This window comes from Gobius niger (assembly GCF_951799975.1).
Source record: "Gobius niger genome assembly, chromosome: 4".
Classification (NCBI taxonomy): domain Eukaryota; kingdom Metazoa; phylum Chordata; class Actinopteri; order Gobiiformes; family Gobiidae; genus Gobius; species Gobius niger.
The window spans coordinates 23,295,739-23,401,243 of NC_136855.1; the positions used below are offsets into that span (position 1 = coordinate 23,295,739).

General features: G+C 40.5%; 15 protein-coding genes across 18 annotated transcripts; 4 read left to right on the top strand and 11 right to left on the bottom strand.

Moving 5' to 3' along the window:
• Window positions 1–1,142: 1,142 nt before the first annotated feature.
• Window positions 1,143–5,291, bottom strand: cmtr2 (cap methyltransferase 2). Of its 2 annotated transcripts, none has more exons than XM_079555779.1 (3): window positions 5,253–5,291; window positions 3,207–4,463; window positions 1,143–3,136 (listed from the first exon to the last, which is right to left on the bottom strand). In XM_079555779.1, exons 2-3 carry the CDS (start codon window positions 4,452–4,454, stop codon window positions 2,105–2,107), a joined length of 2,280 nt encoding a protein of 759 aa, XP_079411905.1. In that variant the 5' UTR covers window positions 4,455–4,463; window positions 5,253–5,291; the 3' UTR covers window positions 1,143–2,104. The 2 variants fall into 2 exon arrangements, with proteins under 2 accessions (XP_079411905.1, XP_079411906.1); XM_079555780.1 differs by having other exon boundaries at window positions 3,207–4,466.
• Window positions 5,292–8,311: 3,020 nt separating this feature from the next.
• slc38a8b (solute carrier family 38 member 8b) lies at window positions 8,312–15,391 on the bottom strand (the record flags this gene model as incomplete). Its single annotated transcript, XM_079555770.1, has 10 exons — window positions 8,312–8,648; window positions 8,725–8,776; window positions 8,869–9,071; window positions 9,424–9,571; window positions 9,638–9,752; window positions 11,156–11,213; window positions 11,297–11,401; window positions 11,483–11,639; window positions 13,352–13,550; window positions 15,203–15,391. 10 exons carry the CDS (start codon window positions 15,389–15,391, stop codon window positions 8,546–8,548), a joined length of 1,329 nt encoding a protein of 442 aa, XP_079411896.1. The 3' UTR covers window positions 8,312–8,545.
• A 4,883-nt stretch (window positions 15,392–20,274) lies between these two features.
• On the bottom strand, window positions 20,275–22,195 carry nrn1lb (neuritin 1-like b; the record flags this gene model as incomplete). Its single annotated transcript, XM_079554502.1, has 3 exons — window positions 22,111–22,195; window positions 21,226–21,373; window positions 20,275–20,578 (listed from the first exon to the last, which is right to left on the bottom strand). Exons 1-3 carry the CDS (start codon window positions 22,166–22,168, stop codon window positions 20,275–20,277), a joined length of 510 nt encoding a protein of 169 aa, XP_079410628.1. The 5' UTR covers window positions 22,169–22,195.
• Window positions 22,196–24,670: 2,475 nt separating this feature from the next.
• Window positions 24,671–26,249, bottom strand: thap11 (THAP domain containing 11). Its single transcript, XM_079555858.1, has 2 exons — window positions 26,126–26,249; window positions 24,671–25,903 (listed from the first exon to the last, which is right to left on the bottom strand). The coding sequence occupies exon 2, from the start codon at window positions 25,882–25,884 to the stop codon at window positions 25,021–25,023; it is 864 nt and encodes a 287-aa protein (XP_079411984.1). The 5' UTR covers window positions 25,885–25,903; window positions 26,126–26,249; the 3' UTR covers window positions 24,671–25,020.
• A 358-nt stretch (window positions 26,250–26,607) lies between these two features.
• Window positions 26,608–30,912, top strand: gfod2 (glucose-fructose oxidoreductase domain containing 2). Its single transcript, XM_079555205.1, has 3 exons — window positions 26,608–26,687; window positions 27,461–27,798; window positions 29,131–30,912. Exons 2-3 carry the CDS (start codon window positions 27,546–27,548, stop codon window positions 30,027–30,029), a joined length of 1,152 nt encoding a protein of 383 aa, XP_079411331.1. The 5' UTR covers window positions 26,608–26,687; window positions 27,461–27,545; the 3' UTR covers window positions 30,030–30,912.
• Window positions 30,913–31,343: 431 nt separating this feature from the next.
• On the top strand, window positions 31,344–36,473 carry cog4 (component of oligomeric golgi complex 4). Its single transcript, XM_079555171.1, has 19 exons — window positions 31,344–31,483; window positions 31,796–31,878; window positions 31,976–32,096; window positions 32,240–32,408; window positions 32,477–32,670; window positions 32,783–32,888; window positions 32,969–33,126; window positions 33,184–33,242; window positions 33,369–33,493; window positions 33,585–33,703; window positions 33,797–33,963; window positions 34,335–34,500; window positions 34,636–34,698; window positions 34,783–34,896; window positions 34,985–35,077; window positions 35,148–35,231; window positions 35,309–35,410; window positions 35,572–35,700; window positions 35,777–36,473. The coding sequence occupies exons 1-19, from the start codon at window positions 31,355–31,357 to the stop codon at window positions 35,909–35,911; spliced, it is 2,316 nt and encodes a 771-aa protein (XP_079411297.1). The 5' UTR covers window positions 31,344–31,354; the 3' UTR covers window positions 35,912–36,473.
• A 124-nt stretch (window positions 36,474–36,597) lies between these two features.
• gnao1b (guanine nucleotide binding protein (G protein), alpha activating activity polypeptide O, b) lies at window positions 36,598–41,918 on the bottom strand. Its single transcript, XM_079554870.1, has 8 exons — window positions 41,522–41,918; window positions 41,342–41,384; window positions 39,052–39,193; window positions 38,802–38,962; window positions 38,596–38,724; window positions 38,394–38,523; window positions 38,091–38,244; window positions 36,598–38,017 (listed from the first exon to the last, which is right to left on the bottom strand). The coding sequence occupies exons 1-8, from the start codon at window positions 41,637–41,639 to the stop codon at window positions 37,830–37,832; spliced, it is 1,065 nt and encodes a 354-aa protein (XP_079410996.1). The 5' UTR covers window positions 41,640–41,918; the 3' UTR covers window positions 36,598–37,829.
• A 1,006-nt stretch (window positions 41,919–42,924) lies between these two features.
• Window positions 42,925–50,187, bottom strand: tradd (tnfrsf1a-associated via death domain). 2 transcript variants are annotated; one of them, XM_079555412.1, is made up of 5 exons: window positions 50,052–50,187; window positions 46,616–46,767; window positions 46,265–46,545; window positions 44,103–44,247; window positions 42,925–43,867 (listed from the first exon to the last, which is right to left on the bottom strand). In XM_079555412.1, the coding sequence occupies exons 2-5, from the start codon at window positions 46,764–46,766 to the stop codon at window positions 43,575–43,577; spliced, it is 870 nt and encodes a 289-aa protein (XP_079411538.1). In that variant the 5' UTR covers window position 46,767; window positions 50,052–50,187; the 3' UTR covers window positions 42,925–43,574. The 2 variants fall into 2 exon arrangements, with proteins under 2 accessions (XP_079411538.1, XP_079411539.1); XM_079555413.1 differs by lacking the exon at window positions 50,052–50,187 and adding an exon at window positions 49,878–49,987.
• A 1,096-nt stretch (window positions 50,188–51,283) lies between these two features.
• Window positions 51,284–60,038, bottom strand: ogfod1 (2-oxoglutarate and iron-dependent oxygenase domain containing 1). The gene is made up of 13 exons (XM_079555212.1): window positions 59,828–60,038; window positions 56,653–56,798; window positions 56,531–56,577; window positions 56,214–56,314; window positions 56,007–56,123; window positions 55,842–55,933; window positions 55,576–55,704; window positions 55,386–55,499; window positions 53,630–53,709; window positions 53,296–53,558; window positions 53,096–53,224; window positions 51,501–51,559; window positions 51,284–51,435 (listed from the first exon to the last, which is right to left on the bottom strand). The coding sequence occupies exons 1-13, from the start codon at window positions 59,982–59,984 to the stop codon at window positions 51,289–51,291; spliced, it is 1,581 nt and encodes a 526-aa protein (XP_079411338.1). The 5' UTR covers window positions 59,985–60,038; the 3' UTR covers window positions 51,284–51,288.
• A 305-nt stretch (window positions 60,039–60,343) lies between these two features.
• nudt21 (nudix hydrolase 21) lies at window positions 60,344–63,800 on the bottom strand. Its single transcript, XM_079554630.1, has 7 exons — window positions 63,505–63,800; window positions 62,864–63,064; window positions 62,725–62,788; window positions 61,107–61,196; window positions 60,951–61,026; window positions 60,750–60,864; window positions 60,344–60,676 (listed from the first exon to the last, which is right to left on the bottom strand). Exons 1-7 carry the CDS (start codon window positions 63,645–63,647, stop codon window positions 60,655–60,657), a joined length of 711 nt encoding a protein of 236 aa, XP_079410756.1. The 5' UTR covers window positions 63,648–63,800; the 3' UTR covers window positions 60,344–60,654.
• A 437-nt stretch (window positions 63,801–64,237) lies between these two features.
• LOC306962542 (uncharacterized protein) lies at window positions 64,238–68,432 on the bottom strand. Of its 2 annotated transcripts, none has more exons than XM_079555719.1 (8): window positions 68,189–68,432; window positions 67,238–67,341; window positions 66,708–67,161; window positions 66,546–66,635; window positions 66,423–66,459; window positions 66,243–66,308; window positions 64,946–66,157; window positions 64,238–64,862 (listed from the first exon to the last, which is right to left on the bottom strand). In XM_079555719.1, exons 1-8 carry the CDS (start codon window positions 68,285–68,287, stop codon window positions 64,570–64,572), a joined length of 2,355 nt encoding a protein of 784 aa, XP_079411845.1. In that variant the 5' UTR covers window positions 68,288–68,432; the 3' UTR covers window positions 64,238–64,569. The 2 variants fall into 2 exon arrangements, with proteins under 2 accessions (XP_079411845.1, XP_079411844.1); XM_079555718.1 differs by having other exon boundaries at window positions 64,238–64,865; window positions 68,189–68,429.
• A 1,620-nt stretch (window positions 68,433–70,052) lies between these two features.
• LOC306962100 (transcriptional repressor CTCF-like) lies at window positions 70,053–75,656 on the top strand. Its single transcript, XM_079555159.1, has 13 exons — window positions 70,053–70,217; window positions 71,588–71,847; window positions 71,928–72,107; window positions 72,183–72,546; window positions 72,661–72,831; window positions 72,917–73,050; window positions 73,121–73,241; window positions 73,308–73,457; window positions 73,533–73,693; window positions 73,773–73,955; window positions 74,031–74,181; window positions 74,338–74,484; window positions 75,154–75,656. Exons 2-13 carry the CDS (start codon window positions 71,608–71,610, stop codon window positions 75,399–75,401), a joined length of 2,250 nt encoding a protein of 749 aa, XP_079411285.1. The 5' UTR covers window positions 70,053–70,217; window positions 71,588–71,607; the 3' UTR covers window positions 75,402–75,656.
• An 848-nt stretch (window positions 75,657–76,504) lies between these two features.
• Window positions 76,505–91,643, top strand: LOC306961659 (uncharacterized protein; the record flags this gene model as incomplete). Its single annotated transcript, XM_079554503.1, has 18 exons — window positions 76,505–76,519; window positions 77,679–77,816; window positions 79,704–79,708; window positions 81,310–81,402; window positions 81,520–81,598; window positions 81,687–81,710; window positions 82,127–82,180; window positions 82,257–82,406; window positions 82,702–82,765; window positions 82,848–82,891; window positions 82,957–83,082; window positions 83,449–83,597; window positions 88,084–88,192; window positions 88,894–89,484; window positions 89,563–89,822; window positions 90,043–90,133; window positions 90,203–90,299; window positions 90,376–91,643. 18 exons carry the CDS (start codon window positions 76,505–76,507, stop codon window positions 90,462–90,464), a joined length of 2,178 nt encoding a protein of 725 aa, XP_079410629.1. The 3' UTR covers window positions 90,465–91,643.
• A 176-nt stretch (window positions 91,644–91,819) lies between these two features.
• vrk3 (VRK serine/threonine kinase 3) lies at window positions 91,820–95,471 on the bottom strand (the record flags this gene model as incomplete). Its single annotated transcript, XM_079555181.1, has 15 exons — window positions 91,820–91,921; window positions 91,988–92,124; window positions 92,298–92,356; window positions 92,434–92,551; window positions 93,181–93,313; window positions 93,384–93,476; window positions 93,541–93,643; window positions 93,706–93,790; window positions 93,866–93,932; window positions 94,007–94,050; window positions 94,470–94,610; window positions 94,685–94,789; window positions 94,874–94,984; window positions 95,067–95,189; window positions 95,264–95,471. The coding sequence occupies 14 exons, from the start codon at window positions 95,469–95,471 to the stop codon at window positions 91,988–91,990; spliced, it is 1,527 nt and encodes a 508-aa protein (XP_079411307.1). The 3' UTR covers window positions 91,820–91,921.
• Window positions 95,472–97,009: 1,538 nt separating this feature from the next.
• Window positions 97,010–104,901, bottom strand: rab27a (RAB27A, member RAS oncogene family). Its single transcript, XM_079555173.1, has 6 exons — window positions 104,705–104,901; window positions 100,618–100,786; window positions 100,154–100,239; window positions 99,969–100,072; window positions 98,154–98,277; window positions 97,010–97,955 (listed from the first exon to the last, which is right to left on the bottom strand). Exons 2-6 carry the CDS (start codon window positions 100,768–100,770, stop codon window positions 97,760–97,762), a joined length of 663 nt encoding a protein of 220 aa, XP_079411299.1. The 5' UTR covers window positions 100,771–100,786; window positions 104,705–104,901; the 3' UTR covers window positions 97,010–97,759.
• Window positions 104,902–105,505: the final 604 nt, after the last annotated feature.

Here is a 105,505-nt window from a genome sequence, read left to right on the forward strand (position 1 = left end):
ACTGTCTTCACAATTAGGTGTTTACTTATAGGAGCAAATCAAAACTCTATAAATGAGAAATGGTAAATTCAAGGACCACTTTCTAGATATTGTAAAAGCAAGGTCGTACCTACAGACACCAAACTTTCTCGTCCTGTACAATATTTTGCAGGTTAGCTCAGATGGATTTTCCAATATCTAATTTCTACCCTGATTTATTGAGTTTTGAAACCCAAACAAACACATTTTTCACGAGTAATCAGTGTAATCAGGGCAAGTAACTTTAAAACTGTAATATATTATATATTAGTAGATTATATTATATCTATGATTAGTAGTTACAGCTCTGAAAATGTAATATCTTTGCATGACATACAACTGTTTCAAAAATGTAGCTGAGTTAAACTACTTTGAGTTACTTTTGGCAAATTATAAACTGAAAATAGAAATAATTCCACCGAGCAAAACTGCAAAGATTTCCTTTTCCTTCTCTTTCCCCCATTCTCTCTGTTTTGTTTTGACGCGGTTAACTACATGCAACTGCAGATCTTACACCAGTGTCCATTATTTAGGGGGAAGTTTGGCTTTTTTTGTTAATACTTTTAAATGCACTTGTAGCTCGAGTTACTTAAATTGCAATGATTAATATATGCCCGTATTTTGTGTAAGTAATACGCTATATTCCTTAGTTACTGAAAAAAATGTTTTTTTAACTTGCTACTTTTGTAAAACATTACCGCCAACACTGCTAATAATCACCTTATTCACAAAGTAAACAAGGATCTAAAGCAAATGTTTGTAACTAACATTTAAAAAAAAACAGAACCATAAATGTGGCTCAATCTGTCATTAAAATTTGGTCGTCAAAAATATAGGACATTTTTACACAAATGCCTTATTTTTGTATTAAAGGGACTATACGGAGTTTTAAAATATGCATTTCCCTGCCTCTGCATGTTCCACCCATGTCCTAATGTGTAGAATGAGCCCAGACCTGTTCACCACAACTGCCTCTAAAATCCTGCACTGTCACTCAAAAAAGTTTTACTTCGGTCCGAATTGCCGTCATGCACGAGCTTAATATAGAAGCTGCAGTTACACGTATGACCTGAGATGGCAGTAGTGAGCATAAAATGACCAACTTGCATCCAGCCCCTTTAAATAACAGAAAACCTGCAATACATTTGTTCTCATATTGATATCAGTAATCAACAACAACAGTTTAAATTTAAATCTTTAAGTTTTTTCGCTATTCACCCAATGTCTTGTCTTAAATTAGGTCTAAATGAGGGCTGTAGATTCTCTGAAACCAAAGAACCACAAGGTCTAAAGAGCCACATACGGCTCTAACCGATAGATTGCAGATGCCTGATCTTGGTCTTTATAACCTGGTTCTCAGGATAAACCAATATGCTCATTCCTTCAACTGAACCTGATTTTTCTTGGTCTTAAATCAGGATGACACGTTTGCTCTTTAAAAATTTCAACTGGTCTAATAAAATGTGCTATACAGTATTTATGGAGTAATTACTGTGTCTGTGATGTAGGTCAGAACCCATATAGAAACTGGCATCTTGTGGGAATACCCTGAGTTCAGCACACGTTCATATCTAATCAGATGATCTTTAAAGGTGGTGGATTAGAGCGCTCCGATACACACTAGGGGAGCACTTTAGTTATTGAACGCACCGTGGATTACCAACACTGTGTTTGTCATTCACACACAGCATCCTCCTGTTTTATGCAGCCAGTTTCCTCGCTAAATACAATGTCAGGAATAAACAAAACTAAAATATTACCTTTTATTAAAAATGTCAGTGTTTAAAAAAAACTCATCAAAAGTCAGTAAAGAAACAAAACAGTGAAAAGGGAAGACTTTAGATGAAAATATGGAGTCTCCATTGGATTTCAATACTAAACCATCTGTGACAGACAGACGGCAGGGATTATTGCAGACTCCACATAAATCCTCAATAAATTTAGTCAAAAAAGTTGTGCTCGTCATGCAGTAATTAACACAGCCTTTTGTTTGTGCAATATTCATGCAGGCTCACACGGATGACTCAGGAAATTCCTGAAAAGCATAAATCTATGTGTAACTAAAAAGCATTGTATTAAAAGCTCGCTACTCCGACTGCATAAGCAAATGTAGCTTGTGTTGAATGATTTCTGAATTGACATTCAACAAAAACTGCATCAGGCCTTGAGTGAGGAGCTCTTCTATGGGAACAAACTGCAACACCTGCCTCTTATCTGTGTCAACCTTTTCTTCCAGCAGTTGTGCTATATGAACTTGAACTTCTTTCAGAACTGGCAGTATTCCCACAGCAGCTTCGGGGCAGAAGTCTGTGCAGAGGAGCAAAGCACCCACAGGGGCTGAGGGACACGGACACCTGAACGTGACTGTTCGAAAGCACATATGAAGACACAACACAGCAGCTGCAGCCACACGAGAGAGCGCAGACAACAGAGGCAGCAGCAGGGCGTCCCCAGAGCGCAGGCGCTGTAGGGACACCACAACACAATTTAAGAGCTCCTGTTGATATAATGGCTCTCCATCATGCAGCAACATGCAGCCTGTCTGTGGGAACAAAGGCTCTGCCCAAAATGTTAAGTCAAAATCTCCAAGGTGGTTTTGAAAAGGCTCCCACACTGAGCGGCTGCCAAACACCAAACACTGTCTTTTATGTTCATCATTGTCGGCATTGAAGGCACAGAGACCGGCCACATCTGATAAGACTGTGCCGGGACAAACTGCGCGGCAAGAGGCGCATGGCACTCGCGTCCAGTCTAAACTCTGAGCCGAGCCCAAAGCTTCATTCAAGTAATTTAACAGCCCGGCTTCACAGAACGCCGAGTTCCTGATGGCAGGTAGAGCAGCACCAACAATAATGTACCATGAAGCCAAATGACAATTGGTCAGGGGCCCTTGCAGCAAACCACCTGTCCCAGCAGGCTCAGTACAGTGTCTCTGTACACACGGCGCGTGGCAACTCCTGTGGATACGCTCCCTCCAGCTCAGGGTCTGCAGCTCCCTGCGCTCATTGAAGGATCCTGTTTGCTTCTTCTGTCCCAGAGGACGCCCCGCAGAGACCGCGTAGCAGGCAGGAGTCACTGTGTTACGAGATATCCAGCGGCTTCGTGGCAGGAAAGTCACCTACACAAATATATGTTTGATTAAACATCTGAGGCATGAAATGGTGCAATTTGTCAAAATGACTCATTACCTCAAAGCGCTGCAGATATTCTTGAGCGACAGAATCTCTGATGTGGTCAAGTCTCTGCCTTTGCTCTGTGCTCATTCCTTTAAATAAGTCAAGGTTCTCTGTTATTGTTTCCACCTGCAGCGTGTGGAAGTACAAGCACAAGTCCTCATGTTGTTTCATGAAAGAGTCTGGTATCACAGTGTTTGGAAAAAGAGCTTCTTGGTTGGCCAAATTTGGGCCATAATTTCGAATAAGTTTTGAGAGCAAGGGTCGAACAGCTTCTTTAGCATCATAGCCTAAACAAACAACATATACCTCCGAGTTTCCAGCTTTGCTGGTGGCAGGTTTAAATACATGCACGGAGTGGAAGCAACAGTTAAGCAAATATAACAGACAGACAGAGGAGTGCTCGTAAAGTGTAAACATTTTGAGGACAAAAGAGCCACCTGGGCTGAGCAGCAGCAGGGCAGCTGTGACCTCACAGTAATGCAGAGACGCCACTAGTGCCTCCTGTTCATCCGGGTTCTCCTGGCAGTCAAAGCTCCCATCAGCAGTCACCAGCTCCACCCTGTGCATGTTTCCCACAAAGGTCTTGAGCTCCAACAAATGTTTCTGCATCATGATGTTCCCTGTGTTATCAGAGCCAAAAAACCACCAGGGCAAAGTGTTGGCTATCATTCTGTCATCTGCAATGGTTGTTCCCCCGCCATTCGCCTCGTGGTAAGGGTTGAGTGTGTTGGCAGCCCAGCTCCAGTCACAGTAGCGAGTTTTCTCACTTGTTTTTATATAGTGGTTCAAAGCGGAAATAAACGCCCCTGGTGCCTCACACAAATGTACAGTATTTAGTTCTCCATTCTGCAACGCTTGCTCTGGGATGAGGTTAAATGTTCCTAAAATCTCGTAAAACTTGCACCAGGCCTGAGTACAAATCTCTGCATTTGCCACAGAGCGAACTAAAGCTATGACCTTTCCAGCCCGGTTGGTGGAGTTGGTGTGTTGATGCCAAACATCAACGTTTTTGTCGCTGAGCTGATTCTTGACTGCGTTAAGTGAGCTCTTTAATGTCTGTAGATGACTGTGTTCAGACGCTGGGTATTTCAGAGACACGTTGGGCTCCGGTAAACACCAGCCCCCATTGCAGGGCTTGGTGTAAGTTTTAATCTTACTGAACAGACCTTGAATTTCGGCCAGTGTATCAGTGTCAGTATCTACTGCAATGAGTCTCCTTTGCCGTACAGCTTTCTTCTTGGTCCCAATTCCAGCGTTCATCCTGCAAAACTGCTGGGGAACAAACAAAACAAGTTAAATCTTGCACTGATTTCATCCTTGAGCAACAATTACTACATAAGTAACTATAAGCATTCTTGAAAGCATTATTAACAGACATCAAGGGCAGTTTTGGTCATCTCAATTACCTTGTGTGCGTGTGTGTGTGTTAAATAACACTGGTGTTTGTCTATGTTTATTAATCATAAAAGCAATATTTATGTGTACAATCTGAAAAAAATAAAAATAAAAAACCCTATATAGGCTTTATCGTCCAACCCACTGAAACCACTCTAAATACCCATATTTAATGCATTAGATAATTAGTGGTAGATTAGGTGTGTAATTTGTAAAGCAGACAAATTAAAAAAAAAAAGCTCAGGGCAAGAATGATGAGGCAAATTACAGCACATCCATTATTCTGCAATGTACTTGATTAATTACAGTATAATCTCTGACGCCTGATGACAAGCCTTCCCTTCTGGGCTAATACTATAGTGCTGCTTAGGCCATGACTCTTTACAAAGATATTACTGTATGTAGGACACCATCTAAAACTGACTGGGATTCATGAGAAATACAGGCGAGAACTTGTTCCCGACATTTATTGTTGTTTGATCCAATAGACGCGGTAAAGAGCAGCCGATGCACAATTTTATGTTTCCAAAGTTACGAGACTTTGTTCAAACCACATCACACAGGGGGAGAGACAAGCGCAGGGTTTTCAGCAAGACGAAGAAAATGTAATGAAAGCCGTCCTTATTATATAGTTATTAATATAGATCCATGGTAAACACTCACCAGAGCACGAGCAAAGAAACATTGGTCACGTGACTGGGGAGGGCATCGCGCATGCGTGGAAGGAAGAGGGCGTTTTCTCGTTTAAAGCGGCAGTACATAAATTAATGAATTAAATTAATTAGATGAAAGCAGACTGCGCTGATTAAGCACCATTTGGATGTGCTGAATCCGAAAATGACATCGTTGTTTTTTTTATTCCTCAGCCAAATGGTGCCTGTTTATCCCCAATTAGGGGGAGACGGGAGTGTTTTTTTTGTTGTTTTTTGTTTTTTTGTTTTTTGTAACATTGTAGCTGAATTGATTGCCCTGAATGAAGAAACATAGAAGAAAACCTAATGAAAACAGCAACAAAAAATATTTTCTTTTTTTTGTGTACAGACCAATGTAGTTTCATTAGATTACTGTGGTGTTTAGCCCAGATTATCCATGAACAAAATCTGTGTCACTGTGTTACGTCATCTGAGCGAGATATTGAGCTAAAGATGAGCTTTGCTGCCAAGCTGTAGTATACTGTGTTGCATGTGGTGTATTTGTCTTGCACATACAAGTAATACATATCATACAAACTATTACTGCTGTTATTATTGCCTTAAGGTTATTATTTTTATGTTGCAAATTATTTTTATTTTTTTCATTTACTATTACTCCATTTCAAAGCAAACAGTTGAACCCTTCAATTTTTGTGTGATTGCAGACGATGCTGTGGGATTCATCCAATCAATCCTTCATGACTGCGATGCAGCAGGATCAGGACTTAATACAGGGCACATGAGTGGCCTCTCACTGGTATCTAATTCAATGGACATGGCGTGCAAATGGATCCATAATCTTTTTGATGTTTGATTATACTGTGGCAATGGTTGTATTATACTGTATACAAAGTCTCTGGTATGTGGTATGTCCACACTGAGATCTGCTGCTACCACTTAATGCACCTGGACATCTGTAAATATACATTCACTCAGAATTTAGGTCAAATAAAAAAAATAAAAAACACAACACAAATGGTGTTGAAATGACAGTGTGTGATATTGTTTTCAAAAGGCCATTGGTGATTCCTTAAACAAATTGAGTCTGGATCTGCAATGTTTCCACACTATTCTTTTCTTTCCATCTACGGCTCTACCATTACTACTTCTACTCATGCAAATATTAACATTTCTTGAGAAATGGTGAATAACATCACATCCTTCAATAGGCGGTTTTGAGTATATTGTGTCATTAACAAACTCTTTGGACTGCATCAGTGTGGTACTAGTAACTATACAACATATACAAAGGTGCAGAGACTGGTGCTCCTCTAGAAACAATTAATATTCAATGTTCTACTAATCAGTTGTGTGCACACAAGGTGACAGAGGCCTCTCCTTCACCTGAGCTCATTGCCACAGGACCGATAATGCACTAAAGTTCAGGCCTGAGGTCAAAGATCTCCTGTCAGCATTTCAGTGAGAGCGGCCGTGTGCAGTGATGGACGCATGTTATCTCCATCCTGATGATCTCAGCTGCTGGCTTTATCCTTGGTGCAGAAACAAGGTCATTCACATTCAAAGCCCTGTTATACACTGTTCAGCCCAGTCTAAAACATGTGAGCACTGGAAGGGAAAGAGAGTTAAGTAGATATTTTTTCAGCAAGTTTAACAAGGGTGTTTTTCTCTGTGTAATTAGAGAGACTTGGAAGTGCCGAATGGAAAAGGAAAATCAGTGTTGCATGTAACACAATGCCATCCTGTTTTATTTAGACATTTCTTTGACACACTTGTCAGGACCATTTCAAGATTTAATAGCCCAAATGTCAACACAAATTGTCATTTCATTAATTATCTTGACTTGGAGCCTGTATTACAAGTAGTTTTTCAATAACAAAGCAGCTACAGGCGACAGCATAATAATGAGGCCTTAATATAATTTTTTCGGGCTCAGGGACTGAGATGATAATCTAATGTTGGGACTAATGGGTTTTTGTTTTTTTGTTTACAAGTGCACTGGGTTTATTTGCTGACATGAGGCCCCAAGGGCTTGGATATAATGGGCCCCACTTAACATATATGTCCTCATTAACATTTATTTTTGGGACTAATCTCTGTGAAGTTTTTTTTAGAATTTCTGAAAGGATTACAAAAGTCCAGGCATCTGTGGCAAAGTATATTTCCATTTTTTGTAGTGCTTTTAATGGATTTAGTGTTTTTGGTGAGCCATTTAAAACATAATCTCATACACTAAACTCAAGTAATCTGAACATCGCCTGAGTTTCAAAGTCTTTTACGTAACAAAAGTGATGATAAGCAGTGACTGTGTTTGTCGATGTTCTATTTTTGATCAAAGCAGAGTATATCTGTAGACCTATACTCTATAGGCTCATGCATGTCTGAAGTTCAAAGAGATGCCCTCTCCAGATACTGCCATCCTTTATAGTCTATTGTCAATCATTTGCCACTCATATTATACACATGAAGGCATCAAGCTTGTAGTAACAATTCTGTGATAAAGTCATTTCTTTTCTTAGGTTCAGCTGCTTTAAATCACTGCGATAATCCAGGCCATGCAGAGGTCTGTGGGGGAGAAATGCACAAACCTAATGGTAATCTTTGTTTGCACACTTTTATTCTCACTGAGGAAGTGGTATGCCACAGACTATATTGATTTCAATAGCACTCAATAGGTTGTACATGACATTCACTGATATAGCCACAGCTGCCCTTGGGCGAAATGACAGAAACATGACCTGCTACAAAGCCCTCTCCAATCACTCCCTCAGTCTCAAGCACTGGTACAACCGTGGCTGTAGTGACGCAATGCTGCCCCCTATTGCTGCAGCGACAAGAATACAGGAAAACGTGAGCAGGTGGACGACCTGTAAAAATAAACACACAGATCCCAAAAAGTTTTAATTTTTTTATTATTATTATTAATTAAAGCATAAATACATGATTAAATCAACACTAAACACAATTATTGATATAACTTTTTTTATATTCTATAATCCTGTATTTTACATATAGTGTATTTGAAAGCTTTCATTTGATTCACATTATCATTTAAAAGAAGACCCTTTTCTACCACTGTGTGTGCAAAGACAATAAATAGTTAAAACATGCCCAGAGTCAGAGGCATTGGGACCCATCATTATTGAACGTTAGACCCTTATACAGCGATTACCCTGGACTTCAGCTGACAGACTGTCAATCAGATTTGCTCACACTCCGCTCATAGTTTACCACTTCACATGCATGTCCTTTGAAACAGAGTTTGGAAAGTTGTAGAAACCTTGAGAGACCCACAGTAGAAAGGATTTAAAATTTGTTGATGAGCTCCATAATTGCAATGGTTGTGCTCTGTCCAAAAATGAATGCTCCGACTACGATGGTTATGATTCCCCAAACAGTCAAAACGCCGCTAAAAGGAGAACATGAAAACAGTGAAAACATGTTTTATTTGTTTGTGCATCTAGGACTTATATGTGAACACTGACCTGGCTCGGGACGACATTTGTTCATTCTGGATTATAAACACTAGACATAGCCCTGCAGGGAACAGGGCAGAAACATGTAAACACAAACTGAATGCAGTACAGTGGACACCAAATGATGCACAGCCTGTTGTGAGAGTAACTTACCAGGAAAGATGAAGATGAAAAAGGCGCTGATTCCCCCGATCACACTGATAACCTCGCCCATATCGGGGACAAACATGGCAATGAGAAGAGTCACAGTGATCCATATCACAGTCAGGACAATCCGGCAGCGACTCTCAAAGGAGCTCGTGATGACACCATGGCTGCGTCTTCTGAGCTTCAGAAACAGATTCAGGATGACTGATCTGTTTAACAACACAATTTTAACACCATGGACGTTTTTCTCTCTATTTATTTCTATGTTATTAAGTTGAAAACATATAACAAAATGTCATGGGTAATGAATGGAGTTTTACCACAGACAAAACTTGTTCAAAAACAGCATGACTATGATTGAGAACAATGGAATGGGTCTGCACTTGTTGTTAATAATTAATATATAACATGATTTCAAAACCTTTTCACTTTCTATTTTTAGGGCATTCAATGTGGAAATGAAATATGATTTAGTGTCAGACAAAATAACAGTACTTAAAAGAAGTATGAACATTTTCTGAACCCACTTTCACTTTATTAGATGTACTGATGGTTGCTTACCTGCCTAAAAGAAGAATAATTGGATATATGGTGACGATGGATATCCCAAAAAGAAGTCGTGCGATAATCATGACAACATCATGTCCAGGGTATGACATGAGGATATCTGAAGCAACATCTCGGCCAAAAGTCATGAAGCCATACACACCTGAGCAGCAACAACAAAGAGGTAAATGACCCTACTGCCACCAAAGCAAAGCATAAACTCACTCACCAGTCAAAGTGTACACGAGTAAACAGAAAAACATGGACACGACTGAGATGCCAACCCAGTGAGAGATCTTCTGATTCTCCATGCTGCTGTAGATGGTTATACAGGCCTCGTGACACTGCAATTTAATAAAGAGTATCAGAAACCTGCTAAAAGCAAAGCTACGATATTGTCTGCTCTCTAGGTACTCAGCCATATTTAATATTTTTTGCATGGTTATCAATTAATGAGACCTAATGTGGCTGAGGCTCACAGGCACTCATCATGGTTAAGACGGTTATTATCTCATATCAAAACATTTCATGTGCACTTCGACACAGCAAACTCATTCCTATCTTTCTTAAAATTCCAAAGGTGTTATTCAATAAGAACTTCTTGGGAGCAATACTGTCACGGTAATGTAAACGACAAGATAGGTGGCTGGAGTGGACCACAGTTTGTGAACACATGAAGAAGCAAAGGGAGACAAGGGAGAGAGTTCAGCTTCCTGGCATTCTGGTGTTTGAAGCTGTTCTTTAGTCTCCTTTGCGGATGAGACCCAGAACTATAATAACAGTAATGAGTTATTCTTATATTGAGCTTCACAAGCTCTCAAACTCTCAAAGTGTCGTAGTCATTATTCATACATTCCATACTCAAGGCCAGGGTACACTTCTATTGTAGCCGCAGCTGCCCTCAAGTAGACTGACAGAAGTGAGGCGGCTCATGTGCCCCGTTGGCCCCACCGATCACCAGAAATCATTCACTCACGCACTACTGAACTTGCCTGCCAGTTCATGATAAATAAAAATGCATTATAAATAGATGCACAGCGCCCAACAGTGTTGCTCAAGTTGCAAAGTTAGTACACAAAACTGTTCGCTATTGCTTTCGTCGGTACCTGAGGGCGTCACTAGAGAAACAGGGGTTCAGCTGAGCCTTGATGTGCTACAAACAATGGGAGTCTGTCCAGCCTCTGTTCAGCCAGCGAAACAAAATTCCTAGGCTAGTTGGCACATCAGCCAATCACAAGTAATGAGAATTAAATATATCAACCAATCAGCTTAACCCTGACCCTGCTCTAGGCAATAACCTTAAGGGTAGTGGGGCAGGAGCCTAATCTTATATACTGTATCTCTGATTGGATGAATGTACACTATGTACCAACTATCCTAGGGTAAAAAAATCACATGCATCCAATTTACTGTGGCAGGTTTGAAGCTCACGATTGCACAGAGCGCCCTCCATCTGCGCATAGGTCTAGTCTACAGTCTGCGTGTCGAAACACAAGATCGGGTCCAAGCTTTTTTCATTTACTTTATTACTACTTGACATCATGAATAGAGCCTCTAAATATGCTATATTGCTGCGTTAGTTGATCAAACTGAGATTAATGGATAGAAATGATACTCATACATTTACAAAGCAAATAACATGGGCCCAAGAGCATATGTCAAGCACATAAGTTTGATTTTTGAAAAGTGCTCTCCCTAAAGCCATCCTCCATATATCCTTATATCCTTATATGTGGCTCTTTCCTACCTGAAAACCAAAGCAAATGGTTGGCACAACACTGAACATCGACGCCCAGGAGCCGACTCTAAAAGCAATATAAAGAATTACTCCAACAGTTCTGTGAAATATGACGGTGACTTTAAGTGGACTCTTTTATTGGTTACTGACCCTTGGCTGTGCTCTGGAGTTATGATGACAGCGTGGCTCTCCATCAAGTAATATTTGACAATCACGGATACACAGAGATATGTTGCAGCCAGCGTCCCCAACACACTGACACAAGAAGAAAAGGAGTTTAATTACACTAGAGCTGGCCGAGGTTGGATATCACCTGCCCACAAATGAGTCTCGTACCTGGTGTATTTCTGGATACCAATTTCTTTTGGGATGGACAGTGGCAAAATAATGATGAGGCACATGAGGAAGAGGGCAAAGCGCTGGTCCGTGTACCAGTTGTAGGGCATCTCCGCCTCAGTTGAGCCAGTGGCAGTTTCATACAAAGAAATGCACACTGTGGAAAGAAGACATGGCACACAAAACATTATTCAAAATAGGAAATAAACCAGTAGATAGGAGGACTATCAAAGAGTGTTCCACATACAGTCGCGCCCACGAGATTTATGAATCCATTTACATTTTTCAGAAAGGCTCAACTGGCTCCATGTATATAATGAGAGCAAGATAAACACCTTTAAGTTATTGGGTGAAGCAACCAATAAAAAGAAATTGGTTTTATGAGTGCGTTCAGCAGTGCCTGGTTAGCAATACTGCAGATGCAGAGGGATGCAACAACATCTGCATCACAGCATTTTCACTGTGTTTGTAAATCCAATCAAGTACTTAAAACTGGAACATGGAGACAACAATAAAATTGATTAAAATGTGTCATCTGCTTTTTCTACTTGACTAAAAATGGAATTGAACAATGACTAACAAATCTACACTTTACACAAGCCTATATCACAAGACTGTTCTTTTCTTATGTTTATGAACAAGAGAGGGCTATAGTATTACAGGAGCTACAGGAAACAACAAAAGGGACCAACGAGGAGATGGTGATAGACTGCGGAGGGAGCTGTGCAGGAGGAAGAGGAAGGACGAGGTGGAGCTGACCAGTGCAGGACACCACGCTCTGAGACGGGGACAAGCCCAGGAGGCGGTGCACCGTTTCAGATGATCAGAGGAGACAGAGGGCAGATACAGTTTCTCCATCCTCCAAGGTCATGCGGGTGGAGTGGCTGAAGGACAACGAGATCATCGACCCGGCCGAGGACAGGAACTTCTACATCACCGTGGACACAACCTGATCATCAAGCAGGCGCGTCTGTCCGACACGGCCAACTACACCTGTGTGGCCAAGAACATCGTGGCCAAGCGCAAGAGCTCCACCGCCGTGGTCATCGTCTACGGATTTCCCATCAACCAGTGCTCCTCCTGTGACCAAAACAGTGAAGATGGCGGCCGCGACACAACCATCTTTCACCAAAGAAAAAAAAAAAGAGTGGTGCGCACTGAATGGGTGCTGCTGCCGGATGCTCTCTCATCGAATGCAATTTCTCCATCTGTGAGATCAATAAAGTACCATCTTATCTTATCTTATCTTACTTTTTTCATACTAGAAACAATTACATGTGGTCTCTTCAACTAGCTGAGACACTGTCCCTCTAATCCCTAAGCCTCCCCTCAGTTTGCTATTCTCAGCATTGAAAATGTCAAACTAATTTCCAAACCATCTATATAGGGCCTCCCTGACTTCACCTTAACCACTTAAGAAATTAGAAATCAAAGTATTTTAAGATTAGGGCCAAGGACAGGTTAAGGCTCACATAATCCATAACAGAAATTGGTGTAGTGACGTCACTTCACGACACGCCTCTGTCTTGCAGGCCGCAGACAGATACTACTCAATTCGGACCCAAAGTAACAACTTTTTGAGTGACAGTGCAGGATTTTAGAGGCAGTTGTGGTGAATAGGTCTGGGCTCATTCTACACCTTAGGACATTGCTGGAACATGTAGGGGCTCTGTATAGTCCCTTAAACGTATTGTTTCTCTCAAACCCTCACTCAAACACTATATAGAAGAAGGAGGGAAGGGGAGAGTTCAGCTTCCTAACAGATTGCCAGCATCAGTAATTCGTTCCAGGTCTTGGAAGTTGTGATGCATTTGTAATGTATCATTTTATTCTTTAGTTTGTTGTTTTTGTGGTTGAGTCAGCACTTACATTTCTCCAGTTGGTCCTGCACCACCACCAAGAAGGCGACGCAAATCATGAAAAGGTTGAAGCAGAAGCACACCTCACAGAGCTGCCCCACAGCTCGACCACACACCTCCCGCACCACGTCCTGATAGGTCTTCTGCCGACTAATGGATGATGCATATCCCAAAATCACCAAACCACTGATGAGGAACACCAGCGACACCTAACACAAGACATCATATTACACTTTGTGGTTTCCAAAGTGAGGGTCACGGGACACTGAGGTGGGGGTCGCAAGTGGATTTTGAGACAATATTTTTTACATTTCTGATAAATATCAAAATACGCTATACAAATTAACATTAAACCAGTTTTTCAATGTTTTGCACCTTAAATTATTATAAATGCTAACTGCATTTTACAGAAGGGGGTCCCCGAGTTGTTGTTTGAGTTTGATTTTTGGCCTGAAATGTTTGGGAACCCCTGTTTTAGAGAACGAAGATCCGTTTTCCCCCACGGGTGTTGGCATTACATTAACATGAGTGCTTCATTTGGTCCAAGTTACATAATGTGCCTTTAAGCCACTAGTCACACGTCAAATAAGCATTCAAAAGGACATATATTTTGAGTGCTCTTCATTAGAGATGTGTTAATGTCATGTGATCACCAGCAGTATTTGGTCCTGCAGAAATCTGGTTGAATAGTCCCTTAGCCACAACAAGTGCCTGTACATTGTCCAGGCTATAGTCAATAAGTGTAAAACAAGGGATTAATTGCTGTTTTCAAACATGGTGAATCTATATTTCAGCTTGATTTGCTGAACTCATTACATAAAAACCTCAATGAAATCATCTCATCTCATATAGGCCAACTGTAATCCTGCTGTGACTGGTGTGGACTTTACCTTTTGAACTCTGTGCCTCCTGGAATTGTGTCTCATTCATTGGCATTACCAAGTATTTGAGGTCTCACAAACTGGAAGCTTAATTAGAGGTACCTTGTGAAAAGTAAATGCCTTTTTTCACATTCATGAGAGATGTAGGCTCTGTATGAAGTGATCTTCAGTACAAGCGAAAATCAAATTAAGATGATGATCCGAGAGCAGCCCGGTAATGACTGGCACTAAATGAGTGTTTTAAGTCTTTTTCTGCACGGTTACTCTCTTCTTTACGCAGCAACGTAACCTACGTTACAGATATCTGCCAGCAGGGGGCGTGCAGAGATTTTAACATCGTCATATTATTGAAATTCCACAGTCACAAATCGCCAATGGGATTTATTTAAAGCTGTATAAGAAAAATAATTCTTATAATGTAGCCTACAAATAATAATTTAGGCTATTCTATATGCAGAGGCAGGTGGTTCTCATGTAGGCCTACATTTAGTAAATATACTTGAGTAACTTTTTAAGTAGCCTAATTGTACTTCTTAGAGTAGATTTATCATATGGTACTTTTTACTTCTACTTGAGTAATATTATAAGTAGCCTATATGTATAACGACTCGTTCCACAGAGTAGGCTACATCTTTAAGTATTTTGTATTTATGTGTCATTTTGACACATAAAATAGCTAGATGTGGATTGTATTTCACGTAGCTACTTCATTCAATTCAATTATCAGCCACTCACCAATATCCTCTGTATAGGCTACGATACACAACCTACTGCAGCTACACAACTCGCATGTAACAATAGCCTATTAACTGGCATAATCCTTGTGTGGTTTAGGCTGTAAGCAATTCATTTTTTCTTTCTCAACTATAATTCTGCAGCCGGCGGGCCATAGAGGCCCAGTGAAGCCTCCTGTATCTCAGACGCTCTATTTCGCACAGCCTATCAAAAAGGTTTTTGTGTTTTGCAACTAAATTACTCACCATTTCTACTGCAATAGCTGTAGTCACTCCTCCCGCTTTCTCAAAGGCCCAGGGAAAGTTGAGCAGGCCGGCTCCCAGAGCGGACTTCAGCATGATGAACACGGCGCCAAACGAGCCCAGCCTCGGCGGGTCTGTGTGCGATGCAGAACGGGAAAAGAGGCAGATGCTTTCCCGAGCCAGTTCCTCCATGTTCGTGGGTCTAGACTTGGATTTCCCCTCGGAGGAAATACAACTCAACTGGTTGGTTACCACACTGTGTCAGGGACACTCAGCAGGTGAGTGGCCGACACTCACGGGTTGACAGGGGCTTGCTCTTAATTATTGTAGCCCACCTCCCAGACCAAACTCACATGCTCTAACTGTACATCATTAAACATTTCCCACATGGGTGACACTTTTAACACCAATGTGAGCATGTTTGTTTTTCCTCTATTTTCGGTCTGACCCGTCCACCTCGTTCAACACAACCAGACTCTATTACTTTATATACTCCATTTTAACAGAAACAGCAGCCTAGAGGCTGAGCCTCCTTTGTGTTAGATAAGATAAGACAAGATCAGATAAGCCTTTATTGATCTCACAATGGAAACTTCACTTATTACAGATCTCAAGAACACTCCAGGGAGGGGGGTGCAAATAGACAGAAAAAATGTGCAATCAAAGACAGGATAGTGTGCAAATAATTAAATAGTAAATAAATTAGAGGTATCTTACAATGAATAAAAAGCTTTAAGGCAAAAATGATTGGAAAAAAATAAAAGCACAGAATATAAAAATGTAGAATGTCAAAATGTCTGCACTGGCAGTGTAAAGTTTAGTGCAGGAGGTTGATGAAGTGACTGATAGTGTCCTCTTCCTGAAGTCAATCACCATCTCCTTTGTCTTGCTGGTGGTCAAGCACAGTTGGTTGTGCTCACAGTCCACAAAGTCCATGATAATACACTGCGTTCCAAATTATTATGCAAATTGGATTTTTGTGTCAAAAAGGTAAAAAAACAAAACAATAATAATGAAACTCATGGATGGTATCGTGTCTTGGGGCTCTTTGAATCACTGACATTAATCTCAGAGACCTGGGATAATTAGTTTTCAGGTTAAGCCCAGTTAAGGGAAAAACTACTGAAAAAGGGTGTTCCACTTTATTAAGCAGCTCATCATTATCAAGAAATATGGGAAAGAAAAAGGATCTCTCTGCTGATGAAAAGCGTGAAATAGTTGAATGCCTTGGTCTAGGTATGAAAACCTTCGATATTTCATGAAAGATTAAGCATAATCATCATACAGATAAGAGATTTTTGGATGATTCAGAGCACACTCCGGTTTGTGCAGATAAAGGCACAATATGGACGGTTTCTGCCAGACAAACACATCAGATTAAGAGAACAGATGCTACAAAGCAGCAGACAGGTATTTGAAGCTGCTGGTGCCTCTGGAGTCTCCCGAACATCATGGTATAAGACCCTCCAGAGGCTGCAGTTGTGCATAAACCTTCTATCCAGGCCTCCCCTAAACTGTTAATTGAAGCTGATACGGCTGCAACGGGCTCAGAAATACATGAGGACACATTTTCAAACAGTCTTGTTCACTGATGAGGCCGTGTAACCCTGGATGGTCAAATCAATGGAGTAGTGGATAGTTGGTGAATGGCCACAATGTCCCAACAAGGCTGTGACGTCAGTTAGGAGGTGGCAGAGTCATGTTTTGGGCCAGAATCATGAGAGAGCTGGTCGGCCCCATTAGGCCCCTTTAGGCTCCCTGAAGGTGTGAAAATGACCTTCGAAAAATATGTGGAGTTTCTGACTGACCACTGTCTTCTATGCTACAAAAAGAAGAGCCGTGCTTTCCCGAACAAGATCCTCTTCATGCATGACAACGCACCATGTCCTGCTGTAAAGAAAACCTCTGCATCACTGGCTGCTATGGGCATAAAAGGAGAGAAACTCATGATGTGGACCCCCTCCTCCCCTGACCTCAACCCTGTTGAGAACCTTTGGAGCCTCAACAAAAAAAACTTCTATGAGGGTGGGAGGCAGTTTTCATCCAAACAGCAGCTCTGGGAGGCTATTCTGACATCCTGCAAAGAAATCCAAGCAGAAACTGTCCAAAAACTCACAAGTTTAATGGATTTAAGAGATTTTTTTTTATTGATTTTTTTTTTTTCAGTAAATATGACCTCCTAATGCTACAAATTCAACAAATGACCATTTTCAGTTAATTACAAGCTTTAAAATGTATTGAAACGATGAGTTGCATAATAATTTGGAACAGTAGATTTGAGGTTTTTACGATATTTATTTTTGAAAAAAATACTGTTATCACTGGGAGATTTTTTTAGAGAAAATTATGCTGACTCTCATTTGAGTTGACAATTTAGAAAATCTTAGAAAAGTGTAATTTGCATAATAATTTGGAACGCAGTGTAGAACGGTGATCCAGGTTGTTCCTCTCACACACAGCCCACGATGGCGGAGTCATCGGAGAACTTCTGCAGATGACAGCTGTCCGTGTTGTGTGTGAAGTCCGATGTGTAGATGGTGAAGAGAAATGGTGAGAGGACGGTGCCCTGAGGGGCCCCAGTGCTGCAGACAACGGACGATCGTCCATGCAGTGAGATGTCCATCCACTCCTGCGTCCTCCAGCTTCCCCCGCAGCAGCTCTCGCCAGATTGGTGTTGAAGGTGCTGGAGAAGTAAAAAAACATGACCCTCACAGCGATCCCGGCGGGTCCAGGGTGGAGCTCACCACAGAGCGGAGGTGGATGAGCCGCTCTATGGTCTTCATCAGGTGGGAGGTCAAGGCGACAGGTCAGTAGTGGAACGGTTCCTCAGTGTTGTTTTAGGAACTGGAATCACATAAGAGGTCTTCCACAGGACTGGGACCTCCTCCAGGCTGAGGCTCAGGTTGTAGATGTGGCTGAGGACTTTGTAGAGCGGGTCTGCACAGGTCCTCAGCAGCCTGGAACTGATGCCGTCTGGTCCTGCAGCTTTCCTCTGCTTCAGCCGCCTCAGCTCTACTTACCTGGTCCGATGTGATGGAGGGGGGGGGGGGACAAGGGGACTGGGGTGGACTGCCGGGTGTGGAGCAGGTGCTCTTCTGCTACCTTCAGGGTTTTGATGGCTGAATTTGGTTGTGGTTGACACATGTCATAAAAGCTCAATCAATTGATAGGCTGGTCTATTATTGTTATTCATTGAACAGCGCTTTGCCATATAGGCCTTTATTAACCACTTCTTTCTTAATTTAAAATAATCATACAAATGAATAAATAAATTATCAAACCTTAATGCTGGGTACTTTTTTTTCCTCTTAAATTTTTTCAAATTTTTTTTTTTGGGCCCAAACTCGCGTCTCGCAGTACTCTTTTTCACAATTCCTCCTGCACATCAGCATTGTTCAAACTAAGCAATTATGCATGTTTCACACCCGTGTACAGCTTTTGAGTGGTGGCAAAATGAAGCACGTGGGACCATCCCCAAAATAAATTGCACTGATAGATTTAGATTTCCATCCATTCATCTTCTTCCACTTGTCCGTTGCCGGGTCGTACAATGCACCAGCCCCTTATGGCTCCTCCTGCAGGTGGTGGGTCTACGGGCGGACGGCCTCACGATTAAACGGGCCTGTTGGTCTCTCATGAGGGGCGTCTGAACCGCTCTTTGTCTGACCCGTCACTCAGGACCTTTTTGCCATGGGAGACCCTACCTGGGACACGAAGCCCCCGACAACAGAGCTCCTAAGATCATTCGGGCGCTCAAACCCCTCCACCACGTTAAGGTGGCGGTTCCAGGAGGGGAGATTTAGATTTTACTTCTATAAATATTCATTCAACTCAGTAACTATTTAGGTGATTACGATGCAACAAGATCTGTTTTTTTGCCATGTTTACAACATACTCTGAGGTGGCAAAAATATATGTACTTTACAACAACAACATGTCCGGTATCCCAGCTTTAATCCACTGTGAATATACTATCAGAAAACTGCACAGGTGTCAAAATCAGCATTAGGTGTGTGGACTGCAGTTTTAAAAGTGGGACAAAGGGATTAGGGTGTGAGCGAGGTGTTGTGGGATAAGGTTTATTCCACCCAAACAGAACACAGCATTGTGCAGTCATCCCGATTGTAAAAATATTACAAATATTAAACACAGTCTTGCGGTGACCTATGCCACAAAAAAGTGAATCAACAATTTATACATTGTATACACCTTTATTTTGAACCACTGAAAAGTACATTTAAATAACCGCTGTGGTGTTTGCAGTATTTGTAGAAATAAAAATTAAACAATTACTAACAAACAATTAACAGGTGCTTTCAACTTTGAAGTTGAACAAGATGATGTTTTTAGAAGAAAAGAAAAAAACACAACAGTGTCATGCACATTGGCACATGTATGATTTCTGAAAATAAAGCAAGAGGAAAATGTAATTATTGCATTAAAATATTTTCATTTTGCATTACTGTAAAAGGTGTGAGTTTGAAGTCTCATAAATTATATCTTCTTGGTCCACATGTTGATAGGTCTCTCAGAAGACCTGCTGCACAGGCTGGATAATACAGTAGTTTGTGACTCTGTTTAGTAGAATACAGTGTCTCCACTTGCTGAGCTTGTCCCTGAAGTCGTCTTTTTCATTTATTTATTTATTTGTTTGGTTGGGACAGTGCATGTTGATGAACACACATGGGACTCAAGCATGTAAACATGCCATACAAGATTGTTGCCATGAACTAATTTGCATATGTCGTTCCAAACCCATACTTTCATTCATCCTGGACTATTGTACATGTTTTTAGTAGTAGGGGAACCTGGAGTACCCGTAGGTAGAACATGCACGGGAGGAACATGCAAACTCCACACAGAAAGGCCCGTCCAGCCCAGGGATCAAACCCGGCACCTTCTTTCGCTCAGACACGAGTGCAAAGCACTGCGTCTTTCTTCTGGCTCCAGATTCATTTTTGGATCTTTGATCGTATTCAGTCAAAGATGGACAGTTTTTAAAAAATGCTCTTGATCTTATGCTTGCTGATTGAAGCAAAAGTAGTAATGTCTTGGATGTAACGTTTGGACTATAGCTATACATTAAGAAGGGCTATCATTGTGCTGCAGACTGGGAGAAACAGTGTGCTAAAAGTGGGTTCATCTTTGTATGTCTTCCCTTTTAGTGTCTCTTGGTTGGTCTGGTCGGAGGTGGGAGGACTCTGGGCTGCAGGCACAGTTGTAGGGGCAAGCGTAGTGCGACTGGCACACATTTCATAGAGGTTTCCTGAAAACTCTGTCTTCCTCGACTCCTTTCTCAGAGACTCCCACACTGCTGCTGTCTCTCCTGGGCATCCAGCAAGGGCAGCATTGGCACAAACATGGAATTCATTCCAGGACCTTTGAAAGTAGTGCATGTTACCATGTATTATTATTGAAAAAAATATAGTTAAAAGTCACGTAATATTCAAAACTTAAAGTGGACATATCATGCTTATGGGGCTAAAGACAGACTTAAAAACATCTTTGATAATATACATGTTATCATTTGAAATTATGTCTGTCAGAATTAGATAGTGATAATAAAATACAGTAGCTAGAGTTTGAGAAGACCCTGACTAGGGCTCCCCCTGCTGGCAGTTGTAGGAATAATTGACTTAAAAATACCTTTCAGTTTCGATTAATGGCATGGTTTACAGCTTCAGTGCAAAACGGCTCAGAACCACCATAATGTTGGATTATGGGCTTTAAAAATGTTTTGAGTTTTAACAATGACGCAATTGTAGGCAAGGAAGTACTAAACAAAGTGTGGACAGTGTAGAAGAACAAACAGCTAAAGCGAATGTAGCGAAATCGAGTGAAATACTTCTCCAGGTATGTGTTTGTCGAGGGAACAATGCTATAACAACCCTTTTTTTTCTAATGCTATGACATGGTTTAAAGCTCAAAAAAGTCATGATATGTCCACTTAAATGGAGTTACACACTAGATGCTCTATCTTTATGCACATTATATACTATTTCCTACAGCTTAATGGTTTCACTAACCTGCAGATTGCATCAATGTCCTGTGTATTCTGGTCAGGCTGATTTTCCACCAAACTGTCTCCAAGCCTCAATAAACACTGAGCGAAACGTTTGTAAATAGAACCACAGGAAGGAGGAATCGCAGCTCCCAAACTCAAGGGGAGTGAAACTGTCAAGAACAGAAGAGGGGGGTTGGGGGAATGTTCCGATAGTACTCAATAAGTCTGCAGTCAAGTGTTTAGAATCAATATGAAGCATTTTCTTCACATTTGCTATTTTCACACCATTTCAAGCTTTGAGAATTATGCTGATCAGTGTTTCAGTAAAACTTTCAGCAATGTGGGTCAAAGCCTAACCAACAGACATCATTTTACTGTAATAACATGTGAGCGAAATAATGAGTTTATCTTTTTATTTGCATATTTTTTGTTTCTTTCTTGTTTCTTGAAGGAGATGCTGATGGGTATTTTAAGGGTGCAATTTGAAGAGTGTTTAGATCCCTCCATGACAGCTGTGGAGTTCACGTCGAAATAAAAGCATCCAACGAACTGCAATAAATCCCTAGTCCCTCTGGGAGAGCTTTACGCATGATTTCGGTGCTGGGATATAGAGATTTATGCCCATCCCGCCACAGGAGTATTAGTGAGGCCAGGTGCCGTTGGACCATATTGCTTGGCAGTGGTTGGCACTTTGTGTTAAAAACGGTGTTTTGCACGGTTTTGAACTTTATAATTGAAATGCAAAAACGGTGTGAAGTAATGTGCAGATTATGACATGTAATGCATTTACATGAGTGGAATTCATGTATTGTATAAATGCCTATATTTACTAAACCTAACATTAAACACTAACCCTCAAGTTAATCAACAGTCATATAGTAAAACTGTTATAGTGTAAAATTCTTACTGAGAAAAAGTGCAAGTGTTGGCAGCATCTTCCTCGAGGTGTTGCGATGGGACCTCATCTTGTGGCTCAGCAGTGTCCTCCAAGCTCCGTCCCACCTCTGAACCGGAGGCCTCTGAAAGTTCTGCAACAGTCTCAGAATTTACTCCTTAAAAATGGTCTTATTGCTCATTCATTCTGAAATATTCATAGGTGATAAAGTGCGCCATTGCCCAGGACAATCCAACTGGATTAACTGAGAAAAGGTTTGATGCTGCCCTGATGCTGCGTGCACGTGTGTGTAGTGTGTGTGTGTGTGTGTGTGTGTGTGTGTGTGTGTGTGTGTGTGTGTGTGTGTGTGTGTGTGTGTGTGTGTGTGTGTGTGTGTGTGTGTGTGTGTGTGTGGGGAGGAGCGTGACACAGGGCTGTGTGCAGCAGACTGATGACAACATCACAGCACACTGGATTAGTGTGTTCTCATTTCCGGTGTATTGTATTTGGAACATTTGAAAGACAAATCACTTATAGATAATGCTTATTGTCCATCCAACACTCTTTAGTGATAGACTGATAATGGTCACAACAAGAGCAGCAAAATGAAAAATGTTTCACTTCGTCATTATTTTATCATTTGTTTGTTGGCAGATGCTAATGTCCCGGTGGGAGCTCTTTTTGGGTGGCCCATGAGAATGAAAACTCTTGTGAGGCTGAAATAATGATGTGATTTTCATACCTCTGATTGCAGCATGTACAGATAGTTTAGATATCAGTATCTGCCTTACAATATTTCACTTGTGTTTTTCTGAGCCACAAAATCCCATGTCTTTCCCCAGATGGCTCACGCTGTGCATTAGTGTAAGACCCGCATCACATTTGTATACAGAGGAATTGTAGCCTATTGTTAATCTGCAGCTTAAAGCCACCATTAACTGGGTAAATATCAGTCTGTGAATCAATAACATAGAGGATGCAGCACAGTTTTATATATATATATTATATATATTATATAACGGCATATTTTACATATATACACACACACCCTCCAGGCTTTCTCCAGCTCTTCCCTGGTCTTTCTCTAGTTTCTCATGTTCCTTTTTCATGATGTTGCAATCACCGGACATTGTGGTGATGGACAAAGCAATAGGCGGTGGGTTCATCATCATCATTCTGTCCTTCTTTATCTGGAAGCCCCACAGGATCTTTACTCGGCCATCCTCTACTACCTTTGGAGGTAGCCCCAGATGTTCCTGTACACTATGCCAGCCACTTGGTTATGGTGGTCAATGTAAGCTTGAGCAGCATCGTACAAAGCAGAGGTGGTTGACATAGCAATACGAAGTGACTGCAACATCAGGAAAAAGGAACACGAAAACCTGGAGAAATACCAGGGGCTCAGAGAAGAAGAGCTGGAGAAGATCAGGAGGGTGAAGGCATTAGTGGTGCCTGTGGTCGTTGGAGCACTCGGGGCAGTCACCTCAAACTGGAGCAGTGGCTACAGCAGATCACAGGAAATACATTAAACCAGCCCCGGAGGAGGAAAAAGAGTTAGTTTTCTTCTTCGTTTTTTTTTTTTTAAATGATGGGACAAGCTGTTTTAATGCCCCAGAGAAAAGATGGTTGTAGCCACAGAAGGTCTGATTGACAGCCCTGGATTAAAGTATGATGTAACTCTGTTGGGATGAGATTAAATCTGCCAATAGTCTTTCTTTCATTCATTCATCTGTCTCACTTGGCCTGATGTCATCTCCTGTTAATATAAATGATACATTAAATGTGCACCAAAGGAGTTGTGACATTTTTTTCTTTAGGATTTAGAATCACTGCCTTGAGAGAGAATGGGATTTTTTGCAAATGTAATCAGTAATACGTTTTTTGTTTTTTTCTAATTATGACTGATGCTTGCAGCACTAATCATAGTTTTATACCAGTGAAGTAGTAATGTATGATGAAAAGTTTTGTTTTTTTGTTCACTATTTCAAAACATAAGTAACATAACATCGCTTCAATAATTGTGCACATTCAGGTGAAATAACCTGTTATCTGCATGTAAAGATAGAACATAAACATATCTAATATTCAGTTTCCTTTTGTGCAGATATACAATTGCTAATGTTGTAAATATGTCAATAGTGAGCAACAACAAAATATGACAGAGACCACATCAAAAATACTTAACTTTAAACCTTTTTACTTGGGAAAAGCTTATGATTCAAATTTTTCACATTCTGAGTATCCACACCGCAGAAAGCAGAGATGAAATCTTCTTTCTAAAAACACACCGGTAACTATAATATGCAACAATTATTTCATTAATGCATCTAAAAAGCAATTTACTTTATCTTTGAAACTCTTTCAGAGAATTCTATATGCACCATAAATACAATCTTTAATAAATAATCCAGACAAAGGTTTCAGTTAGTTCAGATTCCGATTTCCAGATTATTACTGTTCCTTTATTTTCTATAAAAAATGAAAAATCAGTCTATACCTTTTCAGAAAAACATCAAATGTTAAAAAAAAATTCAGAACTTCAGTGTATGGATCAGAATGTGTTTTGAGAGGAAAGTTATGCAGCACCGTTTCTGTTAAACTAGACTTGCTACCACTATTTTTTACAGCCAAACTTGAGAAATTCATACAAATTCTTCATAATGTTGTTATTTTTCTTCTGAGATGTTATGATTTAGCTCAAAAAGCCAGTGTCAAATGGTAGAAAAATGCAGTCTTTGAAACATTGGTATTGACTGAAAACAAACACAACATCTCTTTAATAATTATAATTAAGAAAAAGTCGCCGTTTGGATTTTGCTACAAAATACAATTGTTTATCACATCAAACTCACTGCCTTCAAACTCTCAGCTTAGTGACAGTCTTTAGTTTTGCTTCAGACATTACAACTCACATCTGGACGTACAATATACAGTCAGTTACTCTCAGACTTTCTTCCGTGAATTGGTGCTGTTTACAACCGTAGAGTTGGTGCCACCAAGGCCAATGAGGAGCCTGTCTCTCTCTCTGACCTCCTCCTGCAATTTTGCTTCTGTCACGCGCAGCTGCCGGATAGTTGCTTTCATCTCCTTCATCTTGACCTCCATCAGTGCAATGATGTCCCGTTGTTCATTCAGTTTGCGCAGCAGCTCCATGGATGTAGTCCCAGTGGTCAATGAATAGGAATGGTCCAGCGGGCTGCTGGTCACACTCACATACTGCACTGTGGGTTGGATAACTACTGCACTGGTTTCAGTCTTTGACTCGTCTATTGGTGCATCAACATCTATGGGTGCTGCTGTGTAACAAGTTCCTTCTGTTTGAACTGGAAGTCTCGCTGTGCCTAAATACTCTCCGTTTTGGCCGATCTGCACCACAGTGATATCATCGTTATTAGCCTCACCACCAGCAGTCCCCTCTGTTCCTTCTGGTACACTCAAATTGCTAATCACAATCCCTGAGGTGGCGGTAGTGGCTGACGCAGGAGTGGGCACAGGAGCAGGCGAAGGGGCAGACACTTTCTTCCCTCTTCCCCGCCTGTTCCTCCTCTCATTAACGCCTCTCAAAGGAAATAGTGATGGCACTCGTATCGTGTAGGTTTTTCTCCCGCCTGCAAAGTGTACACTGCACACCCGGTGTCCTGTGGTGGGCTGAAAGGTACTGAAACACCCGCTGACCCCGGCCCTGGAGATGTTCCTCAGCCACTGCTCCCTGAGCGCGGTGTCTTTCGGAAACGTGTAGAAGCGCAGCTCCCGGTCGCGATGTGAATTGTTATAGCAGCCAGGCACACAGCACGTGAACCCGGGCATATTTACTTGCACCCCAGGTCTGAAAATACAAGGCTTCTGTTAATAGCGAACAATTATTCATCAATGTTGCCACTGTTTTTGTTATTGCAACTATACAATATATCAATCTTAGCGGCCTACAGGCGAAACTGCACTTCCGACAAAACTAACGGCCTCCAGTTCATTTTCTATTTAACGTAGTGCAGATTTGCTTAATTTACAGCATTCATTACACAACGTAAATTTAATATGCGCTACATACGAGAGCGAATCTTTATTCTCGCTGGAAAATTCTGGTTTTGTTGTCGTCGCTGCACTGTCCTCCTCTTAGAAACTAAAACTCCCACAATCCTTTGCGAAGCCTTATCCCGGTCACTACAGCTGCGAGCGCCCCCTTCTGGTCAGACGGTCAAACATGAATCAAACCCCAAACAAATTACATCATACAAATTATTATTATTATTTTTACAGTCTATGAGTACAATACACAAAATGCACCAGGACTCGGAATAACAAAATAACAAAATAAATAAAAATGCTGAATGACCAAACTCGCTAAAGACCTAGCACTAAACTTTGACTTCACATTAAAATACGTGTGAAATATGAGCCTCACAGGTGTACTTTAATTTAAGTACAGAGACGGGGGGGGCATATATAAAATACACTTTAATTGTGTTGGCAGCTCCGAGCTCCCCCCTCTGGCTGAACCGGAGCCCCACACCCAGCTGTCCCAGTGCCGTTGAAGTTACCATTAGCAACAACACGGCAGCGCCTCAGTCAGACCGACCAACGCTGTGGTCTGTGGATGAAGAACACTGGAGGTACCAAACACAAAGCTTTTCCTTAAATATTATCGTGGTGGCTTTGTAATGGTTTACAGAAATATCTGGGAACTTTTATTTCAATTCCATGTAGTTTAGCGAGAATTATTATAATTTTTTGTCTCAGTTCCGGGGTGTTATCCTGCTAATGTTAGCTGATGGGCATGCTAGCTATGTGTATTTAGAAACTTCACTGAGAGCTGAAATCAATTGTTGTCGTAAACAACACGATGTCTTGACAAGTTTTAAAATAGACAGTATTATTTTATGTGCAATCTTTTCTCTTTATCTGGAGACTAGCACGCCCACATATAACAATGCTAGCTGTGTATAGAGTTAAAACCAAGATCCAACACAGCAATAATAACAATGTAGTTTGTCTGATCTGGCTACAAATGCCTTCTGTATGACTCAATAATTTATTTAAGAAAACACGAATGAGAAAAATCGGTACTATGAATAGTTCGAGATTCATTTGTTTCTTTGTCAAACTAGTTAGCCACCAAGTATTCAAAATGTTGTACTCGCTTGTGTTCAATCTATAACACTGTGGATCAATATAAATATTATAAAACATTGGGATCATTGGTACGCTACAGTATATTGCAATTGTTGTGTCGTATTAAATAAACAGTCTGGTTTTGACCTCGCCCTACCTGTTTCCTCAAATCACATTTGGTTGGAGTTGCAGCTGCTTACTAGATTGTTATGTTTGTTAGGTTTTGTCATGAAAGCTTTCTTTGACCAACTCTCTTTCTTGTTTTATTTTGCAGGTTTACACTGAAAAATATCCAGGGAAGTGCTTCTACTTGAAACAGGGCAATAATGTTTATAATTATACTCCCCTAAAGTGCCACTATGCTGCCCGGGGTTGGTGTTTTTGGGACTGGGACCACAGCCAGAGTGCTTGTCCCATTGTTGAAATCAGAGGGGTTTGAAGTCCATGCTCTGTGGGGACAAAGTGAAGAGGAAGCAAGCTGTTTAGCAGAAGAGCTTAATATTCCATTTCACACCAGTCGATCTGATGATGTCTTGTTGCATCAAGAGGTTGACCTTGTTTGTATCTATATTCCACCCTCGATGACAAGGCAGATTGCAGTAAAAGCACTAGGTAAGAGTTTATGTTGTCACTTTGGTTGTTGTCGTTTTTGATGCACACAAAACTTTAGCCTGCAAAAACCTGTACATCCAGTTTACTTTGTATACTTTGTAAATATAATCATAATAATCATAATAATCATAATAATGATGCATTAGTCTTATATAGCGCTTTTCCAGATGCTCAAAGTTGCTTTACAATTGCGTGCATTATTCATTCACACCATACTCTGTGGTGGTAAGCTACTATTGTAGCCACAGCTGCCCTTTGCGCCTTCGACCCCTCCGACCCCTCCGACCACCACCAACCACTCCTTCACTCACTACATTTACTCAGGCTTCCTGGAGTTCCCAAACGGTCTCTCATCCAAGTACTGACCAGGCCCTTCCCTGCTTAGCTTCCGAGGTCTGACGGAATCGGGTATAGCAAAGACGGTATGGCCCAGAGGATTCCTGCATGATGATGTAGGTTTCCTGTTTTAGTTTGCAACTTCCTGAGAGTTTCCCTGCTAAAAATGGATGCGTATCACACCCTTGAGAACTGCTAAACTATGTATTTACAACCAAGATTTTTGAGTTTGTGATTTTCCCTGTATTATGACTTGGACACATCAAGAATAAGTCCCTTGGCCAGGAATGTACACTGTGCAGGTGCACACTGTCGTTGTGTCCTTGGGCAAGACACTTCACCCACCTTGTGTCCAGTGTCTGGGTACATTGGTGTATGAATGTGAGAGACTGAGTGAATGGGTGAGTGGCTCCTTGATGTAAAGCGCTTTGAGTGTTTAAAGCAGGTAGAAAGGTGCTATATAGACCATTTACCATTTATTTTACCATTTGTGGCATTTTATCACATCAACCTGCAGTGTTTAAACAGTTATATCATTGATGCCAGTGGTTCTTAAACTGGTACATGCACCACTGGTTATACTTTGGATTCTTCAAGCGACACTTGGGGGTCATCTCATCTGCAGTTTTAGAGTTATTTCTATTATGCTTCTCTGGTGTATTTAAGTTGAATGTTTTTACAGGTTTTGACATGGCTTACACCCTTATTATACATAATTTATTCCAATTTAGGTCTTTTTTTAGACCCAGTTCAGCCCTGATTTGATCACGATCTAGGCCTGTTGGTACTTGGAAGGTCAATATTATGTGGTGGTGCTGTGGTGTGAAATGTTTGAGAACCACTGATCTATGGTAGTCTCTGTTTAACATACTGATAATAAAACACTTTGTGTGTTAATAATAACACTTAATCTAACCAAAGACAAAAAAAGAAAATATGATTATTAACATAACATTAACAGTTTTTTGTTTTAACTGTGTTTTTTTTTGTCCACAGGTATAGGAAAAAATGTGGTCTGTGAAAAAGCAGCGACTGCTGTTGATTCATTCAAGATGGTAACTGCTGCCCGGTATTACCCTCAGCTCCTCAGCACAATGGGGAATACACTACGTTTTCTTCCAGCATTTGTTGCGATGCACAAGCTGCTGCTTGAGGGATATGTTGGAGAGGTGCAGGTGTGTGATGTCAGGGTGTATGGACCCAGCCTTTTGGATGAGTCGTATGGCTGGACATGTGAAGAGCTAATGGGTGGAGGTGGTCTACACACTGTTGGCTCAGCCATTATTGACCTGTTAAGTTTTTTAACTGGAGCCAGAGCCCATCGTGTGCATGGTCTGCTGAGGACTTTTGTTCAACAGAACAATTCCATCAGAGGCATTCGTCGAGTCACAAGTGATGATTTTTGCTTTTTCCAAATGTTGATGAGTGGGAAAAGGTCCAGCTCTGGTGGTGTCTGTTGCACTGTAACGTTAAACTTTAACATGCCAGGGTCATTTGTGCATGAGGTCATGGTAGTTGGATCAGCCGGGAGGTTAATTGCAAAAGGAACAGAGCTTTACGGCCAGCAAAATGGAAAAAATGAGGAGCTTTTGCTTGGGGACAATGGATGGAGTGGACCAGAGGTGAAATCGATGCCTATGCCTCAGATGCAGGGGTTGAGCTCGATGGTGAAGGCCCTGAGACTGTCCTTTCAGGCACATGAGGAACGCAGGTCATGGGCCCATGAGCCAGTCGCCATGGCACCAACATTTGAGGATGGCCTTTATGTGCAGACAGTGGTGGAGGCAATTAAACGGTCAAGCACCAGCGGCGAATGGGCGAGTGTAGATATCATGAGGGAAGAGCCAGACCCCAACCACAATCTGTGTGAAGCTCTGCAGAGAAATAAGATTTAGATTACTTTAACAGCGTCTACTACACTGGCCATGGCCCTGAATGTATTTTTTATATAGTTTACACATCATACTTTCTACTCTATCATTTTTTATGATTATGGAGCGTGTTGGCGCTTGTAATGATAACTGTTAAGTAGATGTACACTACACATCACAGGCTCAATTTTACAATTGTGAGTTCAGTGATCGACAGTGATGGATCAGGGTTCACAGTGATTCTTAAAACTAGCACAAACTGTCCTCAAATCACACTGATTAATATTTTTGGTTGACAGCGGTCAATAAACATACCTGGTGCCTAATAAGTTGGTGATAACTGGTTCTACTTGAATTAGTATCAATGTGCCATGATAAATAATTTATCACAGAAAAACCCTGACGTTTTCAAATAAGCTATGTGGAGAAGAGTAAAAGAATATATATAAATGACTTCTTTACAAATGGGTTTTAAATGTTCATTTGCATATTAGATTAGTTGCTTCCTTTTGGTTTACCTGGGCTGGGATTTTTTTTAATTGCAGTTAGCAGATTAGTAAATGAATATGTTTCAGATTTTTAACTTGCTTTTTTGTCGTTTATAAATGTGTTTAATTTATATTTCATGTTATTTATGTCTTCAAAGCTATATTATTGAAGTGTGAGAAAAGTGTATCCACTGGATTGCATCTGTTAATTTAATTGCTAAGACACATAGTTGAGCACACTTACTGTAATTACTTAATGCCCCTAAATTGTATTCTGTTCAACATTTTTTACAGCAGATGGTTGCTGTTTGCATACTAACGTGCATAATAGCCTCACATTGACATGCTTGGCCAATTGTAGTTTGAATAACCTACATTGTGCCCCTAGACCTTTCATGAAAATAAAACTTACAACTATTGTGTACAGCACTTTTAATGGGTATCAGACATACCTATTATAAGTGCTGTGCTAAATGAATGTTCAGTGTCTTTTTGGCAAAGGTTTTTTAATTGTCAAGAGAATTTTTGATTTATATAGTGTCAGCAAGAAGCATTATTATTCTTGTCTATTATAATTTAAACTTTTGTTTTTTTTTGTTTTTTTTGCTTAAAATTTGTAACCTTTTAATAAATACAGTTTATGTCATGGTGTTGTTTTATTAATAATTTGATTATAGTGTAATTATCAATGCAGTGTCTACACCAACAGGCCAACATCTTAACACACTGACACTTTTTCATTTCTTTCATGGATGGATTACAATTTTATAAACGATTATATAAGGGGGGGGAAAGCCTAGAAGACAAATCCCGGGGAAAACGTGAAGCGTTTAGTGACGTGTCCGGTGTGTGGGATGAAAGATGGCGGAAAGCAGCTCGGCCGTAGCTGCGAAGAGATGCGACTCCGGCTCTGTCAGTATGGAGACAATATCAGCTCTTACAGAACTAGAGGATTTAGAAAACGTTTATCAACAGCTTTGTTCTGAAGAGGTAAGTGTATTAAAGGCCCTGTTTTTTCATTGTCAGTGTAGTTAGCGCTGCTGTGAACAACTTCCGGGAAATGCTGCTGCAAAACATAAAGGCGATTTGACAACGTACACATTTTTTATACAACAATACAGTTTTTGTGATATGTTTGCATATTGTAGGAATGTAGGATAATGTGCAGTACACTGTTCTACTCTATAGCTCTTGGCCACATCTAGTCATGTGTTGGTTTAGTATGTCACTCGCACAATAAATGTCCACTAATCAAACTATTTTATATTTATTGAACGGTATGTATGTTTTTTCCTCCTATAGAAAGAAGTGGAAGCTGAACTGCAAAGATTGGTGGCACAGGAGAGCACCATTCATACAAAGATGCTTGCTTTACAGAGGATGGGGTATGAATCATCAGTTTCACTCTTCGTGCTGCAAAAAAATACTTTTAGAATTACCTGCAAACTGTCACCTTCGTCTGTGTTATTGCTTTCTATTTAGGCCCAAGCTGCAGCTAATTGAGGGAGATGCCAGTCAACTGTCAGGCATGATCACTTTTACATGTAGCTTGGCCGAAAACGTCAGCCATAAAGTGAGACAGCTCGACTTGGCAAAGGCATGTGTATTGTTTTTATTATATGACCGGCATACATTTAAAAAGAGTAAAAATACACGTGTACCACATTTTATCAAATTAATTACAAACTGTGTCTCTTTAGTAGTTAACTTGTGTATCTGTTATGCTTATGCTCTTTTTAGACACAGTTGTATAATGTGATCCAGCGGGCCGATGACATCTTGGACCTAAAGTTTTGTACAGATGGTGTTCAGACAGCCCTTCGTAATGAAGATTATGAACAGGCTGCGGCGCACATTCACAGATACCTTTCTCTGGACCAATCTGTAATTGAACTGAGTCGGCAAGGGGAAGAAAGTATGAAACTGAGTGGATGCATACTGTAGTAATTTCTTTCTGCAATTTAATATATTGTTATTTATTAGGCAGTGCAGTGGATGCCAGTCTGGTTATGCTTCAAGACGCAGAGCAAAAGTTGAAGGTCATTGTTTCTGAGAAACTGGATGAAGCCGTTGCTGCTGTCGATCTAGCACAGGTCGAAAGATTTTTCAAAATCTTCCCCCTCTTAGGCCTCCATCAGCAGGGTCTTGCACGATTTGGACTGTATCTCTGCACGCAGGTTTGTAACAAACAATTTTAATGTAAATTATTTTGTCCTGAATATTGCGGTAATTATTGTTGTGACTATAGTTATTAAATTCAATTCAAGAGCAACTCTCCTTACACCACAGCTTGCTGCTAAAGCAGAAGAGAACCTGATTTTAGCCACAGGGGGAGATGTTGGTGATAAAAGAGCCCCACTAATATTTGCAGACACTCTGACACTTTTGCTAGAAGGTGAGAATATTTAATCTATATGTATTGTTTGGTTGTTTAGCCTCCGCAGACACTAATATAAAGATTGGTGTCTTTGACAGGAATTGCACGAGTTATTGAGACTCACCAACCAATAGTTGAAACCTACTATGGCCCTGGACATCTGTACACTTTAATAACTCACCTGCAGGTGGAGTGTGACAAACAAGCTCAGAAAATAGTTGACAAGTTTATTCAACAAAGAGGATATCACAATAAGGTAAGAATTTTATTGTTATATATTCCCTGCCGAGCATTAAATCTATTTACGTTCTAGTTTCAGATTGTCCAAAACAGCATGATGAAAACTGTCCCAGGTGAAAGAACTGAGCCCAGGTGTGTACACACTAATAATGTCCCTCTCTTAGGTGTTTTGTCAGTACTTTCGTATTTGCTGCTGTTCATTTTAAAATACATTGTTTGCTACTGTTGCATGACAGAAAATGACCCTTTTATCTTCAGGGAGCTGGATCCGGTCCTGACAGAAGTAACAGTGATGAACGCCAGGGCAGAACTTTATCTCAGGTTTTTACGGCGTCGTATTCTTGCAGATTTTGAAGTTGGAGACATCCAGAGCACCACAAAGGGTATTAGAATTACTTCATAAGTTTTATTTTATTTTATGCCACATGTTAGGAACACAAAGATTAAAACTTTGTATTTGCTTTGTTTTTGAAGAGCATCAGCAGAGTGTGGAGAAGCTCCTTAAACACTGTCAACTGAGCAGAACAATGCAAGAACTTATTGGCTACTACATACCAATGGAAGAATACTATATGAGGGAATCTGTGAACAAGGTATTTATACATTTTATTTCAAGTGGGGGCAAAAATACAGATGAAAGATTTGTTCATAAGTCATTTTGTTGATACAATTACCTTCATCTACAGGCTGTTACCATGGATACATATGAGAAAGGCCAGCTGACTTCCAGCATGGTGGATGACTGTTTTTACATTGTGAAGAAGTGTATTAGTAGAGCATTGTCCAGCTCAAGTATTGACTGTTTGTGCGCCATGATCAACCATGCTAACTCTGTGCTGGAGTCAGACTTCAGGTACAACATATATCCGGTACTGCAATAAATGTATTTCTGCTTGGTTGAAAAAAAAAAAAATCCCTACAATCTTAAAACAAAATGGAAATATATAAATGAAATGAAATGAATGAGAAAAAAGATCATTTCTGTTGGGCTGTGCTGTTTTTGTTTTAAGTTGTTGGTGAATTCCGTTTATTGCCCATGATATAAAAGGTACAGCCTCTACATAACCCTGAGGCGATACTTTTACAGAACTGAATAATACGTTGAGCTTTTATAATAATACGTTGAGGCTTCAACATAGAGGGGCATGAACTCCTTCTAAAACCACTGTATCTGTTTGTAAAATGAAATCTAATGGAATCTTCTAATTATGTTTTGTTCCGCAGGGAAGTATTGTACAATAAATTGCGACAAGGGTTTCCAGCGACTACACTTCAAGACATCCAACGTGGAGTCAGTAGCGCTGTCAGCCTGATGCAGAGCAGCTTGCAGCAGGGAAAGTTCAATACACTGGGTATTGAGAGCACTGAAAATGCCAAGGCTGCATTTTTGGTAAAGATGCTGCAATAACTTCCAGAACCTTCTATACCAGCAGCATTAACTTTATGAGCCAAAACCAATAGTGTACCTTTTTTGGCCCTCTAGCTGTAAATCCTTTAATTTATATATTTTTCTGTTTTGCCTCAGGTGACTTTGAATAATGTTGAAGTGTGTAGTGAGAATATCACTACTTTAAAAAGGAACCTCGAGGTACTTTTGATGTATTGGGGTTTATTATTCCTCTGCTTTTATTGTCTTTTTAATTGTACAACTAAGAGGGTTTATTTCTTGCAGAATGACTGTGCCAAGGTGTTCACCCAAAGCACCGGCTCTGTTGAACAAGCCAAGACTGAAAGTTGTTTGTCAGATCTTGTCAACACATCCACCAAGTTTAAAGATCTTTTACAGGTATTTATTTTTATTTTTTTCACTGAGCAGTCAATCATACATGTATGTTGACAGTAAAAAATGAAATTAACATTACTTTGTCTTTTAGGAAGGTCTGACTGAGCTGAACACAACTGCTATAAAACCTCAGGTCAAACCATGGATCAGCTGCTTTTTGTCCATTTCACACAATATTGAAGAGGTAACATTCACAGCAGTATATTTGTCTAGAAGATGTACACGAGAAGCTAAGACTGAACTTATTATAACAGGAGGAGTTTAATGATTATGAAGCCAATGATCCCTGGGTCCAGCAACTTATTGTTAACCTGGAACAGCTCATGTGTGAGTTTAAGGTACAAAGACTCTACATCTGTTTAAAGATTGATAACTGTACGTTTGGTATATATCCTTACTATACCTCTCCCACTAGGTGGCCCTCTCACCTATTATTTATGACACCCTGACAAGCCTTATGACAAGCCTGATATCTATTGAACTGGAGAAGACTGTCCTCAAGTGCTCATTTAGCCGGGTAAGCTTGTAAGGATGTTCACGCCACAAGGTGGCAGCATGAACCTTTTTCTTTGCTGCAGACCAAATACCATTTAGATAAAGCTCTTGGTAATGACATGGGGTTAAGCATGATGCGTGTTGATATATTTAAAAATAATTGTTTAATACATTACCTTGTAGCTTGGAGGTTTGCAGTTTGATAAAGAGCTCCGGTCTCTTGTGGCCTACCTCACGACGGTGACCACTTGGACCATCAGAGACAAGTTTGCTCGCCTCACTCAGATGGCCACCATTCTCAATTTGGAGCGGGTAAAGTTCATTATTGCACATACTCAAGCCTCAATAAAGCTATATGCTAAATGCTTGTTTGTTCATTCAAAACCAGGTAACGGAGATCTTAGACTACTGGGGTCCTAACTCTGGCCCTCTCACTTGGAGACTGACACCAGCTGAGGTTCGGCAGGTCCTTGCTCTGCGGATAGACTTTAGAAGTGAAGACATTAAGAGGCTGCGGCTGTAGCTGGTAAATTGAGCATTGTAGCCTCTGGTCACACAAGTATATGATATTTTCATTTTGAAATCTGCGCAAACACATGATAATACATTTGCTCTTTCAGATTGTGCATATTATGTTGTCACTTGGTTATATTTACTTTTGTATAATATAGGATTAATGTAAAAGTGTAATTAAACAAGATGGTTCTGTAATTTTGTCACTCTGAATAGCAGCCTTTTAACCTGTAACTCTGGTGAGAAATGAGGACACTTTGGAGTAGCTGTGACTGTCGGCGAAACAGTAATGAACTTCATTCCCATTAAACTGACAGAAACAGGTCAGACAGCTGATGTAGCAGAGTCATTCAATATACGAATAGCTCCTTGTCTACGATGATGGAACACTTTTAACCTAATAAATTGAGCTGCGCTGTGATGCTGCTGATCCCTGCCATCCACTGGATTTTATGGAGTGCAGTCTTTTTGCAGTAAACCTAGATCTCATTGTTCATGCCATTTTCCTGACTATGAAAACAAAGCTGTCGATGCACTGAAGCGTTAACAGTGGTTCACTCTCATAATTGTAGCCTAATTTCCTTATTTAACCCAACCTATTTTGTACACAAAGCATGTCATGCCTGAAGTTATATAAACAGGGCTGGACATGAATAGACATATCTAATATATAAAATGAAATGATAAACACCGGTGTAGTAAGGAAAAGTGTGGCTTTAATGTAAACACAACATTCGATTGGCTCAGCACAAACATTCCACATGAGAGCAACCAATAAACTACAGAATAGGATGGGATGCAGCACAAAAAACATTCACAGTAAAAAAAAAAATCTGGTATAATAATCATAATAGTAATATCATATATACAGTCTGGTGCTTTTAAGGTGGTAATGGAGAAAGAGTATAGACCAAGATGTGAAAGGGAAGAATATATGAAAAAGGACCGGAAGATGAACATCTGGGTGCACAGATGAAAATGGAGAGCCGTGCCCTTTCTCTGTGGCAAGAGAAGTGTTGCACATGGGGATGTTCGGTCCCTGTTTTCTCATGAGGGGAAAGTCCCCTGAGAGGCTGCTCAAATTATTTTGTTCTCCCGGTGCAGTCATCTAATTCTAAACAGATTCACATAGGGGTAAGTGTTAAGCACCACAGAGAACAAACTGCCATAGAGGTCGATGCTTTGAACCTTCTGACTTTATAGATGGGTACTGGTGTACACTAGATTTGTATGACCTGACATAAGTGGCACAGGACTTTTAGGAGGTAGGAGGAGGCATGTTGGGCATGAGGCTTAAATAAATTAACAATTTAATACATTTAAAAACATAATATGCATTTGAGTTGGTTTATGGTTAATGTTACCAATTCTGAATCAGTATTTCTCAGATGACTGGCACCCATATATGGCACCATTATGTTAAGAATTCTTTCTTCTTATGTCAGTTTTTGAAATATCAGAGAAAGCAAGAGGCCTGTAGGCTACATACTCGTGAGTCTGTAGAATAAGGAACTTTTGTGCCTTGTCAAATATAAAATAATGTTTTCCTTTCCAAACTGCGACCCTGAATGCGACTTAAACAATCTATGTTCATACACACAGCACCAGGATGTATATCCACAAATTATTACGATCTTGCTCATTCTCTAATCCCTCTATCCTTTGCTTCAAATAAGATGGATATAGCCCTGATGCTGAATTTTCTAACTTTATATGTTTACACAAACATCAGATTACAAAACCAATCGGCCGAAAACGTTTTGCAGTTGAGATGAAGAGATGATCAGAAAGGAGAACAAAATATAAAGAAATCCAGAGTGGCGTCTGATGGCAGCTCTTTGGGCCCATTTGGACGTGTAGACATATCTATTCATGTGTATCCTCAACTCCTCATACTCTCCATGACAACCTCTGTGCTTGGCCAGGCCTCAATACAAGCCACATCCTCTCAGGTTATTTGCAATAATGATGTCAGTGACGGCATCAAACACTACCTGGATGTTCCCCGTGTCTGTGGCACAGGTCAGGTGACAATAGATCTCCTTGTTGGGAGAGCGGTTTTTACTCTCAAACTGAACCTGTATATATGCTGTAGCATCATCATAAGTATTAGCACCTGTAAAAAGATCAACATAGAAATCAGGCTCCGTCTGTCAGTGCACCAGTTTACTCCAACAAACTGCACTCACCTGTGTATTCTGGAAAGCAAATTGTGAGCGGAGATTTTTTAATCTTCTCACCAAACAGATCTTTTTTGTTAAGGAAGAGGATGATGGACGTGTCAATGAAGAACTTGTTGTTGCAGATTGAGTCAAAAAGCATCAGCGATTCGTGCATGCGATTCTAGAAAGGCACAAATAGGTATAGTAGTCAAAGTTACACAAAGAACAAGTCAAGTATTTTAGGGTGTTTTAGGTGTGATGAAGATTAGCAATATTTGGCAATATGTATCTAAGTTATTCACAATCAAACATAAAAGTATTGAAACTTACTGTTGTCTCATCTTCATGAAGGACTTGGTCATAACCACTCAGAGCCACACAAAAGATAATCGCTGTCACATCTTCAAAGCAGTGGATCCACTTCTTTCTTTCTGACCTTTGGCCTCCCACATCAAACAGCCTTGAGCGTAAAAATTAAAGTTAGTAGGAGCAAATACATTTAAAAGGGTAAAGGCTTCTCTTTAAGATATACCTGAAATGTAAGTTTTTGAATGTGAAGTGGGTTTCCACAATTCCAGTGGTCTTCACTCTGGTTCTCAGGATGTCCTGCTCTGTGGGCTGATAATCTGCTGCACCAATTCTGTCTAAACTATCCAAATAGCTAAACAACAAATCAAGAGATGACAGATTGGAGACAGTGCAATAAAGTTATGAATCCTTTCCTTTAATTTAACTCACTATTGGGCTGAATCATTGAGCTGGTATTCCCGAGCACGGTTAAAGCACTCCTGTGTTCCAGCATCTGACCACACACGCTTCATGGCAGTCAGAAGCTCTGCAGAGTATGGCTCTGTGTCTTCCATCCGACTGACAACATCACACACTAACTTTGCATCAGCCTAAAGGTCCCACATTAGAAAAAAGTTACAATAATGCAATGATTAAGTGGTCAAAATAATTGACCTTGTTCAATAAGACCATGACTAACTTTTCTGTCTTTGTCACCAAACTCGATGCCCAAAGAGTCCATGGCTCGAAGGATAGCAGCCAAGCTCTGAATAGTGTTGCTGTAGACCACAGGCTTATACTGCTTCACATCATCCCCTGAAAAGCCATCTTCATGGATAATCCTGCAAACACACATTTAATGTATTAGCACAAAGAGAAGAGTGAGTTAAGAGAATAAAACGGCGCTTCTCCATATGTTTCTGACCAGTGTATTATCCTGGTCTTCATTAAACCAGTCAGACTGGGAGAAAATGTACATAAAGTGATCTCAATATCCGTAGCAGGACTGTAATGTGATATTTATAATGTTTTACACAAAGTACCAGTGAAAAAGTCATAGCAAATCTATTACACCATACTCCAATTACCGATAATACAGTGCCCTACAGCTTCACTCAGTGCAACAAATATATAGTCCAATGAATAGTGTCTTGGCTTGTGAGCAGTGATCTCACTGTAGCAAAAGGTTTTTTGTTTGCAATAACTATAGCTTTCACATTCATCACATTAGTCCTGACACAGAGGATTCACAATGTCATGCCAGATGTGAACCATACCTTAATCCAAACATCATATGAAATGAAATTATGAAATGAAGGATTAATATCTTTCAGGAATTACATCCTTTTACATAATATTTTTGCAAAGTTGGACTTTCTTTGTTGAGATCTGTATTTGTCGAGAATTTAATTGGAATGGTTTTATATTCACAGATATGCTCCCTATATTTACTAAAATATTTGTAGAATGCGACACACTTCAGAATAGTCTTTAATTTTAACAGCTGTAATTATTTGTAGTACACATTAAGTTTTTTATCGGCCTATCTATATCTATCTATCTATCTATCTATCTATCTATCTATCTATCTATCTATCTATCTATCTATCTATCTATCTATCTATATATATATATATATATATATATATATATATATATATATATATATATATATATATATATATATATATATATTAGATGGTTAAAACTTATTGGACCTGTTAAATTACAATTTATCTCAGCAAACCGGTCAATTAAGATGACAGCTTTCAAACAACTGTTTCTTCTACTAGGCCCAAAAAGCCCACGCAACCCACTGAAACTGGATAAATCACAGAGATCTGACTGGCAGTGTGATACAAAGGCTAAAGCTTGACTACACTGAGTGCATGGCCCTGTATCACTGGAAAGCAAAGAGGCTAAAGAGGTGAAAGCAAGAGGAGGAAGCAGATATGATGCTGGGAGGAACAGAGGACACTGCATTACCAGGAAGGTAAGGGTCAAATATAGTAAGCAGATAGCAGCGTTAGCAAACAGGACAAAGTATCAAAGTACAATGGTCAGGGCCTTTTCGGACTGGACCGCCAGGAAACTTTGCTAAGAGGGTTACAGGCAACTACTGTGCTTTAAAACCCTAAAGAGTGATTTAGCTTAGATAGACGGAAGGTTCAGATGCGGGTTTAGATGCCATATTTCTCCGTAAATCCGCTTTATCGGCAAAGTACTGTCGGCGATATCTGGCACTTAAAGCCATAAAGATTAAAAGGAGGTATTCACTAATGGAGCAGTAGTGACCTCTCTGTAATTCATGCACGAACAGAGGACAACACCAACGTAGTGCCAGTCAGTCACTACTACAAGCCAACACTGTAGTTAAGTGCAGCCCTCGTTAGCTACACTTCAGCACCGGCCAGTGAACAGCGCCCTGGGACGCACCGCTGAGGCCTATTATAGTTTCACGCTGTACATGAGCCGAACATAATTAAATTCACAGTAACTACAGCGCCGGTGCAGAACAACACTTGAACTCTACGTCTGGCCAGTGTTATTTCTGATCAACGTATTGCGACAGCGTGTGTGGAAAGTTTGGCTCACAAGACCATAGAAATATATACAAGACATTAACGCCACTTAAAAGCTGAGAGCTAGAACTGTTGCTATGGCAGCAGTCCATTAAAGTTAGCTGCCTAAAAACCTTTCATCTAAAATATGTTCCCATAGCAACGGGACGTCCTGATTGTCTGCGTCTGCGGTGCTGAGACTTTATGAAGGTTTGATTTTACAATAAATCAGACCTGGCAATAAGCCAAGGACATGGTAAAGGCGACTCCAGGAGGTGCTAGAGTCACCGGCGGCACTCCTCTGGGGCTACGGCCTCTGGAAACATGGCGGCTCAACCTGCCTTAGCTCAGATAACAAGGGGAGGGGATCGGGCCTTTTGCTCTTCACACGACCAATCGGTTTAAAAAGCAGAGGGAAAACACACTTACTTCATTTGTTTGACAATGGTACTTTTGCCGGACTCTCCACCGCCTGTAAAAAATGCAGATAGCCGGTGTTGAGATAAATCAGTACCATGGAGAGCACCTCCGCCCCATGCAGTCCCACTATCGGGCGCAGGGAGCCGCAGCAGCAGCAGCCCCATGTCCCAAAAACGCCCTGATTCTTACCGAGTAGAAGCAGTTTCACGTCCTTGGCCGCAACCATTCCGTCTTCTTTAAGGTTTTTTTCGATGGCTTTGCTCCTGTCCAGAGCAGCGCGCTCCTCGGCGCTCAGTGTACATCCCATGTTTCACGGCGAATGAGCAATATCCTCTTGGTCCGCCCTGTCCCTCGCCACTCTCAATCACTGCGTTGGCTCTCCTTCGCGCTCCCTCCGCCGCTGCTCGCTACAGCATTAGGCCCGGATTGAGGGCAAAAACAACGGCGTTTTTCTCCGTATGTCTCGGCGCTCCGTCCCCTCTCTCCGCTCCGAGGGGGTTGTTGGGGGGTGGGTTGTCCGCTGCTATCGCTTGATGGTCAGGGTTATTTGATGGGAGGGGGTGTCTTTTAGGGCGGAGCTGGCCGCTAGAGGAAGAGGAGGAGATAACGCAGACAATCTGGCTTACGTCAGAGCTGCCGGGTTTTAATCACGTCCTATGAAAGAGTATTCTAATAAAATAGACTAGCGGCTAACAGGGCAAATACTGCCCGTGTGTTATTGTTCTATTAGCGTGCTATTAAACATGACACTGATGTGATGTCCCCGACTCTGCCATTCATTGTACTAACCTACTGTACATGATCAGTGCAGCATTAGAGTAATAACAAGTGTACACAAACTCCAATGTTATTTAAGACAGTGTGAATTTAGCCAAGCCCAGTTCATCAGTTATAGAAATGTTATTATTTCCTGTATCACAATGTCTAATATATGTGTAATTTTTAATCAATCTACATACAATCAATACGGTATGTTTTTCAAACCTTGAATAAGTGATGCTAAATAGTCACTTTAAAGTGCACTCACTAGAATTATGACTTTGTAATGCATTGACAATTGATGCATAATGTACAGTGCTGCCCAATGCAAATAAACCCTTGCCAGTTTAACCTATAGGAGGGTGAACTCCACAGCTCTATTTAAAGTCACTAATGTAGGGGTTGCGACTGTAGTTGCATATGTGACAGCAATAAGTGTTTCTGTTCGATAAAAGCTTCTAATCCTGTACATCACATCTGGACGGATGGTCAAGTGGAGTAAAGGGGGTTGGGCTTTTGCAGAATGAATAAAGGAGAGATCAACCTGCAACTGGCTCAGTCCATTCAGTGAATGTCTTTTTGACACCAGCGGCGAATCTGACACAGACTCTGATCTTGTGCTTTTGGTTGGCCAGCTCAAAGTAACATCTCCATCAGCAGAGTGTATCACTAGGCCTGTGCACATGTGTGATTGACAGGCAGTGATGGGGGAGAAACAGGCCGGATTAACACTGAATGACACCTGAGGGAATTTAGACAAAATCATATTTTCAGTTTTAATTCCACTAATGGATCAAACACAAACATGGGGATTTTTTTTACAACCATTTAATTTCAATAGGTGGAGGAAAAATTCAGGGTTCAGATGTGCACTCATTACCCGACATGGATCATCAGGTTTGAACAATATATAACAGGGATCTCCAACCAGTACCTCAGGAGCTATTACAGTAGCTCTCCAGCCCTTTCATGGTAGTCGCCTAAGGCTTTCTACATTTCTACATGCGCTTCAGAAGTTTGTTTTCAACATGTTGAACAGAATCTGCAAACATTTGGGTACATAAAGTTCGTGGACAAAATTCAATTTGCTTAAAATACTATCTTGGCTACTACCTCTCCAGGGTGAACGCCTCCTATGTTGCAAACTTACACAGTATCTTCGAAACATAAGTAGCTCCATGACTATTTTGTAGCATAAAAGTAGCTCACCAGGTAAAACATGTTGGAGACCCCTGCTGTATAACATTAATCATAAAATGGAGAAAATAAAAAGTGAGAAGTAGAAAAAATCATTAAATATTTTAAAATTTTTGATCTAGATAATGATAAAACATATCTTCGGAATAACAACATAATTGTATTTATTTTTGTCATTTAATGCAACAAGCCTCATACTTTGGAATGACCCTATTATGACTCCTTAATAAACAAACTGCACAAAAAAGTACGAATATAAGAAACTCCTTGCAAGTACAGAAAGGTTTCACGGATGTATTTCAAGAATATTTTCAGCCAAACTCATCAGTTTACAGTCCTCCAGTGCTTTGACCAGTCGGCTCAGCTTGGCCTCTCTTCCCTCTGCTTGCATGAATCGGTTCAGAAGTTGATAGGCTTGCTCATACAGCCCTTCTCTCTCATATTCATATGCCAGATTGTCTATGGCAGGACCTTTTAGAGCTCTGCAATTTTTTCCCAGAGCTCTTCCGACAAATTTCCAGTATCGACCCACTCCGTTGGAAAAATTTTGAACATCGGCTTGTGTCAGCATTCGATCCTCTTAAGAACAGAAGGAAAAAGAGAAGAAGTTAAAAAGTACATTCTAATCTCAACATCCATAACAAGATATCAATATTATGTTTATAACGCATGAATATGAACTGGATCAGTTTTACCCATTAAAAATGTGCGTGCGTACGTGCGTGTGTGTGTGTGCGTGTGTGTGTGGGTGTGTGTGTGACGGTGACGGTGATGTTAAGAAAGCCACTTTATTAAAAGTAAAATGAAAACTTACTGAACACTCTATTCTGAAACTTGAAGGCATTGACGGGCACAGACTCCTCTTGTGTGTGGGGCAATGACTGCTGTGCGTGGTTGGCAGCCTGACGCTGTAGCTGCAGCTCCAAATGTTCAATTTCTTCATCACGCAGACGCTCAGGCTAAAAACACAAGTAACATTTTAGAACTCAAAACAAGGGGCAAAAAGACACAGTGGGAGGAAAAAAAGTATGTGAACCCTTTGGAATCTCTACTGTGAATGTTCACATGTTATGGTCAATAAAAATATGTCATTGTGTATTAGTTTGGGTGGTATTAGTTTAAGGTACACTGTTTACTCATTCATTCTTCTCTCCAAAGGGTGAATATACTTTTTCCTCCCACTGTAAATGGCTTTTACACTACCTGATCACAAAAAAGTCACCGCAAAATAAAGGTCACACACTCTAGCTTTGACTACAGCGCACATTCGCTGTAGCATTGTCTTAATAAGCTTCTGCAATGTCAAAAGATCCAGTGTGGCATTCACCAAGATCTTGTATTGATGATGGGAGAGTGTGACCACTGTGCAAGGCCTTCTCCAGCGCATCCCAAAGATTCTCAATGAGGTTAAGATCTGGACTCTTTGAGGCCAATCCATCTCATGCTCCGTGAACCACTCTCTCACAATGTGAGCTGATGAATCCTGGCACTGGAATTTGCCATCAGGGAAGAAGAATTCAATTGATGGAATAACCTGGTCATTCAGGATGTTTAGGTAGTCAGCTGATCTCATAGTCGGGGCACATAGTGTTGCTGAATCTGGACCTGACCAACTGCACAACCCCAGTTCATAACAGAGAGTTAAATCCAAGTGGCCTCTTTTTTAGGTCAGGCAGTATATTTGTACTGTGTACATAACATGCAGTAGGTATTACATAAAATTAAGCACGTAGACTAGAGATATGACTCAAATAATCTCATGCAACAAATTCTTAAAATATCAGATTGTGTTACTCTCTGGTAATGTCCATTTGTCCCCTGTTAAGATTGCGTTGGCTTTATTGGACATTTTGTTTCAAAGAGAAATTAGAGACAATCATCACATTGTAAGAGCTGGGAACAGATCCCATGATGCTGAGGCCAGAACAGTGTCCGGCATATGCACTATGGCACAAAGCTGTTTTTTTAATTTACATATGGCTCAAACTGTAACTGCATTAAACTAAATAATCAAATAGCTTTACAATTATGAAGAATTAGGCATGGAGCAAACTGACAGAGGCATGGCTGCCCATTTTCATTACAGTCCACTACCACATTCATACATGGGTAGGCTGGGTACTGTTACATTTTTTTAGATACCGGGACTTTAACTCTACTTGGTTTTTGATACAGATACCTGATGATACTTTTTCCGATACCAAATATTTGTCATCTAGAACCAGAAAACAGAACAATATGTTCCTTTATTTCATAACATTTCTTTATTTGTGTCATTTATCTGAGCTGAAACAACCAAGTAACTTAATTTAATGCTGCCACTGGCCCAAACAGGCATCAAAACTTGGTCTCAAAAAAATGTAATACTTTTACATCTTTAGAGATTGAAAATTAAAAAAAACAAAAACCCCGGTTTAACAGTACCCAGCACTATACATGGGCAATGTATAGTGCTGGGTACTGGTGAAGAGTCTTGTCCCAAGGACTGAACAATAGTAGGACTGGTCTGGAATTAAAGCCTTCGGGTTTATGTCTACCACTGAGCCGCAGCTACTGTATTTTACCATAGTATGAACCATTGAGAATTACAATAATTCATGACTAAACCATGTTACCAACTACCTCAAAAAGCAACAACTGTATTATTTTTACACAGTATATTACAACTGTATGTCTGAATATCCCCATGCGTCGGCTGGGGAATTTGAAAAAGTATAAAGGTCCGCACAGCTTACTTTGTCCCCAACTCACAAGCTGTGCGGACCTTCTTTATTGTTTTTGGTTCTCTCTCTTGGTCCGGCACGCTATTTAGGATTTTGGGATGTACGTGTCTTCCTTCCTCGAATTTGAAAAATGCACATTAACAAATAATACAAACATTGTTTTATCAATTTGGGTTAGACAAATGCCCTACAGAAAGAAGAACCGATTTTCTTTCATGAAATGAATTAAATGAAATGAAAAGCAAAATGTTACCTGTGAAAGGTGGATTTGTTGTAGGCAAATCTCCATCTGATCTAGATACAGATCCAGGGTATGTGTACCCGCCTTGAGCTGGGTTTGCACAGTGATTTCTTGAGGCAGAGCAAGCAGTCGACAACCGTGTTGGGAAAGGGATTGCCGCACAGTTCCTGAGCTGTAACTCTCTAAAAATTGTTGACAAGTGGACACATCCAAAAACTTAATCTCCACACCTAGAAAGGGGTCGGCATCATGAACCTTTAATATTTCATAGCCCGCCAGGCCACCTGCAGAATCTGAAAGTAAGAAAACAGGTCAATACAAAGTAGACACCATTTCTCAAAAGCCATACAAACAACCTTTTACCTGTAAGCGTTAGTTTGATGACTTTGAAAACAATAAACTTTCCTTTATTGTCTTTGTAGAGTGAGAGCAGGTTCACGCCAGGGCAAAGCGACTGCAAAAACAGTACTGCACTTCCAGTCCATGGCCTACAGCTCACAGCTTTGCCTGCCATTCTGTCAACAAGTCAAAAGTCAGATATAATCAGAATCTTGAGCTGCTTCTGAAGACAGAACCCTACTGCTTGTGGCAATTCTGCGACAGGTGCGATAAGATGTAGTATTTGCATCATTTACTGTTTAAAAACCTGAACACAAAGTCGGAATGGAAATTCTTTCTGTCAAACATGGAAGGTGAATTATAATTTTTGACACAGCCTTGCAAATCAATGTCATTGTGCTGTTAAGCCTATTGTCCTCACTAGTGTGGCCTCACTCTACCCCAACCTGCTTGTGAAATGTTCATTACATAAAAACATGTTTAATCTTCTCCCTTCCCCCATCTCGGTCACTTGCTCCTGTACTCTGGATGAACTACAGACCTATTGCCTTGCCTCTTGGTCTCCACAGGATGTGCATGGCTCTCCACTGAAAGAGCAACACTGAGCTGGATTATATGCATGTCCTCATATATACTATACTTACTGTATTTTAACACATCTGTATGCTTGGCTACAAGGTCTGCAGGAATCTCAAAAATCAGCCAGTATGTAATTATATGCGATCCTATCTTCTGGTCCTCTGAAAGTATACTGTGAGATTAGTTGACCGGCTGCAGGAGGATTAAATGATCATGAGAGGCTTAAAATATATCATTTTTGCTTTGGCTGGCAAAAGGCAACCTCTAGTATTCCCTTGACAAACTATCTCTGGAAATCCAAATGATGTAAGATAAAACAATACCAGCTAATTGAAAGCTTCTCTAAAAGCTCAGTGAAGCTTGTGCAGCCACAATAAAATAAATAAACAAACAAACACAGGAACAGTCTCAGTCTAGGAGCAAAAAATATACAAATAGGCATGATCTTTGCAGGCACTTGAGGCTGGACCAATTTAAGCACTTTTAATTCACTGTGCACAATGGCTTAATTGTTTGCTGCATCATCAAACATATTAAATGTATTTACAGTTGTGCTCAAAAGTTTACATATTTTTTGGGGGCCATATTTCAGAGAATATGAATGATTTTTTTATTTTTTTCACTCATATTTAGTGGTTGTGCGAAGCTATTTATGATCAAACAACTGAGTTTGCTCTTTTTAAATCATAATGACAAAAGAAACTACCAAAATGACCCTGATCAAAAGTTTAGATACCCCAGTACTTAATACTGTGTATCGCCCCTTTAACATCAATGGCAGCTTGGATTTCTTTCTGTGATAGTTGTCAGTGATGGGGAGAATACTTTGGAATTGTATTTAGTAACAGAATACTGAATACTTGCATTAAAATGTATTTAGTAACATATTCCGTTACTTTTTCCAGAGTGCTGTATTCTGAATACTTTAACGTCGATTTACATAAAAAAGCTGTGTTTGATTAAAAACATGCAGCTACACAGCGCCTGTTACAAACTTTGACACTAATTCAGAATAGATGAAAGCAATTTGCAAATGCCCACAGCCCCAAATAACATAGAGCTATGAATGCATGAATATGAACCTGAAATGTTATTGATTAAGTGCAATGTTTTCCTTTGATGCAAGGAAAATAACTCTATTCTAAATACCCTCAAATGAGAGAGTAACTTTACCAGAATACATGTGTTAAGCAACTCCCCAACACTGGTTGTTGTGGATGTGCCTCTTTATTTCCTGGGATGGTAAAACTGACCGTTCTTTTTGACAAAAAGCCTCCAGTTCCTGTAAATTCCTGGGCTGTCTTGGATGAATTGCACGTTTGAGATCTCTGCTCAGAGTGGCACAATGATATTGAGGTCAGGAGACTGTGATGGCCACTCCAGAACCTTCACATCATTCTGGAGGTCGAGAGAGGTCGACATGGCCTTGTTCTTTGGATTGTTGTCATGTTGGAACATCCAAGTGAGTCCCATGTGCAGCTTCCAGGCTGATGAGAGACACTTTTCCTCCAGTATTCTTTAATAACATGCTGCATTCATCCCCAAAACATCCGTGATCCACCTCTGTGTTTCACTGTAGGAATGGTGCACCGTTCATCATGGGCCTTGTTGAATCCTCCAAATGTAGCGTTTATGGTTATGGCCAAACAGTTCCATTTTGGTTTCCATGACTGGGCCATGCAGCCCATTTTTCATCAATTCTTTTGCATCTTGAAACAGCTTCACCACTTTTTTGTTTTTGAGCGTCCTGTATTTCAGCTGAAGTCTTGTTTTTTTTTTGCAATTTTCCTGCCAGTTGTTGCTGAAATGTTTGTTGGTCGACCTGACCGTGGTTTAGTTTCAACATACAGTTCAACTACTTTTCTTGCAGATCCTCTGACAATTCTGTTGCTTTCCTCATGACTCAGAAACCAGAAATGCCTGCAGCACTGGATGAAAGATGCAAGGGTCTGTCAGGAGCCCCTTTAATACACACACACTTACAAACACAGGTCACAGGCGAGGATGCTTAGCTTTAGTAGCCATTCAAACCTGTTTGTGTCGACTTGTGTGCATTTTCTCAGGCCAAGAGCACCAGAATTTGTAAACTTTTGATCAGGATCATTTTGATTTCTTTTTTTTTAATGTGATTTAAAAAAGAGCAAACTCAGTTGTTTGACCATAAATGGCTTTGCACAATCACTAACAGTGTGGAAAAAAATTATAATTGTGTTTTCATTCATATTGTTTGAGAAATGCCAGGGTATGTAAACTTTTTAGCACAACTGTATTTACAGGGTCCTGGGACATCAAAGTCCTCTCTGTTGCAATGTTCAAATCACGTGATATTGGTGAGTAAAAAGTAAGACAAGTCATAAATAAAGGGAAAGGTTATGAGCACAAATCATTACAATCAGGTTTAATGTGTGTGAGGGCGTCCTTTATGAGTCAAATAATATAGCTTAAGTGTATGTTTATAATAGTACAGTACAGAAAAGCTCCACTACCTGTATCGTTTGATATTTTAGAAAAAAGAAAACAATGTGTCGGCTACGTGTTGTTAAATGTTCGACGGGGATTTTTGCTCCGCACGTGAGGTCCTATAGCTGATCATCTATTACACAGTACTACATGGCCACGTGTGACGAAACCACCAGTTTAGATGCAATGTTAGATGTTATATTCCTCGGTGTGTGAAGCTCTCGGTGCATATGCTGTGTGCATTTACAGTGGACATGACACTGTTGTTAACTCTCAGCTGAAGCGTCCATGCACAGGCAGAAGTTGATAAAGGCGATAAACGACACAGAACCAAACGCGGCGCCTTGAACAAACGCGTGTATGTTGTTCTTGCTTAAGCTTTAAACGGTAAAACGCCCTTCGTTAAAGAAACCAAACTTACCCCACAACTTTGTTTTATCGCTCGACAGTCTTCCTCTTGGTGAATCACACCCACCATCGCGTCAGGGCGTCCTCCCGTGTGACTGGCTGCGCGCACCGAGAGGCCGCGCGGATTGGCTCGTGCAAACCGTCGGTGCAAACAAGGGATCTGAGCTGAGGAAACTCGCGACGGGAAGGAAGTCACTTTTTCTGCGGTGTGGTCAGAAGAAGTAGGGCAAACATCGCTGTTGTCAGATCTGTGATCTAGTCAGTCGTGCATCACTGATCAGGCACATGGCGAACAGCTCACCTTGAAGGAACAATTACAACACTTTTTTGACCCCCATCTGAACAGAGTGCATTTTCTCCAGTTTGGCTTTACCCAAATCTAAAAGCTTCTGGAAAAAAAAAACGGGTGACGAAATGAATGAAATAGTGACGAAAACGAGGATGAAAATGCAACAAGACAGTGACAAAAAAGCAACAAAAATAGACACAATAAACATGCGACAAGACAAGACTAAAAAGTGATGAAAAAGCAGGGGCGGATCTAGAAAAACATCATAGGGTGGCAAGCAGGGTCAGGGATCATTTCTGGGGTGGCAACACATTTCACAATGTTGAATATTTATAGCGGGGGTACGCAAGTTTTGCCTGATCGCAAATTTTCCGTTTAGATGCAGGCTGAACCTCCTAAAATGATATACAAACAGTAGCATTGTGCATACTATAAGTAGGGGGTTCTAACTCAGGTAAAGTTTAAACTTTTGTAAAAAAAAAAATATATATATATATATATATATATATTTATATATACTATAATAATAATTTTAAAAAAATCATCATCTTTGAAGCCACAAGAATTGGCACCTGGCTCCTCATTTAGCTTTAAGTTTATCTATGTAAGTATCATTCTTTCTGAGAGTGAGCCCCTGTAAGCACCCAAGTAGCTTCTAGAGCACCACATCTGGGGGCGGCAGCGGTGGTAGCTTAAAAAACTTGACATAAACGCGGTGACAAAGTTTTGTAGGTCTTAACTTTCAAATGAGGCGTTACTCTGGCCTATAAAGCTGCAAGCTCCATCGAGAAGCTTTTAGATTTGGGTTAAGCCGAACAGGAGAAAGTGCACTCGGTTAAGGCGGGAGGTAAAAACCACTCACCAGCTAATGGCCATTTGTGCGCATTTACTGGTGTGTTATTAAACAACCATATGACCAACAGTGACGAGATGGAACAATCACAAGGAGTCTTGAAGCTGTTTATTCATAATACACAAAAGAGAAATCATAAAATGCTCTGCCTGATGTTTGAGAGCTTTTGTCATTTATATGTTTGACAAATTTAAGAGTTTCTTTGTCTCTGTAGACCAGTGCAAGGGAATTCTCCTCTGGATACACAGTCAACAGCTGCAATAGAGGGGGTTAAAAGTGAATGCATTATTCAAGTTTGTGGATCAAATATTATTACTCACTTCTTCGTCTTCCTCATTAGCAACATAACTCGTGAAGCCGCCAAACTCTGTGTCCCAATCTGAGAACACAAATATAAAGAACCCTGATGTGCTTGTGTTGGAAGCAACTCTGTGTTAATTTGATAAGTTATGTTGACAGAAAATGTCCATTACTGGTTTAGTACATCATGTAATATGAAATGCAGGATTCCTGAATGTCCAGAATGTCACTATTTGTGCCTGAGCCTTCAATCCAGGGAATGGGATCATTACTTAAATTCTTAGTCATTATAGGAACAGGCCAGTGTTTTTACATACTGAGATACAATGGTATGCAAGACATTTTGCCAGACTATGGACCATAAACATACATATATTTAATTGAAATTTTATGTGAAAGACACACAGTAAGTGACACACAATCGTGAAGTGAAATGAAATTTATACAAGGTTTAGATTTTTTTTTTTATAAATAAAAAACTGAAAAGTGTGATGTGCAAAAGTATAGGCACCCTTTCCTTTTAGTGCAACCTGTTGCCTTCAGAAGCTGAAGCTGATTTCTGAATGATCACATGTTGCCCTAATGACCAAATCGAGTCTACATATGTGTAATCTAATGTCAGTTCAAACACAGCTGCTTTGTGATGGTCTCAGAGGTCTGTTAAGAGACTATTGGGGAGCAGACAGCATCATGAAGTCCAAAAACAAACCAGACAGGTCCTGGATAAACCTATTGAGAAGTATAAAACTGGGTTAGGTTATAAAAAGATTTCCAAAGCTTTGAACATCTCTCAAAGTACAGTTAAATAAACCATCCAGGAATGGAATGAGTATGATGGCATCACTGCAAACCTACCAAGACCCGGCCATCCTCCTCAACTTACTGACCGACAGCACTGACCAGAGCTGTTACCAAGAAGTCCATGATTACCTGAACAGCAGAGAGCTACAGCTCAGATGGGGGAAACTGTCCACAGAACAACTATTAGTCGCACACTGCACAAATCTGGCCTTTATGGCAGAGTGGCATTTTTAAAAGAAAACCATTATAAGTCCCATTTTCTGTTTGCCAGAAGCCGCCCTGCGGCCTCCATGTGTCTTCTGGCAAACAGCAAACAGGACTTCTTATGGTTTTCTTTCAAAAATGGCTTATTCTAGCCACTCTGCCATTGGGCCAGATTATTGCAGTGTACGACTAATAGTTGTTCTATGTATGCTCTTTGTGCGGCACGCACCAGACAGGTACGCATCAACTAGTCTAAGCTCAGGTAAGAACATATCACAGTATGGAAGAACTGTGTGGCCCCTCAGTCACGCAACCAAAGATGTTGTTAGCATTTGGCCTCTCCCAGTATATTCTTATAGCTCCAAACAAGGTGAAGCTAGAAACGACCAAGCTCTTCCACGGGCACAAAGACCAGACAGGTATGTATCAACTCATCTAAGCTCAGGTAAGAACATATCTCAGAATGGAAAAACGGTGGCCTGTTCCTATTATTATTTATATAATGTTAGAACTACCACATCAGCAGAACGGTGTCTTTGTGACCCAAATGTGTGAATGAAGGGAAACCAAAATTGATTACACAAGTTACTGAGGCTATGTTTGGACTCACCTGCACATTGGAAAGGCAAAATCAGATCCAGAGCGTATTCTGCTTGTGCAGCATCACCATCATGCAGCAATGTATAGCTGCCATGACTCCACCTGCGTAGCTCCCCACTACATTTTGGTGTGCTTGCCTCTACAAACACAGACCAGTCAAGGCCAACGTCAAAGAATGGCAAATGTGAATGTTGAATAAATAAACAATACCTGGTTTATTGTTATTACACGTCGAGTTCCCAGTAGAGGAGCCTGCTTCGTCTCCTTCCAAAATGTCTTTTTGCTTATGCTCATCATCATCGTCATCATCTTTATCTTCATCATTATCTTCATCTTCGTCAGAAGGGCAGAGATAGTGCAACCGAAGGCCAGTAAAGTTGGAGAGAAGCAGGAAAAATGCTTCTGAATGTAACAGCTCAAAACAACCATGAACACACTCAGGCAAATTTGCCACTGAAGCAATATCATAGCACCTAAAAGAATACACTGGATTTAACATTTTGAGAACAATTTTGATACGACATACAAGGATTATCAGTCCAACCTTTTATTGGCTGGACCCTTCTTTGTCCACTGAATGTGATTGAGTTTCAGTGCTTCATTTACTTCCTTAAATTTCTCCTCCTAAGAAAAGACACAGTGAACCATCAGCAGCTGAACAAAAAGGTAAATTCAAAATGGATGTAAAGGGCTTGACAAATGTGGGGTTTAGATCTTCTTTTAATAGATAAAACCTGGTATAACCATTTCAGTATTTAGTATTTATACCACATTGTGTTGGCCTTCATAGATGATTCAACAAATCATCATTTAAAGGCTTTTTGGGAAGCAGGGTGGCACAGAAGGTAGGCACTTATGCCTTACAGATGGAAGGTCTTAAGTAAGTAAGTGTTTTATTGTCAATGTACAAGCCTACAACGAAATAGTGTTCAGGTGTCAGTCCTGACCCGCATGACCTTGGAGGATGGAGTAACTGTAGCTGCCCTCTGTCTCCTCTGATCATCTGAAACGGTGCACCGCCTCCTGGGCTTGTCCCCGTCTCAGAGCGTGGTGTCCTGCACTGGTCAGCTCCACCTCCTCCTTCCACCTCCTCCTGCACAGCTCGATCCGCAGTCTTTCACCATCTCCTTGTTTATCCCTGTTTTTGTTTCCTGTAGCTCCTCTTGTGACGCCTCCTCGGTGCTACAAGTGTGGGGGCTCTAGGTGCCTCTTCAGTGTCTCAGAAGAAGATATTTGTAGATTTCAAATGGGTTTAGCTGATAAGCTAGCCGTTTGTTTACCTTCAAAAAGCTGCTTTCTTCAGGACCATTTTGGACTCTCAAAGTAAAAAAATCCTCCAAACCTCCAGAAAAACAAATGCAGCTCGCTGAAAAAGGCAAACCTTTTTGGGTTTGATCCATGGGCCTTTCTGTGCGGGGTTCATCTTTTGCTTCCCCTACTGCTAAACACATGCACAATAGGCCAGGATGGGTGAATGTTGTGAGTGAGTGATTGGTGGTTGTCCGGGGGGGACAGGGGTGGTCGATGGTGTAGATTGGCAGCCTCGCTTACGTTAGTCATTCTCAGGGCAGCTGTGGCTCCAGTAGTAGCTTACCACTGTTTGGAGGAGTGAATAATACACATACAGTGGTATGCATAAGTATGGGCCCCCCTTTAACTTTTCAACATTTGCCATACTATGGACCATAAACATAAGCATATTTAATTGAAATGTTATGTGAAAGACACACACTAAGTGACACACACACCTGTGTTCTTGGACTTCATGATGCTGTCTGCTCCCTAATAGTCTCTTAACAGACCTCTGAGACCATCACAGAGCAGCTGTATTTGAACTGACATTAGTTTACACACAGGTAGACTCTATTTAGTCATTGGGTCAAGATCATTCAAAAATCATCATTCAACTTCTGAAGGTAATTGTTTGCACTAAAAGGAAAGGGGGTCTATACTTTTGCACATCGCACTTTTCAGTTTTATATTTCTAAAAAAAATCTAAATCACGTATAAATTTCATTTAACTTCACGGTTGTGTGTCAATTAGTGTGTGTCTTTCACATTTTCACATTTCAATTAAATATATTTATGTTTATGGTCCATAGTCTGGCAAAATGTTGAAAAGTTAAAGGGGGCCATACTTATGCATAACACTGTACACTGTGCACCTTTGAGCATCTGGAAAAAGCGCTATAAAAGACTACTGCATTATTGAATTATTTTATATATATATTTTTAAGCCAAAACCTAAAAACTAATTTGGGGTTTGTACAAACCAAGTGATTGAGCCAGTGACGATTTACCTGTAAAAAGTCTTTGAGTTGAATCTCTGAGCTGTCCTCAAAATCTCCCTGAATCTTCTCCTGATAGGAAATATCCAGGTAGGCAGGATTGATCCATTCCATAAGCAGGGTCTCCTATTGATAACAATGTGTACATAAAATAGGTCAGAAAAATAAACAAATGTGCATACACTAAGACAAAATATTTTACATCTCTTGGAAAGTGGGGATTCCGTGGCAAAGAGGGCTCAATGTGACGAGGGGGCCGTTCTAAAGACAGTCCGTGGAACCAACCACCGAGTGAAAGGCGGCATTTATCTTTCGAAAAAACCTCAGAGACCTGAAACATACATAAAAATGGATATTTACAAATAAAGAATGACACTGAGTGAGTGATGTATGAAAATGTAAACAAACGAAAATTGTTATCCAAGACTATTACATTATTATTATTGAAGATTATGTGCAAAATCTTACTTGATGAAAAGAGACAGGGGAAACTTCAAAAAGGACAAGTGTATTTCGAGTAGGCACAATTGACTTAACTATATCCTTTGGTTGGAAATCACCTAAAAGATAGATAATTAAAAAATTGAGCATTTCATTAATGCATCGTTTGTAACAGATTTACAATAAACTTACTGTCTGTTTCGTAAAGATCAAGGGTCCCCCCGTCACTGCCCTCCCAATGAGGTACAAGATACAGTATAAAGGCAACTCGTCTCCCCTCCAGTTCGTCATCATGACACAGAAGAACATCTAAAACCATTTAAAGTTAAAACACAAACTGAAAAACAAAAACATGCCAGATTAAATGCATCAGTCACAATTCTGTGTTCCTCAAATTACCAGTGTATTCATATTTGGCACAAGAAATGTCCACTGTGCTCTCGAGTTCAACACCCAGCACGCCCTCCAGCCATGGTCGAAATTTCTGAAACAGCATGGATCTATAGATAGAGAGTTAAATGAAAATATCATGAGCAAAAATAATTGGTAGATTTACACGTATATGAACAATGAATTTTACATGATTACAAGAGGAAGTTGAGTAAACGGAAATCCTAAAAAGCTATATTTGGGCAGTACCAATTCAAAAGTAGCTAAGGCTCCACCTTGTGGTCAGAATTAATACTAACCACACGGTATGAAGAACATTTATTGACCTTATGCCTTGGATGTATGGCTCATCTCTCTTCTTTAGGTCATCAGACTGTAACAAATCATCAAAACAGTTTAGGAGGTATGACACTGCAGTTAAATGCGGTGAATAAAAGTTGTAAAATACCTGTTTGAATTTGTATAAGTCATTAGATTTCTCATTAAAGTTGAGTTCCAACAATTCTTTCTGTAAATTATCTACAAAGTCGTCTTCCTCAATAAAATTCCTGATGACACAGTGTGGGAAAGGATGGCAGTCTAACTCAAGATCTCCTGTAAAGGAAATCAAAAGCATTTCATTTTCAAATGTCACACACAATTTATACAGTATCATCCTCACAGTCGGACATCTGGGAATTTTGAACCCACCTCACCTGAGCTTCAGGCAGCAGCTCATGGGAAAGTGACACCATAATCCCAAATAAAACTAAATAAATAACTAAACAATAAAACTGTAAAACTACAGTGTGATGGAATGTAAAATGTTGGCTGCTTTTGAATCGAGAAAATTGGTAAGAGGTCTCAGGCTAAACCGGATGTTTGCCAAGAGAAGTGTCCAAATAGTGCTATCAGTTAAGAAGGAGGTAGGGAAAGGAGCCTCAATGCTTCCTATCACACCTCCTTTAGCATAGGGACCTCTGGTGGTTCCTCACCGGCGATTAGGAGCTATGTGCCATCCCATAAGACGCTACGTTTTTTGTAATCCAATACTGACTATAACATTTTGTGTTATAATCTGTTTACCTAATTATTTACTGTTTATACCTTTTGCCCCCACAAAGTCCTTGGTAGTCATATAGTCATAGTATATACGATTATTTGAGGAATTCAGAAGCAGATAAAGACACCACAAATTGTTAAACTGTTGACACAAAATGAAGATACATGCTCCAAATGTTGGACTAACCGAGATTAGCCCCTATATTCTTACAGAATTCTGTCTCTAATCTTAACAACATCCTGGGACACACCTAAATATTCCATGCACCTTAACCCCCACCTGAACAGAGCACAAATTCTCCAGTTTGGCTTTACCCAAATCTAAAAGCTTCTTGAAAAACTAGCGACAAAAATGAGACAAAAACAGGGATGAAAATGCAATAAAAAAGTGACAAAAAGGAAAAAGATCTGTTTAAATTAGTTTTGTAGGTCTTAACTTCGTTACACTGGCCTTATAGGCTGTAAGCTTTTAGATTTGGGTAAAGCTGAACTGGAGAAAATGCACTTGGTTAAGGGGTTAAGAGGTTTAAGTGATAGTCTGTAAATTTAAATTTAATAAATTGTGTATAATTGACCACCTGGGTCTGAAATTTGACCTAAATAAGTAATATTATGCACAGGTGTCCATCAGATCTTGTTCTGTGGTTGGTGGTCGCTGCCGCGAATCGCTCTGTATTTGAATAAAGTTGGATTGATTTCAATGAAGGCCGTCGCCTCCAGTCGTCCGCATGAATGAATGGAAGCTGGTCGCTCGTTTCTCTCCTGCCGCCTCTAGGTGTGAATGCGGCGTAACCCTTCCTGCGACACGCCCACCACTCTACCATCTGGTACAGATGGTCTATGAAAACTTTGACCTTGTTTAAACTGCTTAAAAGCCTGGCTCCAAAGAGTTTTTCTTTTTTCTAAAAGTTGCTAAGACCCATGTGACAACGCTCGTACAGACGTCGAAAATTTGCGGCAAACTTAAAAGTTCAGATCGTGACAAAACCTTTGCATCATGTAGTGTCCTCTGGGTCACGTCTGAGCTAAAGTGCGCTGCAGCTGCAGGGGCGGAGCAGAGAAACTCAGGTTCTAGGAGGAAGGGGCACCAACTTTTAAACTGCTACATCTAAATTCAATTATTTTAATTCTACAAAAAGTATTGTCCATTGTCCCCAATAGACCTCATGATTGATGCTTGTCAGAACAAGCTTTTTATATTATAGAAAATATTTTGTATTTCTATGTGGAGTTTACATGTTCTCCCTGTATCTGCGGAAGTTTCCACTGGGTACTCCAGTTTCTCCTACAACTGAAAACATGCATAATAGTTAAATCCTCCATCCAGGTGATTCTGACCATCAGCCTACATCTGGAGATGGGTCCCCGGGCCCCCTGCCGTCGCCCACTGCTCATTACGGGTTGCCACAGGGGCATTCCCTGGATATGTCTGTTTGTTTGTAAAAGTATACAAACAAACACAAATATCCAGCATTTCTCTAATTGGTTGATCGGGAAATCGCTGAGATCACGCTCGCTCCCAGGCTCCAGCTGTTTCCCAAAGCCAAGGCACCTTTGCTTGCCCTGATGTGGTCAGGCATCCACATCATCACTCGCCGCCCAAGTGCTGTTCCAATGTTCAAGTCGTTCAGAGGCACGTGTCCAATATACCAAGGATACACCCGCGTAGCCTTCACTACCTTGACCAGCCAAAGTCACCCATAATGCACCATAGCTCTTTGGGGAAAAAAGAAAAAAAGGTGGTGACTTGTTAAACTTAAATGACACACTGCTTCATGGAGCAGCAGCAGCAAAGGAATTGATTTGTTTCGTGGGCATTGAATTTAACTGATATAAGGTACTTTCAATTTTCAAAAGTCAAAAGTTTTATTTTGTACGTTCAGATAGGTTTCATCATCTGTGACTGGTTTTATTTATTTTTAGTTGGTAAAAGTATAATTACTTTCCTCCCCCAGTGTTTCAGAACCCCCCTCCTCAGCAGACCCTCCCCTCTCCCCTCCATGAAACATACCTTCCTTTTTTATTTTGTGATGTAATGTATCTTTCTGGACCATGGCAGGACACTTGTCTTGGACTGGAAGGAAGTGAGTCTGAAGGCACTGTCTTCAACATCAGGCAAGGCTTTGGGAAAACAGCCTACATGTCTTTGAAAAAGTAGTTTAGCAGTGAAGCAAAGGGAAAAGGTCTTGTGTTCATAAACTTGAAATTAACGCGATATCTCAACGAGACGCTGCGTGATCTGAGGCTGCCCTAGTTCTCTGCGGATGTTTTTTAATAATAGATCATGCGTGGAGGACTTTTTGTCTCCGCTATCGTTGCGTCCGTGAGCTTTCGCCGATCATCCAGGCGAAGCACAGCCGCATCTCCCACGAGCCTAATGGTACAAACATCACCCCATGCTCTTGTCATTCCGACTGTGAGGATTGATATTCACTTAATCGCTCTGTTAAGATCACCAAACTTTTGAAAGTACAACATTTGTGGAACTGGAGATGATGCCAACTTTTGACAAGCAGTAAAATCACAAAAAACAAGCGATCGGCCCTAGACTTAGGTTTTCAGCTCGGCTGCTGATGACCCACCGTGGCAATACGGCATGTTTTGGCTCCAAGCTCCATGAACCGCTGTCTTGATTTGTTCGTCTTCTAAAACCGCGCAAAGCCCAGCGGTCATTGCATTGCTCTTTCTCTTTTTCTTTTTTGTGATCCCACAGTCTCCTTGTGCTCGCTTGGAAGACATAGCTGATCGTAAAGAAATACAATCCGATACCCCAAGCGTGCAGTTGTTGGTCTAAAACAGTCGCAGCTCAATGACGTAAATTCTGTCATCTAATCCCTGGGCATGGACTGTTAGGCTAAAATGAAGAGACTTACTAAATAAATACAAACATCTAAGCTTACCAATCAACTAATTTTCCCATATTTAAAGTATTGTATTTGGCAAAATTGTGTATGGAAAATAAAACATTTTAATTGGCTCAACTAGGAAATAGTTTAACTACTAGCATTAGGTGATCAGAAACTGTGTATATACAATGGTGTTCAGGAGCATAAAAGTAGCTTTTTACAATAGTTTCACAAGGTACAGTTTATTTTTTATATAAAAACAGTGAAATAACTGATTTATTACAAGTGAGGCAAAAAGATGTTACAGGGTAAAATAACAAAAAGTAAATGTCGCAGGTTGTTCATTGATTATCCTCTTTTGGATAATACAACAATTTTCACACCTCATCTTTTACAAAAAAAAGTCAATAAAAAAGGAAGTGACGTCACATGTTAATTTTCTTCTAACAGTGTAAACACCCCAGTGGGCTGTCACTCTGTCACATTCGCCAACAGATCTGATCTTCAAGTCTCAGGACTGCACTCATAGAGACAGCCAGGCATACGTACATCACCAGCTTCACTTAGTTATAGATGAAGTTGAACCTACAAAATATACAATGACATTATTAGAATTGTTAAGAGTTTTATACTCTCTTTGGAAGTGTAAAAAAAATACCTGCTCAACAGCTGTGGTAAACTGGATATTATAGGCCCATATCCAGGCGCATTGTCATACAATTCAAACAATGGCGCTGCCACTAGTTTGTAGTTCTTAGGCACAGCAAACAAAGCTGCAAAAAACATTTAACAACATGAACATTTATGGTAATCCATTTGCTCTCTCATTTTAGTGTTTTGCAAATATATTTGTTCAAACCTTTTTCTTGTAGCTGAACCAAAAATAACTTCTTATGCTCCTTTGGCTTGGTAATGTGAGCAGGAATGTATGGGTACTAAAAATGCATTAAAATACATGTTTTTTTTTAGATATTTTTAATACCGCACCAATTTATCTTATTTACCAAGTACTGACCTGTGGTGGCTCGAAGTTGGGACGCCACCAATTACCAATACAATCGTCAATAACCCAGTCCTGCTTTACACCATCTTGCCTTCCTAGGATCTGACACACATGGGTAAAAACTTAATATCTGCATCTACAGTGCCAAGAAAAAGTAAGTACACCGTCTGGAATTTCTGCCTAAATTGGTCACTACATGTGGTCTGATCTTCATCAAAATCACAGGAATGATTAAACAGTGTCTGCCTGAACTAATACCACCCAAACATTTACATTTGATCATCTTTTTATTGGCCACAACATGTAAACATTCTCAAGAGAGCGTGGAATAAGTGAGTACACCGACTGAATCTCACTGAACTGCAGCAGTTTGGTAAAGAGGAATGGTCCAAGATTCATCCTGATTGTGAAAGTCTAATCTGCAGAAAACCAGTTATTGCTACTAAAGAAGGATCTATTTAATACAGGGGTTCACTTACTTATTCCATGCATGTTGTGAATGTCTCAGGTTTTCCTGCAAAATATCGTGATGAACTCGTAAAAAAAATTTTTTATTGATGATAGCACGTTGTCCAGGCCCTGAGGCAACAAAACAGCCCCACACCAGACTTCACAGTGAGGATAGGGTTTTGACGTTGTTGTGCTGTTCGATTTGTCCTTCCACACATGACGTTGTGTGTTCCTCCCAAACTATTCAACTTTGATTTGCAAAAGAGCACTTGGATCCTCCACAGCACAACTGGAAAAATATACTGTGGACTGTTGCACCCAAAGTTGAACAGTTTGGGAGGAAAACACAACGTCATGTGTGGAGGACAAATAGAACAGCACACAAACATCAAAACCCTATCCTCACTGTGAAGTCTGGAGCAGGAGCATCGTGGTTTGGGGCTGTTTTGTTGCCTCAGGGCCTGGACAACCTGCTATCATCAATAGAAAAATTTATTAACAAGTTTATCACGATATTTAGCAGAAAAACCGGAGTCATTCACAACATGCATGGACTAAGTAAGTGAACCCCTGTATTAAATATCTGGCTGACCCTTTAACTGGTTTTCTGTAGTTTCAGATTTGACGTTCACATAGATAAGGATGAATCTTGGACCATTCCTCTGCTGCAGTTCAAGAAGATTCAGGCGATGTACTTACTTATTTCACTCTCTTGTGAATGTTTACATGTTGTGGCCAATAAAAGCATGATGCAAATGTTTGGATGGTATTAGTTCAGGCAGGCACTGTTAATTGTACTTGGATGGGAGACCGTTTAGTAACACCAGGAAGCCTAGCGAATGTAGTGCGTGAGTGAGTGAGTGAGTGGTGGTGGTCGGAGGGGCCGATGGCGCAGACTGGTTGCCTCGCTTCCGTCAGTCTACCCCAGTGGCTACAATAGTAGCTTACCACCACCGAGTATGGAGTGAACGAATAGTGCAATGTAAAGCGTCTTTGAGTGTCCAGAAAAGCGCTATATAAAACCAATGCATTATTATTAATTCATTCCTGTGATTTTGATGAAGATCAGACCACATTTAGGCAGAAATGTGAGAAATTGCAGATGGTGTACTTATTTTTCCTCTGCACTGTATATGTGCAGACAATGCAGTACAAACATTGTCAGATATTACAAAGTTACCTCTGTCATTAAACGTTTCAGCCCCTCGACTTCATCCTCTCCTGGATTTAACTCTCCACCTGGCCTAAAGAGGATGCATATGTTATTAGTATTAAAACCAAAGCTACTAGTGTGACTTGAAAACATCTAGAAGACTTACAGTTTGAAAAAGGTGGTGCCCAGCTGCAATAGTAAAACATGAGGCAGTCTGTGTTCATGGACAATCAGCACCCCCTCCACTGTTCGCCTCATTCCCATCTTATCAAACTCTTCTCGCATCCGCTGAAACCTGGCTGCCACAGAGCCATCCTTTTCATACAGTGGCTCTTTGGTGCCAAATGTGTAGTTGGTAAGGGGGTAGCTAAAGGAAAAACAATAACACAATTCATTACATTTGTGCAAATGTCTAATGCCGCTCTGAATAATAATAGCCCTTCACACTGGATAGGACATTAAACTTACATGTTTAAAGTGCTGTAAGACAATCTCTGTACAACCTATAGGCCTACATGGTTTGTTAACACCATGACATTTGTTTACATTATAAAATATGATTTTGCCAGAGACATAAAGTTATAAATGTTACAAAATAATTTTCTTACTTAAATGTATGCATTAGGCAATGTCTTTGCCATATCATGTATTCACTGAACAATAGCATCACACTGGAGTGTATACATTTGCAAGGTTCAGTCTCCATTAATAGTCGTTCTTCGATCAATAAAAAGTCAATGCCTTTTTAAAAAAAAAATCTCCCACACTTAAGCTTGTTCAGCTCTGAAAATCATAGCTACTACTTACAGATTAATGGTCCTCTCCAGTGTGAGAGGCTTCGCGGGGCCGCTGGCGGCGGCGCCTCCTCCACTCATGTATTTGTTCCCGAACTGAGCGGCTCCTCCGCGGGGCCAGCCTGCAGACGAGCGACTCGGAGGGGCCACAGACATTACGACTGAGACACAAGATGGATCTTCGATAAGATACGCTCGATAAGCAAATGCACAAAATCAACAAATAGATATTTCACGCTCGTTTGTATGTAAGCAGACTCCGTCCGTGCTTCCTAGGCACAGCACTTCCGGCGAGGATTCCTCAGTGAAATATTCATCAGCGCCATCTGTCGGCTCGGTATGTGTACTCTTAAAGCCGAAGTACCTGAGTTTTCCTGATCAAACAGTTTTTTTTAGTTATGGCCCACACTCGCTTCTAGCTCTTACAATTCCTCCTGCACATCCGAATTGTTTAAGCAAATTAATTATATGCACATGTCATCCCTGCGTACAGCTTTGAGTGGTGGCAAAGTTAGGCAAGGGGACCACCCCCAAAACTAATTTAGATTCTAAATCTATCTTCCATCGCTCAATAAACATTGCAACAATGTTTTTTGGCTGTGTTTACGACACAGTCTGAGGTGTTAAAAATACATTTAGAGTCAGGTACCCCCGCTTTAAGTCATTGGTTAGCCCATGCAGTAGTAGAATTATTTCCATCTTCATAATTCTTTAAGTAAAAAAAAGGGACAAGGAATAAAAAATGTTAATATCCATTTAATATTCATAACTGTCTCTTTTATCCATCTATTGTAAACATTGTGTAGTTACCACAGTATTTATGATACATAATCATACGTGCAATGCAAAACGTCAAATAAAAGTTAAAAAAGGACTTAGACACGGCTGGATTGTTGACACACCATACCAAGGGGATCTTAGATCTTTGGTCCTATGGCCCACCAGCTGAGTTGTGCTGTGATGAGGTGGTCCCTGTGGGAAGTGTCATGGATCTTTTCCCCATCATCAGGTTACTGTAGACTCACTTGGGTAAAGTCACAGTTATTGGTCCCAAATTATGTAACTTTAACTATTTGATTTACATTTCATCACAAGACTTCATTTCATGTTGTTTTTGATCCCCATTCATTATCTTATCTCCACAGAGTTCATCTGATGTGCCTTTTGATGCCTCAATTTCAGCTTGGGCGATGTCATTTAACTTTACAGTTTCTTCTTTAGGCTTATCCTCATTGTCTTGTAGTATTTCTTCATTACTGACCACTGTTGGCTCCTCTGTTTTCTTTTCACTTTCTTTGCTGCTTTCACTTGGTTCATTGCTTTCAGTTGTTTTGGTCTCCTCAATCTCTTTAACAACCTCTCCTACAATTTCTGCTGTGAAAAGAGCAAAAAGAGATACACAATCTGTTATCTGTACACAAGCATTTCTACGACCTCCTAATACTAAAATATACCTGTGACAGTTACGGCACACACAGATGCTTCAGGAGATGTAGGAGATGTCTGCAGCTCATGTTCTTGGCCTGAGTGCTTTTCAGTAAGGTCATGTGTGGTCAAATGATCAGAGGGGACATTTTGAAACTCAGTGGTAGAAACGTCTGCAGTAACTGAATGGATGGCAGTGCTTACAGGAAGCTCTGAGTTAGCCATGAGTGTAAAACTAGCAGTAGACACTGTTGTGGTTTGGGAGATTTCAGTCATTTGAGTTGCACTGGTGCAGATGGAGGTGACAGGAGTGGGAGACGGGCTAATAGTAGATGTAGGACTAACGACTGAGGTGGAGGTTGTGCATGTTGTGAATGCTGGAGTTTCAGATTTGGCAGAGGTGGTTTCTGGCAGGGCATAGGGAGGTGCTGTCGTAACAACACAAGTTTCAGCAGCAATTGTAGAAGTGAAATTAATCAGGCTATCGCTTAGGCTAGGGGCCTCAGATGCTGTTTTATCTTCTTGTGACATGGTGCCACTCTCGGCCTGAGTGGTGAGAAGAGTACAGGGTGTGGATTTGTCATCAGCAGTCACAACGACTTCAACTGATGGGCTTGCTGGTATATTTGATATGCTGGTGGAAGTTGTAGCAGCACTGATTACAGTAGCACCTGGCTCTGGTGAACATGTGGATGTGTCTGTCGCTGTAGTGGTGGTATTGTCATTTGGTGCACCGCTTTCCATAGTGGTAGTGAGAAGTGTAGTTACTGTTGAGGTGGGTCTCTCATTCAAATCTAAAGCATTAGACTCAGGGGACGGTGTTGCAGGTTTAGCTGTGCTTGTAAGTGCTGTGTCTGTTGTAGGGAAAGGTGGTTCAGTGGTGGTGGTGGAGCTAGCTTCTGTTGTGTCCTTTTCTAAAATATCTGGAGGTGCTACTGCCTCTGCTGTGATGTCTCTGCTTACATGAGTGTCAGTATGAATTACAGTACTTGAAGGTAAAACTGTGTCTGAGTCAAGGGCAGTGTCTGAGTTTGTCGCTACAGTAGGGGTGGAGCTTGTACTGACAACCAGAGCAGCCTCTGCACTTGGCTGCCCATCTATTTGGCCTAGTTCATTCTCAGGAGTGTTGCGTCCAGATATTGTGGCAGGTGGTGCAGGCTTGATAACAGGTTTTGGAAGAAGAGGAGGTTTTCCAGCTGACTCGTGCGCTGATACACTGGATCGAAGTTGATGCCTCGTATCTAAGCAAAAACATGAACATTTTTATAAACCAATTATTGCGCAAAAATGGACAGTACACCACTTTTTGTGCTGAGTTTGTGTTACCTGATGATGCTGACATTGTTCGAGGCTTCGTGGAAGGTGGGTCTTGCTTGTTGTCAATGATTGTGCCTGAAGCATAAACATGTATTACTTGTTTATAAGAAACAATAGGCATCAATCAGTGTACATATACTAAATGCTAAAGATACTTTAGCTTAGATCTTTCAATACAGGAGGATATACCTTCAGATTCTGCCTTTTTCATCTCTCCCTCTTGATTCTGCAAAACAGAAAAAGACATCATCGTCATTTGACAAATAAAATACATTTTAGGTATCATGAAGTTAGTGTAAAAGATTAATTCACCGGTGTCTCTCCAGTTTGGGGTTTAGAAACTCCAATTCGCTGAAGCATGAGATGAAGTTTCTGCTCAAAGCTATTTTGACCATCAAGTTTCTGAAATAAGAGTAAATGTTTTAGTCAATGTGCTTTAAAAAATATATACTTGCAGGAATTTTTAACACTAACCTTATTTCTACTTGCCCCAGAAGCCGATCCAGACAGCAATATTAGAGACTGGGACTTCCCTTCTCGTAGAGCCCTACGGGGAGGCACTGCTTCACCCCTCATTGGTGGAGCATCAGAAATGGATATCCCCTGAACAGCATCCCCCGTGTCAGCGCCCTCTTTGCCTTTCTCCGTTTCATTCTCCTTGTCATGTTCTTTCACTTTGTCTTTATCCTTTTCACCTCTAGCCACTTCTCTCAAAGGCCGGATGAAATCAGCAATAGATGTCTTTTTTGGGCGACCTTCTTGACTCGGCTCTGATTTTAGACCACGTCTCTTTTTAAGAGTAAAAAAATCACCAAGTTTCCTCCTGAGGGTTTTAGGTGGTGGACAAGGAACAGTGCTCACAGGAGCCACTTCATGGACTGTGATGGTTTCCTCTTCTTCTTCTTTGTCATCATTATCTTCCCTTTTTCTATCCGAAAATCCCAAATTAATGCAAAGCACCAAGACAAAAAAAAAAGACCCAATTGGCTGCTAGAGATACTCACAATGTTTCAGCAGGAAGTACTTTCTTTGTAAAGAACTCTTCCACTCCTTCATCGACTCGTCCCATGAGCTCAAAGTCTTCATTTTCACACTCAATTATAGTCTCCTAATTAGCACAGTCATACACAGAAAGCAAACAATGTGAGCGTTGTGAAATGCAACCTGATTTATCTAACTTTGCATTACATAATCCTGGTCTTCTTCAAACCCACACACACTGCCAGTATAGGTATATCTTTTAGTTGAATCTTACCCACTTCCATATTACAAACAGCCTCTCGGGAGTCAGTTGCTCAGTAACGTACAATAAGGGGGCGTTGCTTGGTTTTACATGAGGAATAAGAGCAGAGAGACAACTCATTTTGCCAATGTGGGAAATTTAATATCACAGAGTTGGAGTTATGCAATATTGTATCATGCTGGTCATGTTAATTTTATGCCTACAAGATGCAAGAAAATCCATAAGGTTGACTGGAAAACACAATTAAGCAGAAGTCACCGTTATACGATACCCTATCTGGGGAATTGCTTGAATCTGGTCTCACTGGGCACTGCCTCCCAGGGATTGATAATGATGTATGTATGTCTACAGGTTAATAGCTTTGTAACAACGAGAATTAGAGCAACAAAAGGTATGTCAAATGTTCTTCTCAGACATCAAGGATCATTTGAAAGTCAGAGATTTAAAAAGCACCACTCTCATCATGCACACTGAAAATCCTAGTGAGAGCGGCTTCAAACAGCTGGTCACCGGTACAATGGGGCTGCCTCATTCAAGCAGGGACCAGGCATCTTCTCCAGCGCTCCCCCTCCATCCTTCCCTTCCCCCTGCCTCTCCCCTCTGTACCCTAGTACACTTCTCCTCTCACTCCCAGCCGCTTCCTTTGCACACACAGCGCCTATCTCCATTTTTCAAACAGCACCCCTCTCCCTGGTCCTCTGTCACACTGTACCTGTATTCTGGTGGGACGATAATTCAGTTTTTGTCGATGAGGTCTTGGTCTGCTCTGGGTGTAGTGCCTGAGCGCTGGTCCGCCCAATGGCAGCTCCATTGGGGAGACACGGCACGCTGTTGCCTTGGCTCTGTTGCCGAGGCACGGTTGCTAAGAGCTGAAGCAGTATGTAATGCCTTCAGTGAAATGGGCGGGACCAGGCTGGCCAGACTGACACATCTGACAACAGAGCCTCGCCTTTTCGAGCCCCCTCCCTAGAAGAGACAGACATGGGAAAGGAGAGACTGATCAAATGAAGAGGGGCAGGCTTAGATTACAGCAGACTTGAGATTTTTTTTTACTTAAAGGTTGTTCCAAATCTCGATTTCTGGTTAATAATTCACAGCTTCTACTCAAAAAGAGGAGGCATCTGTGTTGAATTAAATGGTGCTTATGTAATAAATGCATGAATAATGGAACATGCATAAAATATGCAGTTAAGATGAAGACAGTGCCACAACAGAAGGAGCTTATGGACAATGGTAATTAATTAATTAAATAAATACATGATTAAAATAAATAATACAATGGATGGGTAAAATATTGTTAAAACTTTATGTAAAACTTGAAAGTATTCATGTTTGTGATCTATATTTATTTCAGCTGCATATAATTTACAAAATGTCCTTGGACATCTATGCCACTAATACCAACATCGGGGTCAGGAGGACCCTAAGTTGGACCTTCAATGAAAAACGGGGGACTTGTAGGATCGTAATAAATAATAGGGCTGGGACAATTTTGCTGCCATACAATAAGTATCCCGACACAGAGGGCCGATACGATACATGTCATTATAACGAACTGCAATACTTTACCCTGGATTCAATCAGAAAGCACAAGTTGAGCTTTCAAAGTTATAATAAATGTAAAGTAGATGCATTTAAAAGTATCCTCTTTTGTTCAAACCAATCAGCACCAAAACAGGTATTAACCCTATCAACTAGGCTATCAAAGACAATCAAATATAATTTTATTCCTCAAACTGAGTGGAGTATCAAAAAGGAAGTAGTTGATATTTGATTAACCATTGACATTTAAAAAAAAAAAAATCTTCTTCTTCAGGTTGGAGGTTGGTGTCAGTAACAGAAAAAGACAAACTTAAACATACTAAATAAGAAATTGATTACATCATATATAAATAAAAAACTATTTTAATTTTGATGGTCCCTTGATCATGGCCACTACTTCACTACCTCTGCTAATTATCACATCTGTAATATAAACTAACAGTGATACATCATGGCGGATTTGCGATGTAATGCATAACTAAATATCTACATGCAGCGATATCTGTTGCTTTCTCAACTTTCAAAATGCATTTTAATTGCTCTCTCTGTTTGTTTGTTTTATCAAGTAACAACAACAACTAAGAAATAGGCTTTAGTTGCACTAAAGCCCATTTCTTTTAGCTTTTTATTCATATACCTCTAGTTACTACTTGATGGCACATGTTCCTGTCTATTTTGCACCCCCCAAGTGTTATTGAGAGCTGATCCATGAAGTTAATTTCTCCATTGTGAGATTAAAGTCCTATCTCTTATGTGTGGTAGCTGTGCCCTCTTGTGGTTGATTTTAAAATTACAATTTACAAGTCACGGTTGGTAAAATTGGGCCTGCCAAGATGTTTACATATTTATATAACTACAGTTAGACGACCTTCTTCTACACCGTTTGTGGATCGTTCAAAGCTAAATTACAGTCACATGTCACACAAAAACCTTGCGAAACGTACACCCGCCGCTGAATTCAAATGTGGCGCCATTTATCTGCAGCGCACAGGCCACGCCTCTAAATCCGCTGCTACCGTGACTGCGCATGCGGAGAAGCTCATATGGGCCGCCATTTTGTGCTGGGCCCACACTTCCAAAGCGGGAGAAAATTATAAGGCTGGCGCTTAGCTCATTCGCACATCGGCAGCGGAATAGAAGGGACCAGTGTACTCTCTCGTCTTTCAACCGAAAATAACCAGGAACAAAAGCCGCGAACAGTAAGTAAAGCGCTTACTTTCCTACCAAACAAGAAAAGGTTTTTGTAGGATCTGTCGTCGGCCTCTAGGTGTCACGGTAGTGCTTGTAGGCGCTGGCGGGGGGTGTTTGTCTCCCTCTATCGTTGTCCAAAATTCACTAAATCACTCCATAAACCGAAGCTCGATGTCCCTGGCGTGTGTTTCTTCGCTTTTGGGCCATATTGTTTTATGCACGCGCAGGGATGGCTTTGATTAGCTCTCTTAAGGTTTAAAGTTAGTTTAGGCCTGTCGTCCATCTTATCGTGCCCTTTGTTTCCTGTTTCAGACATATCGCGCCACTCGAGTTAACCAAACTACAAACGGTGGATGTGCAAGTGTCATTGAATAATGGATTTGTTGTCTTACCAATGCATTTTAACCTACGCCCAGTTTACAATGAACAGGCGATTTTCAACGACCTTTTAAAATCAATATATCATGTATGCACAACATGGTGACGCGATAAAACTTGTGCTCATATATACCTGCGAACATACAATGTTTTTTGTTAACTGCGCAGCAAGTTTGCATGAGCTTTTAAGGGGAATCCATGGTGCCCAAATATTTGCTGTCCGACACGGTCGACGTATGCAACACAGGTTAATGTTTGATGCATTGATTAGTCATTCTGTGTTACACCATCCTGTCTTTAAAGGAAAGGTTTATCAACTCTACAATATGCAAGTCTGATAAAGTATTTAGTTTAAAACGTTTTTAAATTGTAGCGCCTTCCACACTGACCTGTTTTCCAAAACTTATTTACTAACTAACAACAGTGCAATGTGACCACTAGGGGTTGCGACTGCGTTTACCTGTAGCAGAGGTGGAGGGTTGTGGGGGAAGTGACCTAGGGCTGAAACAACTGGATTATTGTTCACATTAATTTTGCTAATCGATTTTTCCTTTTCTGATACACACTGACTCAGATGGCGCAAACATGACACGGAAAGTTAGTATTTTGAAAACTACTTTGTTTTTAAAGTTTGGGTTTGCGGGGTTTTGTACATAGTTAATTTATGTTTGTGTTTCATCCAGTCAAATAGCAGGATTGGCACTGAAGGCCTTCAGTCCTACAACCGTTAAATGTAGGTTAAGATAAGCCTTTATTGATCTCACTATGATAATAATGCATTAGCTCGCAAGAACACTCCAACATGTCCTCACTTTTAGCTCTATCCGGTAAAAGTAGAGAAAATTGTCTTTTTTCTTAATAATCTGTAGAGTGGCTCCAATGACTCGACTTGGGCTCGGACAGGACCTGTCTCGAGGGCACATGGTCGAAATGTTGTTTTTTTCTTAGAAACTGATGTCATACTTTAGTTTTTTTTCTAATATAATTATTATTTGTGAAGGTGTTCCCTGGCCCATTACCATGGAGGGCGAGGTAGTTTCCATGGAGGCAGCTGTTGATGGCAAGGTCCTGGAAGAGGGAAGTGAAGCTATGATCCAAGGCACAGCTGTGGCTGAGCAGGGAGAGGTGGCTACTAACATGGAGATGATGGTCATGGATGCTCTCGACCCAACCCTCTTGCAGATGAAGACTGAAGTGTTGGAAGGAGGTGGCACTGTAACTGTTACTGGTGGAGATGATGGTCAAATTATTACCCTGCAGGTTGGTGGTGCTAGTTTGGGTGAAAAAATATATAAAATATAATTATCTGATTGAAATATTTAAATACATTTGATGCTCAGGTTGTTAACATGGAGGAGCAGGCTGGTGCTTTGGGTCTTGGGCAGCTTCAGCTGGTGCAGGTGCCAGTCTCCACTACAACAGTGGAGGGTCTTCAAGCCACATATGTTCAGGCAACTGCAGGACACAAGGATGCTGAACCAGTTATCTGTCACACTCTGCCTCTGCCAGAAGGCTTCCAGGTATGAATGCGTCAAAAGGATAGCTCATGTTTAAAGTAAATGGTTTGTTCCACTTAACATGAAATGCTATTTCAGGTGGTAAAAGTAGGTGCCAATGGTGAAGTGGAGACTGTTGAGCAAGAGGAGCTCCAGGCGACTGCTGAGGACCTTCAAGGAGCTGTGGAGGAGGAGGAGGAGGAAGAAGAGAATATTGGCGAAGAGATGCCCCCACAGGACCAGGAAGATCCAGATTATCAACCTGTCTCAATGGTCCCTTCTTTCCGCAAGGGAAAAAAGGGAAAGAAGAGCCGATTGCGTTATTCCGAGGGTGACAGAGACATGGATGTGTCAGTATATGATTTTGAAGAAGAGCAGCAGGAAGGACTGCTGTCTGAAGTGAATGCTGAGAAAGTTGTGGGAAACATGAAACCACCAAAGCCCACAAAGATCAAAAAGAAAGGTTGGTTATTTTGCATTTTCCAAACAGTTCTTTGCTGCCCTGTGGAAGAACTTCTGTTGTGATATTGGGCTATTCAAAAACAATTAGGTTTGATATATTATTTTGTATGTCTAGGTGTTAAGAAGACCTTTCAATGCGAGTTGTGTAGCTACACATGTCCACGCCGCTCCAACCTGGACCGTCACATGAAAAGCCACACAGATGAAAGACCCCACAAATGTCACTTGTGTGGAAGGGCCTTTCGTACGGTCACCCTTCTCAGAAATCACCTTAACACACACACGGGTGATTATCTTTGTTTTAAGGCATTGACTAGTTTAAAAGATAATTTTGTTGTTGTTGTGGTGTGGTAAAACTTTTTATCTTTTAGGTACACGTCCCCATAAATGCACTGACTGTGACATGGCTTTTGTGACCAGTGGAGAGCTGGTTCGTCACCGCCGCTACAAACATACGCATGAGAAGCCATTCAAGTGCTCTATGTGTGATTATTGTAGTGTGGAGGTATGTATTTGGCAATATTCCCTAAAATAGCTGCTTTATTTTTAAACCACTTCACATTTCATCTCTTCAGGTCAGTAAGCTGAAAAGGCACATCCGCTCCCATACAGGAGAAAGGCCTTTCCAATGCAGTTTGTGCAGTTATGCCAGCAGAGACACATACAAGCTTAAGAGACACATGCGGACACATTCTGGTATGAGGCGAGGAAGCTAATATAAAGCAAATGATGATCTGGATAATTTAAATTGACTGTTTGCAGGTGAGAAGCCTTATGAGTGCTACATTTGTCATGCCCGCTTCACACAGAGTGGTACCATGAAGATGCATATTCTCCAGAAACACACAGAGAATGTGGCAAAGTTCCATTGCCCACACTGTGATACTGTTATTGCTCGAAAGAGTGATCTTGGTATGTTGTTTTGTACTGGATACATGGTCTCTAATTAGTGGCAGTTAAGACTAATATCAGTCTCTTTTCTTCTAGGTGTACATCTGAGGAAGCAGCACTCATTTATTGAGACTGGGAAAAAGTGCCGTTACTGCGACGCTGTGTTCCATGAGAGATATGCTCTTATTCAGCATCAGAAGACTCACAAGAATGAGAAACGCTTCAAGTGTGAGATGTGTGACTACTGCTGTAGACAGGTGTTTTGTCTTTTTCCTTAAAAATGATAAGCCTTGTACCTCAAACTAAGAATAATCTAGACTGTTGCTATGCTTGTAGGAGCGCCACATGGTGATGCACAAGCGAACACACACAGGGGAGAAGCCGTTTGCCTGCAGCCAGTGTGAGAAGACATTCCGGCAGAAACAGCTTCTGGACATGCACTTTAAGCGCTACCATGATCCAAACTTTGTCCCAACAGCATTTGTGTGCAGCAAATGCAACAAAACGTTCACTCGCAGAGTAAGATTTTATTCAAATACTTACGCCATAATTGCAAAGTACTTGTATGAACTCCATTGCAATCTGTGATTACAGAACACCATGCTCCGCCATGCTGAGAACTGTACAGGGGAAACTACTGGTGATGAAAATGAAAATGAAAGTTCACCCAAAAAGGGACGCCGGGGGCGAAAAAGGAAGATGCAGTCCAGGAGGGATGATGATGACGACGACGACGATGACACGGGTATATAAACATGGTTCACTTGGCGTTGTACATTTTATTTGATCATTTTAACGTCTTAAAGTCTTTAATTTGCTGAAAATGTGTGTTTAGGTCTTAATAGAAAATTTTAATATTGTTGAAACATTGTATTTCATGTATAATAATGTGCTGTTCCAGAGGCTGAATTGGAAGAGGCAGAAGACGACGAGGACGACGATCTCGGTGATATCGAGTTGGAACAGGCTTCACCAGTTGCTCCTATACCAGCCCCAGAGCCCCCAGTGAAAAGGAAACGAGGAAGACCTCCAAAGAACAAGCCAGAAGGTAAACTTTGAATGTCAAATTTAGAAATTGGTATCTTTTCAATAAGTTTTCGTACCTTGACCGTATTTGAGGTACAAAAAAATATTTTAATATATGCCGCATTGAATTTCAATTCAAAATATAGCCGCAAAGTGGCTCGCAGACTGCGCCTCTCCCTCAATCATATATCACGGAATCATTGCTACTGCTTTTGAGTTGATTTTTTCCCCCCACAGGGGTCTTAGTTTTTGAATTTTGAAATGCAATGTTGCAATGGCAATTGCAGTTATTATTTTAGTAGGGGGCGCCAGTCTGCCCTCTCGATACAAAGCGCAAAGGTGTTGGAGATGCACCAATCCAGCTTTTTTGATACCGATACAAGGGGTTTGAGAATCTGCCAATATTCGATTGTGCCACTCTGGGCTTTTTTAGGTTTGAAAAAATTATGGGAATTTTCAAAATTGGACATTTGAATACTTTCCGGATGCACTGTATGTATGAAAGAATGCAATCTCTTATCCTGTGCAACCAAATACATTTTGAAACTCACAAATATGAAATTCTGTGCTGTGTAAAGATGATCACAATGTGCCACTACCCCTGCAGCTAAAAAAAATTAGTCGCGCATCTATGAAAGTTGACAATGGTTAACTAAGAAATAAACCTGAGTTTTCCATTCATGCATTACAGCTGCTGCCATCATTCGTGTAGAGGATGAGATGACAGGAGAGGTGAATGATATCATTGTAAAGAAGGAGGTTGGAGCTGAACAGGAGGATGACATCGCAGAGGAAGTGATTGTTGGTGAAGGCACAGCCACTATTCAGCTGGAAGAGCTGTCCCAAGTGGAAGAAGCGGTGCAGGAGCCACAGTTGTCAGAAGCCCCACCAAATGGAGATCTGACTCCTGAGATGATCCTTAGCATGATGGACCGGTGATGGCCTTTATCCCAGCCGTTTAGACCCTTCGCATTCTCATGTAGTTTTTGCATTTAGACTTGAGAACCCGCAACCTGTACACAAATCACTGTAATTTAAAATTTGCTTTTTATCATGTATGTATACGGACATGGGGGACTGAGGTACAGATTTTACTACAAATTTGCATAACAAAAGCATTTTATGCTGTTAAACTTGACCATTAAATGATTAGTCGAGGGCTGGCATGTTTGCATTAAAGACGCAAATATTTTATGAACTTTGTCGGTCACTATGTACCAGCTAGTCATTGCTGCAGCATGCCATTTTTATGCTTTGTAAACCATACTGGTTTATTAAAGTATTTTTTAAAAAGGAGATGTTAACTGTAACCAGTCTCATCGAGTATATCTGTGGGTAGTCTCCTTTTGTCCTTGTTTTTAAAATAGATGATGCAGATGTACAAGATGGACATGGATTAGAGTAAAAAAAAAAAATGCTTTGTTTCGCTTTTTAGCCATTCCTCTTTTGTTTGACCCGTCCTTTTGGACAATTGGTAGTGTCACAGAAGCCTGAGTATTTTTTAAAAGTAAAGCAAAACAAAATGTATATCTGTACGATCATTCAGAGAACTTTTCAGCAGTATGCAGCACCGTTATACCAATGTTTCAAATTAATGTGTGATTTGGCAGACAATGGTTACATGTTAGAACTGAATGATGGCATTGTTTCAGAATTCTGGTTGATGTGCTAAAACACAAACCCTCTGTATTTTGCTTGCATATATTTTATTAAATGGAGGAACTGTTATTAAGATCTTTATCTTTTTTGTCACTTGAGTTGTGCACATGATTCACTAGACATTATTTATCTGGGGTCATGGTGTGTTGTCAAAGTAGCGACTTGCCTTTCCCCACGAACCAAAAGCTCTGAGGCAACGCAGGTCAATCGAGACGCCCCTTGTGGATGTTGTCGGTCTTCCTCAGGGTCTCCTCTCTCCAGAGCGCCCAACAGGAGGACGGGATCTGGAGACGCCAGAGAGATGCAAACACGAATTTATAATAAAATTAAGATATCAGATCCACCTCAGCTATTCGGACTTGTGTTTGAGCAGCAGTTCCACTATGAGGTCGTCTAAGGTGACTAAATTCCTCACCCCATTTCTGTGTTCAGCCACTCTGAACGAAGCCATTTTTCAACAGCTGCGATGCGCTCCTGTGGACAACGAGGCCGTCTGAAGTTGGGCAGTGTCCGACGGCTAGACTTTAATTTGTGTCATGATGACGCGTAAAAAGACTCCAGGGATCACGCCACAACTTTTGTCTTGAACAGCTCAATATGTTTTTTATCATGTTATGCACTTAGAGTTGGTTTGAGAGATAAAATGACTAGTTATTAGACAAACCGATTCAAAACTGTCACGTCATTGTATATTGCTAAATAAACCCTTTCCTGACCTAATCCCAAAAAATGTCCTGAACTTGACCTTAATTGTTTTCCAGTTTCTAAACCTAAGCGTTTTCCAACTCCTGGCTTAACCTTAACATATTGGATATTGTCCATATCAAACATGTGACGGCAAAATAGCCGAGAACCGTCCGGTGGCATCGTGTACACTTCGTTAAATTAACCTGTTGCTCTGTGACTCCTCTGTCTTTGCGTGTGCCAGTTTGGTCAAACTGATAAGACACTAAAAACAAAAGTCTAAAGTATTAATCTGGTAACTTTTAGAGTCACTGTTAATAAACCTGTGGGTTTATTTCTTTTACCTCGCCTCGGAAAGACGGACATCGTTTTTTCCGCTGGACTCACGGGCAGAAACGGTGACAAGACTCAACGTTTAGGGACATCCTTGTTGCCACAGCAACTAGCCCAGCACGATTTCCGGTGAGTTGGGCAACCCTTTCACAATAAACCGCGGTTTACTGCTCTTAAAATCACGTGAAACTCGCTCGCGATCGATGGGTGACATCGGTCCTGCATCCCATGACTTTTTGATATATTCAAACTGCATTAGACTAACATAGCCCAATGGCTGGTCACATTATTGAATAGGTTATATAAAAGTTGCGTATGTAGAAATCAATAGAAAGCCTGGGGTGCAGCTATCGGTCAAGAAAGAAAACACGTCGCCATTGCGGAGAGCCTGTCTGTCAACGCACACAATTGACACAAACTCGTGTGTGTTGTTTGCGTGTTTTCTTTTATGACCGAGGGGTGAACATTTCCTAAGTTTTAACGTTTAATATGAAATACATCAACCGGAAATCCTCTCAATGACTGTCGGTCGCTTCACAGACAGACTCAGAAGAAGAACTGCGAAATCTGGAGAAGGAGGAGGACAGCGCCCAAATAACTGTAAACCTGTGCAAAACCTTGTGCAGCCAAAATGGGACGCGACCCACTATTTCTGTGTGGTCGGACCGCAAAACAAAGGTAGGAAACATTCCTTTTTCGCCACAGGTCTCCCGTACATTTTCCTCTACATGGGCACGAGTCCGTCCGACCTGAAGTTGCTTTTTTTTCTAGTAGCGTTATTAGCGACCAGCTGGCTGTGATTCACTTTTTTCCCCTGGTGCTGTGTGGATTAGGTATGTTAAACTCCGTTCATGAATATGATTAGATAGGCTGGACACTGGGGGGTCCGGCTGGGGGTGAATGTTGAGTTTTTCGTGGCCTGCCTGCGGTGGGCTCTGGGGTGGGATCTGAATACTAAATGCAGCACGACTGCTTCCCAAGTTTGTTGTGTGGGCTCCATCCTTCTCCTTTCACAGTTGGGCCCAGCGCAGAGCAGGGGCGTGATATGTGCGTGTCCGTCTCACTGGCCTGCAGATGCCGCTTGGTATTTTAGCGTGATATTAATCTTGAGGCGATGGCATTTTACTGTAATACTGACTTTTGATCCTCCTCTAGAAGCGGCACTCGGAGAATAGATGGCCGCTGTGTGATCCATTCTGTGTCACATTAACCCTCACATGACACATAGAAAAGACAATGATCATTTGAAAGTGTCTACATATGTATCATAATCATTGTTTATTTAATAATCTCATGCAATAATGTTTATGATTCATCATTATTTCACATTAGATATTGGTGTTTTGATAGTGTTTCTTATTGGTACACGTGCTACATTGTGGATCCTAATCCTGTGTTACTCAAGCGCAAAATGCATACAGCATATGAAGACGTCTTTGGTGATCAGCTGTATGATGGTTGGCACTGCTGTCTTATTCCATGCACTGATCATATAGAATACCATAGGTTAAAGAAGACACTGTTGCTGCCATGAGTGCATTATGGTGCCTGGTTGTTTTTACTGCAGTCTTGTGAGGTGATTGCAAACAGTGTCCTCTTTGTTCGCTCTGCTGGAGGAGAGGATTTATCCAGCTAATTATTTGTAATGTAGGGTTCACAGCACATTGGATAGAGAGCAAAATTGACAATTGTTGCATGTCTGTCAGTCAAACGGCATAAACAGGACAGGAAGGCTGTATGAACTTTTCTAAAGTTGTATCAGAGTGGAGTGTTGTTTTAACCCAACTCTGCATTTATTCAATACCCCCAAAACATCCAGTGTTTTCTATTGTGTTTAGCCATACAATGAATTATCACTTTTTCTTAGCCACATTATAACCCCCCCCAGACCAACCACAGTTAATCCTGAGATTTATATTACAGGATTATTGACAAGGATTAGTCTTTAACTGTGTTCTAAAGTCCTAAAACGTTACATACCAAGTATCGTCTCAGAAATTTCCAGTCCGAATATAACAAGTTCAAAACATAGTCTACCTAAACTAGGTCTAAACTCTGAGTGAAGTAGTTCTACATTTAGCACTAAACTAAAAGAGGATTAAACATTTACGAAATTGTCTGTAAATTAAAAACTAGAGCTGCAGAGGAGCACGAGTAACACCTGAAGTTGTCTGCGATCCATAGTTTCAGTACGACTGGTCTAACCCTAACCCTAATATGAAGATGGAGGTGTAGTTCTTTCCCAGAAGTGGCATCTTCTACTCGATTCATGGATTACATTAGGGCTGCACAATAATATTAGGAAAAAAATGTACATTCAAGCTGTTTTGAATATTGCAATAACAATAGTATTACAATATTTTCCCAAACCATTTCAGCACAGTATGCGCCACGAAATCCAAACAAAAGGTGTAAGCAACTTGCTTCTCATCAAATAATGTAAAACAAAACAAAAAAAAGACTGAAAAACAAAACGGGATCAAAATAAGGCTAAAATGGAAATGAAAATCCTGACCTAGACTGAAACTTTTCACATGTTTAAGTTAACATGTGTTTTTGTTTTAGGCCATGTGAATCTTCAGCAGATCAAGGACTTTACTGATTTTGTGATATATTGTGGCTGCTTTGTTGTATTGTGTCACTTAATATTCCAATAACTATGGTTTGTTGATATATTGGTGCCCTACATTACATTATTGCTTTAGATCTTTACAACACGGTGCCTGATTTTGAAGGCACTGTGGGGCTTTTGCCCTGATGCCACATGCTATATGGGTTTGCCTCTTGCTTGACAGATTTAGTTGGGTTTAAGTCTGTAATCTCTTTTGTGACTAGATTAGCTTAAGCACGACCCCCTCCCCTTTCTCTTTCTGTCTTTTTCTCTTTATTTTGTGAACTCTTCATGTTAAACCTTCGTTAATGTGTAAATGAGTCAGTTGCTTTTGCACACCACATTGTTGGGATGTTTTTTATATATATATTCTTAGCCAAAAGTCTGTGTAGAATTTCCTGTTGGAGTCAGCCGTCAGACTTCCTGTTGGATGTGGAGTGGGTGGAGAAATCGGAAAGGAAGGGGAAGACTAGCACAAGCGGTTCAAACTCCCTACTGTTGTCTCTGGTGGCTCCTGGTCACTGTCTGGTCATTCACCATCACTCATTCATTTCAAAACAAAGCCGTAAAGAAGTCAAAAGCGCCATGTATCCATTTTCTCTGTAATCATTATAAGCATGCTTGATAATGACAGGCTAAAAGGGGGTAAGGCTGTGCAAAAAAGCACTGAAATGACTAATTACAGGATATGTCCCACAGTTTGTTCAAGTGCTACTTCCAACTCTTTGTGCAGGTGAGAAGCATAACAGCCATTTTTTGATAATAGTGGGAGAGTAGTGTGGTAGGTGTTGATATATAAATCACAAAGATAATTTGATTTATAGTATTTTTTGCATGTGTTATAGCAGTATCAGAAGAACGTTGCGTTGCAGTAATAGCAGTGTACTAAGTCCGTCTCTATCGCTCTTTGTTAGGGGGCTCTTGTACAGTTATTTGCAATTGAATCTTCTTCTTACAGTATCTTTTGCAAACAACAAGATATTCTGTCTCCACTTTACAAATGGTCTTATTATGTTTTTCAATGGCAAGGGCAGTTTTTAGCCACACCTCAGTGATTGAACTTAAGGTTGTCTCACAACTGACTCTAAATGTCTGCATTAACTTGTCTGATTAGCTCTTGGGTGTACTCACTTATTCCTCCCTGTCCTGTGAATGTTTACATGTTATGGCCATTAAAAAACATGATAAAATGTAAATGTTTTTGTGGTAAAAGTTTAAGCGGACACTGTTTACTCATTCTTGTGAATTTAATAAAGATCAGACCTCTTTGAAATGCATTATGTATGTTAATGCCCCGAGATGTGTTTGAAATATTCAATGTGCGCTGAATTTTGTTTTGAAAGCATGAACCATAGGCCTAATTGAAAAACTAAAATCGTAATTTGGTATTTTACCCACAATGCGTAACTTCATTGTTTGCTCTAGACTAATATCTGCAATTCATAGTAGATATGTAGTAGTTTAGAGCAGTAGTCGTATTAACACAAATCACCCAACGCCTGCCATCTTTGTCTTCCAGCACTGTTTAATCTTAAAGAAGCGTAAGCCATAAGGAAGCAGGATGTTCACCGGCTCCACCAAACTGCCCCCTGCTAAAAGCCCACAGCCCGAGAGGTTGGATGAAGTATACGCCGCTCTGCGCAGAGGGCTACAGTGAGTAAACATATTGGACTTTGTTAACACTGACGACCGTAAACGAAAGCCAGATAGAATAAGCAGGAAATAGCATTGACTTTGAATCCTTAAAATTATTGTTTTGTTTTCTGTCAGGTCGTACCTACAAGTCCATCAGCTGGAGTTGGACAGTCTGGGGCAGCAGAGTAAAGAAAACAAAAGGAATGGGCGCTTGGTGAGAGTCTTTTTACCAGTCTTTCTAGTATCATTGCGTTGAGTTTTGTGGCTGTTTTGAAATGCTAATTATTTGTATTCATTCACAGGGGTCTTTGTATGAGTTGGATAAGGTAAGTTTCGTCCCTCTCACTTGTGGCTTTACATTTTGAGACACTGAAACTGTTGGAAGAAAAGGATGTTGCCATTTGCTACTAGAGAAGCTCTTCACTCACCTTTTACATATTGTCCCTGAATAGGCCTGAATCCCATATGTATAAGACAGAATTTAAAGGGAGTTGGTCATTTTATGCACCTCGGACCAGAATTAACACCTTTTTGAGTGACAGTGCAGGCATTACAGGCAGTTGTGGTGAATAGGTCTGAGCTCATTCTACACATTAGGACATTGCTCGAACATGTAGAGGGAGGAAAATGCATATTTATAACATTTTTACACTCCTTATAGTCCCTTTAACTAAATCAAAGCTGAGCAACCGTAAACATTGATTAAAAACATTAAATCAATAATGATATTTTTTCTTTTTAGCAAGTTAAGGCCATAGAGAGGTTTATGCGTCGTCTTGAATTCCACCTCAGCAAGGTTAGTATGAAATCGAATGACAATATACAGTCATTCTATTTTATACTAACCTTGTTTTTATTGTCACTGTTTTCAGGTTGAGGAGTTGTATGATGCCTATTGTATTCAACGGCGACTGCGTGATGGGGCGAGTAAAATGGTGGCTGCCTTTAACTTGGCCAGTGGCAGTAAAGAGGCAAGAGAGAGTCTGTGTGAGGCCAACAAGGGCTACAGGGAGTGCACAGAGGTATGTTCATCTCACACATTTATGTAACTTATGGCAAAAAGGCTATTAAAGCGGCAATAGTGCCACAGATATTTAGTGTTTATTTTCCATTGGTTTTCATCTCTTCAACCTTATGACATTCCAGAATTTGTAAACCTTGACTTCATTAGGAGATTTATGTGAATTTACAAATTAAGCTTGTTATTTTTTCGATTGTGATAAGTGGTGATAAGTAGAACCTTTTTTATCAAGTCCAAGCACGTACTGTCTGAGTGTGAGAAACAGATCTGTGAAAATAATCTCTCTCTGTCCACAGCATATGTGCACACTTGAAAGTGAACTAGAGAGCCACATGGGAGAGTTTCATGTCAAGATGAAGGGTGAGTCTATTTAAGCCCGTGATACTTCCTTTTCTCCTTCCAGCCAACTTCTCATTTTTCTTGTTCATTTCTGGTGATTCAGGACTTGCTGGCTTTGCACGGTTATGTGCTGGTGACCAATATGAGGTAAGAATAAAGAAAAAAGAAACTGTGTATATGGATTTTTTTCAGCTTGTTGCTTCCCCTTTTAGGTTCTTATGCGTTACGGGCGTCAACGCTGGAGGCTTCGAGGCCGTGTGGAAGTCAGCAGTAAACAGATATGGGACAGTGAGGAGTATATATTCATGCCCCTCGTCACTGAACTCTTGTCCATAAAGGTGAATCAGGAAACTCAAGACTGACATAATTTTTCTTTAATAAGTATTTTACATAACACATGTACATCATTGTAGTGACGGCTATATTAACATTGCCTATGATTCTAATATGTTATAATATCAAATATATTCTAAAGGCCATTTGTTGGGAGTATTTGATGTGTTCTCGTTCGTGGTGGGGGATGTTATGAAGAAAACGCTGCACTTTCTATCAGAACAGAATGTTAAAAAGATGATTTAAGAGTATGCAGTGCGTCTTCTTTAGCTGATGGGTTGGAAGGTTCACACATGCTGTAAATGTACTGTACTTTAGATAGCTTCACCCGCGATGATAACATGAAGTTGATCCTCTCTCTGGTTGTCAAGGTGACGGAGCTGAAGAGCCTGGCGAATCACGTGGTGGTGGGCACCGTGTCGTGTGAAATGCTGGATCTGTTCTGCCCACTTCCCCAGACGCTGGCAGTGGACATTAACGATCTGGGAACAGTGAAGCTCAATTTGGAGGTCACATGGAGGTAATCTGCGCGCTAGTCATTTTAGCTAGAGCAGGGGATGTCCAATGGCCTGGGGATTAATCCTCCTTTTGAACTGACAGAAGTTGACATAGGTAGAACTTGAAAAAAAATATAGAAAAAAATTGCCTCTGACTAAATAAAGAGAGCTTACAAATTTGACTTACAGTCGTGCTCAAAAATTTACATACACAGGCAGATTTTTTAATTTTTTTGGGGGCCATTTTTCAGAGAATATGAATGATAACATATAACTCATAGTTCGTGGTTGTGTGAAGCCATTTATGGTCAAACAACTGAGTTTGCTCTTTTTAAATCATAATGACAAAAGAAAGTACCAAAATGATCCTGATCAAAAGTGACATACAACATACCCCAGTTCTTAATACTGTCTTTTGCCCCCTTAAACATCAATGACAGCTTGGATTCTTTTGTGGTAGTTGTATATGGGCCATTTCCTCGGATGGTAAAACTGGCCATTATTTTTGGCCTCCAGTTCCTGGTGCATGTTTGAGATCTTTCCTGACTCAATGATTTTTGAGGTCAGGAGACTGAAATGGCCACTCCAGAACCTTTACTTTATTCTGCTGGAACCAATGAGAGGTCGACATGGCCTTGTGCTTTGGATCTTTGTCATGTTGGAACGTCCAAGTGTGTCCCATGCGCAGCTTCCAGGCTGATTAGTGACACTTTTCCTCCAGTATTCTTTAGTAACCTGTAGTATTCATCCTGGAATGAGTTTTCACCAAGTTCCCTGTACCTCACACATCCCCAAAACATCCGTGATCCACCTCCGTGTTTCACTGTAGGACTGGTGCACCGTTCATCATGGGCCTTGTTGACTCCTCCAAATGTAACATTTATAGTTATGGCCAAAAAGTTCCATTTTGGTTTCATCATTCCAAATGACATTGTTTTAGAAATTTTGAGGCTTGTCTCTGCGCTGTTTGGCATATTGTGAGCAGATACTTTGGCATTTGCAAAGTAGCGAGTTTCTTTTGGTGACTTGGCCATGCAGCCCATTTTCCATCAAGTGCCTCCTTATTGTGCATCTTGAAACTTTTTAAGAGTCCTGTATTTCAGCTGAAATCATCTCTTGGTTTTTCTTTGCACCCGCAATTTTCCTGCCATTTGTTACTGAAATTTTTGTTGGTCGACCTGACCATGGTTTGGTTTCAACAACTGCTGATTGATTCTCTCAGTACCTTGGATATCTTTTTTATAACTCTGTCCTCATGATTCAGAAATCAGAAACACCTGTGCAGCACTGGATGAAAGATGCAGGGTCTGTCAGGAGCCCAACAACTCACTGACCTTTTATACACACACAATAATTACAAACACAGGTCGCAGTTGACCTACCTTTAGTAGCCATTCAAACCCAACTTGTGTGCATATTATCAGGCATTTTGGTACTTTCTTTTGTTATTATGATTTAAAAAGAGCAAACTCAGTTGTTTGACCACAAATGGCTTCACACAACCACTAACCATGAATGAAAACAACCCTTTTGTGTTGTCATTCATATTCTCTGAAAAATTGTCATAGGGTATGTCAACTTTTGAGCACAACTGTACGTTAACCCAGCGTGATGATGATGTGTGCAATTTTATTTTCAACCTTTTTAAGTTAATCACATTTTGAGTATCTAGTCTAGTGGTGGGAACCTTTGGTACTTCATGATTCAATACAATTCATGATACATGAATGTCGATAACCTCATGATATGCCGATACTATTTTTTTGTGCAGGCTCAAAATATTGCTATTTTCATTTTCATTTTGTGTTAGCTGTTAGCTTCAAGACAAAAACACTTAGCGTGATGTGCATGGATGTTTCATATAACTCATAGTTCGTGGTTGTGTGAAGCCATTTATGGTCAAACAACTGAGTTTGCTCTTTTTAAATCATAATGACAAAAGAAAGTACCAAAATGATCCTGATCAAAAGTGACATACAACATACCCCAGTTCTTAATACTGTCTTTTGCCCCCTTAAACATCAATGACAGCTTGGATTCTTTTGTGGTAGTTGTATATGGGCCATTTCCTCGGATGGTAAAACTGGCCATTATTTTTGGCCTCCAGTTCCTGGTGCATGTTTGAGATCTTTCCTGACTCAATGATTTTTGAGGTCAGGAGACTGAAATGGCCACTCCAGAACCTTTACTTTATTCTGCTGGAACCAATGAGAGGTCGACATGGCCTTGTGCTTTGGATCTTTGTCATGTTGGAACGTCCAAGTGTGTCCCATGCGCAGCTTCCAGGCTGATTAGTGACACTTTTCCTCCAGTATTCTTTAGTAACCTGTAGTATTCATCCTGGAATGAGTTTTCACCAAGTTCCCTGTACCTCACACATCCCCAAAACATCCGTGATCCACCTCCGTGTTTCACTGTAGGACTGGTGCACCGTTCATCATGGGCCTTGTTGACTCCTCCAAATGTAACATTTATAGTTATGGCCAAAAAGTTCCATTTTGGTTTCATCATTCCAAATGACATTGTTTTAGAAATTTTGAGGCTTGTCTCTGCGCTGTTTGGCATATTGTGAGCAGATACTTTGGCATTTGCAAAGTAGCGAGTTTCTTTTGGTGACTTGGCCATGCAGCCCATTTTCCATCAAGTGCCTCCTTATTGTGCATCTTGAAACTTTTTAAGAGTCCTGTATTTCAGCTGAAATCATCTCTTGGTTTTTCTTTGCACCCGCAATTTTCCTGCCATTTGTTACTGAAATTTTTGTTGGTCGACCTGACCATGGTTTGGTTTCAACAACTGCTGATTGATTCTCTCAGTACCTTGGATATCTTTTTTATAACTCTGTCCTCATGATTCAGAAATCAGAAACACCTGTGCAGCACTGGATGAAAGATGCAGGGTCTGTCAGGAGCCCAACAACTCACTGACCTTTTATACACACACAATAATTACAAACACAGGTCGCAGTTGACCTACCTTTAGTAGCCATTCAAACCCAACTTGTGTGCATATTATCAGGCATTTTGGTACTTTCTTTTGTTATTATGATTTAAAAAGAGCAAACTCAGTTGTTTGACCACAAATGGCTTCACACAACCACTAACCATGAATGAAAACAACCCTTTTGTGTTGTCATTCATATTCTCTGAAAAATTGTCATAGGGTATGTCAACTTTTGAGCACAACTGTACGTTAACCCAGCGTGATGATGATGTGTGCAATTTTATTTTCAACCTTTTTAAGTTAATCACATTTTGAGTATCTAGTCTAGTGGTGGGAACCTTTGGTACTTCATGATTCAATACAATTCATGATACATGAATGTCGATAACCTCATGATATGCTGATACTATTTTTTTGTGCAGGCTCAAAATATTGCTATTTTCATTTTCATTTTGTGTTAGCTGTTAGCTTCAAGACAAAAACACTTAGCGTGATGTGCATGGATGTTTCTTCCGGTGAATTTAACATGATGCTAGTGACTGTCCACCATAGTAACTCACTGCCTGCCATGTAATCTTGAGCTATTTTTTTTTTTTAGACAAGACCTCATAGAGAAATAACGGAGACAGAATGAGTGGCTACTGAGGATCCACTTGGAAGTCACGTGTTGCTCGCGAGCAGAGTAGCCTATTGACCCTCTGGTGCCAATGGCTTCACTTCATTTACATTAAAATACTCAAGAAACAAGTCCTGTTTCCAAAATTTATACTTTACAAGTTAATAAATACAAACTACTATTAAAAGTCATATATTTGTCTGACAGTGTTTGGTCAAAATTAGAGGTCAACCGTTATATCAGATATGGATATTTTACCATATAGGCTATCAGTCAATAAAATGCTGATTAAACCGAAATAAACCCTTATAAAGCGCCCCCTGCTGTCACAGTTCAACACTGAAACATTTTACAGTTTAGGCAAGGCAAGGTAGCTTTTATACTGCACATTTCATACACAAGGCAACTCAATGCGCCTTTTAGATGCATCATACACAGGATTATAGACGAGACATTTTTAAAAATCGGCCAAAAAATTGGCCTAAAATTTCGGGCGGTGCACATTGGTCTTAGAAACCTCTGGTCCAAATGCTTAACATTGTAGTGTTTCTCTCTACTGCTCTGACCTCTTGACCTGTATTGGCTCTAAACTGCACCCTCATTAACAGAGGGGGACGACGATGGAAATTAGCCTATGATCCAGGGTGGCGTATTTACGTGCATGAGTTCCATGTGTTTTCATTAGCATGCACTGTCCCGACCAAATAAACAAATAATATGCATGATGTCATCAAAACTGTTGGAATAAAAGGTAGCGGTATTGTTTCGTGCCGCAAAATATCGAGGTATCGATATATTGTCATGGCCCTAATCTAGTCCCTAATTTAAAAAAATATGCTAAGATTAAAAATTGTGGATTTCACTTTTTTAAATTAATAAATATTGGTTCCGGCATTGCGCCTGAATGAGAATACAAACAATTGACAGAAAGTGTGTGTTCTGTGTGTTTTCAGTCCATTTGATAAAGATGATCAGACAACGTCCACCAGTACAATGTCCAAGCGTCTGCTGTCCAACCAGAGCCCGCCCGACACGCCCTCGATGAGAGAGCAGGTGTTCTATGTGAGTCATGTGGCCAGTGATGTTCAGCATTGTTTATTTACAGCTGCTCAGTCAGAACCATTTAGCGTGCAGAGGGTATATTATCATCTTTATTGAAATATCTTAACCAGTGCTTATACTGTGTGACATTTGTCTTACTGATGGCTGTTATTACTCTTGTTTCACTGGCTCTATTTCAGCGGCTTCCCAACTGCCTTGTGTGTAGTGGTAGTACAGACGTGCGCGAGAGCTTTCACAGAGCACAGTGTGATGGGACTCGTGGCGTGTCTGATGGGAGCAGAGCGAGTCTTTCAGTGAATGGTAGCAGTAGGAGAATGAATGACAGCACCAGCACGTATGGACGCAGTTGTGGTCCCTGTAGTTGTTTGATAGTGGTCGAGTAGTCCTCCTCTTCCTCACCGTACCGAAGAGCCGACACAGCTGGCAAATGATGGTGTGGTGGACCGGACGGTCTTCTGTCGTTGCGAATTGAACTGTACAACAGCCAAGTCACCTCTGTGCTGCAGACGGTGTGTTTTGGATGTAGTTCTAGGAGTAGTGTAGAATATAGAGGGCATCAGCCCTGCATCAAAACTTAAACACTGTGTTGTGAGCACAAAGTCATTGCTTAGAAATGTACTATCTTTTTAAATTAAATAGCATATTTGTGTTGAAATATATTGTAGCATATTTCTCATTTATGCCTTTGCTTTTGTTTTAAGTCTTTGCTGAAGCGACAGGGTGAAGTGGAGAATGGAACAGTGTGGTCAAACTCATCTGAATCCTCTGATGATTCGTCAAGTCCGGCCCTGGCTCACCCCGCACAGCGCCTCACTGCCTCAAACCTGCTGCAGACCACTCTCACCAATCAGCTCTCACTCAGTCCACACAAATCCAGCGCTTCCACTCCGTCTCTCTCGTCCAACCAGGAGGAGGAGGAGTCGGAGGCGCCTGAGGTTTTCTGTATGAACGATTCAGTGCCTAATGGTCACCTGCAGACGACACCCTCTGACTGTAAAGGGTCTGACAGAGCTTCCCTCCAGTCCGCTGATCTGTCAGAGACATCTCTGGACCTGTGCAGCTCTTGTCCCGATGTGTCTGAGTCCCACGTCCCATTGATGGACAGTTCATCAGAGGTCCATTGTGATCAGCAAAAAGACTGTAGAGTTGTAGAGACAACAGAGACAGAGGTGGGGACAGGGGACATGACTGAAGAACCACTTGAAAAGCATCAAGAGGAGACAGAGAAGAGCCTGCTGCCACCATGTGATGAGGATGTGCAACAGGCTGAGAAGGAAGACGACGCTCCACAGGTGAGTTATTACAAGCTTTTTGTCTCACTGGAGTGAATGATCCAGATGACCTATGTACATTTACTGTTTTATCCTAAGGCTCCTTTTCCAACATCTGCAAGTTTCAACCAAGAGGTGGAAACTGCTTTGGAAAGTTTTGACTTCCTCAACTGCTCAGACCTGGAGGAGGACGAAGAGGATGCTGATAAGGATGACATTCACGAGGAAGAGGAAGAGGAAGAGAAAAAAGAGCCAGATGCTGTTCTAGAAGTGGACCAAAATCAATCAGAGGGGGACCATAACGAATTCATGACCGAGGAAGAGGATAAAGAGAAGGAAGACAACTTCTCAGAGGGAAGGTAAGTTCTGCTGCGTCGGTTGGGAAGTCGGGCGTGTTTAGTTTATAAATATATTTGTATTGCTCAAGGAACATATAGTTCTGCTTTGTCTTCAATCTGTAATTATACCCACACTAAAATACATCAGCAGCTTATGTTTGGCAATTCTTCTTTCCATTGTTTGATAATTAACACAAATTAACAAAGCCATTTAAAAACATGACACCGTGTCCCTCTGCAGTGACGAGGAGGTCGATGAAGATCTAAACATAATTATGGAAGCTCCAGAAGGATTTAGGAACTCTGACGAAGACCGCTACTCTGAATCACAGGTGAGTTTTAATTGTTTTCATGATTAAAAGATGCCTGCATGTGAGAGTAAAAAGAAGTGTTCTTTTAAGGAGTCAAGTGTAGCTGACCTGCAGGATCTGGGTCAGATCGAAATGCCAGAGGAACCACAGAAATTAGACCAAGAAAAGGGAGATCATCAACAACATGGTAGGACAAGTTATCAGTAAACGCTCCTGGTCTTCATGTGACAACACAGTCACATCATAGTTTTGTATATTTTTAGAAGAGACGTCTCATGATAAGGAGGATCCCTCAACTCCCAGCCCTCTGGCCACAACCGTTGCCGGAAGATTGGAAGTGGACCATAGCTAAAGCATTTGTTCCTCTGATCGACTCATGCCACTTGTGCAGTGGGACAGGCGGCCCTGGGAGGTCCCTGTCACTGCTCAGACAAACAGGCTCCCACTTTATGATGGAGTTTGTGCACATAACAGAGTTTGCCTTGTTACGACCAACAAAAGTCTGGGCTATACCGTGTTCTACCACCACAAATCGTCCTCACATGTCCTCATCTTTCATCGCTCCCATCGTGATGCCTGCTTCATGTATCATTGGTTAGTCCGCTGATATGAAGCATTTCAGGAACTGCCTCAATCAGCCTTACATTTTGTCTTTATTTCTATTTTTAAAAGGTCATTTTAGTTGTGATTAAGGCAACAGCCGTGAACAGCTGAAAGTTTATCAGTATTCCTGGTTACATAATGTTACTGATTACAGTGTTATGTTGGCATATAACTCAGATCTGGTCATATAGAGATTTCACGCATTTGCCTCAAGATTTTAATGAAGTTACACTTCATTTAAATTCATCCTCTAAAGAACCACTTTTGTATTGAAAATTTGTCATTATTTCTCTTTATAGATTTAATTTTATGTTTACGGGCACATCATGGACACGAATGAATATAAAACACTCCAGTGTGGTGCTGTGTTAAAGATCATTCAACCATTTTGCAGTGAAATATATATCTGCATGTGTAGTGGCCTCACACTGCCAGTTTGTGCATAATCAGAAGCTCAAATCAGCTGTTCGTTTGTGTAAGCTAAGGCTCCTGTCAGGAAGCCATCAGGTGTGTGGCTATGTACTGTGTACCAGCCTCTAGGGGGCGCAATATTATGTTTGAGCTTCTTCATGCTTAACGTGCCCTAAAGCCTCTTCTCTCAGAAAGTGCCTCAAGTGATAAAGATGGTTTAAATGAGTGAATGCCATGACAGAAGAGATCAAGACAGTGTTTATTTTGACTATGAGTGTGCACAAGAAATATTTACTGTTTCATATAAAAGAAATGTATATGTCTTGAATTATTGACTTCAAATGTTTATGTTCTGAAATGTCCAAACTTTATAAAGGTTTCTTTAAAACACAGCTCTTACTTGTCATTGCATTTGACTCCAAAAGCGTACACTGTAATTATGACTCATAGTGGTTTGGTGCAATATACCAAGAAGCTGCTGCTCACAATTTCTATAAATGTAAATGTATTAAAACACAATGTCCCAGAAGCATTGAGACAAAAAAAACAAGGTAAAAAGGCACTAGTAAAAGTATTCACATTCAAGTAAAAGCTGAACAATTACATTTACTCAGTAGTCCATCAGGAAGAATTATGTTGGATTAAAAATTATGAAATGACTTTTTCAAAAAACAAACTGAACATTTTAAACGAGTGCTTTCAGTGCATTGAGCTAGACATCCCTCTGAGATCAGTGCAACAAAACTTCCAAAAAAGATAAAAGCATTACAAATATCGCACACATTAGTCCAAAGTCTCTGGATGGAAAACACGAAAAAACTATGAAATGATCTTGCGTCAAAACTGTGGGCAAACCTTTACCTAAATGCTGAGCGGCTGCTCCACAGACCCACCCAGCTGCGTTAAAGCTGCAGTGAGGCCAGACTTCAGTGCTGTGTAGTCCGGCTGCTCATTGTACTCGAGGCCCATTACCGCAGACAGGAAGGATTCAAACGCTCCTAAATCATCAACAACAACAAACAGCTTGACATTTACAGAGGGTTCAGAAAGTTTTATATCGCAGTCTAACATAAAGAGAATAAAACCTGATTTACCCACATTAATACATCACAAAACTGAGAAAATAGAAACACAGTATATACGATAAACAATAAAATAGTATTTGACTTACGTGAAACATTGTTCTTTCTGTAGCAGTGGGTCAAAAGGCCAGGCACATCTTTTACATATCTATATAGACACATAAGGCATTCAATTTGACAAAAGTAGACACTTAACGCAATCTTTGATCTAAGTCGTTTTCTTACTTTCGTTTCTCTTCTGCTATCTGTTGGGGCTGGCTCAGTGTAGTCCATGGCAGGGTTCCCGTGTGCCAGTACAACATACAGTATCCCAAAGACTGTAAGTCACTGCGCCGGGACGGAGCTGAAACAAGGATATAGCAATGTATCAAGAGGCTTGGTTTAATAGTTAATAGCAAGGTATCCCAAATTATCCCTTCTGGTTTTAGAAGAAAGTATTTTTAAAATGTTGAATTGAATATCATGGAAGATCAGGTCGCAGTTTGGCTTTACCCAAATCAAAAAGCTTCTTGGAGAGAGCATTAAAACAGCGACAAAAAAGAAAACGAGCATGACAACGTAACAAAAACATATCAAAAAGTGATCCAATAAAGCTACAAAAGAGCAACAAAGTGACAAATACAAAAAAAAAAAAACATAAAAAAGCAACAAGAATGTGACAAAAGAGCAACAAAAAAGTGACCAAGAAAGGAGGAAAAATTTAATGAAAAAGAAAGTGAAAAAAAGTGACGACAACACAAGGAAAAAGATCAGTTTTGCAGGTCTTAGCTTTCATATGAGGCTGCGAGCTCCAGTCAAAAATCTTTTAGATTTGGGTTAAGCCAAACTGGAGAAAATGCTCTCCATCAAGGCGGGGGTTAAGAGGCTAAAGCAAAGCATGGTAAGCACGTGTTTTCTGTTTTTCGGGTTACGTGCCATGCTCTTACTGTGCTGTAAAGATATTAATCTGCACTGAATCAATCTGGAACTGACCTGCACCGTCATGAGAGTCCAAACTGATGGACTGCACAGCGCCCTCATGTGGTGTTCTGCTGCCTTCTCTGTGCTCCACGTGATGACCCCCGGGACAATATCTGAATGCGTGGTTATATCCTACAAGATACACCTGAACAAGAACAGAACAGTTAAGTGTATTAAAAAAAAACGCCTCTCTGAATAGATAAATTAATATTTACCTGAGACCTGTGTCCTTCATTGATGTAGACATTTTCTGCATTAATATCAGCATGAACATACTCATTCAAATGGATATATTGCAAGACGTCAAGCTGTAATAAAACGCAAACAATTATTTATTTTAAACATTTGCGACAATTTGCAGAATGTACCTACCAAACGAGATGCTAGTTGAAGAATGGTAACCTCAGACAGAAGCCGGTTTTGTTTGTCCATTAATGACTGGAGGGATTGGCCCATGTTTGAGAAAATCAAAAACCTACAAAGAAAAAGGATTTGGTTTTGTGAAAAGGCTTGTTAGTCGAGGGGAGAAGTGCACACCTGTAGGAGTCTGCATGCAGTCCAAAGCAAACACAATGAGGAAGTCCAATAAAGTCCATCTTGTTTTGTTTGACCCACTTTTCAACTGTAAAACAGAAAAGCAGGAGTTATGAACACAAGCGCTCGATCAGTAAAACAGACAAGGCACAAACAGCCTTACTTGATGCAGGTTTTGCAGCTCTTTGCAAAAAATTCTGCTCATTAAAGATTTTCCCATCCTTTGCACCCTAAAATAAAAGCACAAGATGATTTAGAATCAAATCTAGTCATTTTTATGTATTTTGATAAAGAGGACAGTTACCAGTTTCAATGTGTACATGGATTCTTTTGTCTTTGGTGATGTAACTATAAAATAAAAACATGCATTTTGTTCAATTACACTTATTTTTTAAAGAAAAATTGAAGAAATTAAAGCTCCAGTATTTCACTTTTGTCTCGTAGTTGACAAAGTGTATTTTTGTATCCATAAATATTATTGTTAAAACAGCAATTTGTAACAAAAAGCAAACACCATGCACTGTCTCCCTCTAATTGTATGTATATTTTATGTATTTCTAACCCATAAGTTTGTGTGTTCGATATCAGTATAAGAGCCGTCCATCTTGCTTCACTTCACCCTCTAACGAAACTGTGCCTGGTACACACCAAAATAAACATAATGAATGTATGCACAGCAATGCTGGGGATGTGAGGTTTTAACTTCACCAACTCCTCCTTTCACAATTTGAAACAGAACTAGTGGAGCTTAAGTGTTTTAGATTCACCTTCATAAATGATCTCTGCCACAGCCTGATCGAGCAATCTGACCAATTTCCATTTTTTCCCTGTAGTGTCTGTCACTTCGGTCCCTTCCTGAAGAGGCTCTAATGCAGGAGTAGCCTTTGACTTCTTAGATTTGCCTTTGCCTTTAAAGATGAAAGCATATTTTACAAACGTTTCATAGACAGAATGGGATGTAATATATGTCATTTGTCCCCACCTTTTAAAGGAGACTTTGAATTTGGTGACATAGTAGGTGAAGACAAAGGCACTGATAATACCTCTTCAACAGTCTCCACAGCTTTTCGTTTGCCTTTGCCCCTAACTTCACAAAGCATTGGATATTATTGAACATTGCTTCAAAATGAATACACTGGTATAATATACATGTCATATGTTTTTTTCTCACCAGTTTGAGGGGATTTTGCATAGGGAGACTCTAAAGCCACCTCTTGACTGGCAGTTTTAAAAGTGACGGAAAGCTTCTTTGGAGGCGTTGCTTGGATCGAACCTTTATCCACTGGAGGAAAAATAGATGTATATAGAGGTACAGCCATGTAAATTGCCCCGTTATGTTGATACATTATCTATCAAAACCTTACCATCAGTTGCATGTACAAATGTAGCTTTTGCCAGGGTTGGAACTGGTAAAGGAGCATCTTTGATAGCAAGACTGTCCAAACGAAGTGAGTTGCGAGTCTTTCGAAGAGGTGGACGGGCTGAAACTGTGAGAAACATTACCAACACGGATGTATTTGACAGAAAAGTTAGTAGGCATGTTTGCAAATCTAATAGATACCAGCACTCTCTTTTGGCTCAACGACTGAGCTCCAAGTTGGGCTTTTATGCACGACAGTTGTGAAGGTTTCGGTGCTTTTGGTGGGAGACAGAGATGCAGCAATTGGGCCCGACTCCTCTGGACAGGGCAGCTTCTCTCCACATGAGGGACAGAACTTAAAACCTGCCTGCAGCTTGGTTCCACACTGAGGGCAGAAGTGGAAAGCCATTCTGCAAAATATCAAACATATTAATGTACACCTAAACTCACTACATTATCAGACAAATATGGACAATATACAGTGCCATAATATAACAAGTTAGTAGTGATTATATGCAATGGGGACTGATGCTTCCAGTAGACGTAACAGAGGATTTTTATCACATCATAATAATTATATATAAAAGTGAATGTGTGCTAATTAAAATGACTTGGGTGCTTGTTACTGCTAATGGACTGGCGGGCAAGATATTACACTAAAGACATAGCATAGCATTGTGTCGCTTTATCCATAGAGATCAGCCTTTTATTAAGAGTGTTTATAAGTTGAAGCTCCGGGAAACTAGTTTAAGGACAGACAATAGCAGAGGAGCAAAAGTAATTACACACTTCTAATTCTACTACGATCTAAACACTTTTTCCTGTCTCTTTACCTCATTCGCTTCTGTTGTGCTCCTTCTCCTTCTGCGTTAAAATCGTACTGCAAGTAGTGGCTTCTGCTCGTGAGCGCCCCCCCGTCGTCTGCACTTGAACTGCATCAGGTGGACGTTTGTGGATGACTTTCACGCGGAATAAAAAGTATAAACCTCTTAACCTCCACCTGAACCGAGCACATGTTCTCCAGTTTGGCTTTACCCAAATCTAAAAGCGTCAAAGTAGCAACAAAAAGGGGGATGAAAACGCAACAAAATAGTGGCAAAGGAACAACAACAACACAATAAAAAAGTTACGGAAAAAGCCAAAAAAAACAAAAAAAGCCACAAGAGTCACAAAAAGACGACGAAAAGGCAACAAAAATACGACACAAAAACTACGAAAACACGACAAAAGAGACAAAAAGCACAACTTAAAAAAAAAAAAAAAAAAAAAAGCCACAAAAAAGGTGACAGAAATTACGAAAACACGACAAAAATGCTTCTTAAATGTGACAAAAACGTGGAGATAAAATACCCTGGCCTATACAGTAAACTCAAGTCGAGAAGCTTTTAGATTTGGGTAAAGCTGAGCGGTAGAAAGTATGCTTGATTAAGGCTGAGGGTAAGTGGGTAAATATTAGGGCTGGGACGATCCACTTTTGTCACGATCCGATACGTATGACGATACCCAGGGGCCGATCCGATACGCATTGCAATAGTAACTACGATAAGTAATGTGTTTACCTTAAAATGTGTAAAAAGTCATGCGTCTAAAGCTATGAACCAAATGCCATTTGACATTTACTGAAGTGTTAAGACTGAAAACTGCATTAACACAAAAAGTAAGTGCTGTGCCACTGGAAAACAAAGGAGTGAGTGACAAAAATTCCTCCAAACACATGTACTGAAAGTGTTGCTATACTTGATAAAGTATCGATACTTGGTATTGCGTAGTAATTAGGAAATATACCATGCGGAAGAAACAGAAAGACTCAAAGATACATAAATAAATGTTTTATTTCTCAACATAATTTTATAATCAGTTGTGAGGTAACCACGCTTTGGCAGTGGAACATCCTGCCTTTTGGTGAATAAATGTATGTGCATTCATTGGATTCACTATATATATATATATTTATTTATTTATTTTTACCAATTATCACCATCTTAAACAATGCACTAAATAGTTCCAAATGCAGATTAACAACTGTTTAATTACCAGTGGTGTGATCAAGCTATTCATAAAGATCACTTAAAGCAACATAGAAGTAAATACATAGATCTAGAGCAAAACAGTGTTTATTTACAGTTCATGAGCCCACTCCATGTTTGTTTTTTTTCAAAGAGTAGGTGATGTTTTGAATTTTGTATTTCTTAAACGCACGCTGCACTGAGACTGATCTTTTGAACATAACAAGTAGTGCAAATGCTTAAGAACAGTGGTTGTTATACTACAGCAGACAGAACTCAGTCAAAAAAATACCACATAATCAGTGTTACACAAAGTAGATCGTTGAATGGTGTGCAATAGTGGGAATCTAAGAGGTACATATATTGTGTCATTATACATTTGCAAGTAAAAGCCAAGTAAACCATTTAAAATTGCAATAAAGCAATGGGTCATGTTTTAACGCACAAATGACAAAGCTAAATATCTACACGTAGAAATAAATATACGGCAGTCCCCCTAAAATACAAAGCTTTTCAAAGATGCATGATATGACCTGTAATAAAAAAGAAAATGCCCCCACTTTTATAGGCACTTGGATGTGTATTGCTGTACAGTGTTGCAGAATCACATACACTCTCATCTAAATCCTGCACTTGGCTGTTTTCCTGATATCTAACCATTGCTGGGAGCAGTTTTTTTTTTTTTTTTTGCTTAACACGAACACTTGTTTTTATCTGGGCTTTCTGACAGGTCTGGATTTGTGTTTCCATTTGCCCGGACTGTGCCGTCTGGGATCCAGGACTTGTCCACGCACCGCTCCATTCGCTTCATAATTAGGTCCAACAGCACGTCCACAGCCTGGTTGACATTTTTCCCACTTGCAGCACTCGTCTCGAAGTAAGGGATTCTGCAACACACAAGATCATAAAATAAAAAATCCTTCCCAAGTATCTACCAGGGCGGGAGCAGGAGCATATCTAATCCAAATATTTGCCTTTCAAGGAGGAACAACTTGGCTTGACATTATCTGTACTGACTTCAGCAAACAGTGAAAGCCACGGCCTCCTTTACAAACGTGGGATAGGTTAATGTAACTCGGACATACCCATATTTCTCAGCCAGCTCTCGGGCTTCGTCTTCACTGACTGCCCTCTGATCAGAAAGGTCGCACTTGTTCCCACACAAAACGATGTCTGGATTTTCACAGTATGCGTGAACCTGCAACTGGCCTGAAAGAGGTTGCATGAAGGTATATCAACAAAAACAATCATAAAGCAAAGTTTTCACAAATTACTATAGCGCTGTGTATTAGGGGTGGGTATAATGCCAATAGATTTTCACACAGTCCAGCCGTGAATCCCGATTTAAAGGGATATTTCAGGATTTTTGACATAGGGCCTCATTTCCTAGTTATCACGTGTGTTGTTGATTTATTTATATATTTTTATATATACATATTCATGCAGTCTTTATATTTGAAGAGTTTAGTGGCGCTAGGCTAGTGCTAGGCTAGCGCATGTCTATGGTAAATCACTTATAACACCAGACTACCGATATAAATGTCTGTGTTGACACAGATATTGCAACGTTTGGAGGACGACCCAATGATTTTGAAGAGGTTTTTAATGCAGGCTACTAGTTACCATAGACATGCGCTAGCTTAGCACTAGCTTAGCACTAGCTTAGCACTAGCTTAGCACTAGCTTAGCACTAGCTTAGCACTAGCTTAGCACTAGCTTAGCACCGCTACATTCTTCAAATACAAGGACTGCATGAATTAAAAAAAATATAACTCCAGAAATCAACAAGGAAATGAGGCCCTATGTCAAATCCCTGAAATATCCCTTTAAATTTAAAGCGACACTGTGTAACATTTTGGACAATACTGTGGCCATCAATTCAAAACATGCTCCTAATGACCAGCTCGACACAACTACTGCCTTTAGTCAACATCTCAATGGAGACGAGCTGGAGAAGTAGCCACTCCTGGTAAAGTTACAGTCATGTCTTAGGAGAGGTGAGGCGCTCACAGCAAAGGCTCATGTTTGTTTTACATTTTTGAGGTATTTTTCAGGATGAAAATATCTGTCAGAAAATAAATGCTTGTATTTGAATTTGATTTATTTGGTAAAATGTTTCGCAGTGTGGCTTTAAGAAGTAGATGAACAGAGTGGCTTTATATAAACTTTGAGAGGAGTCTAAAGCTCTCCGTTTCCCCCAGTGCTTGCTGTGAGCTCTGTGCGTCGTGCATCAAGTGCATCAAGGGCACCACGTTTAGGTTATTGTCGTTGAATGACACTGCACTGTACAATGTTTTATTAATGCAGTCAACAAAATACGGCCACATACAGAACTCAATCAAAACGAAGAGGAAGAATAGTAACAGTGTAAATGTGAACGATGATTCAACAAAACACAGTAAATCCATCTGAAAAACATAAGTTCAGATGCCCTGACAAGCAGCGAGTGAAAAAGGAAAGAGAGGAAGGCGAATAGAGAGAGAAGGAGCACGGTGCGGCTGCAGGGGCCGAGCAGGGACCACCAACAATTACATCTACACTCTGTAACTTAAAGGCCCTTTACCTGATTTTTTGTTGTTGTTGTTATGAAACAGAAACAAAATAATCTATCTTCCTTTAGTACAGTATAATTCCCACTCAGACATTTGTGGGAAAAACGCTGTACATCTAATTATAAAGCATTTGTATCAATTTTATGAACTCGTAGACTCATTTTCTTGCATTTCTATGAGAATGACCCTGTCCGCTGTGAAATGTGCCTATAAACCCGTCCCTCTGATGAATTGGGATGGTCACCTGGTTAAGGCACCAGTATTCCTAGCAGCTTTAGGCAATACGAAAAGCCTGCATGTACTTGAAAATCTTAAGATGCATTTGGATCATGAACAATGGTGACATACTCATCCAGTTTCGGACGTTCAGGAAGCTTTGCTCATTTGTGAGGTCGAACAGGAGGAGGAAACCCATCGCATCTCGGAAAAAAGCTGTAGTCAAACTGCGAAACCTGTGAAACAAAGTGCTGGGTTAGAATCCTTAGAAGTCGGGGGTGTATTCGCATTAGCTTTACAAATGGAGTATCTTGTACCTCTCCTGGCCTGCGGTGTCCCACAGCTGCATGTGAATCTTCTGCCCTTTACCTGAAGACCCATCAGGCCCCGTGGACTGATAAACCTGTTCAAATAGTTATTTAGTTTACATTATATACTATTTAAAAACATAAAAAGAAAGGTCTCAAAAAGAGTAAATATTCCTGACTATATAAACTAAAAAATAGACCATACTTTTTCTTTCAGCCTGTATGCTGTTTGTTTCATAGATCCATTTATGGAGAATCTAATTTAATACATGAGTTAGATCCTCCTGTTTTGCAGCTTTAATAAAATATCACTGTGTACCATTTGTTTGTTAATAAGGTGTTTACTCTTAAGGAGGGTGCAGCAGTATTAGTCATAACGCAGATCTCTGTTGCAACATTCAGCAGAAGCATTTGTGGTGAGCGCATTAATACTTCAGTGCTTTGGGCGACAGCTAATTGCAGTTGTGACTTACCACTCGCTTTTCTCTGAAGTCGATGCCCACTGTAGTGATGAACTTGGAGTTGAATTTGCCATCTGTGTACTGGTACAGGAAGCTGGTCTTTCCAACGCCAGAGTCACCGAGCGCCAGGAATTTGATGAGGTAATCGTAGTCCCCATCAGACATTGTGAGAGCGATTTATCTGAAGTATATAAAAAGTTGATTCACTTCAATTTGGACCAACAACATACAAATCAGGAAGAAGAAAAGATGATTTAAATTGCGGTGACACCTCTTGTAATATTCTTCAGCATTAATGTCCCACAGGCATTTGCACACAACACGTAGGCCAGGGCTATTATAAAGTAAAGTACATTATTTCTCATTGTATAATCAAACAAAAACAAAATAATGTGTCCTCTGCATCATGCCAATCCTTCGGTGCTGCTGGGGCAACCCATAAGGAGCAGTGGGCAGCACCCGGAGACCCATTTCTGATGTTAACACCGTCATGATATAGTTTCTGTAGCTGAGTTCCAGGACTGTCCCCATCTGAAATTAGGGGCAACCCAAGTGCTGGGAGAAATACTGTCAATACACCCAATTAGGTCATATCATGTACAACTCTGGACTTTTTTAAAAATTATAGAAGAAATGACAGAAACCTACTTGAATTAAGAGATTCAATCTAAAGTTTGAGTAAATTTGGTCTGGTCTTAGATCAGATAAAACATCTTATCGCCGATGGAACAAGTCATCATTCTCTTAACTTAAGTGAAAAACTATTTGTCTGATTTCAAAGTGGGTTTTATGCTTCTTCCATTGGCATTAGCGTTTGTATCTTTATCTCAGATTAGTCCAAACAGACTCAAATTGAACATAAGTAACCTATATTCAAGCAATTTTAAGTCATTTATCTCATTTAAGATGGTAATTTTTCCAGTGCTTTACTTTGGCCTAAAACTGGCGGCTTGGTCTTTTTACAATGAAATAATTTCCCCTCTGTTAAGAAAACTTGCCTACCCCTGGCCTACAGTATAACTATAATGTTAAGTGTGAGTAACCGTGCACTTTTCAGGTAATGCCTTTGAGTACAGACCTCATCAGAGTGAGTGTGATTAATGGTCAAAATGGTCTGAATCAAAGCACAAATGTATCACATGACACCGTGTAAAAAGCATTCGGTTAAGTCTTGGCATTCTTTCTCTACAAACCCCCCTGTGAACCTTTCATCTGAACTTAACATCCATGAAAAATCAAGACCCATGAGGATTGCACTACAGCAGACAGAGCCATATACGGAAATATGAGCAGCACAGTAAACATTACATATCGCTAAGTTATTACTATAACACAGTTTTCCCCTTTTATTCTATTATGCTCATTCCTTTGAGTTCATGTTCAGTAAACTTGTAATCCTATTACTGCCGCTTGATCATATGATTCACTCCATTTGGTCGTGCGCTTTGTGTTTCCCTGAATAAAATCAAAAACACTTTTCAGGCCCATATATTAATTTGCTCCTTCACAATCTTTTTAATTGGCGTGGTATTCGCTGTATTTTTTCTTAACTTTTTGTGATGCATAAGTTTGAAGTAATTTGACAGTTATCACTTTATTTGAAAGCTATTACACCCATGAACACTGGAATGTAATGCAGTACATTCATGGCAGCAGTGGTGTGCATAAGGTCCTCCTCCCACTAACAACAGGACAAATAGGGTCCCCTCTGCTCCCCTAAACTCCTCTAAAAAGATCTCAGTTGGATTTTGCTGGTTCAGTGAAGGAAAAAAACACACGTCAGACACAGTCCATCCATGTGTTAAAGATAAACTGATGTTGCTGTTGAAGCGTGCTGTGAAACTTCACAAACACGGTGTATATGTCGCAGCACGCTGCTATGGTTGAGTCAAACCACACGTGCTGACGATGCGATTTGCTGATATTGAGACGAACATACTGTAACTCTTACAATTGTTGTCTTGATACAAATGTGAAATTTCACTTGAAAAACATGTTTCCTCATCTATCTACACGCGAAGGAAGTAACTGCGATGGCAAAGAAAGATTACTTGTGTTCAGTGCAGCCAATTGTCAAGTGGGTTAAGGCTTCTGCACATATGACAGAACACTCCTGCAGTTTGCTGAATGTCTCTCCTTTCACCCTGTACTCCTGTCTAATAAAGCCTATGGACACAAAGGAAATCCTTAAAAACAAACACACACACACAAACACACACACACACACACACACACACACACACACACACACAGACACACAAACACACACACAAGCACAGACACACAAAAATCACAGGAATATCATGTCCTCCTTTCTGCCAAAATGATGCTTTAAGACCAGAAGGGCAAGGTTAAGGCAGTGATGTGAATGTTTTGGATTTGAAAAATGTACCGCATGTTTGTACTGTATGCTATAATTTTAAGTAATTTATTCACTTTTCAAAATAAGGTTAAAGTGTATTTTATTAATCCCCATAGGGAAATGCGTTCTCTGCATTTGACCCATCCTCAATGCCACTGGGGCGACCTGGAGGAGGAGTGGGCAGCCAGCGTAGGCCAGCGCCTCCAGATGTGAATCCAAGCTAATGGTCAAAAACACTTGACGAATGTTGTTACATCATTAATCTACAGGCTCATGTTTCCCACATCCTTTAAGGCGAAAACAAACAGAGCACTGTGCAGCGATTAAGGCATCCCAGGACAGTCGTCTTCTTTTAGACATGGTCTGAGGAGCCCGTCTTAAACAAACTGTGTCATTCAGTTACTCAAATGAGCTGTAACAACATTGTTATAGTTGCATAAGAGCCATGTCTTTTCCCAGCACTACATGGTTGCACGTTGCAGCATTTGCATATAGATGTTTGTAACTGTAAATAGCAAGCGAGGCATAAAGCTATTTTACAATGTCTGCAGCTACAAATATTGTGAGAACAAATATTGCGTTTTAGGATGGACACCACATATAAAGAATAATCTTTTGTCTACTGTGTTTTGCCATTATATTTACCTGAACTTTTAATTGTCATATTTATTGCTCTGTTTTATTGCCTTAATGTTTGGTGCAGCCCTGTGAGGCGACTTCTGTTGTGATATTGGGCTATACAAAACCATTAAACTTGAAACTTGAAACTGTGTCTAACTGTATGATCTTATCTGATAAGCATAATGAAAAGCAATCTTCCTTATTGATTAATTATATCTTTTTTTCATTTAATCCAAACCAAACTAATCAGTATAATAGCTGAATATTTCCTTTTTAAGTCAGGTTTGGGCCTGGTTTAGCCTATCGGACTGCAGCGTGTCTGTGGAACAGTCTTTGCCAAATTAAAAGAGAATAGACCATCTTGTACCAGATCTGGACAACATATTCGGTGGCACCAATGAAACACAGTCCTCACTCATTTGTTAAAGAGAGAAGACCCACCCTGGGCAAGCTGCCAAGTGAGGCCGTCAGTTCCTCTGGAAAATCCGGATTACTAATACCACACATCACCTAAGGTCTGCACACGATGAAAAAGACCAGATGACCAGAAATAGCCAGACATAACACTCTAACCCATATCTGGAGAGTTTATCTGGCTGCGTCCAACAGTTTGGCCTCATGAAGTGTTATCGGTAGTCATGCCCAGGGCCTGGCACTGAGTAAGAGGCGAATAAAACTATGAAAACTGGAAAACAAACACTTAAAAATCAATTATCTGACACAAACTAAATGTAACGACCCTCAGCTGGTTATAACTAAACGATCAAGTGACCTCACCAGGACAAAAATCTCTACTTTGCCCACTCTGCCATTAGAAAAAGAAAGAGGCTTCTTCATCGTGCCGCAAGCCCATTTAGCAAGAGTTCAGAGAGTGAAGCGCAACATTGTAAAACTGATGCGGTCTATTGAGCAATGGAAGCAAGTTCTGGATAAAAGTTGTGCGCATTCGCTAATGTGATCCGCAACTTAACCATGTGGCCTGACTTTTAATAAACACGAAACTGCATTCACTCAGCAGGTCGCATCTTTATTGTGCCATGACTAATTGCAACACAGCTCCGGCTGACATTTCCTGAAAAGTTTGTGCGGCTGCTGTGAAGTGAAGCCTTTACTCACCAGCCCCGCAGCGTCGCGACTCCTCTCGACCCTCGAAACAGTTTCCCCTTCGGTGGTGTTATTTGCTACTCGCTTTGTCTTATCTCGGCTGGACGGACGATTGATGAAGTCTACTTTTTCCGTGTCCTCGGGGCCATCAGTGAGACAAGAGCGACCTCACTTACACTGAACTCCACCTGCGCTGAAGCAGCTCCTCCCCTCGGAGCGCATAGCTTTTAGCATTAGCTGGACCCAAATAATAAGCCTGGTCCATGCCGTGACTGGAGAAAGGGGGGGTTGCTCCTATACAATGGGGGTGGGCAGCTTCTTCTTTAGTCCTGGGGCAGACGGAGGGAAGCGTGGCTGCTTATCTATGCCTGTGGCGCCAGAAGAAGACTGAGTAGGATGGATGTGTCTTGCCCAAGGACACGTCACAGTCTGAGGCAGAGCTTGGATTGAATCATCAACCCTGTGGTTTGAGGGTGAACCAGTGTTAATTTTGACAACATATTTTAGTTTAGTTTTAGTCTTAGTCTTTTGACGAAAATGTAATTCAGTTTTAGTCTAGTTTTAGTCAAAAAAATATCTTCAATTTTAGTCTAGTTTTAGTCGACTAAAATTGCAAGTAAATTTAGTCGACTAAATTTAAGACGAATTTAGTCAACTTTGCATTGATAATATTAATTATAATCATATTTAATGTTGTTCCTCTGCTTCATGGAGCTGCTCCACATGAACAAAGCTCAGAGCTGATCCTTTGGCAGAGAATTTACATGATATGAGGCAGTGTTAATTTTGTCGACTAAAATATTTAGTCTTAAT

Bases quoted from the DNA above. Each gene is read 5' to 3' on its own strand.
- cmtr2 (XM_079555779.1), bottom strand. From the start codon at position 4,454: ATGAACGCTGGAATTGGGACCAAGAAGAAAGCTGTACGGCAAAGGAGA. The intron at 3,137-3,206 runs GTAATGAGTCAT...ATATTTGTGTAG, and splicing joins AATATCTGCAGCGCTTTGAG to GTGACTTTCCTGCCACGAAG.
- thap11 (XM_079555858.1), bottom strand. From the start codon at position 25,884: ATGCCCGGGTTCACGTGCTGTGTGCCTGGCTGCTATAACAATTCACAT.
- gfod2 (XM_079555205.1), top strand. From the start codon at position 27,546: ATGCTGCCCGGGGTTGGTGTTTTTGGGACTGGGACCACAGCCAGAGTG. The intron at 27,799-29,130 runs GTAAGAGTTTAT...TTTTGTCCACAG, and splicing joins GATTGCAGTAAAAGCACTAG to GTATAGGAAAAAATGTGGTC.
- cog4 (XM_079555171.1), top strand. From the start codon at position 31,355: ATGGCGGAAAGCAGCTCGGCCGTAGCTGCGAAGAGATGCGACTCCGGC. The intron at 33,704-33,796 runs GTATTTATACAT...CTTCATCTACAG, and splicing joins TGAGGGAATCTGTGAACAAG to GCTGTTACCATGGATACATA. The intron at 34,897-34,984 runs GTATTTATTTTT...TTTGTCTTTTAG, and splicing joins AGTTTAAAGATCTTTTACAG to GAAGGTCTGACTGAGCTGAA.
- gnao1b (XM_079554870.1), bottom strand. From the start codon at position 41,639: ATGGGATGTACACTGAGCGCCGAGGAGCGCGCTGCTCTGGACAGGAGC. The intron at 38,963-39,051 runs GTTAGTCATGGT...TGGGACCTTTAG, and splicing joins TTGGTGACAAAGACAGAAAA to GCTGATGCAAAGTTAGTGTG. The intron at 38,018-38,090 runs GTGAGTGCAGTT...ATCTTTTTACAG, and splicing joins TTGCTTTCCAGAATACACAG to GTGCTAATACTTATGATGAT.
- tradd (XM_079555412.1), bottom strand. From the start codon at position 46,766: ATGGCAGGCAAAGCTGTGAGCTGTAGGCCATGGACTGGAAGTGCAGTA. The intron at 46,546-46,615 runs GTAAAAGGTTGT...TCTTACTTTCAG, and splicing joins CATCAAACTAACGCTTACAG to ATTCTGCAGGTGGCCTGGCG. The intron at 43,868-44,102 runs GTAAGTTTTCAT...TCTGTTCTTAAG, and splicing joins GTTTCAGAATAGAGTGTTCA to AGGATCGAATGCTGACACAA.
- ogfod1 (XM_079555212.1), bottom strand. From the start codon at position 59,984: ATGTCTTCCAAGCGAGCACAAGGAGACTGTGGGATCACAAAAAAGAAA. The intron at 56,578-56,652 runs GTATTTTACAAC...GATTTGTTACAG, and splicing joins ACTTATACAAATTCAAACAG to TCTGATGACCTAAAGAAGAG. The intron at 53,559-53,629 runs GTTGGACTGATA...GTATTCTTTTAG, and splicing joins AAGGGTCCAGCCAATAAAAG to GTGCTATGATATTGCTTCAG.
- nudt21 (XM_079554630.1), bottom strand. From the start codon at position 63,647: ATGTCTGTGGCCCCTCCGAGTCGCTCGTCTGCAGGCTGGCCCCGCGGA. The intron at 62,789-62,863 runs GTAAGTCTTCTA...CATCCTCTTTAG, and splicing joins GGCACCACCTTTTTCAAACT to GCCAGGTGGAGAGTTAAATC. The intron at 60,865-60,950 runs GTTTGAACAAAT...TGTTTTTTGCAG, and splicing joins GGTTCAGCTACAAGAAAAAG to CTTTGTTTGCTGTGCCTAAG.
- LOC306962542 (XM_079555718.1), bottom strand. From the start codon at position 68,287: ATGGAGCTGCCATTGGGCGGACCAGCGCTCAGGCACTACACCCAGAGC. The intron at 67,342-68,188 runs GTACAGTGTGAC...TGTGCTAATTAG, and splicing joins ATCGTCCCACCAGAATACAG to GAGACTATAATTGAGTGTGA. The intron at 66,636-66,707 runs GTTAGTGTTAAA...CTCTTATTTCAG, and splicing joins CTGGGGCAAGTAGAAATAAG to AAACTTGATGGTCAAAATAG.
- LOC306962100 (XM_079555159.1), top strand. From the start codon at position 71,608: ATGGAGGGCGAGGTAGTTTCCATGGAGGCAGCTGTTGATGGCAAGGTC. The intron at 73,694-73,772 runs GTGTTTTGTCTT...CTATGCTTGTAG, and splicing joins GTGACTACTGCTGTAGACAG to GAGCGCCACATGGTGATGCA. The intron at 74,485-75,153 runs GTAAACTTTGAA...CATGCATTACAG, and splicing joins TCCAAAGAACAAGCCAGAAG to CTGCTGCCATCATTCGTGTA.
- rab27a (XM_079555173.1), bottom strand. From the start codon at position 100,770: ATGTCTGATGGGGACTACGATTACCTCATCAAATTCCTGGCGCTCGGT. The intron at 100,240-100,617 runs GTAAGTCACAAC...CTATTTGAACAG, and splicing joins ACTTCAGAGAAAAGCGAGTG to GTTTATCAGTCCACGGGGCC. The intron at 97,956-98,153 runs GTATGTCCGAGT...TGTGTGTTGCAG, and splicing joins GAGCTGGCTGAGAAATATGG to AATCCCTTACTTCGAGACGA.